Here is a 108,689-nt window from a genome sequence, read left to right as displayed (position 1 = left end):
AAATAACTCTGTAATATATAAGTAATAGAGTTAGTATTTAGAGTCTTGTTGGTAAAGTATTTTCAGTAAATTATACTTAAAAATATATGAATTGAAAAATATCCAAGGTAAATGTTATAATAATTAAGCATATCGTAAAAAATGCTAGATGATAATAACTTTAGGATTTCTGTTTGAAAGGACGCCTCAGAAAGCTTAATCCATTAATACGGCTGTAGTTATATACATTGATACCTAGTTGTTTTCTGTCTACAGCGCACCCAACGACACAAAATAGACCATGAGTGAATGAACTGCCCGGCGTTTATTACTTCCATGTCAGAAGGGAATAGAGGGCGGGGGCTATACAATGATAGATAGACACAATTATGTCAGCTAATCTATCTGGAGGTCGAAATATTTCGTAACGAAGTAACAGTCGCCACGCCAGCTGCGTGCCGGCTGACGTGCTGTAAAGAATATATTTTATATAAATTAATGACAATGCCTTGAGTTATTTCTTAGAAGCGCCAAGGTTGGTAATTCTGGGAAGTGCGGGCGCGCCGAGTTACGTAGAGAGCGAGCGAGCGGCGCGATGTCGCTCCGCGTGCGCCGCTGCCCGCTGCCGTGTGTTTACCTCCGCTTCGTGTGAGCGGCGCGCTACCACCAGTCGACTTTCGTGCACGACAGAGGAACTACGCCGCGACGGCCCGTAACGTCGAACTTTCACCTCCCGTCGCGATATCTGTATCTGTGATAAATACACCGGCATCGAGTGAAATTGAATGTGCACGTTCTTAGAAGAGGTTTCTGCGACGGCACGCGGACGAACGGCCGCCAGCGTCGTCGATTTCTGCAAATTAATTTCTCCAGTGCATTTCGCTTCCACGAAACAGCTTATAAAGAGTTTACCGAGAAGCGAACGGCAATAAAGTGGATTTGAGGAAATATCAGTAATTATAAGTGAACTGTGTGTTTCCGTGTTCTGTTGCTACATAAGACGTTTACATTGGATCCCAATCACCCGATCGCACCTCCAATGGTGGTCAAACTACCAGGTGAGAATAGAATTTATATTATGATTTTACTCGTTATTTATTAAATAAATAATATAGTCTGCATTGTGTCAGATGAAAGTCATCACTGATTTAAATAAGAACACGAATACACTCAACTTGTATGTGGCGCCAAGTGATATCGTAAAGGTCTCCAGGTCATCTACATTACAAACTTTGCTGTCCCGGTTCCACATATTTCTCGTAACAGTGGTCGTATTTTCGATTACTACAGCACCATAATAATTTAACGTTCGCACGAAGTTTCGAAAGTAAATTCACTTCACACATACAAGCCGACTTTCAACAGATTAACACTTGCTCACCTTGACGAGATATTATACTATTCGATGAAAAATCCTGTTCCATGCTAACAAGATTTTTATTTTCATTTGAAGTGTTAATATATTTTTATTTAATAATGTTATTGAATGTTAAAATCTAAATGCAACGTAAAGTTTTAGTTTTGTTTTCAGTTATTAAACTTTATTGGTTATAATAAAGAATATTGTTTAAATAAGTTAAATTTGATACTTGCGATATTATTAGACATTGAGGACACGCTAAGAAATTTGAAAGTTATCATTAAATATCAATTGCATCAAAATACAATATTATATTCGTTCGTATTGTGTAATCAAATATATATAATTCCCATTCATTTTGTTATGTAATATCGTAAAAGTTACTATATTGTTAAAATACCATTCATATATCAAATGCATAAAAATATATTTTACATTAAAACCATAATTTCAATTACCACTAGTAATTTAATGCTTTTGTGCAATTGGCCTTGTTTTCGATAAAAATGATAACTAGGCATTAAATTACTAAAAACTAAATTTTTCTGTCAATTGAGGGTGTAATCTAACTCTGTGTGTAAATAGTCAAAAATATAGAACCTATTTGGTATTTTTCAAAAATTACTTTAATAGCACAATTGAGTAAAAAAAAACTCGAAATAAAGTTTTATACTAATCAAAGGTTTTATATTACTATTGTGCCGTGATAAACTTATAATGACAAAAACAAAAATTGATACAATACCTGGATCCTCGATTTTCGTATTGTCTAACGACAGTTTTAATTTGATATAAAATTCACTTGCGAAATCCTTAGCAACTGTATTATGATGACGTAATTTTATCATGTTTGATCTAAGCGTATTTCCTTTCGTCATAGGTAAACAATATTTCTATTGGACTAACATATGCGTAAATGATAAATCTTAGCATTGCGAAGTCAATAAACAGTTAAGTAGCAAATTTTTACGCAATGTTTCTTTTTTAATCTTGTTAGAGTGACGTAACGATGCACGGTTATGTTGATACGATATCGATATTGTAATCGATATCGTATTCGAGTAGCCAATTTTAAGTTAAATAAAAAATATTGATTGATTATTTCCTTTTCAAACTGCTAACTTAATCAAAAATATTGATAGTAGAATACATGACTTATCTTCTACGATAAAACATAATATTTTATAACACTAATTCTTTCTTCTCTTAGATTGAACAATATGTTTGAAAAAATGTAAAAGAGTAGTTATTAAAACTATTGTTAATTATGAACCTGAAAGTGGTTAATTGCTTAGTTTAATAACTTATTTGCTAATCGTTAGTTTAAATTAAATTGTGTGCATGTGCAATGCGTGAATATTATCTACGTAAATTTATTTACACTTTCATTAAACATTTTAAATATGATTTAATTCTAAATAAAATGTCACACTTTTAAGTAAAGTATATGTAAAGGTGTACATCGATCGACTTATTTTGTTAAAGGGGACCTTAAAATATACATATAATATATACGAACATAATTTAGTCGGGTACCTTTAATATCCAGAAATCACTTTCTCCAACATAAATATCAGGAAACAATTGTTTTTTACTCTACACTGTTTGAGCTTTGTCTTAAAAGTTACCAAATTTTAATATTTGTCTAATTGATATAAATACTGCACAAAACATTTTATAATCAATGAGTCATAGTTAATATTCTTAACATCGATCGAATTCCTAATTAAATCAATGTGACGTTTTCAATTTCTTATACAGACTTTGCAATAGACAAACTTAAACACATTGTGCACCTTTGAATGCCCAACCTTATTTTAATCCAAGAGAATAAATAAACAGACTGTTAAGCTGGGTTCCGACCTGTATGATTTGAACGTAATGTAACATGTAACAATATGATCGTTCGTTTACACAGTACAGCAAGTTGAGTGTCATGCCGCAAGCACCACGTGATTCATTCGGTCGTCGGTAGTTCAACAAATATATTTGAGTGTTTCGTTACAAGTCTGGTCGCGACGTCTATTTTTAACTAATATCGATATTATCGTCTGACATCTTCACTTCTTCTATATTTGGAACAAACAGGTAACGCACATCTTTAGCAGACGACGTAACGTGTCACGCCTGTTACGAATGTTACGTTATAATGATATCTTAGGTATTATCTTAATCTATATACATATGTAATATATTTTTATATACTGCTCATGGATTAATCACTCAATCTCATAAACTATAACATCTACAAACTTAAAATTTGGCAGGTGGGTTCATTATAGGGTGTAGACATCCGCTAAGAACGGATTTTACGAAACTACACCCCTAAGGTGGTTGGAAGTTTGTATTTTATAAAGTTCGCGCGGGTAGAGCCGCAGCTTCAGTTAGTATACCTAATATATTCTAAGAAAGCATTTTTTAAATTAAAATATGATTTAATATCCTTATTATTTTTACTAATTTAATAATATTTTAACTTGTCGTTTTTTATATTGTTAGATATTTTTCTCAAACAGAAATAAATAATTCGACTCTTATTTCTAAGAATAATGCTGTCAAACAATAAAAGTTAAAATGGCGTTTGGCGCCAATAATATTTACTTTAACGTGACAGACCACGTATCCTATATACAATACTTATTAGTAGAGATTTGTAGAAATCCAGGAACCTCGCCAGTATTCTAAGGCTATGCCTATATTGCTGTGCTTAAGTTTCGTTTGAGCAAGCCAATTTATTAAGAGGTACAAGGGACAAAACATCTTAGATCGAACCCAATAACAATATCAATAGTAAAAACTATATAGATAGATATAGTGGCTTCTTTGGTGTAAGCTAAATAAGTTATCACATACTAATTTATATAAATAGTAAACAACTATTTAAGTATAGTAAGTATGTGCACTAGTTAAATGTATAAATTAGTTACGACTTAGCGTTTAATAGAGAAGAACATTCCCAGTTGTTTCCAACGGATACTAAGTAAATATAAAGTTTCCTTTGTTATATCCAAGGTACATACCTTAATAGTTTTATTCCCTGTTTCTAAAACAGAACATTAACTTAATAAATATTGGCATTTGACTATTTTTGTAATGGAATTTCTTCTATATTGAAGGTGAAAAGTGATTGTATTCTATGGAATTACAATTATAATTACAATAGCAATTCATACAATACCGATTTACATACAAACAAAATGTTAAGGCAGTCCTTCATAAACATATTAAACAGTTAACTTTATTGTTTGATTTTCCTTTGTTTAAATACTTAGAAAACAGCATTCCTGTTCATTTTATAGAATACAATAATTCTAAATAACATATAGGTATATGAGGGTAGTACGCACCACATAATATTCATTTATTAGCTGAACGTCAAAAGGACTATTTATAGATCTATTCAGTTACAAAAGCGCGTTTCAATTAATCGATTTATAATAAAATAAATTTATGATATACTAAAACCTTATTGGTATTATTTTTTTAAGGGCGCGCCTTCTTGAATAAAACTATAAGATAGTACGATGATGATCTTGACTGATTTTGGTTAGACGCGCCCATCGCAGACATTAAAGTGAACAAGTGTGTGCGTAAATCAATAAATATATTTTCATTATGTATTCCATCACTCTCATATTCCGATAGCATGGTAATTGAACACAACCAACCAAATAGTTTAAAAATCCAAATAACTTTTGTCATCCGTCCGAAAACAGGGCCACGGGATTTGCAGCCGTATAAAATGTCCAATAGTCTTACGGGGTAGTTATTTGAGATAATAAAAATGTCTAAATAATAATATCGTAAATATATTCAAATCCGGTTATAATTACCGCACCTACACGCTCCGCTACCGCCTCACTGCAGACCGGTTACCGCGAACAATCGCACATTGTTCTTGTTTTACCGGGAACGCAGGTAAAACGAATACGGGGAACCGTGCATTTGTTTCGCCAACAGAGACAATAGAGTTTTTTACCAGCTATTTTTAAGTTTCTAAGAGCACCTCGACTCATTCTATTGTTAAACCTTTATTATAGTATGCCTTGTTATAATTTTAGTTTCTTAGAAGTTAGAGCCTCTGAAGATTTTCTCTTATAATTGTGTCAAGGAAATTATTTCTGTTGAATATACACGTATTTGATAGCACGTTAGTCACCGATATTTTAGTATAAGCTGTATTAGATACAGACGACAGACAGACAGACACGATGCAATACAATTATTATACTATAAGTAGGTAATTTTGTGTAAATGTTACCATTTATGTAAAGATTTTATTTTAAAAATAATAAATAAACAAAGAAGCATGGATTTATATGTAAATAAAACTTACTAAAAGTACACGCAATATTTATATTAATAATGCAAACATCCCAATTAAAATGATTACGTCCGAAGTAATGAGTAACAATGAAATGAATACTGGGTAATTGATCATAAATTTTCACTCAACATTTCATCTTTAGGAATAAAATTAATATTCATATTTTTATTGTCATCGCGTTGGCGGTATATAATTTAGTAGCAAATTATAGAATTATTGCGGCTAAAAATTTGCATTATTCATTGCGATGCGTTTGACATAATATATTAATGCCTGCACTACATTGCATCTAAAAAAGTAACCGGCTCTGAAAAAAATAAAAGTGTAAAGGTGTGACTAACATTTTTAAAATTTTATAATCTATAAATGAAAAATTTAAATGATCACATTGCTAACAATATTGCACAATTCAAATTAATGTTCCAGAGATTTTAAATTTTTCTTCATAATTCATTGCTGGTGAGAAATAAGTAATATATACTTACTTCTTTTTCTACGAATTGACAGGTGACAGAAATAGGTATTATGCTTAATAAAAAGTTTCTTTAAATTTTATCAAATAAAAAACACAAAGCAAATTACTTTACTCGATTAACAACCGACGCTACATTTAATGAGGCTCTTAACATGTAAAAACGTCGGCTTATATCGCAACGATGATTAAAAATATCTTTTTATGCATTGTTATTCAGCATTTATGGGCGTAAATTCTAATAAAGCGTTGTGTATTCGTCATAACTATACACCGCCATGCTTTTATGGTGACCGCACTTGCATAATGTAGGCGGCATAAGTTTCCTCGAAACAGTGTTAACGACATCGGTCGACTATGAGTGCTACTTATCTTGTAAGCCAACTTTAACGAAACGAACATTGTATATTAATTAAAGTTTCTAATACAATGTTTTTGTATTATGCAATAGATAGAATTAAATATTTCAAATTTTATTAAAGCTTCTTGTGCGTGAAATTGGATTCGATTGATTTTTAGCACTTGTAATTGAATTACTAACGAACTGACGTAAAATGACGAAATTAATGACAAAACCGGCTTAAAAATATCACATAGTAAATAAATTGTCAGATAATTGATACATGATTTATTATTTAAAGTTAAATATTGATTTATAATTTATATGACGATACTGTATTAATATTACTAAAAAAACATTTCTAAAACATATAAGCATAATTTAAGGTTTTAAACAAATATTAAGATAACATTGAAAATAAGCGAAATTCAATATTTGTATACATTTTTTATTTTTCTACAAATTCATAGATATTATTATTATAACCCACAGATAATTCCGTTAAAATGCTTCCCTTCTGTTAAACTTCTACGAAATTTTAAATATTTACTAATGGATTTACGTCGAAATATGTGTAAAATCAATAAACAAATCAAATGTCTATTCCTTTAAAGAAAGCTATTATATGTATTTCTTATTATTTGGTCTAGGGTATATATAGTTTATATTTTATTTCATTATTTTTTATCTGTAGTTTGTACCGTGTAAATATTTATCACATTCTTAATTACGCTCGGTAAACATTTTTAACTGCCAACACGTTCGATCATTCATTAAAATACTTCAGTAGTAGAATTAAAAATAAGTTGTTCCATCGCTGTACTTGAAAACTTGCTGTTTCGATAAGAAATACTTGCCTTTATGTTAAAATATGTATCTACCTACGACCTCACGCAACAAATAAACTAAAATTAAAGGCTTAACTTTGTATTTATAGATTTTTTCTTCTCTTGCACTTTTAATTACGGTTTTTATTTTAAATTACATGCTATTTTAGATAATGCTCAAAGTTACTCAGGTAAATAAAGATGTTTAAACGTTTAAGAAAAAATAAAACACATTTTATTTAAATTTATATTTTAAAAATCCTACCACAGATAAAAAAGGATTGTTTTCCTTCCTTTTGGGATTTAAGGTCATGAATTTGTTTGTGCGATGATAATATGTAAGTATTAATAGGATTATCATATTTGCGCTAAAGTTTAAAAATTATTCATTGGTCCATGTGCATGTCCGCTCACTTACTAGGTCAACGAACTATCGTCATTCATGCTACAGATACTCGATGCGTGGGAAAAGTTTATATAAATAAGATAATGATAATCGTTTTTATTATATGTACTTTAGTATCAAAAGTTTTTTTTATGTTCTACTTCGTAGTTCGTTTTTATATACTTTTCGAAAAATTACTTTTAGTAAAAAAAATGTTGTACCAATGACATTGAAACATGTCCACGAATGACCTTAATACCCAATGATATTTATTTATATTTTCTCTCGTGTTTTTTGAAAGTGGATGTTTCTTTTACAGTTTGGAATTTTAAATGAATTAAAGCGAGACAGAGTCTTTAACGAGCGTTTTATCTCTATAATCTATAAATAATATAGAATCTGGAACTCTAATGCATTAAAGTTTACTATATAACTTGTTTGTAGAATACTAGTACATAAGTAGTATGTTTATAATAAAGAAAGGGAATAATTTCGTGGTCAAATGCGTCCAACCCCTTAAATATTTTATCATAATATGTATTAACATATATTTTTTTATATGTTTAATTACTATAAAATCACTGATAAGATTTAAAATACAATGAATTAAAGATTACTATTCATTATTAATAAATGAACATGAAATATTATCATAATAGATTAAGGTAATTCATATATGCAGGAAGTATAATAACCGTTATTTTTTCGCCGTAATCGGGTAAAAAGATTCAAAGTGCGCTACTAGGAAAATGTGCGTCCGATCGAAACGTAGGAACGAGGTGGGATGGGTGCGCGCGCGCAGGTACGCTTGTTCTCAGAACATGAAGTTTTTGCTCCTTTTTCGATTCGAGTTTACCGAGAACCCGGCCCGGTGGCGGGTCTACTCGGAACGCGTAATTAATCCTTAGAAGCCTTCAGAGGGTTGTTACGAGAAATCGTCGTATTTTTTTGTATTTCTCATAGAGAATTGACTTGTTGCCTTTGAACTTCGCATCGATTGTGTGCTTCAAAGATGATTTAATTAAATTTCAAGCATTTATATTGTTTAATAATTGAACGTTTTTGTCCCTTGCATTTTTACTAGTAAATTATTTGTTTTGGTTATTCTTGAACATATATTAATAACATCATTATTATTCGTTCTGTTATATATTTAAAGATACAAAATAGTCTGAGATTTCATAAACGTTAATTTGCATAATTGCTTTAAGTTATATAACGTAACATTTATTGGAATGAAATTGATGAACTTATTCTTAGTCGTTGTTGAAGCCTTCTTAGTGGTAAATACGTATGTATTTAACGTGGGTAAGGTATATAGCTCAGAAATGTGTGCGCAAACACAGGTTCACACATTATATATTCTCTCTCTCTCTCATAATTCGGTAAGAATCCGAAACCGTCGGAAAAAGTTCGAATTCAGGAACAATTGCTGTCAACACTATCAATTTCCAAACTACGAGTTGATTGACTACGCTACTCGATTTAAAACTAAGACATGGGAATCTGCAGGCTTATAAGGTAGACAGCGAAGTTAAATAAATATAATTGTATTGTTTTTAGTGCTTTTAGGACAATAGTCCTATAAGTAATTATGATTCTTAGTCAAAAAGAGCATCTGGTTATTTGTAATATCTAAATTATTCTCGTTTAGTTATCAATCGAGCAATATCGAATTAATTCACTAAGGTCATTTTCCACGGTACGGAACACATACATTATGTAGATATATGTATGACGTCCGTCTCACGGCCCTGATAGAAAATCGTATTAGATATATTCAAATAAAATTATGCAATCAATCAATTTTTTGTTCTTTAAGATTATTTTAAGCGATTCGTAAAGTATTCTAACGAGAAAATTTGGCAGAAAAGTCAGTAGTTACCTACTTTTGGCCACTTGTTAAATTACATTACTAATGTTGATAATATCTTGATCTTTAGACATAAATTATTGATTTTAGTTTTATCTATATCATTACTTGGTCTATCTCTTTATTTGTAACAAGTTTTTTGAAGCATATCTCCTTTGGACGCATTAAGAGTGAAAATCAAAGTTGAATTTGAATAATACCAATCCAGCGCAAAAAGGATGGAGAATGGTTTGAGAGGGAGATAAAAATATCTTGCATTTAGTTCCATTTCTATCACGTGTACCTTACATACAGCATATGCTCGTTTAATGAATAAACAAACGAATAGAAATGAATACAAACGAATTTGAAAAATACCTTACATTAATACTTAGTTATAAAGTACGATTTTTATACAGCATTCTTAAATATACACATTCCAGCTGTTCCCCGACTGCTTCGCTGGTCAAAAAACGGAGGGAAGAATCAACGGAATTCAAAAAGCTACCCTATTAACCATCTACGGACGATTCCAAGTCGATTGGACAGAGTAATACCGATACGTTCATTAGTTTTCACGTGACAGACGCACAAAGAAAAAAAATACATTTATATATATGTAGTTAAATATAAAAATAACGTAAATCTTTTACCTACCGCCTTAGGCTAAGGCCTAAGGCTAATTAGAATAATTAACGATTTCGCATGGCCGATGGTTACCTTTCATATCTTTAGAAACACTCAAGTACGTCGAATCAATTCGTCTCGACTCAAGATGTATACGACCATCGACAAAAGTAAATCTTTTAGAAAGTGGATATTCGTATCGGTTTCTTTTATTGACGCAGCACGAACACTAGAATGAAGAATGGAACTCGATTTGTTTTCGTTCGTCGCTGTCTGTCAATCGATGTTTTTTGTTCATGGAAAAAATACTTGTAGCCCGAATCGCTGATTATCTCCGCGGTTGGACGCAACAAATATCGTTGACCTAGGATGGGGACCGGTGGAAGCATAAAGACGCGCCGATTCCAAGAAACTGGGCTAGTTTAAAATTTCAATGGCCAAGTACTGCGAAGCCGATCGCCATTTTTCCCTGACGTATTGATTGAAACAATGCTTTGATCTCAGATAGTTTGCGAGAGTGATCCGCAAATGAGGGCGATAAGGTCGAGTTTAGAATGCTTAGGAATTTGGGATCGATTTTCCTCTCCAAGTTCTTTCCGTTGGTTTAATATTTAAAAATATACTTCAATTTTTTACATAGAATTATTTACATTTCTACAATATTAACAAAAATCTACTCAAATAGAAAATAGATTTTTGCAAATTTTAAACACACTGGAAATAGATAACTTAATAAAATATCATTGTCAGCTGTTGTAACTTAATACGGTGAAGGTTGAGTATCACCTTACGGTCAGTCAATCTGTCTGCACGTTATGTTCTTGGCGTCATGATATAGAAACTACGTAAACGGTAAATAAAATATTTATTGTTAAACTATGACCCATGTGGGTTGTCGTGATTGTATTGAAAAAAATTACAAATCTCGTTACGGTTGAGAAATTTTAGTACAAGAACTGAAATAAAAACGTGAATGGAGGCAAATTTGTAATCCAATAACCCGTTCAACGAGTTCACAGTAGGAAACCCCTTTCACTCGCAAGCGCGGGCGCGGGATAAAAATAGTCACTCTTATTTACAGATTACAACATCTAATTGACCGGCTATAAATCTGAACCTATGCCGGTAAAATATAACGGAACGCGTTTATTTAAAAATCGAATGGGCCACGGAACGGCTTTCCAAGAAGCGCGGCGCAACGTCGAACGACCAACCGGTCGGCGAAGTTCTCGGAACACGCGAAGGTTGCTCGGCTAAACTCTTACATTGGAGCGGAACGTTCATTGCCGAACTCTTAATGTGCTTTTGACTCCAGCATACATACACTATACTTGACTTTTTATTGCCAGTCTGCCGGCTATCCTCATTGGATTTAGGGCAACGTAACCGCCATTTTGCGTTTAGTTTTGTTACAAGATCCATTCCACGTTCAAATTACTTTCATTTGCTTTTTAATGAATGTATAAAAACGCGATGGAAATAAAAAGGACAATTAAGTCCTTGAGAAATGATGATTAAAAAGTATAAATTGCATATAAACAAAATTACTTTACCGTGTTCTACCTCAATTTTAAAGGATTTTTCTCCGAAAATTACTTAAACGATGTTATTATAATAAGAATTGCTAAAAACTCATTCAGATGCGTCTGAACGTTAATTTCGTGCTCTATTTTAGTTAATTTTAATGCTCATTATGCGTATTGCAGGTATATCAGGAAAGCATTCAAATTTCTGAGTACTTAGCTTTCTATTCGGTAACAAGAATTCCACAGCGTACGTACGTGTGATGAAATTGATTCTCGTTTCGCTGGTTGGTGTCAAAGGCCAGGAAGAAATTGAGGTTATCTCACTTGGCAGTAAATGGGGTTACCAGCAGTATGAGAAATTCAACAAACGGTTTAGAATAAAAACGACTCAAATAAATATGTAAAATGTTTACTTCAGTTTTTTTTATTTTAATTATTGTTAAATGATTCGCAGAAGTAAAAACCAACTCAAAGTCGTTTTCAATGAAAGTCAAACCTATTAAGTTGCTTAATTATATTATCTGCAAGCGAATAAACTCGACTTATGAGTAATTGTGATATTTCTGACCACTACCATCCATCTGGATAAGCCATTTCATTTAATATCAAATGAAATGCCAAGGAAAGTTGTCATAAAAATTGGAACAATACTATATTTACTACATATATAATTTACATATGTCAGAATTAATAACTTACATTAAGGAAGTAAGTAAAAAAATATAATATCAAATTAAAAAAACAAATCTACTATTACTGGTCACGCTGAATATTTGCAAATATGCTAGAAAATAACATTTTCCTCTTGAAGCCCTGAGGTATTAAGACGGAATGTTAAATCATTATGATTTTTTTGCACTATTACCTGCTCCATAGCTAAACGTTTCAACTGAACAAATAATGAAACATATTTAAAACAATTTCATTATTGAATGGATATTAATAATATATATATATTTTATTGTTAAAGAAAATGCTACTTGCTCTTTTAAAATTTACTCCGAAAACACTGTAATGACAATCCAAAGTCAAAACACATACGTAAACATTTTATACCATGACAAATATATTCACATATTTGTTAAGAACAGAAACTATTTCCATAACATTTACGAATAAGTATTCAATAAAGCGTTGCTCCTATATTTAAATTTATTCTAATGATACTCAAATTCTCCTGAAGATATTCTAATATTTTTAAATATTAGTACATACTTTGTAACGAAATACTAGAGTTTTCTGTAGAAGTTTCAACCGGTATAAACACATATACAAGTGCCAGAGTTACGAATTCCAGGAAGCTTACTTCTGCCGGCTATTAATATGCCGGCTATTTTCATTCTAGATATCTTAACGAGTTGCCCCAAAAGTCTGGTGTATGAATTTAAAAAATCCGTATCAGAAGTATGTACCTACGTGTTATATTTTGCACGTGATTTATTGATAAGTGTAATCGATTTTAACGTTTATTGATATATGTTAAAAATTGTCAAACATCAATTCTTGTCAACAATCTGAACCACTTAAAATGCTAATATAGTTTGATAAGGAATTGTTCATTCAAAAAACAGCCGACAATGAGAAGTATGTCATATCTTTTAAATTTATCTTGACCTAACAATTTAAGTTTCAATATTTGTATGATTATATATCAACTTATTTTAATAATTGTCGTACAAACAATATAAATTATGGCTATTCCATCTCTCTCGAAAAGATAAAGTGGATTCTTATAATATCAGCGGAAGGGTAGAATCAGGTCTAAATATATATAATTTTAGCTCCATACTGTTTACTGATAAGTGTTTAAAATATAGACTGCTACAAAACAGTATTGTTACATAAGGATTATTAAAACAATAATGTATTTACATACGTAAATTGAAATAGGTTATCAATAAATTGATATGTACAACTGGTTATTAAACAAAAACCTTCTTGACGCGAATATCAATTATTTATCTGTTCCGAGAAAATTATACGTTCGAAAACAATTTGACGCTCGGAATGTCTGTCCAAAATTACAATACGGCGAAAAATATAAAAGCAAATGAGCGATATTGTAGTATTATTATATTACGAACTTCGTGAAGGCTATTTGAATATATTTTAATGAGAATAGTGTCACTTTATGAATAGGTGTTTTATTTTCAAACTCGTATCGCACGTGAACAAAATTTGTTATACGTGAACATATTTATTTTTTATGGCTAACTACCTATCCATCCCGATTTCACACGGTTAAATTAAGAGTCGAATACAACTTTTAGATTGAAGAAAAAACATAAAAGACACATAAATGTTTGGTCCGGCTAGGAAAGTTGAAATTCTTGGCTATTCTCTACTATATAATGCATTTATTATACATACAAACCTTTCTCTTGAATGAGTCTGTTTATTGATGTAAACCACATTAGAATCCGTTGCGTAGTTTAAAAGATCTAAGCGTACAGACGGCGGAAAGCGACTTTGTTACTACTTATACTATGTTTTTTAGACAAGAAATTATACGAGAAGATTGATTACACGTTGCCACCTTTACTCCAATAAGCAGTACCAACACTTTCTAAAAATATTATTATATGTCTTTATGTATATATTTATTTATATCAATAGGTATTTATAAGTACAATATTCACTTAATTCGATGACAAGAGGAGCCCATAGGTATATGTATATGTATATAGTAGTAATAGAAGTGTGTTCACCCACTAACTACTATTTTTGCGGGCTTTATGTTGTGTAATGCAGAAGCTCGTAACTGTGTTTCAAAGAAACACATCGAACGAAAATATAAAAAGTCTTGCACGATAGTTATACTGTTCAAAAGTTGCTCATACGAAAGAAGGTCTTCGTTCCGTGCCACTGGCAAATACTTTGGACAGTATTAGGTGTTATTATTCAATTCATGTGGTTTTTTTATACATTCTGTTACATGGGCCACCATAAGTAGTCACCATCTCCCATAGACATTGGCGCTCTAAGAAATATTAACCATTACACCACATTACCTAAGCTAAGATAGTATGCCGGTTTGCCTTTAGTGTTCACTCATTCTTCAAAGAGAAATACAGAAATACTAAGTATTGCTGTTTGGCGGGCTAAAGCCCTACTACCAAGTAACGTTACAGTGTTATGACAGACATAATTCGCTAAAACCATTTCCTCCTCGTTTTGGCTTAGCCAGTGTCATGTCATGTACTCGCACAAAGCCCTACAACCGAGTAAGTTAATTCATTGTCCATTGCTACCTTTACTCCTAGCAATATATGTGGTATGTTTTGTTAATGAACAATGAAAATCAAAGTAACTGATACTGTCGCCGACGCTTTGTGTTTGATATTGTGTTACAAAGGATTCTATAATTTACTGTAAATAACAAATAGCTTTGCATGTCGACTTTGCTCTTTGGATTATATTAACTATAAGTGATCGATATCGGAACTAGAACAAAGGAACGATCATTTTCTGTTAGAAATTGCAACTCCATAGGTATATATTAAATTCTCATGAAATAAATATAGTTTCTAAAAGATCTTCGTATCTTAAAGTAAATTGGATCGTCGCGATGGGTATTGCTTCTGAACAATATATGGCACGATTTGTTTGATACTATTTTATAAATAATGCTTTTGAACGAAATTGTTTTCGTGTCGTAATAGGTACAAAATTTTATTTTATATCATTAGACCCAATTGCGATATATATTATTATTATTGATATTGTCTTTTAATATATTATATTATACCGTGATTTACTCCCCCAAATATGTCCCTTAACTTTCGAATATTTAATGAATAAAATCGATTATTGCTCAGACTCATCTGCATGGATTGTTATCAAAGCTAAAACTGTTAATAGATAAACATAAACATAAACATAAGCAGCCCGTAATTGCCCCACTGCTGGGATAAAGGCCTCCTCTCCCTTTGAGGAGAAGGTTTGGAGCATATTCCACCACGCTGCTCCAATGCGGGTTGGCGGAATACACATGTGGCTGAATTTCGTTGAAATTAGACACATGCAGGTTTCCTCACGATGTTTTCCTTCACCGCCGAGCACGAGATGAATTATAAACACAAATTAAGCACATGAAATTTCAGTGGTGCCTGCCTGGGTTTGAACCCGAAATCATCGGTTAAGATGCACGCGTTCTAACCACTGGGCCATCTCGGCTCTTAATCAATAGATAGCTTCTAATTAATTTTTAAAATCCTAAGCTAATTCCTTTTTTGAGTATTTTTATTCAAAAAGATTAATCATAGCTTTGTTTTTTGTTGTTTACTTTCAACCATTTTAAAACTAGAATATTTACTATTCTTAGCGAAATGTTTAAACTCCGTCCATTTCTCTTCTCGTTTCCGACAGCCGTACTCTTTGAACATTGCGGGTGTTCAAGCGAATAATGACTCGTTTTTTTGTTGATCCCTTGCTTTATTCACAACTGTTATGTTTCAGAAGCACAGTTTGAAATAAATAGTGTTTTTTTTTTGTAAATGTTGATTAGCGACGCAGTTAAAAGCCTTATGATCTTCATTTGTTTGATGAAATGGGCGATCTAACTCGAAGAAATTACGATTAATATTGGCGTTTATTTGCCCTATTAATAAATAAGATAAATATAATATAATGCATTCCAGTAGTCATTTATAGGATTCGTATAAATTGCTTTTGATAATAAAAAAAATAAATTAGTTATAAACCTGATACCAATGGTTACTGCTTAATAAACTATTACAAATACTGAAATAGATCTAATCTAAATCATTTAAATCATTTTGAAATAACATTTTCGAATGAAACGTAAACTGGAAAACGTTATTTGCCCCATATTTAACGCTCCCGGAAATTAATTTAAGTTATATCTGTTTTCACACAAAACTGTTTCAAAATTAATCTTGCTTGAAGAATATGTCCGGAATTTGATTGAATAAATAATCAAATGTTCTGAACAGCTAGGACTATCGATAGATTTGTGGTTGTCTGTATGTATGTTTGACGGAAAATATAATATAATTTATTCAAGCTCTTATAAGAGTTTTAGACACGATAATTATCATGTTATTATTCGGTTCGGAACCGAATACCGTATACCGGTTCGGAATGTAGATTTTTTGAGTAGAACTAGTTCAATAATAGTACATATAAAAATTACACAACTTGTCAAATGTTTGATGCTAAAACAATATCTTTCTGAAACTCAAAAATTTGCTTATAATATACAGCTAACACTCCAACGAGAACAAAAGATGAAAGAATTACGAAATTTTCGTACATATATTTTTTGTATACAGTATATTTTGACTTAATTTAACTAATTAAGTCAAAATATACTGTTATAAAGTTTACAATAAGAAACGAACTTATTTTGATTTTAATTGTATATTGAGGTAACTTCGAAAAGGAAAATGACTACCATTGTATAAAAAGTTAAATAATAGTCCCTGAATGTCCGCAAAGCGAAGCAAAGTTCACTCGTTCTGGAACTTATTCCACTGCGCTCTAGTATGGACTTATACACATTTCAAAGAATTTTATACGACATAATGGCGGACTTCCTCGCGATGTTCTCGTATGCTTAATTTGTATTTATATTTCGTCGTGCTTGGCGGGGGTCTTTAGATTTAGCTCAACGTGTTCATTATACTCTCACAACAAAACACAAAATGCCCTTATTTATATGCAAAGCTTTCTTACTCTTAGTTACTTTTTCATATATCATCAACGTCATACCTCCCTGCCCGTTTGTTTTTCTGACATTGTTTTCCTGGGACCATGATGTTATATAAGAACGTTAATACTAATATTAATTGTAAGTAATATTTATCTTCAGATATATTTAAAGAGTTACGTTAATTTAGAAAATATAACCTTTTAATGTTTACTCAATGTTTTGTTTTATTTTTCTATTAAGAGACAATGATTAAAAGAAACGTATACTAAACCAACAATGTTATACTCGATGGGTGTAAATGTTTTCCGACTTAGGTTGTCCATCTTAGAACTCATTTCATTATTGCGTATCTAAACACGTATATCAAATTTCAGTACAATTCGATAGCGGGTATGAGCTAAAATCAATGATACTTGGGTGCGCTAGGCGCAGGTCAAAGGCTTTCCAAGTTATGTAAAAAGTATAACCATGCAAACACAATAGTAATATGTATTTATGAAATAAAGCCCGTATGTACACGATTGCAATATGTACATTATTTTAATACTATTGTTATTTTCTTTCGGTACGATTTCAGCAATTATAGGGGCTTATTTTTAATTGATTTCATTGAATAGGATGTTTCTTGGGGGAACCTCATTAGAAGCTAAATAACAGACTAAAATAAATAATTACACTACTCTTACTCTAATACATCCGACAGGGTTTAATCATCGTCATTTCGCATTGTATTTTTTATTTAGGTAATAAACTTGCGTCAATATACTTTGGGTATCTTATTTTAATTTATAAGCTGTGGTTCAATTCAAATGTTGTAATTTGTGCAATGAATGACACAAAAGATACTGTTTCGCTTATATTAAATACTGAAACCAATTATAAAGCAATCATCATTCGCTTGATGGCCCAGTGGTTGAGAGCCGAGATGGCCCAGTGGTTAGAACGCGTGCATCTTAACCGATGATTTCGGGTTCAAACCCAGGCAGGCACCACTGAAATTTCATGTGCTTAATTTGTGTTTATAATTCATCTCGTGCTCGGCGGTGAAGGAAAACATCGTGAGGAAACCTGCATGTGTCTAATTTCAACGAAATTCAGCCACATGTGTATTCCGCCAACCCGCATTGGAGCAGCGTGGTGGAATATGCTCCAAACCTTCTCCTCAAAGGGAGAGGAGGCCTTTATCCCAGCAGTGGGACAATTACGGGCTGCTTATGTTATGTTATGTTATGTTTTTGTGGAATAGATTGAAATTTGGTTGATTCTAATACATTTTATATAATGGATATGTTGAATCCAGGTCATTTGTGTTATAGAGTAATACACGATTTTTTTCGTGTATTAAATTGAAATATTTAAATTAAATAAATTACATATATGTATATACTATAATAACAGAACAAAAGGTAATAACATAACTTTAATATTTTTATTTTAACTGACCAAAAGTTATAGCATATAATCAAAGAGTTCGATAATGAGATTTTAGAATACTCCTAAATTAACTCCTCATACTCTTGGGACGGACAAGGGAAAGAACCACCGAGCTATATCTTAATTTTGTTTTGTTTGTGTTATTATATTTAACATAAACAAGATAACATATATTTTTGCGTTAAGTCCCGGAGAAGAAGAATTTTTTAAAACTATCTATATTAGTTACTCTTAGACTTGAAAAGACAATAGCCAAATAGTTTACGGTCGTCAAAACGCCAACCATTGCTATGACTCTTTAAAAAAAAACTCAATGTCATAAGACTTATTCTTTTCTTTTAAAATCTTTGTAACATAAAAAAATATAAATAAATGAATTAGACAAAATAAAAGTAACAGTCCATGTCCCATTGCTGGACTTTGTATCCGATTTATGTAAAATGCAATGATTATATTTCTATGAAAAAGATTTTAACTTCATTCCAAATGTAGTCATTCGTAAAAAGAAACGACTTACGGATAGTGCCAATGCATGGTTATTGCTTTTATTCGCTCCAGCGTACTCGTACATAAAAAAATGAAATGATATATTCGGATATTGCTTCTGTGAATGCTCAATTAGTAACTATAATCTCATATTATGAAATATAGTTCCGATGGAGGGGGTTGAACATTTTAGTGAAACAACTAATCGAATGTAAAATCTAAAGCAAATGTCAGTTCCCGGTAGTGCGAAACGACTCGTGTTTTTGAAAGTACGTCAAAAGGGCTCTGATAATTATACTAATTATAATTATGATTATATATTTAAAAATAAAAACTGTTAGATTAACAGACAATAAATAAAAACTATAGTATAATTTTCGATTAAACTTATTGATGAAAACAAGATATCGATAAAAAGGAATCAATTTTTGATAACGGTTAGATTCTCGACTAGACTATGGACTAAATCCCTAAGGTGTTCAGTTGTTATATGGCGCAACCGCGGGAACGCCGGTATATATGATATATCTAAACTAACCCCTTAGATATATAAATAACCACAAACCAATGAAAAACAACACTCACATATTTTTGCAGTCAGTTAGCAAGAATATCGATTAAAATATAAATAGGAAATTAGCTAAATTAAATATAATATCCTGTGATTACATTTTCCTGTAATTATCGATAATTTCGTTAATTATTGCATTTAAAGTAGCAATTAGTAGCAGATTGGCTCGTTTCGTCGGAACTGACTTTTGTTCTTAATTACATCGCTTTAAACACGCTGCCTGGAATTTTGATAGACCGGTATACCGATATGATTGTTAATCATTTACGCTTAATATTAATTGATAAAACCTATAATATCTGGTTTTATTTATATTAAGCACTTTCATTACCGACGTTTTTTATTTTTATAATGTTGGTAAAATGTAGTTTTATCCCAAGAGCCAAAAGTCTTTTTTATTTCTTATATATGTATATGAATATTTCATTAGTACCTACATTCATTTAAAATGTACAAATACTATAATAAATATGTAACATTTGTTATACATATATAGTTATATTGTAAATATGCATATTATTGTATTTTTGTAAAAATTAAAATAACAAAAATCAGACCTTCAAACATTTAGCTAGCTGTATCTAACCTTGTATTAAAAATAAAAAATAATCTCTCTTAAAAATATTTTCATAAATAATTCCAATTAAATCCGAAATTAGAGCGAGATAGCTATAACGAGAACATCGATAAATTCCGATAACTAATTACATTTTTATTGACAGATGATCAAACTTTTATTAGGCGTCCTTCCACGAAATCCTTCCACAGCCGCCGTTAAAAACGTTGATTTTTTATCGCAAACACGAGATTACTTTAATATCGACATGATTATTCGCGGAAGATCTGAATATTCTAAGAACGAAATAATGCTTGATATAACACTTATTTAGTTATGTGCAGAGTTGGAACTAACAGATATTTCATGAATACCTACTATACATATGTTATGATATCGTTAGACATTTGAACACACGTAGAATTAATATTTACTTAAAGAAATTTTAGGAAAAACAGCAATAACTAGCACGTAACAAAAAATATTCTTGTGCCTCAATGTTTTACTCAAATGTTAAATATAGTAACTTTGCATTCGACATTTAAATTTTTCTCGCACTGAAAAAACGCTTCATTAAAAAAATCTAAATATTCTGTATTTAAATTATTTAGACTTCATTTGTTTCTTAGTTAGTGGTATGTTGCTTGGATTTAAAGATGATGTAACTACTATTGACGGGATTATTATACATATGCAAAAGTCATACATGACTATAGATCATAGACTCTGATCTTTTCATATTCACATATAGTAAAAGAATTAACCTTTAAGTGTCTTAATAGGCCGTTCTTACACTTCAATTGTTTCAAGTCAGTTTATTAATATTTTAGCAAGTTGTAACCACGTATTACCATGAGTTCGTTACCAGTTTGGTTTTTAAATTGTATAAAAACATTCTAGAAAATATATTCTACTATATTCTTAAAATTTTGTATAGGTACATATAAATATAGAATCACCGATCGAATTTGAACATTTAACATTTTAATTAGATGGAAGAAAATGATGTTGTTATTGTGTATATATTTTTAATATGACCGTACATATAATTAATAATTACAATGATTATGCAAATCCGTCTAAGAAGTCGATTATATTACTAAGTATTATCGTACCAGTAAAATGGTTTTAATTTTCATTCGACACCCGTAAGTTTTCATACGATGTTTGCCTGCGGCACCGAGCACCAGATGAATTGTAAACAATGCAAATGAAGACTCATTATTCGCTAGTCAGGATTGCATTGTTTTCATATGGTTTATTTTTATAAGTATTTCATATTTTAAATAAATTATTTAACATATTTTGGATTCTACGAAATTTAACACAAACAATTCATGATACAATTGTTTTTATATTTATTACAATATAAAAATATAACTTTTATGTATGTATATTCTAACTGGATATTAAATAGAAGAATCTCTGTTCGTGCTATTTTCATTTGGAATTTTTATATCAGTTGAAAGTATTAGCATTTTGTACTGAACTTCTATGTAATATATTAGAAAAATCCGATAAATGTATCGGACTTTTCGAATGACCGGCCGCACTCTTTAACATAGTTAAAACATAGAAGACAAGCGCGTTCAACTAACAAATACAAACATTTGTTTTCCTTTTTTTAACCGCTATTTGTGAAAAACGTTTTCACTCAAAAGTTATGAATAGTAACGTTGCCCAAAATTGAATGTGACATTCAATTTTAACTATCAACGTCCAAAGAGGTAAAGACGCTACAAACTGTTTACCATAAAGTTCAATCTTTGCTTAATGGTTCTTAAGCAATACATCTGTTAGGCGCAATGAATTATCTATGAAATATCTATTAAAAACTCATTAATCGTTACAAAATATATAGTTATGATGTGATATGTAAATCGTTATCGATAAAAACAACACAGCACTTATAACTACCGAAATGTTTGTTTAATTTTCCTAAAGAAGAAATGATGCAATTATTACAGGTTAATTATTTGTAATCAAATCGATTAATATATAATGTACACATATACAGATAATAATTCATTTATTATCGTTTCTTATTACTATTTAAAGAATTTATTTCAAGCTATTGGTATTTAAAGTTGTTTTAATTAAACATGTGACGACTGTGAGGCTCATATTTAATTATTTTTTTAACCTTTTCATATATATTTTTGCTGCTGTAGATGTTTAGGCATATAAACCTTCCTTAATATTATAATATATATCACAGCCGAAGTAATATATCTTCAGCCTAACACTTACAAACACTCGAGAAATAAAAAATAAACATGACTTATATAAAATAATTAATAATAAAAAAAAAACAATCGAAGTCAATGTATTTATTTATATTATAATAATACTAGTAATTTTTTGTAGTTATGGATAGTAGGTACTTAATTCGCTGATGCAGGCATTTATAATTCTGCATGTCAAAATTAATTCATTGGTATGTTTTATCTCCGAATTCTCATGTATTTTTTTTGTGTTTAAAAACGATGGCGGTACAGAAAATATCCTGAGGACTCCTACATGTGTCGAATATTAGCATCGTAGTGGAGTAAGCTCCAAGTGAGTAAAAGAACATTCAAAAACGAGAGGCCTTACTTAGCTGTGAAACATTTACGGGCTAATAACATAAATTTATTCGAAGCAATGTATGCAGAAAAGCCGTTACATTTTTATGATGACTTTGTACAGTGTATTTATTAAACATTAAATTTTTAACATACCTATTATTATTTTTTAAATTAGTAGGAGTATTTGTCATGAAAAGGGAAGTAAGTGTATAACAGGAAGTCGAAGAAGCGTGTGTTATTTGATTTTACCAATGAGACTTTGAGTTTGTACCAACCTTTATATTACGAAATGTGATGTGTTACTACCAAAGTGAGATATGAAGTTTCCACATCATGTGGGACTACTGTGAGGTTCATATTTAATTATTTTTTTAACCTTTTCATATACCTTCTTGCTGCTGTAGATGTTTAGGCATATAAACCTTCCTTAATATTATAATATATATCACAGCCGAAGTAATATATCTTCAGCCCCTTCGTCGCAGACGTGCTTAACAGTTTTAAAGTACTTTTTAGAGACAAATTTTTAGCTGGCGCCGTCTACGTGCTGTTATCAATATTCACTACGATAATACGATAATAGTGACTCAGTTATTAATCGCCATAATAAGCATGCTGATTAATTCACGTTTCGATAAAAAGAAATGATTCAAAATTTACGAGTCAATATCATAAGTTCAAAGGATGGACAAAATATCCATATTTTAATTAAAACAAGCTCCGTTAGTTACGTAGTAAAAGTGAATGTACGAAACTAAACAGATGAGATCATAAATGTTTTATTTAATTTATAGACAAAAATAAATAAGCAAACGCAACTGAAACTATTTTCAAGAAAGTTTATGTCTGTTTATAGCAAGCTTCTAAAAATAAAACAAAGGCCAACCTTCGCCCTAGGTGAGTCAGATTTAAGTATAAAACGGTAGAGCGGCACTTCAAGAGAAATCGCATACACGCCATGACGCGACCTTTCCAAGTAGTGTATCATTACTCGTTTTTTTATTTGTACATTTAACTACACGTCAGTACAATCTTTGCTGATTATTTTCGACACAGGTTAATTACATTAGGGAAATATTTACTTTATTTGGCAAAAAAAACGAAAGCCTTATAATGGACCTCGATAATAGAAAAGCTAATAATTTAAAATGTCATATGTCTGATAAAAAAAAAAAAATTAAATCCAATAGGCAACGTTTTTCTATACTTAGTCGATATTGCCTTTTTTTTATTACACAGACGAGATCCTCAACGAATTAATTATAATATTACACAGATGAAGTCATGCGATCTCCGAGTCGTGACTCGTGTCTTAACATTTATTTATAATTAGTCTAGAGCGTGTTGCGATAATTTGTTTTGTTGAATGATAAAACATATTGCATTCTATATATAAAGCAACGTTTTCATTAGTAGAATAATTACTTAGTTACTCCTTTACCCACTACACAATAACTTCGAATTAATACCAAAATAATAAAACAAGGTATTGTAGTAGATATAAAAAGAGTGACATCATTCCTCTATTCGAAATTCAAATTTGATATGGTTAAGTTGACTCAAATGTTAAAATTTTAATCAAATATTTAAATTCAACAAAAATGCTGTATATATATATACAAATGTAAGTTTTATATAATTGACTAATTGTAAGTTTTAGATATTCGTATTTAAAGATGTTTACGACTGTTAATAAGCGACTGAATAGTATACGCACTCAATAACGCACGAATATTAATCACAATTAGGCTATTTGTTGCATGTTAATGATCATTGATGAGGTCATAAGATCTCGTGACTCGTGTCGTTGGACCACGCTCACGATTATAATAAGCAAGTTTTATTCATACGTTGTCTTTACGGTTACGTCACGTTATTTACTAATATTATAAGTGCATAAGATTCTTCAGATGTTTATTATTGCGCTATGCTCGAACGGTATTTAATAACATTCTAAATATGAAATCTATTCAACGATAAGTTACTATTAAGAATATTTTATTCAATTTAATGCCTCCGTCAAGTTAGATTATTGCTTTTTTATTCCATTTTAATTAAACACATGGTTTCCAAATTAATTAATTCTTCAAGTTCATATATATAAGCTTAAATGTAATAATGTTATTATGTTTGCAGGTTATTTAATGTTAGATTCGTATCAAAACATATCTTTATAAATGTAGAAAGAAAATTCGATGATGTATAGAAATGACATCATTTTCATTTTGGATTTATAAATTTCTTGTCAATTCATCCAATTATAAAGATTCATTTTATTACGAAGTTCCGTTTAACACTCTAAATTGATGAGATTTTTTAATAAATTAACATATTTATTTAAAACATGACTAGGACTGGTGACTAATATACAATACAGTTATCTGAAAGGACAAAAACTTGAGTGACTCATTATCGATTCCAATATGTAGAATTATTGGTAATGAGATATTACAAAATCATACGTTATCCTATACACCAATAATTATATTATTCCAGTTAGCGCGGACATTTATCTGATAAAGGTAAATTGAGCAGACTTAATTTAACAAATTTGCTATAATAAAAGCTACATTTTTTTACGTATTCCACTTTTGATTCCAATACGTTGACAACGCCTGCTTTATGAACGTGATAACGGAGGATCTGTCAGATCGTCTCTTCTTGTTTTTAATATCACGGATTATATTGTTTATAAAATATGTTTGTATTTTACAAATGTATGTATGTAAAAATACAATAATTACGAAAGCAAATATTTGTAGAAATTCAATACAATTTTGTTTTTTTTTTTATTATTATTTTCTGAACTCTTCATTTCCTAGAAAATTCCTATTGGAGTGATTGCTATGAAATCATACTAATTAATTCGAAGAACGAGTAAATATTCGAATTAGTAACACTCGAATAGTTTTGTTGTCGATTCTCGGGCAGGTTGTCAATACTTAACCGAAGTATTATTAATCATTTTTCCGAGTATTCAAATGCGTGAAATTAACACCTTTAAAATGGCTAAAGTTTTAAGAAACATAATAGTAACAAAAGTTATTCTTAGAAATACGTCGTCATTCCAGGGCGAGTATCGAGAATGATTCTTAGGAACAATGCAAAGTATAGCGTCGCTCAGAGACAATGTAGGCGTAGTATCCTCTTGAATACCTGTGTAAAATACGACTGTGTTTATTTTTTGCTTTAATATTTTTTTCTTTTAAGTGTAAGGTGTAAAATTAAAAAAAAAAATTAAATACAAAAGTAAAAGTAATGATTATATGATAGTTCAATTATTAATTGTTGTAATTTATTCAATATTAAAAAAAAAATAATTACAATTATTTTCGTGATACAAATCAAATTGTTCATAGTATTTTTTGTTATTTATATTATTATATAATAGTATCGCTGCCATCGCTATCCATTAATCCATTTAATCCAAGGCTAAATTTCGACCAAATAGATTATAATATTCACAAATCATTATAGTAATTCAAGCAGTATTGCTAGTGAAATAAATATTAAAAAGTGTTTTCTTTCAATAATGCAATTAATTTTAAATCATTGCTTGTTATATATAAAAAAATACTATGAATAAAATCCTTTTTTTTTTTTGCTTATTCTCAAAAATCTTCATGGTGATATTTATTTTATGTAACTTAAACAAAAGCGACTTTATGTTACTGCAATTACACAATTATTATCAGAAATTCACCATAAAAGGCATATCATGTTTATTTGTATTTTCCAACCGGTTCAAATACCTCGTCTTGTTTACGCCATGAACATGGAGTTCGTAGAAGCACTCATTATGGTACAAAATCATCATGACCACGGACAGCGAAGCATACCTAAGCAATGTTATTGAATCAACAGCTATTGTGTAATGTAGGCTTACAATCATTTTGTTAGTATAATTAAATTAGTCACACATTTCGATGGAAGTTATTTAAATTAGTTTCATAGAATAAAGGGTACGGCCCTTCATAATTTATCGGATTTTTTTAAAGCCTACCCAATAGTCAACTTTACAATGCAAGTCAGGTATAAACGGTAATAAAATTATCGATAACCTCGTAAAACAAAATAAAAATGTGATCGAACCATGGACAATTTTGCAGTAGTATGATTGAATAATAAAAAATACAATGTATTAAAAATTAAGATTTTGCTATTTTAAAACAATTTCAATTTATAAATATAATATTACCTTAAAGTATATTTTCGCAAATGAAAATAATATTTAAGCTAAACTCAATAAATACTCGCATACTAAACATTTTGCTCATTCAACCAATAACTAAGTTAAAAATACGCTACTAGTTCCTCGATACACTAGTTCCGCCTCATGATATACGGAACCATTATCAGAATGAATTCCGAGAATGTGTATACTCATCGTCAGACCCTAAGTTAAAGAGGTACATACCGAGAACAACGGTATGCTCTGAGAAATTGAAATCGGAGTGCGGCGAGTTCTGTGAACCGCGGTGACCTTCTAAATGTGCACTTATGTTTTGCGAACGGAAATTGGCAAAATATTCTTACTGGTATTAAAAAAAAACTAAATAATAAATTTTATATATAAAAAATATATAACATAGGTAACACTTTTTTTCTTACACAGTCAAAATTTTAAATCCCTTACTCATCGGGAAGTTAGTTAAAAATTTCTAACAAATACCACATTCACAGCCACAAATAAACCTAATATTATTTAATCGATAACATCGAAAGGAAATAATGGATCTCGTACTAAAAGTACTATAAATCGTTTATTCATTTTCGCAGAATTCATTATATTTTTATCGTTTTATATTAGAGATTACAGTTCAATGGTTTCTATATTGTGAAGTGATTTCACCGAAGTAATATACAAGGCATTCTAATTATACAGATTTAAAAAAACAATAAATTATGTCGTATTTTTTGTTAAAACAAAACTTTCACTTGACAAAAATAAAATATATATAAGGCGCGTAAAAGACTAATAATTTCTTATTAAAAAAAAGATATGTATATATATGTATATCGGTATCGGCATTGTTATAGTTTTCATTACCTTTATTATTAGTATTGCGCTATAAATCACACGATAACAGAAAATATGCATTGAAAGATATTTTTTGTAATAGGTATGTAGGTATGTGGTTGTTTTCTGACAAGCAGTTCCCATATAATCCAAGATATTAAAATTATCAGCATTAAAGATTTCAAATCGTTAATGACCTCATCAGTTTGCACGGCATTTATAGGTATTTATAGTAGGTGAACAATTTAAGAATAGAACATAAGTTATTATTTATCATCAGCTGCCTCTTACCAAACTTTTGAAAAGTTTCCTTTGTAAGAAAATAATATAATGCTAATTGTATTAAAATGTATGATATAGATATTGAATCAATCTGTATTCTGTATAAAAGATTGAGCAGCTGCGTATCAAATGTGCAACTGCGCAAGCGGCAGATGGCTTATGGCTGTGAAAGCTACTCGCAGGTAGGGGTTTCTGAGAACGCCAAATATAATCGCACTACGGGGAACTCACTCTCTATGGCACGTTCGAATTTCGAATGTGGATTGAACACCTGCGTATTCAATAGCATTCGAAATTCAACAATTTAGTGTATAATGTTATCCTGATTTTATGTAAAAATTTTTAATGCATAATGTCGTGTTTTATTATTAATTTTATTATATCATAGGTGGACTTACAAATGAGTTGGAACTGAGTTGTTATGTCCCTTCTGCCATTTGTTGTACTAGTTCACACATCTTTCCTAGGCGGGCACAATGTCTATATTAAAGTAAATCTATCTTGATAACTATCTACATAGGTATTTAAAAAGAGATTTTTATCTGAACCGCGTAAATGCGTTTTGCCTATTCATTTTAATATCCTTATAATTAACCTAATGTAAACACAGTTTGTTTTTGAAAACTATGATAGATAAACAACTATTTAACATATGGAATTATGTGATTTAGGTAATATTTTTTTTATTTCTATGGATATATAATAGACATAAGATGATTTTGATAGAACTCGTAAAAAGTTATAGCATTTCATGGAAACGTTCGTGACTAGAGCTGCACGCACAGTTACAGTGGAGTGAACCCACTCTTGTAACCAGGTCACGCGTTACTTAACGCATTTCGGTCGAAGCCGCTCTTTTTTGTCGGTCGGTCCTACTGTCACTTTTGGTCATTTTTTCCCCTACGTTAATTCTCAGTTTTCAGTTTCTAGTCACTTAACTTTTACTGTTTATCTGCAATGTTATATATTGTACCTACGTATTAGATTTTGTAATGTTTCATAAGTCAAAATAGCCTTTTTTTTCAAATATAAGTTTATAATTATAATAATTGTCATTATTGATGTCATTGTTTCTATCTTATAATATAATAAATATTTATATTATAATAAATATAATATTAATTATATCTATATTATAATAAATATTAAGTTAGGTTATGTTTAGTTTTGCTTAACAAAAACAAGCATGCTAAATTTTCTTTTTTCCTAAGATTGTTATTATTCATTATTAACTAGAATGAATTGAGTAGAATAGACATGAATGTAAGATTACGCAGAATCGTGCGCTACGTACAAATACAATACAATGAAGATAGCAAGCAAACGACTAGATAACTGGATAATTGTTGTTGGTTAGTGAATGAATTCTCAGAAATAGTGAACGTTCGAGTTTCGTATCACTCGGGTGTCGCGGCCGTTCGGCAGCGTCCTCCGAGCGTACATCCCCACTTCTCGTTCGCAAGTTCGCTCGTCTTCACTCTTCACTCTTCACCAGTCGGCAGTCACATTAAGTCGCGATTCGCGTAGTATTTAAAAGATAGTGGTTGCGTATTCGCGCGTTTACTTCGAGTGAGATGCTGTATTCGTTGCTTAAAAAAGCTTTACAAGTGCTGTCATCGTAATTAATTATTATCTAAAAACATAACTTTTGTCTTTGGTATTCTGCCGGTGTCACAACACTAGTGTCAATTTTAATGAAAATCACGAACTCTGTACAAGTGCTTCTAGTGTTACAAACGGATCTTCTGGACATTTTAATTGTGTTTACTAAATTTGAGAATTTTATAAGTTTAGGAAATACTCAAATAATATATAATATATGTGTTACGAAATTGTATTTGGAATAGTTTCACGTTTAAAGAATTAAATTGTGATTTTGGTAAAGTGATTAAACCGTGGCCTCCGGAGACGAGGCGGGTGGAACACGTAACAGTCCACCGAAAAGTGAAAATCATATGTGCTTAGTTGAAAGACGGGAAACTAAACTGAGTCCTTTAAACATGACAATAGCTACGAGGTTACCGACACAAAGTGAGTTTTACAAGCACAGCGTTATTTCTAACAATGTAGTTGAAATGTAACCTTAAAATTATATTGCAATAGAATATGAAGTCAATGTGAATATTCGTAGAAAGTGTATACACAAATGGTATTTTTGAGGTTAATAATGTCATGTCATGTCAAGTAAACACTTGATATGATGAAACAATATTATTATGCGTGTGCATTGTTTATTCTCACTCTCAACTATTTAATTACTTTTTATAATATATTTACTCGATCCAACTATCATATTTTTTTATAATTCAGTATCAAGTTGTAAAAAAACGATTTATAGGTAATAATAATACCTATCAAAATACATTTTCAATTTTTACTTTTATTTATATTAATAATTATTGTGGTGTAGTCTAGATATATTATTTTATGCATAGTAAACTAATTAATTGACATGATTCAAAATAAGTTTATCACAATAAAGTGTTTTTTATTTTAATATACTAAATTGTAAGTTATTGTTACAGATGCTTGTGTGGAAGTGGGGGTGCCGCTCGACAGCTGGTCAACAGGTGTTGCTTGCTGTCCAAACTGCAGGCATGAGCTCCGGGTCTCTTTGGCCTGTGCTAAGGCCCACACACAAACTTCTGTGATACCAGTCACACCACCCTTCACTCTCCAGCCAACATACTTGCCACAATCTCCTTTATACACAACACCATCATCACCATTAATACCATCCCCATACAATGATGAGTTGAGACGGTTAGCTGATACGCTGAGAGCATTAAGGCTATCCGGGTGGTATTATGGCAATTTAGATTGGCAGGTTTGTACCTTAATGACTTTAAAAAATTAAGAAATAGTTTAGATCAAATAGAAAAGTTATTTGTGATTATCATTCTCTAAATGAATGTAAATGATTATAATATTACAGTGATTCATTCTTTGAGCAGACTTTTATGTCAATTGTGTATTAATAAATTTTCTTTCTATCATTCTAGGGTGCTCGAAATTTACTTAAAGACGCAAGTGTTGGTGCCTTTGTGATAAGAGATTCCGGTGACAGAAATTTCATATTCTCACTGTCTGTACAAACAGAAAGAGGACCAACATCTGTCCGGCTACATTATGAGCAGGGATTCTTTAGGTAAGCGTTCTCTTTTTATCATGACTTTCAATTATAATATCTTAATATTCTTTGCAATGATGTTACTGATAATATTTGTGCTTTAATTATTGAATAAATATCAAGACAAACTTAAAATCAAGAGTGGATAGGCATTTTCTAGACAAAGGTACTCTACCAAGCTGTTTTATAACTTTCTATCACATGTGATAATACACCATGCATAATAATACTATTTCTTTGTCATGTATGTCATTATTATAGTGATACTATTTTTCTTAAGTATGAACAGTAGTAAAATCATCACACAAAAGTAGTTGTGCATAATCAGACAACATTATTCATGTTATCATGACATTATCTAATCTAAATACTGTACAATGAAGCTTAATCTCGGCGCCCGGCAATTGTTTTCGCTACTACAGAATAATTTTGAAATATTTGAGGAAAATGTATGAAAAGAGCTTACATTTATTTTATGTAAAAATTGAACCAATATTCGACAGTATTCAATTTTACGTCCAATTAATAGTTAATAAACATGAAATACAATGGTTCTCATTAAAAATAATTTTAAGATGAAAATTATAAACCTATTTAAACCAATTCCACATAAAGCTTGCACAACAAAGCAGTGAGTCAGTTTTTGTGAAATCCCTTACAAGTAAATTCCATTCAGAGTAATTATTGTTTATGAAACAACTTGGAAGTATTAGATAATAAATTGATTCATTATTAATTTATTTTCTTATATACTCATTGAAAGTGTGTCATTGTTCTTCCGAGTATGGTGATTTTTCTGGGTTAAATAACTTGACCTAATAAAATATGTCATAACATATGCATTGACGTAATTCTGTCAACAAGGGATGCAATACAATTTTAATATTACGAGCTTTTAACTAAATAGTCACATGAACTAAATTTGTTTTTCTTTTTTATAGGTTAGACTGTGACCGGCCACTTGCCAGGTATATGCCCCGGTTTCGTTGCGTCGTGGAACTCGTGCAGCATTACACTCGAGTCGGCGAACGAGGACCAGCGGGCACAGTTTGGGTGGACCGTGAGGGATGCCCACACTCGCCAGTCCTTCTCAAAGTTCCTCTTAAGAAATCACCACCGACTCTACTTCATGCAGCTCGCCTTGCGCTTCACAAGGCCCTAGACTCAAACCCACTCACACCGAAACTTTGGTGTGCCCCCAAGCACAGGCTTTTGCCTCTCCCCTCCACTCTAATAGACTATCTCGGCGAATATCCATACTCAATCTAACGTTTGGATCTGTTCTTTAGTCTTTATGTAGTCCAATCGCGTCATTACGATGCCTAGTGAAGATATTAGGGTATTAGAGCAAATATATAATGGAAATAATATGGACTATACAAATATTAATTGCAATAAACTAAACACTGAGTATAGTCACATAACATTAATTTATGTTAATTGTACAAATGTACATTATTGTTATAAGCTAGTACAGGATGCTAGACATAAAGGGCAGGCTCCTTTATAAAACTGACTAACAATCATTTATTTTCTAATAGTTAAATTGTAACTTCTGTATTATTTATAAGTATTGAATATGGGACTCAACTATGGTATTTAGTGAAATATTTACGCAGATGTTTTTTAAGTGTGTCTACTGTCTAATCTGTATATATAGATGTTTTGAATGTAATGCAAGACTGAATTCTTTGAGCATCTATGAAATCAAGTGTAAATCGCCACATAAAATTCAGTCAGTAGTAATATTATTGAAACAATATGTTTGTTTGATTAAGCAAATATTCATAAATGCCTAATCTTGTCCATTATATTAAGAAATCATCACACTATTTTGTAGAGCTATATTTTATTATTTATTTCTCGACTAAAATAATAGGCTAATTACTGACACTTACACAATATTTTGTTTTGTTCCTATTTAAGATAATCATACTGCAAAGTGAATAAATTATTAAAGTAAATCTTAAAATAGTTTCAGTTTCGAAGTTTTATTTAAAAAATATGTTTAACTAGTTACATAAAATAAAAATTAGAACTAATAAGTTGAGGAAAATTGCTCCTAATAATAATAATCGTCTGAAACACAGTAATATCAATATGTGCCATCAAAACATTTGAATACAAAGTCATGATTACTTATAACAGATATTTTGAGGCTGAATATGTAAATATTAATTGTTTTGTTTTTCCTATTTATTTTTGAATTGTAATTAGTGTAGTAAAATCTTAATAATTCAAAATGTATACCATGTAATGGTTGCTTAGTGTAGTCTAGGGATTTGGCTAGTGATGTTCACTAATCTAGAATAAAACATGTACCTTAAATAATCTCAGATAAATTTTAAGCTTCACAAATATTTTGTTAGCGCAAAATTAATATGTATAATACAGTGTGAAAAGTGATTGGTGTCAGCCTCAAATAACATGCATTTGTTTTATTTTGAGGCAATATGTTAAATTAATATAAAAATTGTTTATCAACATACTTATTTTTATACCATTTCTGTAAGAAATTAAACACCAAGTAATTAAGTGTGACATAATAGAAGGATGTGTTTATTCGTAGATTTATGTATGAAAAGAAATGCAAATAATTTATATACAAAAAATATACATTCGGCCTTTAATTTGTTGTTTTATTCACCCGGAAATGGAGTATACTAAACCGACCCGCTCCGGTTTCGCACGAATAAATTTATATTACATAATTTATACCATATAGCAGACAACCGAGACCTCTACACACAAATAAACAATTTTTACCTTTATAATGTTAGTTGATTACTAATTAGTATTAGTGCAGATATAGAATTTCTACTTTAGAGACCTGAAAGAAAAACTGAAACATCTTCAACATAAAGAGAAAATAGAGAAAGATAAAGATAGCCCTAACCTAATATTCTGAACTGTTATGCGACTTTTTTTGCCACTGCATTCAAAAATTGAACATAATCTTTTAGTGTGCTTCTGTAATTTAAGTTTAGTTTAATCATTACATAGTATAAAACAAAGTCGCTTACCGCTGTCTGTCTGTCTCTGAGTATGCTTAGATTTTTAAAAGACGCAACGGAATTCTATGCGGTTTTTTTTTATTAAATAGAGTGATTCAGATTTAATATGCAGGGACATAGCGGTTTGTATTGTCTAATGACTGAAAAAATGTGAACGTTGTATACAGACATTCTGTAGAATATCTAGTATGAGCATTGCACTCGTGCGAAGCCGGGTTATATTTAAAACAAAGAAATTGCAGTTCCAGTCGCCTGAAATTCATCTTGTTATAAAAATCCTTGTTTAATCATATTATATGACTACGGATTGAAGTTGAATTGTTATATATGCTAAATATTTAAATTATTAAAAATCAGCTATACTCCCGTGTGGATATATATATATGTATGGTCCAGACTACAGTATACAACAGAAGAGCTCGATTCCACAGCACACAACTCAACTTTTCGAAGTTATAAATATGGACAAAATTTACTTTTAATTAAAAAAAATCCTAATTTATCGCTGGCTTTAACGGTAAAGCAAAACGTGAGATAAAAAGTCTGAAGCATGTTGTTCACATCAGCAAACTCCAATCGCCTTTAATCCGCACTGGGCCAGCTGTATAAGCTATGCCCAGTTCGTACAACACTTTCACCCAGAAATGGAGTATACTATCATTAATCAGTGCCGATATTACTAACACTTCAACTGCAAGCCTTCTCCATCAATGGGATGGAGGCCTTAACCCAGCAGTGTAACATTTACAATTTGCTACCGCTTCTAATTTTGTTAGAAAGTCATTTAAAAATACATATTAAATTAAAATACCCAGCCACGCGTTGCTATGGCTATATTATTCGTTAAATTATATTGTTTAATAATATTTACTTAAAAACGCTGAATATGATGTTATACTTTCAAATAAAACAGCGATATTTTTATTGATATAACATAGATAGCAACGATTATTTATCGTATTTGGAGACTTTAGTTATCGTAGAGTATTCTTTATCTATGGATTAGGGTTTATGATCAAAGATTCAAAGACAAAGACCAAAGTCTCCAAATGTCAACCGGCGTGACTTGTTATTGAATATTGATTTTATTTATATCTTAAGTATTTTTGAAACATTTTTCTCAAACTAAGAAATGTAAGGCATTCTTTTTAAACTATTCATTACAAGCCATGTCAGCAAATGGTAATGGCGGTAACTATGCACCTCTCAAGCAATTACTGTCGGATTCAGAATCTGAAGATGATCAGAAGTTAGAAAATGCCGTACGCATCCAGGCTTCGGATAGCTGTAATAATTTGGATTACAATAGTGGATTGCAGTCGTCAAAGAATTACAGTATGAGTGATATGGATGAGTACAATTCAAATGAAAAAACAGTAGAAAGCACTATGGATAATGTAAGCTTCTTACAATCCGATATGTCAAATAAAATGTCTTTTTCACGACGCTGCGCATTTATCGCATCAATATTTGTTTGCGTCTTTACCATAATAATATTTCTTTGGGGTATCCCGTGCTCCGACGTCGGCAGTTGTATTAATAATGAGTGGCAAGATAAAACTACGAGCTGGGAGATTCCCTACGACGAAATAGAGTTGTCCGGAGCGGTTCAGGTCGTAGACGGAGCTATACCTAATACAAAAAATCTTATATTCATATATCGCGGTAATCATATGAAAGAGGAAAAAAACAATAATGACAATGTGAATGGAGTTTTATTGATTGTAGGTAACACTGGTAAAGTCGGCTGGTATACAAGAGAAACTAGAATTCCAACTGAAATAGACTGTCATCTTATTGATGTAAATCGCGATAAGCAGAAAGATTGCATTGTGTCAGGTTCAGAGGGACTGCTTGCTGCTCTCAACCCCTTGTCAGGGACATACTATTGGTATATACTTAAACAAGGTAAAATATTCAGTGATATTGCAGCAATTGATTTTCCAATAGTAATAAAAGATATGGACAAGGATAAGGTCTATGACCTTCTGACTGTCGCCACCATGTATCCCAATGCCAATCATAATTCATTGTTGATAATATCTGGAGCAACAGGTAATATCATCGGCGATCCAATGACCGTTCATGATTGTCTAGTGATCAAACTCTTGACAGAGTCTGATGGTATCACATATCTTTGCAAAAATGGAACATCTGAAGCTGTTCGGCAGATAACATATCCCTGGCTATATAGAAAGCTATTGAAGCTAGATCAGTCAACAAACCATTCAGTTCCCATATCTATGGTTTCAAAGAGGGTAAACATCAGCTTAAAAAAGAGTATGAGCAGCGCAAATAATTGGGAAATATATACAAATGGGCCTGGGAAACTTATTGTTGAAAATTCCGGGGACTGTCCTAACTCATGTAGAGTTAATCTAAAATTATTGCTTGAGAAAAATGGAACAACAAATGTAAGTTGGGAGTATTCTGCAAATCACGTATATGCCATGAAGCCAAGTTCATTTGCCTTTGCAAACTCTATTAGGGGTTTTGTCTTGAAATTATGACAGTGGAACAGTGCACACTTAGCAAAGGGTGCACTTAAAATTGATGAAGTAAGATACAATGTACAAAACCAAAGCCCAAAGAATACATATGATATCTTTTATTACCGACCAACGATAAATGTTGCTTCTATTTCATCTTTTATCAAATATGCAAATTTCACAGCACATGATATTTCGGAGAGGATTGTTTTGGTATCATTTGATAACCTTCAAACATATGTCCATGTAAATGTGAGCCAAACTGATATTGTACAAATTTGTGTTCGTGGTTCTATTGATGCCGGAACACCATTACCAACATGTCAACCTGATTTAGAGTATCAAGAAAAGTCTTTAGTCATTGCAGATCTAGACGGAGATCAGTCTCACGAATTAATATCATACTACAGTACCTTTAATCCTCCAGAGTCATATTCCCCAAAGAAATCTCAAGTATACGACGATTGGCGCTTGACGTCAACTGTGAGAGTTATTAGGCTAGAATCAGAAATACCAAAGTTGTTTGTTACAGATAACTAATATTTAATATTTTGATAATCATTGGCATAAGTGTGCTAGTTTTAAGATATGTTTTTTCCAAAATATTGCTATGCATGCTGTATTTGGCTTGGCAGTGGCTTATATCTAGTCATCAAACAAATTTATATTACAGTAGATACATTGTAAATAATCAATTTTAATCATATAGTTACATAGTTGTTTGTTTATTTCAGACAAATATAAATCAATATTTATAAAATTCTTGGAGATGTTTGTAATGCTCATACTGTTAAACATCTGTGTTCAATGTTGATATCACTATAAAGGAATCATCTTGTTATTAAATAAATCTCAAATCATATATAAATTGTTTATTTAATATTTGTAATAGAATTCTGCTTTATATTGATGTCTTAAATGATAGTTTATTGTATCTTACAGAAGTTATTTATGAATAATTATTGGGATTTTATCGTTTTACAAATATATTTTATTGATATTTTCCTATACTATAATTTAGCGTTCAACTGTGTGGTGATAAACATTTTTTTAATTAAAATAAATAAGTGTCTTAGTTATTATCAATCAGTTTAATGTGCCTTAAGAGAGGCTAAGAGGATTGTTTAATAAAATTTTATTAAGTATTTGTATTCACAAATTGTATTTCTTATTTAAAATAAAAGTATTAAATATAAAATAAAATGTTTATTTATTCAATCAGTATAAACTGTAATGGCCATATTTAAAGGATTATGTGGTGATTATTAATATGGTTAAAACACTTGCCGATATAGCAATAACAAGAGTTACAGTTAGATTATAACTAAGAAAAATACTTGCTTTGAACCATTTATGTGATATTATACATAAAATTTACATTGCTCATAATAATACAATTTTCTAAGATCAAAAACCATTCCAACCTTTATATTTCTGATAAATGATTTAACATGTAAATATGATTGCAGCAAAAATCAAAACCGTCAGGTCGGCGATTTTTTTATGCGTTGTTATATTGATGCTGATTCTTAAGTGTTCTATTCCTAAAAATATTCGAAACGGAAATCTGTGGATACACTTCAGCGACGGACTTATTTATAATCGATTATGTACTTTGAAATTATTTATTCTCCTCTTATCTAAGAGTCACGTACCTACATTTATAAAATCTCGAAACTTTGGTGATTTTAAGAGATTTAAACAATGCCCTTTCCATGACTCATAGTACAAAATAATAAGTTAATTAGTGTAGGTACATAAAGCATGTATAAATTCAAAATTATATCAAGATTTTTAATGCCCACCAAATTGGGTTAGAGATTGAGTATTAAATAAACGGCACCATCTAGCCATTACTCTTTACAACGTAATATAAATTTTTGTAAGTTCTTCGCGTCTTTTCAATAATTAGCATAAGATAATACAGTGCCTATATAAAAGAATACTAAAAAGTTGCTGCCGAAAAAGTGACCTATAGCTGGACAGAAGTCTACTCTCTTCACAAGGAGGTATAGTGTTGGTGGTGAGCCATTTTATAAGGCTGCTCTAATGTATGGTAATGGATACACATATTTCTTCACTAATCAGCTCGTGAGGTTGATTTTGGGCACTTGATTTCCGGTTCAGATTCATTTTACTGTCAATGTTACTTGCTATTTTCAGTTATTACTCGTGCTGATAAAAGTGTACAAATTAAGTACACTTGTAATAAATTCGTATAAATATTAATGGTTTTCCTCGGATACATGTTGAAAAATTTAAAAAAAACTTCATCATATTTATAAATATGTAAGTGTGTTCTCTTTATTATTATATAATTAAACGAATAATTATTATCTATTTTGTTTGTATTTTTTAACAAATCTCTTGCGAATTAAGTTCTTATTACAGAAGACCAAACCCAGTTCATCTAACTGGATCCATCGGCTATTCCTTTGCCTAAATGCAAATAACATATACAAAACAGAGAGCGTATAAAAAAACAACAATGTTTAAAAATATCTTAAAAATAAATGCCTATGCGAGGAACGAGGTAAATATTAAATCTTAAATATTATTAAGAAATACATAATAATATGCTCCATAAGAATGTATATGATTTTAAGACAATGGTATTGATATCAGAGATGGTATAATATATATTTAGGTTCAAGGTTTACAATCAAGCTTTCTAAATAAAATTTTATTATGAAAAACAAAAACAAAGACCGACTAAAACAAATTATAACAGAAAACTTCTTAGACACTATCAGCTTTACCAGCATTATCAGATTTATGTTGGTATCTTCTTTTTTCGAATACCAAATCAATCATGACGGAAAAAGAAAACAATACTACATTTTATATATAATATGAAATATTTCTTAAATGAGATTGAGAGTTAATTAAGATTTTTTTTTATGTACTCAGTACTTTATATTAAAGTATAATAGACAAAATAACACTTACTCATTTATGTTTTAAACTTAATGTAACACTTTGGTTTTTAACAAAATGTGTTAGATGGTTTCGTATTAATGAAGGAGTTTTGGTTGAAACAAAAAAGTGAGATGCAATTTTGCATCTACGATTTCGCCAAAAGTTGCGAGCTGATTCGCTTCGCACATTCCTGCGATGTATTTCAAACGTGTTGACGTCATTTTCTAATAAAAAAATGGACGAACCGAATCTCCTTTGAGGTTTCTATATCTTTGCCTATCTTTTTTAATTTATATCTTTTGTTTTGTATTGTATCGGTATGAGACAATGAGCAATCGTCGCGGAATCTTCGGTAGATATGCTAATACATTTTTGAATTGGGGTAATCCTTCCTCCTTTTTGCCACGCGGCAGGTAAGAGCTACTAGTAATGAATAAAATGGACTTAACTCAGTCTTATAACATGCTTTATCCATGATATTTATAGATATTTTTTACCAAAATCACTTAAACACTCTATCACAGTTAATATCTTATATCGTTAAAAAATATTTTATGTAATACAACCTTATTGGTTACTTTTCTATTACATCCTTTAGGATTCGATTTCGAGTATCAAACCAAGAAGTTAAATACATAACAGAAATGGTTAACAATAACATTTTCAAATCAAACTGTAAACACATTAAATATAAGTTTAATGGAAGGTAACCTTTTTTGTTAACTATAGGAATATTAAGAAAGTATTTATGAAATTAAAAAAAAAATACCAATCGATATAAATCCTGCGTAGAGCATGTACAGATAAAATATAAACAAATATTCATTTCTATTTAAAATAATTCTCTTCGGCTTATTCAACTAAATCACAAGTTTCTTACTGTTTAACAATTGCAAGTTATGGCAACACTAGCTTTTGTTTGACATCCGTGTCGTCCACCACCGAGTATTCCGTCAAGTTCACCAGTTCCCCGGCCGCTAGTTGCTCAGCTATGCTAAAACCGTTCTCGTCGAATAGTTCCACGGTAACCTCATCATAATCTCTCGCCCTGTTAACAAATACATAATATGTAATTTTAAAGTCACTTCTAAAGACACTTTTTTTTAATTTTGTAGCAATTCGAATTTTTTTCTACCTTTTTTTTGAGATACATTTTTTAGTAGAGGAAGAATTGGATTGGAAGGAATGGGTTATGTGTCTATGGGTTTGGTCCGTATGGATAAGAAAAATATATATATATATATATTTAGGCGTCATAAATATGCTATTTACGATGGCAGTTTAAATTATTACAAATAATGACTACTAGTCGTCAATCTCAAACAATCATAAAAGCCTAACTTCTTTGTACGTCTGGTCTCTCCCCGGTGTTATGGAATATAAAAAAAAAATATTAAGGAAAGAAAGAATCCCCCAAATTAGCCTCAGAGTCAGCCATCGTAAATACAAGCGCGCACTCACACGACGTGCGCCTGCAGGCGGCGCTCCTGTATGAGCGCGGAGAGCGCGGCCTTGGCGGCGGCCCAGTGGCGCGAGTTGGCCGTCCGCGCCTCCACGCCGGCGAGCGCGCAGCGGCCGGCCTGCGCCTCCAGCGACCAGAAGCGCGGCTCCAGCTCGCGGATCGCGTCCTCCTTCACCCACACCACGTTGCCGTAGTCTATGTAAATTACCTGGAGGTGTTGAACAGATCGTTTGATACCGGTCATTCCTGTCCATTTGCCATTCCACCACAGCTCTCTTATTGAGCTGTTCCTGCTCTTGGAATCCTTCGTGCAATTAGTCCTGACGATACAAGGACTTGATGGCCTGGCATTGTTTCGTTGAGAACGAGAACGGGCTCTAGTGTCACGCTGTATCCGTTGATAAGCTGGCCCCGTTTCATATCAGGGAAACAGTGTTTGACGCCGGAATTGCCGCGGAAAAAGCTGAAGCGAATATTCGTCTATTATTCCTAATTATGTTCCATTTACAGTTGATACGGTTGGACCAGTGCAAAAATATTAATTAAAGGTCATAAAATATATGTCATGTCATAACATCGCCTCATTGCCTCTACTCGTGACAAGAGTAGGGCTGGTTCATTTTTTAGGATTAGGATCAGAATTGCGATTCAACATAGGAATGCTGCTAGCATTCTTACCACCATTCCACATGGTAGTGATTTGTAAAATAGCTATTTTTATTTTTTATTTAAATATTATTAAAGACTGTACGAAAATAATTCTTATATAAATAATAAAGAAGTATTATTTCATGCAACATTTATGTTTAAGATAAAATTTTAAATATTACTACTCCACAACAAACCGATTTTCCGCTAAGCACATCTATAAGTACCTCAAGCGGACCTCTGGAGAATTAATCCACCTTCAAAGCATTGCCAAGGATGATGCAGTCGTTCAGGCGGCCTTAAAAGTCCCCCAAATAAGTTTTGTGACATTGCGTTCCAAATCAATCGGATAGGAGCAAACATACATTATACGTGTCATAGAACTGAATTAGTCGTACCTCTACGTTCTGGTCGGCGCGAGTGGAGGAGACGACCCTCGCCCGGTACCACTGTTCGTCCAGCGGATACAGCGCCGCCACCAGCTCGCCCGGTGCTGGGATCATCTGGATGGTACCACACTTGTTTTACTCCTCATTCATATATTAATCAAACAATTTTGAATAATACATAGTTCTGTATTTGTATGAATCGTTTTATTATAGATATCAGACATTACATAGGCCTTAAATTTTTTTTTAAATTTTATTTTATATAATATTCGTGCAGTTGGGCCACCTAAGTGTTAAGCAATCACCACCGCCCATAGACATGGCGATGTCAAAATTATTAACCATTACTTACATCAGAAATCGCCACAAACCTTGGGAGCTAAGATGTTATGTTCCTTGTGCTTGTAGTTACGCTACTAACATTACTTGTGTTTATGGGACTATTAAATTTAATTAATTATTTAATTATATATATTAAGTAAGTGAGGTCGTTGAAAGCTATTGGGCACTTTAAATAGAGTCATACTGTATCAGTCATATATATGATTATACTTTGACAGTTAAAATTGAAAATGTACTAAACGACTGCAATGGTAAATGACTATATATATTAAAATCTAAGATAACACGGGTGTGGTACATTTCTTACCTTTAGAGGCTTGTACATCATTCTAGTGGCCGGAGAGTTCATGTCAAGAATTAAAGCTTCCAGGTTAGTTGGCGGGAGGACCACTCCGAAGCTTGGGACTGTTTCATTTCCTACAATAAGTTAATTGATTGACAATTAAAAAATATATTTATTAAAAAATTAAACGTACATATATTCCTTTCTTGTTAAGCTTTGGAGTACAGATTTAGAGTAGGCTAGATACAGCGTGCTCGAAGTTTGGGCTGTGCACAAGCTTGACACGCTACTACTTTCGTTTGTGTTCATGTATTTGTGTCCTTATAAACTGTATAAACTCTTCTGGGTAGTAAATCTAGTCAATGGAGATGTTACCTACCATCGTTAAGTAATTTTGATATTTGACATATTACTTTGGGATAACGCTACTTTTATTTTATTTTACAAAAAAGAGCTGTACAGTCTATTTATAATCTCAGAGCTAAAGATCTCTTTTCGGGATGTTTCTAACAAAGTAAAAATACTCGCAGTTGCGTCATAATATATACGACAATGTTATATAAATTCACAGTATCATTGATAACTTTGATAGAATCAGCAATAATCATTGTATGTTTATTGTACACGAAACGTAAGGATAAGCATATAACGCCAAGTTTCCGACTCCGCAAAGTCAATAAATCCTCCTTGGGACAAGGTATTCATTTCTATAATAAAATTCCACAGATATTTTTAACTTTGCCGATTTATAAATTGAAATAATTTATACAAAAAACATTAATAAATATATAATTCAACGCAAGATTATATAGATGATAAAAAAGCGTGAAGTTAACACTTGTTGACTTTCAGGCATTATATAATACATGCATAGTTGTTTAACTAACTTTTTATTTTAAATGTTGGATAAGAATAATTACTGAGAATCTACATTCCGAACCGGTGTTATTAATATGGTTTCAATAGTATGTAAAAGCCTAAATGCATAGAGTATGTTTAGTTTTGTTTTTTTTTTCTTTGATGCTCAATTAGCTGTAATTAATTTAAAAATCATTTATTGTACTGTTCAAGTATGGCTGGGGTGACGTCACCGTAATTATCTAAAGTACCCGTCACGAGAAGCTATAAATTATGTAAACAAACATCTTTTACTAAGTAAACATTTTATACTGCGAGATAATAATAAATTGACCATATTCAATCGACATGAAATATAGACGGGTTATATGAAAGTAACAACCTATTTAATTTAGTCTGATCATATTTTAACGACGCAAAGCGCTATCGTTTGTGTTTTTTGGTACCGGAACGCGTCCGTCGTAGGGATTGTAAACTATCGGGACGCCATTTTGAAATAAACGCGTCATTCGAGTTTCGAATGCGTACGAGTTTGTTTCATTGCTTTGCATATATCGCGGATCTGGTTGTTATTGTTAATTTTACTTATGAATCTGACGAACAATTATTCTTAAATAATATATGTTAATTAATATTTGTTACTTAATAATTTATTAAATCTTAAACAAATTCATTTGGTTGGTCCAAATGTTGTGAACTCCTGAACACTTGTTTACAAAATTTATAGCTTCTCATGACGGTTACTTTAGCGTATTCTAAATCTGTGGTTTGCAGTTTTTTTCGTCACGCTCTTCACTGCAGAAAAACATTCGACACGTGAAGACAACGACGTCTTAAATCTTCCTTTCAAGGCATACGTTTAGTGAGTTCGGATTTTGGTAACGGCGATGAGCGAGCGAATGAGTCCAACGAACCAGATTTCTTATCCGTCAGGAAGTGCACGTAGAAGCGGTTGAAGTGCGCGACGTGCGTGACGTAGACGCGCAGCCACGTGCCGGGCGCCGGCAGCGGCGGCGGCTCGCACTGCGCCGCCACCGGCACCCGGTCCAACGTCCAGCCCTCTGGACATACAAACAGATCTTCACTGTGGTTATTTATCTTTATTATCACTGAATAGTCATTCCGTCTACAGTCAAAGTATTGCTATGTAAGATGATGTGGGGTATGTTTACATACACATAGCAACGCCGATGTCTATGGACTGGGAGCAGACTTCAGTGGTCGGGAGAACAAACAAAGTGGTCGTTCGTAATTTGTTTTATTAATTTTAGATAAAATTTGATGACGACTATGATGATGAAAGAGGCCAGCCACTGTTGCAAGCAAACTATTAACCAAACGTTAAATTTGAGTATTTTCCAGAAAAGTTAACAATTTAAATAGCAACACTTAAACTTACTTTTATTGATTAAATTTATAATTTATTTAGATTTGATGTTCTGAAATATAAAGTTTTAATTTATTTCAAGTGGGCTCTTTAGTGAGTTCTATAAAAGTAATTTAACCGTGTCTACCTGGATGTTTCAGGACGTGCCTCTTTGTACAGCGCGCTCCTTTAAAACAAGTCTTATCCGGTCCGCCCTTGTAATGTTTGCAGATGTCCATTTCGTCTCGATTGTGGTATCCCTGAAATATTATATTCGAGGTATTTCCAATTTCTCATAAATAAACTCACCGTGACTGTACTGTTGAGTTTACTTTGTTTTAACTATCTATTTATAAGACATATGCACATATCCTCTTGGTAAGTCACTCATCACCACCACATCGCCACCGACCATAATTATTGGCAATGTAATAAATATTAATCGTCCCTCACATCGCCCACGCACCACCAACCTTGGAACCTAAGTTGTTATGCGCACGAGGCTTGTTACACTGGGTCACTGATCCTTCAAACCGGATCACAATAAGACTAAGCACTTTTTGGCAGTACAATATTCGTAGTAAATTCTTACCAATGCCATTGGATAGACAAATAGATCCATAGATATAGATTCAAATGCAGAATTTCATGCGCGTTTTTATTACCATCTATTTTGAACGATTTCATTTGATTTGTTTTAAATACGATTTGACTTAAGTTATATTTAAATATCGATATTGTCATTATGCTTCGAGTATCCTACCGTGACTGCCACCAATGGGTCATCATATTCTGGACACTGCGTGATGTCGAAGTTTTCATCTTGTAATTCTGAGAGACACCTAGCTGCCGCTGAACCCTCGGTTGAGACGTTTGATTTGTCAACTGTAAATAATGGCTTTTATTGAAGTATCTAACATTTCATAACATAAAGGAGCAAAATTGCTTTTGCTAAATTTTTTATCGTTAAGAACTGTGTGACTTGTGAGTGTTTGCACTGCAAACTTACTAATTATTTTAATATATTGACAGAAGAATAATGTTGTTTCGATCGTCCTGAGGTTTGAACAAGTCAAGATCCGATTAGACCAACGACGTAAGCACTAGTATATAAATGCCTAAACTTTAACAATTTACAACAATTTTTTTTTTTTATTTTAATCTTATTAAAAATAGAAATAGCATTTAATGAGGTCGTAATTCTTTTGCATTCCACTGAAAGTTCTTTAAGCAAACGAATTGGGGCTTCTAATCAAGTTATTATTAGTAATAAATCATATTTACTTCTTAACGCCAGTCCTTCTTCCACTAACAAGTCATTGAGCGTCTCGCCCGAAGGAAGGATCACATACACGTCCAGAGATTCCGATGAACTGAAAATAATTATAAGAAAAAAACATCCACTAAACGCGTCGTATTGCTTCTCTCATCTCAAGAATATTTGAAGTTTACTATTCAACGTCAAGACGAAAAATCAAAACGATGATTTTGAGTCAAATCAAACACGGTTGAATCACCACAGAATCATGTTCTCAATTCGTATTTATAATTCATCTCGAGTTCGACGGTGAAGTTAAGAAAGAAAACCGATACTTGGTTTATAAGATTTTGCCACTTGCCACCATATTTTTGAAGGTCAATGTTGTTTACACCTTTAAAGACGTATCACTTTGTATGTTACCCAAGTCAGATATTAATTTTAAGTGCTTAGTGATAAATTGATGGTGTAACTTTTCCAATAAATAAATAAATAAATAAACCTGCATGGGGGCAGGTATTGAGACATTGCATAATTTTTTTTATTCTACATTGTTCCAAGGGGGATTGGTGGATACATAGAAACGTGCAGGTCTCTCACGAAGTTCCCTTTCACTACTCTCTAAGACATGAATTATAAATACATAAAAACTTAGTGGTACTTGGCCGAATTTAAATCATCATCTTGGATTAGGTTGCATGAGTTGTATCCATTGAAACATGTCGGCTCAAAAATAAACGTTTAGTTAGAACTTTAGAAGAGACTACACTGCTTTTTATAATAAAATTTACTACAGTTACATCTAAAAGACCTCCGACGTTCTCAAGTTTAGATGATGTAGTTTTTTTTAATCAACCTGTATAACTTACTTGTCATCTATTTTGATACTGCATGGCTTCCCCATGAAGTCCTTAATGTACATCTCCTGTTTCTCCAACAATTCTTTGCTCCGGTAGCCCAGTAAATCTACCTGTTAACACAATATTAGTGCTGAGTTAGGACAGATAAGTGTTGCCTCGCAGGCAGATCCTGGTCTGCGAACTTGGACCAGACCTATCCCTACGAGTACTCGTGTCAGCGATGCCCCGTAGAGATTCGGAGGGACGTAGTATACCTCCGTGAGACCGTCACGGTCCAGAAGGAGAAAGCTAAGCGGAATTGGGAAATGGCCGATTCTTTAAGACGGTGACGACGATGACGTCATTTCGGCTCCAACAGCCCGGACGCCGGGAGTTAAAAGATAGGGTGTCACCCTGGAGCCGTAGACGCATGAACTGTGAGTCTTGCGTGTCCTTTATCAGACGACAATGAAGAGGACTGCAGACGGGGTGGGCTTTCGCTGTTGTATACAGTACCGAGGAGGGCGAAGGGAAGAAATGACATTCGCTACTTGAAGAGAGCTCATCAACACGATACAACCTCTTCGATATGTGCAGAAGACGGCTATCGCAGTGGTTTTAGTAGGTGAGAATTTCATATACCCCGGTTCGACCCCTAATTTATAAGGTTAAAAGCCCTTAAAACAGAAGATGAATTATTTGGTACGGACATTACTTGGCATGACGTAAATGTTTTAAATGAGTTTTCAGTTAAGTTGTTTGAATAAATAATCTCATGTTGTACCTAAATGCAGCAGGACGAAAATCGGTAAAAGATAGATGGCGTAAAGTAGTACTGGTATTCATCCTGACTACCCGTAGTCAGTCTGGTTACGGGCTGTGAGTCTCATTAGTTTCGGTGTAACTGGCCAGGAAAAAAAACAATATAAAAAAATAACACAAACCCCCGCTAGATGGCAGCACCGCGCGAAGGGTGGCTTCTTGCAGAACCTCGGAGCGAGCGGCTGTATCGTGGTGATGGGGGCGCTTCTTGTCTCCCCCGTGTCCACCAGGAACACCTCCGCGATACTCATATCCTCCTGGGTCCGACATTATTGTTATTTATTGATTTCATTAATTAGCGACATATCATTGAATATGTTTATATTAATTAAAATATGTTATGATTATTTTCAATTAATTTTATTTGTAAAAAAAAAAATATGTGATTTAAAACAAAAAAAAAATGGAAATCAGTGTAAAAGATTACTAATACGATTGATTTTTAAATTAAAGTTTCAGATTTTTTACTTGTGCATACACATTTTATGCCAATAATAAAATAAGTTCAACGTTCGTTACGTTCATCCAGATATGCATTGTTTGTTCAACAATAGTTAGTCGATAGCTATGGACTGCTAGGTCCTCTTTTCCTTTTAGGATTGATTTGGAGTTTATACACGACCGCTCTAATGTGGTTGTTCAACATATTAGTAGGGAAGATGTAGGTTTATTTACGATGCTTTTCTTCACCGACAACGAGATGCATTATAAACGGAAAATTAAGCACTTAAATTAAGTTAAACGTGTTCTAACCGCTGGGCTGTCTCGATCACTAGTGTACATAAATATAACTTACGTCACTGAGTCTTATAAAGAGACCCCGGTAATAGCAGTCACTGTCGTGCGCATAGTACGTGCAGTATGTGAGCGACATCAGCTCGTCTAGGTTCATTTGTATCGTATTCTCCTTGTAATAGCTCGTCATTTGTATCATCAGTCTGTAATAAACAAATATTACTATAGCAAAATATTTACTAACACCATAAGGCTCCAACGCGGAAAATAAACAAATTTATTAATGTTTCTAAAATATGGACGTGTACAAATTTTAAAGGAAAAAAAGTTGGCGCAAGTGGTGACTCCAGGGAATAGCGTAATTATATAAATAATTATAATATAATACATATAATTACGTAATTAATAATAATAAATCGAACGTTTTGTTGTTACATTAGTAACCGTCAATGAAGAGAGACATATAGAGAAAATGGGAGAAAATAAAGTGAGAGGGAGACAGAGATAATGAAAGTAATTAAGAGCTCCTATATGTCATACAAAAAATTTTTAGAATATCTTCCAACTCACACCTAAAACCTAAATACAATATAATTTAGAAGTAGTGACAGAATAAATCTTCAAATTATTGGTTACATCTAATAGTTCTATGATTTGGTTCTATGATGCAACATTGGGGTGCTTGCAGGGGCGTTGCCGGCCTTTGAGAAATATGTCCGAAAACCCACAACCTGTTCATTTATTAAAAGTATCATATATATATTAACAAGTAAATAAGTTAAAGTACCTGCTGTTTACAGCTCAACCTTCAATACCTAGCTAGCATTATTTTTTCATCACTTACTTGCACACATCATCAACATCATCGGCTATAACCCAGAAAGATACACCATCTACATGCATGATTGTTGCCGAATACACATTATCAATTTGGAGTAAGGCCTGTGCTGGCAACTTGCAGTCATCAAAAGCTGGGCCTGAGTCTAAAATGAAAAAAAAAATGACAGAGTTATATAACATATAATTACACTGAATAATAAAAGAACCTAAGGAATCTAAGCTAATATTGTAAATACCAAAGTAGCTCTTTCTTTCACAGCTAAATCAATACCAGTATATGTATCAGTAATTACATAAATATGCATTGGAATCATAAAGTTAGCTAGCTTGGCTTGTGTTCGTATACAAGGGCTATCAATGTTAAATCGGTAAGGAGGATAACATCATAAAAAATAGAAACATCTTACCATCCAAGGTAAGTCTCTTTGTTTCTTCTGTTATTTGACATTGCACTTCCTTCTCACTTCTGGACATTGGAACACTTTCCGATGAACATGACGAACTCGAGAACGCTATCAAAAGCTGATCCTCCTTTGGTATTTTCTTACGATGCGGTTTTTCTGATGGATATTGATTACAACATGACACTGGGTGATCTTTAGACGTTGAAGGTGTTGGTTCACTCAATGCATCTATTAAATTAAATGTTCCGACATGTGGTTGAGGTAATTGAGAAGGGTTTGAGACATCATGCACTGGGGTGTAATTGCTAGTATTTGTTGTATCTGTAATAAAAAATGTTCTGATTAACTTAATTGGTATAAAATACCGTCATTAGATTATAAAAAAAACTGATGGACTCAGTAAACATAACTATATAAGCAAATTAAAGTTTCCAATGGCAAAAAAAAAATCCTTTGGGGACAAGGAATGAAAACTTGTGTACAAACACATAGAAAACTGTGTATATATGTATAATAAATAACACTAATATCTTAAATTGCCTCCACTGGTGAACTCAAACTCAAACTCAAATTCCTTTATTCAATATAGAAGCATTACACTTTCTTATTGATGGTCAAATTAAACACTACTACTGGTTCGGAAAACGGTGACGAGGAGACTGTCAATTCAATGGGGTAAGGTTGCTACATTTCTTGCCACCATTCCATGTTTTGTACAGTAAATATTTTTAGTTTTTATTTCTATATAATTATGGTCATAATGTAAATAATTCTTATTTAGTGATACAAATAGATACATAATTATGCTTATGGACATCAATTAATACTACATATCTGATATCTCACATTCAATAATGTGCCTAATTCAGTGGCGTAGCTATCTTAGGGCCAGGTGGTGCAGTGCACCAGGGCCCCTGAGCTCTGGGGGCCCTTTAACCTAAGCTATGAAAAGAGCTTTGAATAGAGATGAAGTATGGATTTAATTTACTAACAATATGTTCAACTCACTGTATCCTGTATCCTATTCTTTTTACTATCTATAATTTTGAATGCCAATATACGTTAAAGTGGGGGCGACGGCCAAATTCTTTTTCTATGCACCGGGGCCCTAACCCACCTAGCTACGCCACTGGCCTAATTACAATATTATTATTTTTTAATATATGCATTAATTAATTAATGGGTCTACTACTAAATACTAATTAAAAATGTAAAGTTTTTATTAAGAAAAAAAAAATTGTAATATTTTTCTTTATTATGCTAAAATTGTAAATACTTACAAACTGACAAAAAACACCTCTTGAGTTGCTTTTGTCAGTCAAAGCCTGTGTTAATTTTTTATTTGATTTGATATAAGGAATGAATGTTTGTACAGTCAGAATCATTACACTTTGTATATATTAATGAATATTCTCATGTACTCATATTTGATTCGGAAGAGATTAAAATTGAGAAATATGAGAAAACTAATATATTATAAAGATAATAGGTGTAAACAAATAGTTGCGTTTTCTAAATTTCATTTACACTTTAAAAAAAAAAACATAAATAACTTACCAAGTTTACTTATTGCAAGATTAAAGTCTGTTAGGAGATATGTATATTCATCTAACTGTTTCATACAGCTTAAAAACCGATCTTTTAGTTCTGCAGGGTCACAGTTAAGGGTTCCTACAAAACCTTGAGCCTAAAATACAAAATATATACTATTAATTATATCGAATCTCGGTAAATAATTCGTATTTAGTAGTCTTCGCTTATTTACAAGAACATTATTAAGATATGATTAAGTTTTTCAAAATACCTGCATTTTTAGATTTTTTATATTTTGTATCGCATGGTCACATTTATCAACAAAAACATTGATTCTGACTTCCATCTCATGTCGTCGGTGCATTGCCAAAGTCGCAAGGTCTACGAAACTCCTGTAACACACAAGAAATTCAAAGTCAACATATTGGTTATTAAGGATTATTGCTTGTAACATCACGTTATAGCTTTAAAAAAAATACTTATTACATTTTTGCTATTTCGAGATAGGTGTAGTAAAGAATAGGCAAAAATGGTTTAACTAATTAATTGCAACTATGCAAATATACGATTTTTTATTCATAAAGTTATAGATTGCTTGTAAGTACTGAACGTTGAAGGAATCGAAATGTGACTGAAAAGTAAAGTCAAGTCGTAACTATATAAAAATTAAAAACTTGAAAATAAACAAGACTTTGACATTTATAGATGTCATTTTTGTTTCTTTTTTTTAAACAGTGAATTTCTCGTTCATGACAGTGGTGGATAATATGCGTTGTGTTGGTATAAAGCCTTTAAGCAAAGTTTGATTTAAAGTATTGGAAATATTGGGTTTTACATATTGTAATTTTAGTTTGTCAATTCATTGACATATATCACATTATAATTAACCACTGTTTTTTTTTTAAATATTTACTACGCTACATGATTATAATTTCTACCGACTAATAGATGGCGCTTATAGGGTTTTATATTGGATTAAATATATAGTGAGTCTATTGAATGGTAGATGGCAGTATAACCTTTTAAAGGTATAATTTGTTAGATTTTTTTAATACTTGGTTAATAGATTGATGATCTCCATTTACAATAAAATATATGTTAATTATTCTAGCCAGTACATCTAACATTACAATATTTCTTTCGTTTTTTTTATATTATGTATTAAGAAGACAATTTGTGAAGTTTGCTTTTGGAAATATTAAAATTAAATTTTATTGCTAGGTGTTTACTAGGCAATTTCTATAATAACTACCAATCCAGATACAATAAATTAAAATGTTTTAAAGCTAATTATTAGCTGGTCAGACGATTTACGCACTAGGTTTCAATTAAAGTGGCCAGCAAACTAAACAAGAGCTGCATAATAAATTCAGGAAGGCCCGTTTCGCGCCATTCTAATTGGATTCAGAGGCCCGAGTAACCAATTAGTGAGAGAGACGCAGATATGCGTTGGGTGCCGCTACCGACACAGAATTTAAGGGAGTGTAAAATTATTATGTTGACTAGAGAAAAATAAACTTCGTGCTGATTTCTCGACTTAACACGGACCCACTGCACAAAAAAATATACTTTGTCCAAAAAAACCCGTTAATCGAACCATCACAAAGCGTCATAGTCGATTTTAACAAGATCAAGAATAGATCGAATTCGCCGCCCTGGATGGTCGAAATGAGATGGTCTAAAAGGGTGGACCACTTTCTAGAACTTTGATGGCTAAAGCGATAGGTCTTCCAAAATCACCGATAGGTCAACGAGAACCGAAGCCGAGGAATGTTGAGAGAGAAGATAGCTAACAATTAGCAAGTATAATTAATTTTCATGTGTCATGTGTATACGGGAACCAGTGTTAGAGCAGAGTGTTCGATTGGATTGGATTCTTCAAAGAGAAGAAAAGGCCTTAGACCAGCAATCTAACATTTACAGGCTGTTAGTTTACTAATTTTCCCATTTTATGAGCATTTATAATAATATTTATTTATTCTATTAACAAAAAGTCAGTATTAATTTTGTTAGTATGTAATGTCACGCTTTATTGTATTAATCAACTGCTATAACTACAGACGGCCAAAAATGGAGTAACATCATTCTTATTATATCTGCTGTTCATGTTTAAAATAATCTCATATAGAATTATATGACCTATTATGATAATGTGACCTATATATATAGAATATATGTTGATGATATTTATAATAAATCAATTGTATCTATAATTAAAGTTGTACACTGGCTCATTAAATAATTAAACGGCACAAGAATACTGGTAAGTTGCTTGTGTCTAATGAGCTTTGACTCTTTTAACATATTTCATATTGGTATTCATAATATTGCGTTTATCAACAGATAAACAAGCTTTTGATTTACAAAATGTGATTTGCTAATAGCACTGCTATATTATGCACTACGGAGCATTCTTGAATTATATACCTTTAGATATAATAGAACACCATTCCACTAAACTAATTATATCCATTTTTTTTTGCATTAGCAGCCTGTTAATTTTCCCACTGCTGGGCTAAAGGCCTCCTCTCCCTTTGAGGAGAAGGTTTGGAGCATATTCCACCACGCTGCTCGAATGCGGGTTGTCGGAATACACATGTGGCAGAATTTCGTTGAAATTAGACTCATGCAGGTTTCCTCACGATGTTTTCCTTCACCGCCGAGCACGAGATGAATTATAAACACAAATTAAGCACATGAAAAAGCAGTGGTGCCTGCCTGGGTTTGAACTAGAAATCATCGGTTAAGATAAATCATCGGTTAAGATATTACAGTTACATCCACTTTAATTTTACTCCGAACTTCAAAAGCTATTTCGTCAACGTTCAAAACACTATTATTCGCGATTCCATAATGAATATCAGTAATATCACAGAGTAATCAAGATCTCGACCAATGATATCACATCAATTCAATGTTAAAGTTGTTTACTTTGCTTTAATGCTCTGTGATCGTAATAGAGATATACATTACATATTCGTAGTGCTATATCGCCAATCTTCACCTGGAGCTCAGCTAAATCTAGTACGAATATTCTGTTAATCGCACTGCAGATGAACTCGCACTGAATTTGGACGAGTAAAGTCATAACGTTATATTTTAAATTACATTACAGTACAAAGTTTTTCTTTTGCAATGAAACTGGCGTCAAACCACAATAAGTAGGTACCAATGTACTTAGTTTTGTGTGTACGCTACAATTACAGGCATAAGGGACATCATATCTTAGATTCTTTGGTTAGTGGATTATTGACAGTGTATTTTTTAACATGACAAAGTCAATGGGCGGCGGTAATATCGCGTAGTCTATTCGCCAATCTGCCTATCCATTTTAAATGAAAAATAAATATGTACGAGTGTACCAGTTGTTCTAAGTGTGCCAGCAGATATGCTTATTCCATAAATAGCTGACGATTTCAAAACTTTTTAATGCTATACACTAACTAATTAACTTTTCCGTGGATTTGTCTATTTAGTCAATATTATTAGTATTATAGTAAATTATTAGTCCATTAACATAACGTAAAAAAGTAAAAAGTAAGAGCCTATATCTATTCCAGTGCTGGGCTAAGACTTCTTCACGCTATGAGGAAAATGCTTGGAGTTTATCTAATCATAAAATTTACTAATTAAAAATAATTTTTATAGACAGTAATCTAAAATTATTGGAAAGGTTAAATTTATTAATTTATTGGAATGCGTTTTATTAATTCTATGTGTTTCATATGAACATGTATTTTTGTTTATATATCATAAAGTAAATAATAAACTTAATTGCTGTGATTAAAATAGCGTAAGTATTAAAGCTTTTTCGGACTCATAATAACTTGTTTTGATATTTACAATACAATAAGTATTGTAAGTAGGATTGCAAATATCAAAAAGACACACCCGTCATAAGCATAATACACTCCCAACCAAAAAAAAGATTCGATGGTACAATTCTGATGGTTTAGAACTTTACCAACATTGCGCGACGCTTGGGGTTTTGCACATCCTGCTCCCTGGATAAAGACGGTGCTGCTCGTTATAATTATAAAGACCTTCTCATTAATCATCGTCGTATAATATAATTTGGACTATATCGTTACCAATGGCTGTATTAAACGTATGGTTTGCTAATGAATACTATCACCGACTCTTATGATATGAAAATCATTGTTGTTTAATAAAGAAAAGTCTACTAAAAAATCTCCTGACCGTATTTTGGGAATAGTTTTTAGTTTAAAAAAAATATATATATTCTACCGCCAAATAACAGTACTCTGTATTGTTGTGTTCCGGTTGGAAGGGTGAGTGAGCCAGTGTAATCACAGGCACAAGGGACATAACATCTTATTTCCCAAGGTTGGTGGCGCATAGGTGATGTAAGGAATGGTTAATATTTCTTACAGCGCCTTTGTCTATGGGCGGTGGTGACTACTAACCATCAGGTAACCCATATGCTCGCCCGCCAACCAATGCCATAAAACAAAGTATCTCGTTGTAGCTTTAGTTCCAGTTGTAGTCGTACTGATAGTAGTTGCAAATGATCTATCACCTCATAATTTTCTGACAGAAAAACTAAACAATGCTTTCGATTCGATAAAAACTTTAACGAAAAATGTAAGCATCAAACTAATGTTAAAATTGCGAAAGTTTGGATGGAAGAATGTTTCCAACTCAATCACGCTAGAACTCCTGAAAGGATTTTTAATAAAAATTGGCACATAGATAGTGTTAGCGAGTATCCCTAGCCTTAAATACTATGTTACGTCATAGGATGTCATCAATTAATTATATCTCATTATATATAATGATTATAATCGAAACTATTTATTTTACATTATTATGTACATATAAAATTATTGTTTAGTTGTTTTATAGTTGATATTTTTTTATTTGGCATATTATTTAAGACTGGCAACAAATACATATACCTATTTCTTTTAAAAAAGGTTAAGGTTGATCTGTTACGAGATGTTGAAGAATTATTATCAAGAATGAATGAATGAATTTATTTTGTTCTCCTGATCTACTGAAATAGTACGTAAGTTAGTAATAAAAGAGATTTGCCTAACAGTAACAGAGTATAGACATTATAATTACAGTTCGATGAATTTTTAATTAACCTTAGTATGATTATAATTAATTATGCAAATTGGTAATTAATATTTAACCTTTACTACATAAACATTCGTATGGTAACTTATATCATTTAGTTTGACTCATAATTATAAATGTAATTCGTTTTATAAATAGTACTAGTTGTTCTACAAGTTCCTGTCAAACCAGCTGTTTTCTTTTACCAGCTGATCTACAAGAATATGTGAATTATCATTTAAAAAGAAACGATATTAATCATTGTTATTTTTCAATTAATATTATGTAGTAAATAAAATAACCTTATTTAACAGCGATTTTGAAATGAAACTTCTTTAGAATTTGAAACTTTAAAATGCGTAAAAAAGAAAAAAAAACTGAATTTTAACTTGTACCCTGTGTGTGTAAAAATTTTTTATTACTCTTTGTCCAAGTTAAAGACATATACAAAATACCTTAAATTTACTTCAGAGATAATTATAATATAAAAAAAAAAACTTAAAAATAAAATAGGATATAGTTATATTTTAAACAACAAACTATACCTATAGTATCTAGTCGTTCCAGCTGATTTTCTATAATGTAGAGCTAACATGCAAGTCTTCACAACTTTTGTTCAATGTGAAATACTTATAACATTACCTACTAAGAATGCGAATCGGTGATTATTTCTGATAGGCGTTTTGCGACTACTTGCCATTTTTATCATTCCCTAGTCAGGTTCGCGCTTGGGGCGCCCAGAGACTATCATTACCGCACTGCAGGCCGGCGCGTTTAAGTTAATTTGAAGTAATACCCCAGGACAGATACTTACCTTGATCGATGTTAATAGCTTTTATTGATATAGCCTAGATGTTATAGTTTACTGGCGGTTGTTAGGCATCGTAAATTGCGTTAATATCTCCATTTCACGCGCTCGTGAGATCTTCAAATTGCTGGTTGTTATGCCTTTTGAGTTATCTGATAATTCGCGGGCGTTTAACATGTGGATGGATGTCATATGCTGATGTTAATGATATATTTTTGCTTGGAAACGTACCGAGGAGTTGTTATATATTTGTATTTATTACACCTCGATTTAAGTATGCTATTAATTCAAATCTTGTTAAACTACGCTGTGCAGTAGCTACTCGTACATTTATTTTATGTTATACGTTTTTATATTAAAGAAAATAAAATATTTGCGTACACGGTTTACCGAATGTGTTTTTAAATAAAATAGTTAATAAACTCTTTCCAAGATATTAATTCGAGCTATTTGCAGATGAAATATTTGAATAACGAAAAATTTTTCCCTAAAACATTTCTTCAGAACAAATGTCCAGACAGGAGAGCTGGTTCATTTTTCGCCCAGAGAATCGATATTCCTAATACCTATTTTTAATTTTCATTTCGGTCCTTTATTTAAATAAATGTTTAAAACGTATGTTTGTTTCATATTTTTATTTTTATAACATTGTCAAGTAAATCTTATTACTAAGTAAACTGCGAATTATTACGAGAACTTCGAAGCACGTTCAGGGCATCAGAATCAGAAAATTCAAGCGAGAACGCACGATGCGACGCCTTTTACCTTTAAAGTAATACAGACGTTGAAATGCCCTTTTGAAACATTCAACTATTTAAATAAAATAATATTTCTATATAAAAAGATTGATACCAATTGAAAGTATGTACTTATATGTAAATTTATGTGATTTAAAGGCATACGAAGTCTTCCTACGCGATTTTCGGCCGCAGCGAATACTCGAAGACTTGCAATCAGTAGAAATATTGTAGTGCACGTGGCATATTCCAAAGATACGGATTGTTAGGCAAAATGCAGGTGTATTCATATAACATAATTTTATATGATACTTGTAAATAATATCAGCTCATCTTTGGAAATGAGTAATAATAAAGATAGTACATTTAAATTGTAGGTATCTTGTGATATACGCGTGTGCGCGAATAGAAGTTTTATTTTTAATGAGAAAGTTTTATTTATTTCTGATGAGACGGCAAAATCGACACGACCGGAAAAAGTTCAGACGTAGGACCAATTGTACGCGCATTCCAGTGGTTGAATTACTTTTTTAAATATACATAAAATAATAGTCAACTACTTTAGACTAGACCAACTTTGAAGTTTAAGCATATAATTTGATACACACCTATTACGTACATTTTGATTATTGTCAAGTTACGATTTATTCTTACTTTAGCACATTAATTTTATTTTTTATTAAGTGCTTCTCTTATTAAATAGAACATTACTCGAGGGCTAATCCCTTGCCTAATTACGATTACTGCATCTAGGAGTCGTAAGCGTTAGCGACTAGCGAGCGTCAATCAATCGCTGGGGAGCATTTACACGAGCTATTGTACTCGCTTATTACAATAGAACCATTTTTATTTTCGTCAAATATATAAAATGTACTCAGTATGAAGTAATACGTTAATATATCGTGTTTAGTTACAGTGGACTTTGTTACGTTTGTTTAATCTTTGTATGAGACCTATTAAACATCTCAAAGGATAGATACTGTTTAAAGTTTATTTAGACTAACTAAACTATTGTCTCATATGATTTATTAGAATTTACAATAAATATAATAAATAAATATATTTATATTTTAATATAAATTATAAATATGTGCTGTTTGTAAAAATATTAATAAATGTTCATTTGTCGAAAACATGAAATCAATAGATAAGCTATCAAAATAAGATTCACGCTAAATAGATGAAATAATATTTTCTTACTTCGCACAAGTAACTTAACAGCAATAAGTAAGTAACTTCGTTATGAAGTAAACGCAGCACAGTCGGCTCTGAGCCTGTAATTATTATCAGTATCCAGCTGTTTCGCCCGTAGCCCATAATTAAAACATAGTTAGAAGAACGGACGCCTCCAGATTAATGTCTTAATAGAAATGTAACACTTGATTACATTAATAAAGAACAACGCATTATCGCGTTTTTAAAACGCCCCGCTTGATGGATAATACCAATTGTACTTAGGGTTACCAGATTAAATATAATGTGTCGTAATAAAAATATATCAGGATATATATAGATCATATACATACTGTATTTAATAATAGAATAATAAATATGAAATTTCATTTTATTGTATTTATACGAGTAAGTTCTAAAATGTATTATTATTGAAATTGGCAACCCTGTTCGATTTGAATATACGATGATTTATCGAACAACTAAATGAAATGTGTTTTAATTTTGTAATAAATTAAGTATTTTATTAGAAAGTGTATTCCGATATCCTTTAATTATAATAACAAAATAATTAATAAAATTGTTTTTTTAATTGATATAACCCTTTTGATTTGATTTAGTTAAAACGAATAACCCTTGACGCCGTTGTTTATGTATACATTTTTTCTGTTGGGTTCTAACAAACATCGAAAATAAGTATGTATACTATACGGACCGGACTGGTAAAATAATCGTAATATTTTATATCTTACTTATCTAGCCTGAATAAGAAAATCCTAGGATAGTATAAAAACGCTAAAATTACATGCAATTTTGTTAATATTTTGATCCTGAATATCTTACATAAATAATTTTATTTAATTTTATAATATTGTCAGAACTATTTTATTATACATAAGTATAATCATTCTTTATTTGAAGAATATAACTTTTCATAATATCAAGTATATTGTGTTAATTTCTAACGCAAGTAACTTTTTACTTTATTTGATAATCTGGAGTTTTGGACTCTGATCTCATTATATTTAAATAAAATAACATTTTAAAATTCTACTTTAATTTGTTATTTAAAAATAATATTTAATGTTTAATCCGTTGTTATCCTTAGTTTATTTCCCTTCGTAATAAACAAAGCCACTAACCATAGACAACAAGTGTGAAGCGAGAGAACAAAGGAGGCTTTAACGCAGGAGCAGGGAACCGGTCCGTGCAGTGTAACCCGTGTCATGTTTATGCTTGCCAATGACATGTTAATAAACGCTTCGCGCCACGCCCCGTCTGCACTGTGCCTCTTCCTTCGTACCCCACGACATACTGCCACAGATTATAAAAAAATAATTTTGTCTTTGCAAACGTTTTTAAGTACCTTCTGTCCGTCGATAACATAATGAATCTAAAATCTAAATCTTGTAAGTTTTAAACTAATGAATATTATTGTTTTATTTTATTAATACTCATATCTCTTTAAATTTTTCTTAATTATCATGATATGTTAGTAGATGTAAAACGTCTCAATTTCGGCGTCCATTGTAGATGGAACAGTGACAAACAAATTGTCCTCCATTACAAACTGTCAGAGGTGTCAGGAACGCTAAATTAATATGGGAACTCAGGCGATTGACATTCAGAAGAATAAAGTGTAGGGAAACCACGCGATCTTGTCGACATAGTTGTTTTTTTTTTATTTGTCACTTTTCAATCGGAACAACATTTGAATCCTTCTTTAAATGTTTGTTTAATATTTGGATAACTGTAATGAGATACATACAAATTTAATGAAATATCGTAAAAACTAATGAAACAGCTATAAGTAATCTCAGTATAACCTACAATTCAGAAAAGAAGAATTTAAATTTATTTAAGTTATCCACACATCAGAAAATAATAAAATGTATAAATATTACAAAGGTACCCTTTCTAATATTGTACTATACTAATATTTTTCTTAATAAGTTATTTGACGACTCGGAAGAGTCAAGGCGTCCGTGTGTGTTGACTTTGCTTTTGTATTTATACAAGTTTATGAACATTCATATTTTCTAGAATAAAACACACCCTGGTTAATCATCACATTGCTATAGTATATACATAGGGTTCACTATTAAATGGTTTATTTGTAAGAAAAAAAACATTTTTAATACAAAGAAAAGTGATATTATATGTAAATAAAATATCACTATTATTAATGAATAATACAATATGTTTTTTGTTTAGTCGTGTGTAACTGTATAACTGAAGTAAAAGACTCGAAGTAAATAACTTTCCAAACGAATTTAATATATGCTTGGATTCTAATCCTATTCTAGTTGTAAATTAAAGAAATGAACTCCTTATTATCATAATTCATCTAGTTGAACATTTCGTAATAAATAGAATATCTGACGCTGAATATATCAAAGCCTCGTTGACTCACAGTTAAAGAATAGTTTATGGTTGAAGTAATTTATTGTTAAGTTAATTCTAGTCACTTAAAGTTCCTCAATCCTGTACAGAGACAAATTTTTGCATACCCTATTAGCAGATCGTGAGTGACCGAACGAGTGAACGAATGTTCTCACGAACCGCTCACCTTTGATACGACTTTAATGATTCGTTCGCGTGAATGAAATTGATTTGTCGGCTGTTTTATATCAGAGTATAAATGAGTTACTGATGACATCTTATTTGGGAGATTGCTTTCTTAACTGCACTATTAAGCTTTAAATTGTTAATATTTTAATAACAGCGACGTTTTTTTTGCCGGGTATATTATCATCAGTTAGAAGTAGCTTGTTTTATAATGTTGTTGTTACTATGAAGGATGTAGTTTAATAAATAAATTGCATTTAAATATAAAGCATAAGAAACTTGGTTTATTCGCTTGACTGGCTGGAATTTTATTGTATTAGAAAATAAAATAATAGGAATATTATTAAACGTCAATCGTTTACAGGCCGCCTAGTGATGTAAAAATTCGCAGGATCGATTCTTGACTCCTTGGGCTATTCGTCGTGCCCACTCCTAACACTAACCATAAGCTAAGAAGGAGGGAGAAGATAAATAGGAATATTACTAATTACTCAAATAAATTGGCATTGCTAGTTTTCTTTTAATAAAAAAAAAATACATTTAATTTACATCGATAAAAATGGGCGTATAATAGCTAATATGTATAAATTTTGATATAGCACTTTTTTTGTAGTGGTTAATTGGTGGTTTTAAAAGTTATCTATGGTGTCTATCAAACAGTTCAAAATATTTTTAGGCTTTTTCTACAAAACCGATTTGATCAAGTTGGAATGATCTTAATTTTTGTGTGTTATAAATGTTTCTTTTTGTTTTTTAAATATTACAGAGGGTAAAATGTGTTGCCATCGGCTTATGTATCCCTTTATTATATGAGTATGACATTTATGAAAAACAAAACATTTTTTGTCAATAATTCAATATAAATAATAAAGTTTTTGAATAAATGAAATGATCATTTTAATAGCTATTAAGAAAGATCATTAGCGCTCTGGCATTACAGTTTGGTGGGGAAATGGCTCAATCTTCACGCAGGTGAGCGCTGGTATGTAATTACTCTTGGCGTCAAGTGGTTAAAAATACATCAGTAGGGCTGAGCATGTTTTCCTTTGAATTTGTTTTTTTCTTTTTATGCATAAAGATTTGGTCTAATACTCAAATTAGACATACTCAATACGTACACTAACTTTTTTGTATAAGATGTTGATTTCAAAGAACTGTAGTCGACTAGACTATATATTAGAATAAATTAACATTTTCCGTAAGTATCCTAAAATATTTAAACTAAGTATGTTTTAATAATTTATTTTATAACGTAGGAATCATTTAAATTTCAATTTTTAAATAGGTTATGTTCAAAATGTTGGGCGCAATACCTAACAATTCGATAATAAAATTAGAATAAAGCCATTGATTCGAATGCATGCTTTAAATTTTCAAATTTGGAACGGGTGCGGCCATCTTCCAAATTGCCGCCATAAACGCGATAATTGGATAATCTCATTGGCCGGTAGCTAACTGAAACCAATTTTACTATTCGTTTAAAATTGTTTCCTTTTTTAAATAGATTTTATGTAGTTAATAAAAAGTAGATTATAAATCATTTTGTTAATATACTTACAAGCTATTATAGCATAAAGTATTGTCTCTGTAATGTAATGTGTGTTTTAGATTTTAACTTTTATAGCCACTGTATTTTACCTATTTATCTGAACATTTATTAGCTGAATTGTTAATGGTAAAGTTTATTATTCCAGAGTTGCTTATAATAAATTCTGAAAGTGAATTTAAACGTTTTGCTTATTATTTCGGACTTATTTTGATGTTTTTAAAGCGTTGATAGAATTTGAGAGCCTAATAAAAACATAAACAATGGTGTTATTTATTTTTTCTGTAAATGTACGATAAGTAACGATACTAAAGCAAAAATGAATTATATACAATAATATAGCCGACATGCTATAATATTTGATGAATAATGTTTTAATTTAACAACAATATATAAAAACAAAAATATATTGTTCGTAATAAAATCGAATAAAGCCCTAAAAAACCTGAAGTTCCGTATTTATAAACAGCGTCAAACACGCCCTATTCTATTCTACGAGTTAATTGAGCTATATAATTTGACACCTCGCAGCACTGAATAGCCAATTATTAATATGGGCCCTTGATTAATTGTGATATCAGCATTTAATTTTCGTGTTAACACTCGCCGCGACCGCCATTGTCCGCCGCGTGCCTTTGTGTGCCGTGACGTTTCAATTTTGAATAAATTAAATTTCGAACGCTTCATTTTTTCGAACCTTTTCGCTTTATACTGGTTGAAATGAGCTCTGTCGTTGCCAGTGTTATAATTTATTACCGTTGTAACTGAGAATAGATTTTTTATGTGTTGCCTTGAGTTTTTAATATTAGAAAAGCTGTTTTAAAAATAAATATGATTAAATTGCCACATTTATTCGCCATATTTGACTAATTGGTGGATTACATTTTTTCATTTCCGTCAATATGTGTAATTAATTTTTTAATTAATTTCAATAAAAATTCAAGGCTGTCTATTTAGAAGTCAAGTATAAAAACGCATAATATAGTATAATAGAAATATTTTTAAATTATATTGGATAGACTTTATGTAGTAACCATTTTGTAATTTATGCTTTAAAGAAAATGGATAGTATAGAGGTTTATATGAAATTTTGGCTTCAAAGAAGAATCTATAAAAAGTCTAGATCGTTCTATATCATAACTTTATAACCATTGACACTAATAATTTGAGCTATAAATTGTTCTTCATATATTTAGTAATCTAAAATGTCCGATGACGAGGCTTGTATTGAAATTAATTGAAAAGGGCGTGAGGAAAGAATTTAACATTGATAAAGACATAAAACCGTTTAACGCGCGAGAAAGTGTTGGTCTATAAAAAAACGAATATTTAATAACAACTAATACATTATTAAGCATACGTATTTTAATCTACACAAATGTCTTTAATTCAGTCGATGTTCTCGACTCTATTTGTTGTTTAGGGATGTTCATTCATGTATCTATCGATAGTGAGATGTTACCGAATTTATTATTTTGTATAAACTTACTAGATCAATAGCTTATTAAAGCTATTTTTTTTTAGTTTTTATTGTTTAATTGAATAACTTGCTAGAAGTTACTTTTACTTGCTAATAGTTTGAAAGGCTTTGACATTATCAGGCAGACCAATAAACTATTGAAGTTATAAACTAATTATTATTATTTAAAAACATTGATGTATGCAGTTTGTTAAGCGTTTTTTTTTACCTATATTTGATTTTGAAATTAAATTAATAAATTTATGTAATATATTCAATAAAGATAAAAAATTGGATAAAAAATTGTAATATATACTAAATATAGGCAATTTAAAAGGAACTTTTTCGATACTTTTTCAACAAAATCTACTTTTGTAAAAAATATATAGATTAAAAATGAATTTATCGATATTAAGTAAAATTAAGTTACATCACTAAATCAGTCGTTGCGTTTGGACAGTCGGCAATACAAGTGATTATTTATGGGCGATATATTTTTAGGATTAGTGAGAAAATTATTTCACATCGGGAACGCATTAAGGCAAGGTGAGTCTAACTGACAGGATATTAATTTTATTCTTTTAACAATAAAAGCTACTGTTCGCCTTGTTCTGACGTCATGCTTACAAAAAATATAACGTATACTTACCTAAAAAAGGTTATCGTTAATATGACCGAATTTAACCGTTTCGCATCAGAAATGTTACAAACTGCTACTAAGTACTTACTAGCGTTCAAGTTGTTGTTTAAAACAATTTTTAAATAATGTTATTATATTTAAGTGTGATCAAAATTAATGAATTAACAAATTTGTGTCGGTAAATTTGGAGCCAGGTGCTGCTATATCTTTTAAAATTACACAAGTCATGATACTGGACACGTTTTTTGAGGACGAATTTTATTATAAGTACTAATACTTGGTGGTAGGGCTCTTTGTTCGACTGTCAAACAGCGATAATTAGTATTGTTGAATTCCCGTTTGCCGCCCAGTGGTTAGAACGCGTGCATCTTAACCGATGATTTCGGCTTCAAACCCAGGCAAGCACCACTGAATTTTCATGTGCTTAATTTGTTTTTATAATTCATCTCGTGCTCGGCGGGAAACCTGCATGTGTCTAATTTCAACGAAATTCTGCCACATGTGTATTCCACCAACCCGCATTGGAGCAGCGTGGTGGAATATACTCCAAACCTTCTCCTCAAACTGAGAGGAGGCCTTAGCCCAGCCGTGGGAAATTTACAGGATGTTAATGTATATACAAAGGACATATCATCTTAGCTCTCAAGGTTGGGGGCGCATTGGCATGTAAGGAATGGTTAATATTACTTAAAGCGTCAATGTCTGGGCGGTGGTTAACAATCAAGAAGCCCATTAAGCCGCCCGCCTACATATATCAATAAATAATATATCGATTGGAATCACAAAGCAATTCTGGAGAGATTTTATGATAAAACAGTCGGTAGCAGGAAAGTATATATTTGGGTTCATAATGTTAGTTTATTATTAAGTACTAAGATATAGGTAATGTAATTGATTTTATGCAACAATATATTTGTTTATATTTGGAGATATAATGAATGGTTTATATTTCTGATAGCGAGAGTGTCAATGTCGACTGGTGGTCACTTATCGTCAAGTGGACTATTGTCGTAAAGAAATTGCTTTGCTTCACTTAACTTTACAGAAAGTTAGCTTAAATATAGTAATAATTATGATGTCTTCGTGGCCGTTTTAAGCCGCGATGGTCATACTCAGAAGAGACCAGCGAATTGCGCAGGACATTATAGTGCACAAATTTGTGCGTAAACACAGGAGCACTTTTATTCCCTCAATCTCCTTATCCGATCCGTAAATTTGACTTCATCGGAAATAGTTCAGGTAAGAACAAGGGCATGTACACACTTCCAGGCTCCGGGCTTATGCTGAGAGTTTCTTAACAGAAAAACCTAATAACTTTTTTGATATAGATGATTCTTGATTAACTTTATGATTTCAGGGTTTGCGGCCTTCTATGTTAACGACTAGACCAACGACGCAGTTTCTTTTGGTCAACAAAAGATTCTTTAATTACATACTTTATAGTTTAAATAATTTAAAAACAAAATTTACAAGACAGTCATAAAGTAAATCATACAATTTTTAATTTTCAATTTTTTAATGAATATATTTAAATAATAAATAAAAAGTTCTAACATCATTTATGGCACTTTTGCGTGTAAAGATAACGTTTAGATTTGTTTTCATTTTTTTATCTTGTCTATGGAATTAAGTGATGAATGATTAAATTGTTTTTATCTGTATTTTGTGCGTCCCGTACGCAATAGTGTTAAAGAATCAAAAACTATTAAATTGATTTTATGTGTATTAGATGTTTTTATTGCAGCTTAAGGGCATTCGGTATCCAATAAAATATAAAAAAAATAACTATTTAAATATTTATATACATAATCGGAAATATTTGTAAAAAGAAGAATTAATTTTACTTTTAACGTGTAGTAGTAAAATAGTGTTATAGTATTTATTTTGAATCAATATTAGGTACGTAGTCATAAATAATGCCCTTATAAACGCTCTACTCAAATGGGACGCGGCTTAGAGTGACAAAATTATATTTAGTCTAATTTATGTGGGATCAACCTCAAAGTATACCCATAAAAATACTCAGAAAAAACACATTAAAATGTATTTACAATGCTAACATATCCAGTAATATACAGAGAACAAGTGGAAAGTCCACTAGTTGTAAGGGTTGGTTTTTAAAAGTCATAGTTGATATATAACCGAGCCTATTAAAAGAAAACCTGTCAAATTAGTTCACAATCGCTCAAGCAGTATAGGAATATGACCATATAAAATAAACCAAATTGAGGAACTTCTTATTAAGTCGATTAAAAATGCTGTATTTTAACAAATACTTCGATGTATTTTCTTCTGATAATACGAAACATTTGAAATAAATAAACATGAATAACGTAAATATAAGGAACATTTATTCATATAAAATAGTAAAATATTGTTGAAGTTTTAATAAACATGAGATACAAGCCATAAAAAATAATGGATGTTTTGAAATTTATAACATTTCGGTTATTATTTTTGACGCAACAGAGCGTCACCTTAAAAAGGCTATTATATGATATTATTTAAATTTTTCAATTAACTCGTAGAATTTTAATTGATTTGTAGATATAGGTGTGTGAACAGACGGATACTTTACGCGTTTCTAAGATTTATGTTCTTGAAGCGGTGTGATGGTGCATTTTTATCAGTAACTTATAATTATTTTTCTTGATAATAAAAACATCAAGGTGTTGTGTTTTTTTTTTAATATGAAATATCAATTAATAGTTTTATATAAATCAAAATCAATAGATACGTACTTCATACGTGCTGTTGAATCATTTATTAATTTGTGTCGTTAAATGAAATATTATTTTTTAAGAAAATAAACTTATTTCATTTTCGGATAGTGCGTTGATAATTGACTTTTAAGTTGTCTTTATAAGATGAGTGGTACCTAGTCCTAGGGGCGTGCACCAAACCCTACCACCAAGTGACGTTGTCTTAAACTAATCATCTTAATAGATAATACTTAGTGGTAAGTGCTTTTAAGTTTCCCACACGGGGCGAAGTCCTCCAAAGTAAATTATAACAAAGCACGTGAAAATCAGTGGTGGTCGCCGTTCGCTCGTATTGGCCTTCAGATCTTTCAGTGCTAATGTCTATAGGCGGTGGTGACCATTTATCATCAGGTGGGCCATTTGCCAGTCTATCTTTCTATTTTTATTAAAAAAAACGTAAATCTTAATAATTTATTTTCAAGTGACCTCTTAAACAATATCATTGAGTTTTGCAAACATAATATTTATTTTTCATAAAATAGTATAGTATGTTATCTAGTAGATTACATCATTAAAGTTAATATTTCGTGAGACAATAATGTCTTTGTTTAATATAAGCATAATAATAAATATATACCATCAGTATTAATTCTTGAATGCTAATTCCGTATGTGTATATTAAAATACTGCACAGTTTAATAAACTAGTTTTCGCAGACATAGGGAATGACATAGGAAATGGTTAAAATTTCTTACCACGCCTCTGTAAGTGGAGAGTGGTGACCACTAATCATCAAGAGGCTCATTTGCCAGTCTGACAAAAAATATTATAAAAAGAATCTCACTTTCGAATTTAAAATATGTTAGGATTAGGATGTGAAAGTGAGTTTATTTGTCTTTTGCCGCTGAAAAGTACGTAAATTTATATAGTGTTGTCTAAATTTAAACGAAAAACCCATACCTATACTCGTACTAATTGTATCGATACATTCTTACGCCATCGCAACATTTTAAACTGTGTGTTCGTTTCAAAATAGAATGTAATTTACATACGACCGGAAAAATATAACGGGCTGTCGATAAAGTTATTAATTAATCGTTATTATCGATATAATCTCGTTATGAATTTTAACGCGTTCGTTAATGAGATTCAACTTATATCAATATGTCTTCGTTAGCACACGGTCTCGCTTAGAAAAATAAAATATTCGAAAGCTTAATTGTACTTCATCATTATTATAAAAAATATGTCATATGTGACCGTCGTTATGAAATAATTACAAGGGATTAAATATAAACGTTTGACAAGTCGAGAAAATTTGTTCATTTTGTAATATTATTCGTATACAGATGATACGGGGCTGCTCTTACAGACTTTTTTCCGTGAAAAGAATCAAGGGTCATTATGCTATCTCCTGATATTTATGTAAACCATATAAATATTATTTTTGATTTGGTACCAAATCTGATAAAATGTCACTTATAGTATAGTATTTGTCGCCCGCGTCCTTTCTCACGTTTTAGAGGTGGGTCAGGTGTTAGGCCTTAAAAAAGTATAGCCTATGTTCTTTCTTGGAGTCCAAGCTTGCTTTATACTAAATTTCATTAAATTCGGTTCAGTGGTTTGGCTGTGAAATAGTAAAAGACCAACGGACTTTATTATGGCATAAAAACTTGCGGACGAGCATATGGGCCACTTGATGGTAAGTGGTCAACATCGCCCCTAGACAATGGCGCTGTAAGAAATATGAACCATTCCGTACATCGCCAATGCGCCACCAACCTGGAAAACTAAGATGTTATGTCCCTTGTGCCTGTAGTTACACTGGCTCACCCTTCAAACCGGAACACAACAATACTGAGTACTGTTGTTTAACGGCAGAATATCACCGACTTACAGAGTTACTTTCGCATTTATGATATTAGCATAGATAATGATGTCTAAGACTAATTTTAGTCACGTTGTCTATTTTCAACGTAGATTAGTCACGTTAATTGCGCAGGAGATATTGTGTTCGAGTGAGAGTAGAGATTATAAGTGTCAGAATAAATATACCAAATGTACAAATCACTCGGCCAACTAAACATAAAAAATAAATAAATATTATTATAGTTTAACATTTGAGTCCTGAGAGTCTTAATTATCAATAAGATAATTTATTACCATATATGTGATTATATTTTTGAATACTTCTATTTTTAGCGATATTTGACCCATTTACTATATTATTATTGTTATACTAAGCAAGAAGATTTGCCGTCTACACAATATTATGTCTAGTTAATTTAGATAATATTACTTATGTAAGTATAAAAGTTTAATTCGTTTATGTTCGTATTTTTTATTTTCGAATTTCGTTTACCCGATTGAGTTGAAATTTCGTAAGGTAGTTATTACACTTGCATGTTTTCTAACAAATTATGCTCGAAACCAATTGGATGTCAAGAAATCAAAAAGAGTCATCCTGACGCAGCGGATAATAATAAAAAAATAGGTCAACGGTCTGTTGCACTCCTAGGCTTAGACTTCATCCCGTTTTGAGGAGGTTTGTATTTTATACCATCACTCTGTTCCAAAGCAGGTTGATGGATACACACGGCTTTATTTATAATTTGTTTTACAATAAAGACTATTTGTATTGTATTGAGGTAGTTTTTCATTCGACATATATTTCCTTCGCCAGCGAACCGAGATGAAATATACAAAAAAATTAACTACATGAAAAATACCTGGGTATTAACCGGAACCACTGGTTAATATTATTTTATCTAGTTCAGAATAAAAAAGTGTGAAATTAGTGTACGTTGACTTTTAACAAGACATTTAAATTAAGTATAACGGAAGATATTTAGACACATAATGAAATGAGTTTACAATGATTAACTGCCGAGTTTCTTGTCGGATCTTTTCGGTAGAATTCACATTCAGCGCCGACGGTTGGTGCGGCGAAAGGTAACAAAAAATATAGATATAGTGTTTAACAAGTTTCGTAACCTCTATTGTTTGTATCTAACTGTTAAGAAAAAAAAAATACGATTCAATTGTTATAAATTGAATATGTCCCTATTTATGTATAGTTTTGTCTTTCGAAAAAAATGCAACTTGTGAAAAAACGTTTCGAGTTTGCGTTTAACGATTGACAGAGATTGTTTGATTAAATTTTTTTTTGTCACTGTATGACACAAAGAAAGGAGATATTTGCCTGCGCTTCTAGATGCTTATAATATGTATGTTAAAAAATTATAGTTATGACACAATATTATTAAAAAAAATGTTAAATGATTTTGGGTTGTTCCCGTTTTTTAAACTTAATTAAATTAAGCTTGGATCACGTTGGAGAGCGATATATAAAATAACATCTATTTTTTGATAATTAATAGATACTTATAGAATTTTTGTACTCGATGCGATGATAAATACAATAATTTCACGATCTTAGAATGTATAACAAAACTATATTTAAATGCCTTCATTTCCTCGAGAATATCACAGCCCTGGATTTTATGTGATCGATTTTCTTTGTATATAAAACAGAGCAAATGATGTATATATATATATTTTTTTTTAAGTCTTTGTTTATTACACGACATACAATACATGGTAGTATAGGTTCTAGAGCCTCAAAAGTCGGAGTCTTTTTAATTTTACATAGTTTTCAAATGGATTTGAACATTGTCTTAGAGGCAGATATGAGGAAGAATATATTACCTAATCCAAATCTATTCTTTAAAGTTCGTCACAAATGTGTTTAAAGTTAATTAAGGGGCGTTGATTGGCTTTGTAATTTGTCCGCTATTCAAGTTAAGTGCATGTTTATTATATTTGTGTTACTATAATGTTTTATTTGTGTGTTCCTGTGTCCCAGAGGTGACTGTAGGTCTGTAGAGTGTTAAAGATTGCGTTCCTGGAAGCCGCCCGCTTGGCCAATCCTAAGCTTTAATTCTAACGGTCTTTTTTTTTTTTTTTCGCTGGAAAAACGCGTTACGCGTTTCCCCCACGTGGAAGTGGGGGGGTATGTGGGACTCGCCGGTGCCCAAGATGTTAGCGGCACACCGGAATACCCACTAAAAAACCAGCGGTACCCTCTCCGTCTCATCGGTAGGCGCCACGGGATCGCTTTCGCATACTACCGTGACGCCCTGACGGTCAACCCACCTATGCGGGCCTCCAATTCCTAGGGGGGATTCCCGGGGGACTAAGAACCCTCCTAGCCCCTGTGGCGCCTATTGAGGCGGGAGGAGAAGGTGCGCGTAGCGTTGTTTCCTCCTCCCCGGTTTTCTTCGGCTCCTTCTGCGACATAACGGTAATTCTAACGGTCTGTCACAATCATATATAAATTATATTCGATGAATTTCGATGAAATTTGATTATTATTGAAGCCAAAAAGTACAAATTTGAAGTAAAATTAAACCGTAAATTAAAAATGTACCTAAAATAACTAATTATAACTAAATTAGAGTAAAAAAAGCTATTATAACAAAATAAACTGGCAAATTGAACCAATGTGTTCCTACCTAGTATAAAACAAAGTCGCTTTGCCGCCGTCCGTACGCTTAGATCTCTTAAACTACGCAACGCTACAACAAACAGAGCTATTTAAGAGGAAGTTTTGTATGTAGGTATAATACATATAATAGGAGAAAAGCTAGAAATTTCAACTATCCTAGCCGAAAAGAAAAGGAATTTTAATTTTTATGTTTGTTTTTTAATTTAAAATTTGTGATAATTGTCATGAAACATTTTGTTATTGAGTTTTTTTTAAATAATTTGTAAATTTTATTTAATTTTAATGTGGATTTTTGAAATCTTAATTATTATTTTTTCCCTAGTTTTTACTTTTAATGCGAAGGCGACACACAAATGGCATATTCATTAATATGATGTACTCCTCACATCTATATGCCATTGAAGCAGCTAAGATGGTTTGTCCCTTGTGCCTGTAATTCAATAGCTTACTCACCCTTCCAACTGGTAACCAACAGATATCAAACTGTGTATCCCTATTTTTCCTTCCTGAAAGGCAACGCACCTGCAAACCCCCTGGTGTTGCAGATGTCCATGCGCGGTGGTAGTCACTTTCCATCAGGTGAGCCTCCTGCTCGATTGCCACCTCTAACACAAAAAAAAAATATTAAAATCTATGAACACTAACGTGTTACGTTTTACGGTTCGTCTATCACAAAATTTATAAGCTTGTAATTGCTTGAAGCAGATATACTGGTTAAGTTATGATTTATTCCACGATCCTCTATTGCGAGTAAATAATCAACTAAAAATATTTTTAACATCTCAAATTTAGAATATTCTAGAATGAGCCATCATAAATGTTTATTCTCAACAATTCAAACTACCTATAAGCTCTAATCTATTTATTCTGGCTCATTTAATAAATACCATAGAAAAAGATTGCCATTAATAAGATAAACTCAAAATGTCCTAAATAAATATATGTATGCAGATTTTCAATGTGTAACAAACAAAAACGAATAACTCTTTTTTATGCATTTATTATATTCGTTAAGATATAACCAATCAATATCCAAGGTTATAATTTAATGAAACTTCAATCATATTCGGTTTTGACTAAAAGATAAGTCGCCAAATGTGTTTATTGGATTATTTGTATAAGTACGTGATAAATTATAGAGGGCGAATAGATTTGTATAATTATTAATTCGGCGTCTCGGATAGCGCGTCCACTTATAGCCCATAAATCGCTCTTGTTGTCCTCTAAGCTTTAATAATATCTTATTTAAAATTTACATATTTAATACGGTGTTTGCTGTTTGATATATTAATAAAAGAATTAATTAACTTATTAAGATGTTGTTTTTCTTGCGATTTTGATTATCTACGACTTTATTATTTTAAGTTTAAACACAAGTCATTCTCATTTTATAACAACTCAAGTATGCTATTGACATTTGCGTGAATTAAATCGAAAGAGGCGGTGTCTTTGCGGCATGAACCGCGTTATTTACAACCATTTCCACACAAGTCCCATTGCAAAGATTCTTATTTTTCTTTGTTATTTATAAAGCTGTCAATTTCCAAGCCGTTTCGGGTTAAAGTGGAAAGGAGCGCAGATGCGCTTGCGATCATAACTCAGGAAAAAACGTTACCGCGGCGCGAGAGGGTCGAGGCGCATTAAATTATTATGATTTATGTGTTTTAGTGAAGCGGCCGAGTTCACCTCCTTAATTATATATGAGGTTTAACGAACAATGCCTCATGGCTGGTTTGTCTTCGAAGCTCAAACCGATCTCATTCAACTACCGAGACACGAAAATTATTTGTTATCTCGACCGTTTACTTATTATCTTTATTTTAATTTATAATTATTATTTTTGAAGATTTTTTTTTTAAAACAAATAAAAGATTAAAAAACAAATTTGACTAATATTATTATCAAGAATAAATACTTCTAGGATTAAGACACTCGGAATAAGTGTCGAAGTGTACTGTATGTAGTTGTATGTGTATGTTGTATGTAGGACCGTAGGTGTTTTGGTTTATGTGTTCATTTTAAATAAATTTTTACCTCATTAAGGTATTTTTTGTGATCGTTAAAAAGGCGATGAAAGTTGATGCCAATCATTCAGGAAACGTCATCGTAATTGACATTAATGACTTCATCATCATGATACAGATATGGGCAATATTCATTAAAGTTTAATGATGTTAAATAATATTTGTTGATAGCCATATGATGAGGAAATTATAAAATATGAAAGTTATCGTTAATATAGGTAATCATACGAAAGTAATTGGAAAATTAACCTAAGTAAGTAACTAATCCAGTCATTTGAAGCGTTCGCTGTCGTTCGATATATTTTTTTCTATTCAAATACTTGCGTTTCTCTTATTTCTTCAATAATTTCCTCACACAAATTACTCGTTATTTTATGTAAATGCACATACTCTAAGTAAAATGTGATAATAATAACCTTCTTAGCTGTCAATCCGATTCGCCACACCACAATCACGTGGAAATTCTGAATAGACTGTACCTTTTATAAACCTCATAGGATATTTAAAATTAAACTTTAACATAATGAATGTAAGGTTTACTATCCTTTAAACTGACCATAGTTGTTACAATAATATAAATGTATCCTATTGTCATAATTTTAAGGTTGTAAATAGCTTGTGGTGGTTAGAAGTAAACTCCGATAGGAATCTCTCGGAGTGAGCCGGTCACCGCGTGTTATAATGACGATGTCGGCAAAGAAGTCATTATTCATTTTTTTAATACAGTGTTTTGTTGAAACGACATTTTCACTAGCGTAATCACGATTTGTACAGGCAATATATCAAAGTAATAAAAGCCAAGTTATTACGGAGCGGTAACTCGCTGATGATTTTCAATTTGATGTCTTCATCGAGCTGTTTTACTTTACAATCGATTTATTGAAGAAAATTACTTTATATAGGCGACGAGTAATTACGGAAAATGAAAACTTTAACCTTAATTTGACGATTTATAAAGTAAAAGTTATACACGTTTTTATAGTAAGGTAGAAATGCTCCGGGCAAGATGGATACGGTTCGTAAAGTAAAACAAATATATTAAAGGTTATTTACATTCGTACATCAATGCATTGGAGAAAGCTATCATACGACCGAAATGCAGTACTCAATACTTTCCTGAAGTTGATCTTGATGTTACATATAAACAAAGGTACAGTTAATTTTGGCAAACATATTAAGGTAAAAAGAGTCATATATAGGAAAATTTGAGTAAGTAAGCATTAGAAAGGAGTATGTTTGTGCTTAATATAGAGAAAATACTAATAAAAGACAGCTTAAGAGGAGAGAATTAAGTGTAAATGATTTAAATTCATATATATCAAGCCTTCGTACAATGTAGACAGTTTAGTGTGTTACCGATCAGCAAATACTTAGCATCCATGATATGCTCTTCATTTCTGTTTTCTATATCAACATATTTTTATATAGACTTGATTAATATTGTAAATATACTAAATATATTCTTTATGTAAAAGTAATAATATATAATAATAATTATTTATACTCTCATAAGTAGTTTTTAATTATCTTACAAGACGATTTTGCTTAAAAGCGGCTATCAGTTCCTTAAGTAGATTGTTTTAAGAAACATCATCAAGAAACTCGGAAGTTACGGTTCCTTAAAGCTTTTAGTATGAAGTGATTCCAAAATATGTTGTAGTTTCGATTACTTTTACTTTACTATTGTTTAAAATGATATTATTAATTGATAGATGATCAGATTGCGGAAGTATTGTAAACTATTTGTCATCATTTCATATCCTAACTGAACATCTTGTTTTCTCTGAATTATATTGAGTAAGTATGTCATCACTAAATAATACAAACAATACAATTAAAACAACTTTAAATTAATATCATGTATATATACTAAGAGCCGAGATGGCCCAGTGGTTTGAACGCGTGCATCTTAACCGATGATTTCGGGTTCAAACCCAGGCAGGCACCACTGAATTTTCATGTGCTTAATTTGTGTTTATAATTCATCTCGTGCTTGGCGGTGAAGGAAAACATCGTGAGGAAACCTGCATGTGTCTAATTTCAATGAAATTCTGCCACATGTGTATTCCGCCAACCCGCATTGGAGCAGCGTGGTGGAATATGCTCCAAACCTTCTCCTCAGAGGGAGAGGAGGCCTTTATCCCAGCAGTGGGACATTTACGGGCTGCTAATGCTAATGCTAATATATACTAAAAAGAAAAAATGAACTAAAACTGACCCTAGCTGAACACCCATTCTCGTAGAGAGCCGGATAACGTTATTCTATTAATAGAAACTTCTTACGTCATACATTGATTTAAGTATAATACATTGAGATAAAGAGCTTTACCTTGAACACTTTAATGCTTTAGTTTAGATAAAAACATATCGTGTTCTACGCAATCGTAAGCCTAAAATAAATCTAAGAATATGAATAACATTTTTCGATTTATTCTATGCATAGTTTTTACGTTAAGAAGCGCCATTAGCATCAGAATTCGAGCAACTAGTAAAACTGCATCACTGACTATGAAATATAATATTTATATTGAATGTGGATGTCAATTATATTCGATATACACAATAACTGTTACTGTCGGCATACATAAAAGATCACTTTTGGGCCTTTTGCCTAAGATCTGTGGCTTTTAGCTTAATATCTAAAAGTTCCTGCACTATAATCGCTTTTACTGGATTAGTTCTACTCTTCTGACGTGAGCGCCTTAAAATAGTTCGAAGCTCACATTAAATAAAATCAGATATTTAAATTAATATATCAATTTTTATAAACGTTTTACCGCTATGTATATCTAGTAACAATTAGATATACAAACAAATGTTTAATGTAGGTTATAGTATATATTTACATCTTGATTGTTGGCTAAAAGTAATATCCTGTAAATGAGTCACTGCTGGGCTTAGGATCCTCCCCTTTGAGGAGAAGATTTGGAGCTCATCCCACGCTGATCCAGTGCGAGTTGATGGATTCACATGTAACGGAATTTCACTGAAATTAGACACATGCAGGTTTCCTCATGACGTTTTCTTTTACCGCCGAGCATAAGATGAAAAATAAACACAAATTTAGCACGTGTGAATTCTTATTGGTATTGCTTGTCTGAATTGAAGCTGCTGTAATTGGTTACAATGCATGCGTTCAAATCACTGCACCATATCACATTAACACACATTAACAGCCTGTATAAGGTATTTAATAATATCATACGGATTAAAAAAATCGTAATAATTATTATTGACAAATACGACAAACCAATAATACGTGAAAGTTACAAAACTGCAATCACAATAAAACTAATTTCGTTACTCCAATAATTTCCCAACTTGAATTTACATAAAAACTGAAAGCTTTTAACTTACAATACATTGTGTTCGAACCGCAACAAATAATAGTTTCCGACTGTATCTTGAGTTACGACAACATGTTTCAAGAATACAATTTAACGAAATGCAACTTAACAACTTGAAATCAATTTAAAATAAACTTTGTGTGATACGTAATAAGGTCGTTTATATTCTAACAAGGTTTTAAGTGTAGGTTTGTCTTGTGCGTAAAGCAGCAGAAACATCGCGAGTGATGGCTCAATCAATGGGGAGCGTCGATGGTGTTAGACGTGTCGTCGGGAAAACAATTTGCCATACAATGTACGGAACATTCCATTCTCAAGCTATTCTCACTTTATTACTTTAAAGGATAGCAAAAAACCAGTCATAGGTAATAACTTCGAAGTCATAATGGATCCTGACAATGTGAAACATTCAATACTTTTTTTAAATACAACGTCTTGACGTGAGTTTCACGCTTATATATATATATATATATATATATATATATATATATATATATGTATATATATATATATATATGTATATATATATATTTTCATTCAAGTTTGAATACTTTTTACAGATATATATATGAAATTCCTTTAATTTCTCGTCGGTTGAAGTTTTTATTTTCTTAAATATACTTTGTGGTAGGGTTTTATCCAAGTCCGCTAGGGTTGGTTATATATGCCCCTATTCTATATGTATTCTACCATCAAGCAGAAATACTCAGTATTGTTGTGTTCCGGTTTGAAGGGTAAGTGAGCCAGTGCAACTACAGGCACACGGGACATAAGATCTGAGATGCCAAAATTGGTAGCACATTGGTGATGTAAGCAATGGTTAATATCTTTCACAGCGCCAATGTCTATGGGCGGTGGTGGCCACTTTTTTATTTTGTTTTGTATGACTCCACTCTACCTGATGGTAAGTGGAAGTGGAGTCCAAATGCGAAGACGACTAGTACTGTCAGCAAGGATGAGTTGCACTAGTCACTTTCGCCATGCCGGACCGCAAGATGCCTCTTTACGCCTCGTTTGAAGGCACCCAGGTTATAAGAGGAGGGGAACACGTGTGCTGGTAAAGAGTTCCATTTTTTTTTTTGAAGACATTACTGTTTTAAAATGCAGACACGGTTTGTATTGTCTAATGACAAAAAAGCTGTGAACGTTGTAAGATATTCTGTATTATTGGTTTAGTATCAGCGTTGCACCCGTGCGAAGCCGGGGCGTGTGCTATTTAATAAGTTATAGTTCACACTTCCACTGCTTATTTGTATGCAACGATTTAATTTTTTTACGTTTCAAAATTAATAATTACTAATTTATAATATGTAATATCTGTACTAATTTTTGTATATGTAATATCTGACGACCAAGCTTTAAAACGCGTTCGAAGCCGCAGGTGACAACTAGTCAACAAATAAAGAAAGAAAACAAATATATTTGATTACAACCTCTTTTTCCTTTGATCAACCACTACGATAATTTATTAAATGTATGAAAGGAACTATGACGACCTATAATTTTTTTTTGTTGACCAAAGTAAAGTACTATTGGCAAATGTAAGATAGGCTGTCAGTAACTTAACATTAATAATATCCGCTATAAAAATAATAAAAAAATCGTTAAAACACGCCAATATATCCTTTGTGTAAGATATATTTATTTATTGCAATAGTCGTAAAGAACCGAAACAACTTCATATAATTTTTTCACAATCATAATTTCTTTCTCTCCTGATCTTCTCGTGAGCGTATGATTAGACTTAATAGCAACCAACAGTGACGACTTACTCTCCGAATCTCAGTCGGGTAAAGCGGCTTGTTACTTAGGTATTTAGTTTTTTATTTATTAAAATGAGAATCGCTAATAAAAATAACAATAACACGTGTCAATTATAATTCCATATACTTACTTATATACTGATTGCACTTTCAATTATAAGCAATTACGGCTTGCTCTGATAATTGGGTAGGTTACGCAAACATCAAAGACTTTATGAAAAACGTCTGTCATCAATTAGAATAAAAATTATGTAATTACAATTATTCATATTAAAAATTAATAACAAACGCTACAATATTAATACAGTTGAACTTTTCTGGTAATATGTTAATGACATACCATTCGTTCGGCCTAGTAGGAAGCTATAGTTGTTTATCATGAGGTTTGAATCCATGGGTTACGCGTATAAATGAAGTTTGCAAAATTAAATTAAAACTAAGTGAAATTGCTGTCCCACCGGACTATTAGGGTAAGGGAATAAGAAGGCTTCTATGATTGTGCAACATGCCTCCCATATAAGGGCAGTTGGTTGATATCTATTTGTTTATATTTTTCATAATATGTCAATCAGTATTCAGTAAGTTGAAAGGAATTCGTTTTTTATTATCTTAGAAAAAGAAGAGGAGGTTTTGCCCAGCTGTGAGGTATTACTATCCTTAAAGCTTTTCATATGAAAAAGAAACAATTAAGGCATTGATTACATATAAAATAAAAAAAAATTATACGGTCAATAATAATGTCTTTCACCCTGACATTCTTCGCGCAGCGGGATGCGCGCGCGCAGCGGGACGCCTCGTTATTAGCACCTCGCGGTTCAAAGCGCACCGCTTCCCCCCCTTTCCCTCGCCGCGCAATCTGTCAGTCTGTCAGTTCAAATTAGGTAAGTGAAATAATTTTAATTACGATCAAAGATCGCCTTCAACCGCTCTCACGGATTCGAATGAAGACGTTTTAATTCGCCTTGTGATTTGTGCCTTTATTTGGCGTTGGAAATGTTGTAATTGTTAAATTAGGTGGAATTCTTTCTTTGTATTGTGAAATCATATCTTACTGTTAACTTAATGTTTGTTATATTATTATGATTTTTTTATTGCCCGCTTTAAATGTTTTAATTGAATTTATGGTTAAATAATAACCCCGATATTCAGTATATTAGATCAAGATAAGACGCAATAAGTATCTTCACTATTTAGTTATAGAAGTCTTTCATTATTTAAACATGAAAAATACTATTTTTCTCAAGTATATAACCAATTCTAACCTAGATCTTTAGTACCGTAATATCTCTAGCTGTGTTCTGATTGGTTGATAGCCCCCGCCCCTCGTACGGGGCGTGCGTACGCGCATCCAAAACAATGAACAGACAGTTTTCATTGCGTTTGTAATTAAGAATAACTAATGGAAGATTCTTGATAGGATTGAGTAATTGTATCGGTAATAAATTGTCTGATTAACATACTTTGAAAATTATCATCTATTAAGTGTGTACAATGTACATAGGTAGAGTGGATTGGTGAACCGTGAATATTTGAATTTATTTCCCAAATGTGCTTTTTGTAAATATATTTTTCGTTATAATAACAATTCGTAAATGTCCCACTGCTAGCAATAAACACAGTCTGATATTGGTGTTAAACTTTTTCTAACACTAATGAATGTGTTAGAATAAGCTGTAGTTCCTCAGTTTGTGTGTGTTGTGAGTTTATACTTATATGAATGAAATGGATCCAAAATGCTTAGGCATTTTTAACAACCATTCTCTCATACCTACTTTTCTATATATTATAGATTTTCATAAATAAAACGAGAAATTTATGTCTTAGTTTAAAACTCTTAAATACCCTGACGATTTTTGAAAATTTGCCTTTTGAGGAAAACATTATAATTTTAGAGACAATAGTTATGAAAGCAATGTGGTTATGACAAAATACAGTAGAGACCTTTTCAATTACAGGTTTCACAAGAGTCCACTAGAAAATACTTCTCAGTGCGTCCAGCGCAGAAAAGTTTTACTTCAATTATATAAGTCAGTATTCTAGTTTAGAATAGTTTACAACGATTTTATGTCAAAAACATTAAACATTTAACACTTAAATTCTGCATTGAAATATCGTGCCAGTGCCATAAATAAATGGCTTTCGGGCTGTGGTTCGGGGATGAAAATGTAACTCTCAATTTCCGTTTTAACCAAATCACATTTCAAACCATTATTCAGTTACTGTGCGAAAGATGAACCAACCAACAATTCAAAAGAATGTTTCTTTATTTTACCGACCGTTATCAGTAAAATTTTACCAATTGAAATATAAAACTTGTGCTATCCGATAGTATGATAAGAACCCGTTATTATTTAGCCGGCTAATAATGGAGTCATCATTCGTGACAGTTTCACACCTCGAGACGAACGCTTTATAATGCAGTTTGTTTTATTTTCATCTCGGCTTTACGAACCGCCTTTGTCGGTCGCTGGATGCGTAAAGGCACACACTCATCTCATATTAAAATAATGCTTATAAAAGAAATGTTTTTAATATTATTTTTTTTATTTAATATTATTAATTTTAATTACTGTTATGTAAATTTCAAAATAAAATCTTCACTAAGATTTCTTATATTTACATATATATATAAAGAGGTAAACATTTTTTTTTATATTTACACTTGCCATGCAAAGTCTGGTTATTAGGTAAAGTTTATGTTAAAAGAGTTTTTAGTTCCACTCCAAAGTTCAAACGTTCCATAACAAATAGAATTAATATGTTTAAATATTTACTTACAAATGAACAATTAATATATATATTTTATAATTTTAAACGTTACAATTTATGCAAAATAAACCGAATTTTTTTTACCAATAATAAAATAAAACAAAACAGAAAATTAATATAATGTAAAATCATATTCTATTTATAAATAAAATATAAAAACTTTTTTAATATATTTTATTATACGACGTCTGCTTAAAAACATTTTTTTTTATAATTTTGATCACGAGTTTGTTAACACGCAGCCAGGCCGCCTGCCGAGGCTGAACATCGTGAAGTGTTAAGCAGACGTGTAGCCAGATAACGTAAACTCGCGTTTAATAAATTGAACGGGAATGTAATTAAGATATTATCGGCTTTGTATAAATCCTTTCCGAACCATTCGATATTGTACCTCGGTGTACTCCTTTATAAATAATTTAATTATATTTTCTAAATACTTAACAAATTATATATTAATATTCAAAATTTACGTAAGAATTACAGTCATTTTTTGTATGGGAGTTTTTTTATTTTATTTTGTTCTGGATATAATGAATTGGTTACCAAAACATTATTTAGTAATGATAAATATTGCTTAAATATAAATATCTAAAATTACAAGAACGTATTAATACTTATTTATGCAGTTACATTTATATTAAATTCAACATAAAATTAACAGTCTATAAATTTCTTACTGCTGGGCTAAGGCATCCTGTCCCTTTGAGGAGAAGATTTGGAGCATATTATACCACGCTGCTCCAATGCGGGTAGATGGATACACATGTGACAGAATTTCGTTGAAATTAGGCAGGTTTCTTCACGATGTTTCCCTTCACCGCCGAGCACGATATGAATTATAAACACAATTTTTTAATATTGAATTCAAATTTTGTTATTGTATTCGAATTTACAAAAGTTTAATGGATTTTAGAACGTCATTCTTATATCTTTAAAAATTAATACAAGATGTTTTTCCGCGTAAAATTTGAAATAAAAATGACGGTCACCGATTTAATGTAAATAGGAACTTTTTATCAATTTTGATTATATTTAAATTTTAGGGTTGAAAAATTAAACAAAAATTAATAAAAAAACTGATAAAATATATACGAACAAGCTAATTATCAGATACCATTATAAAGCCTTTATAACTAAGTATTATTATTGTCTTCTTCTTCAAACAATAAAAAAATATAATTGATTTAAGTTCTGTTATTTGTTAAATGACTTTACGTATTTTTATTACTAAGAATATCTTGCAAGCTAACACAAAAACATGTTTAAGTATACAGAAATCTTAGATTAATTTAAAATCGATAGTTTGCAATAAATATTATAAACAGTTAAACATGTAGTATTTTAAGGAGCGACCATAACTATCTTCATGTAAACATTTTTTTACAATATTATCAAAATACTTATAAGATTATCCGAATCAAAAGTTCAATGTAATTTAAAATAATTTTCTAGATTATTTACTATATCTCTCACGAACTTTTAATAATTATTACAATTTAACCTTTAATTACAAAGTCGATTAACTTACAACAAATGTTACAAATGTCTTGCAACAATGTAAAGACACGCGTTGAACTCTTTCATATACAAACGCACACTTGTATATATTTGTATGATTTAAGAATAAATTTCCTATAGTAATTTTATTAATATTAAAATTAATAATCTGAATTAAATGTACTTAAATTATAAAACTAAGAAAACATTAAAAAAAGTTCGTATTGAATCTATCCAAATCATTTAACCTTCATTGGTTGCGAGAAACTGGTTGGAGATTTAATTTCAATATTTGATCCATATTCTAACAAATTTAAATCTCATACAAAGCTAAAAAATATTTTCGTCTACAATTAATTAATATCGTTAGTTCCGTCCAGGAAGATGTATCCATTTTTAAAGACTGAAACTCGCCAATTGTTTGTATAACTTCACTTCTGACTCTTTAAATCACCGTCCCATCTATATTATCTAACAAAGCTAAAAGCTTTTGCCGTGATTATTTCTAACCATTATTTAGTAACACCCATTAAGCGAGTGTTTACTAAAACAATACTTTCTCACTCATCATAATCGATCTGCCAGACGAAAGAAAGATACAGCATTATTTTAATTACTTCCTAAAACATGTTAAACACATTTGTAAAAATGATTAGGGTTAAAGTTAATTGACGTCTCTGAATACAGCATATAGGCGTAAAATCTTTATTGCTTAAAATTATATTCTGTCATTGCCTTAATCCTGTATTATCTATTCTAATTCTCCTCTTATTGATCAAGATTCAAATAATAACGGAATATATGTTTAATAAAGATTATGTATGAAGTTAAAGAGTAAGACGTAAACTGTTAGTTGTTTTATAAACAAGTTCTGTAAGTCGACTGAGTCGTAATATAATTTCATTAATGTTACAAATCCTTTAATATCTGATATTACAATCCGACTGTTCATTACATTACCCACGCTTATAATCCGTATAAAGTTTAGCAACGTACAGTCGTATGCAAAATATTAAAATTATATTATTATTTTCAATTTACAATAGTAAAAAGTAATCAGTTCAAAAGGTAAATATCATTCTGACCTTGAAAATAACTGGCTAGTTAAATTCAGTGTTTTTTTTTTAACTTTATATATAACATTTTGGATGTTTATGATTGTTTTAATTCAACCACTATACATTTAGTGAAAAGTAAAGTATTAAGCCTTCGATGTCAGATGTGTAAAAAAATTCTTCCGTCTTAAGATCTTGAGTTAATTTCACGGCGTTGCTGTTGTGTGAAGTTTACAATTTATAATGTATAATTGTATACACATGTTGGGATTAATTGGATTTAGAATTCATATTATTAAGACATTGTAATATGAAGGCCCTAATTATTCCTTATGTTATACCCAGTCCGACGTTTCATGGAAAAAAATCTAGGCAAGCGATCTATCCGCCTGTACCAAGGATACACTATACATCATACACAAATGTATAAATGTGTGTACTGTATTACATCATACATTTATGCACGCCTCACGTCTTTTTATCCGTTTATTTGAATATCCTGTAATATATCTAAAACTACTAATCGAAATTGCAAAGTAAAATGTATGTTTTTAACAACAGAAAACGCTTAATAATATTATATTACGAGTACTACTTATTGGTTTAATAAGGACAAGGCTTGTTATATATAAATTGAATTAAAATTACCAGAGAGATTTACAAAGATTTTATAAATCTGTTAAAGTTTACACTTTTCTCATAAAAAGTTTACATAAAAAGCTATATCAAAAAAGTATAACATCTAAACATATATCTACAATGCGTCACCGACCTTTGGAACTGAGATGCCTGTAGTTTTATCATATGTCCACCTAGAAACTATAAATATTGTTATGTGAAAGTTGTAAAGTAATCAAATCAGTAGTTTTAAGTAGGAAAAACGAAGAAATATAAACGCCATTTTATTAATAATATATAATAAGAGAATTTAATTTTAATTATTAACTTTAATTTAACAAATGCTTGATAATTTGTCCTAAAATGTTTTATAAGATTAAAAATTATTGTTAAAATATTTTATTACACATATTCGCACGGCAGTGTATCAGATGTCGAAAAGTCAAGTAATTAACAATAAATAAAAGATTCAATTACTAGTTAATGTTAATTAAGTCGTCGGCTCGGCAAAGGCTAATTTAATTATAATATCTGTCAGTCGGCCTCGCTCGATATGCGTGCGCGAGCGCATATGCTAAAGCGTTAAACGTATAAGCAGATGGAATTAACATCACAAATTATATATAGCGAAAAGCATATTTGTGATTATATTATAGTATGAATAATCATAAATAATATATTAGCATTGATTTTTTTACATATAATGTCGCGTAAAAGCATCCGTGGTGTTTTGGTGAAAAATGTTATTTAAGTTGGTGAAAAATTTAGAGCTCTACGCAGGAACACGCTAGGCTTTATCATGATATTTTTCATTACCGCTAAGGACGAGATAACCTCCCTATAGATGAATAGTCTTCGACTGCGGCTTCGTTCGCGTTTTAGGGATTAGTCGTCAGGTAAGCTTAAAACATAGCTTCCTTAGAGATCAAGCTTGCAATGTATCAAATTTCATCAAATTCAATTTAGTCGTTTGGCCGTGAAAAAGCAACAAACATACAGACAGAATTATTATACTATTAATATAGATTAATTAACAATGAATTAAAAACACGTAACTATGTATTTAGACACATCTTATCCGGATGTTCACCAACCAACCATTTCACTAAGAATTTATATAAAAAAAGTGATTAAACAACAACAATTTTAAACTTTTAAGCTTACAAATGCATCTGCTACACGAGTGGTGTGACTGTACACACAGAATTAAAAGTTGGCATAAAAGACGCTGTAGAAAGTTGACACATTAAAGAGTTAATCGTAAAGTATTTTCGCACAAAGCGACGCCGAATGCTAATTATCGTCAATATCTGGCGTCCAAACATGCGAATTGAGAAATATTTCACGTTAAATGATTTAACAATTACATTGCAATTGCGATACACAATTCTCGTGACCGACGCAACGCAATGAGGCGAGATTATATCGGTGACCACGCCTCGATTGATTACGTGTCGCTCTATATATGGAGAAGATTTTATTTACACCACTTATGTTTAATTGTCGTTTTAAGTTACTTTTCGAATTGTTTTATTTTTTTTGAGTTCGGTGAGAATCAAATCTCAAAATTTAGTGGCTTCGGTCCCTTTGGTTATTGTCTTAATTGGTGAAACAGGATTATTATTAATTCAATAAAAAATACACTACTAAATTTAAATAAAATAATTTGACACCTTTAATTAAAAAAAACTCATGCCATGGATAATGATTTGCAGGCTCTTACATTTAATTATTTAATAAAATATTTCTAATATCATCCACTTCATTATAATAAAAGTGAATATCATATCAACAAGAAATAAACAAATGTACTTAAAGACGTAACTCAACAACTTATAAGAACTAAACTACCATATAATTTAACTATTAAGTATCTAAATATAATGGTTTTTATAAAAAAAAAACATACTGTATAATATTTTATAATACCAAACAAATATCCTTTAAAGTATTATTAAATACAATCACTCTAACACGATATAACAAAGTCGTCTTAACTTAATTGTGCGTAAGAGTTGTCTAGTCATTGATCGGTATCACCATTTAAACTTCGTGTTTTTATGAAGAACGTTTATACAATATCTTTGTTACAACGGTACTTCCTATCTTGAAAAAGCGTATAAACAGTTTTCGAACAATTGGATGGTTTATCAAAATAATAAGGCGTTAAGATGGGACCTTTAATAGTTTGTTAAGCGCCGTAACGTCGGGATAATAAGCGCTGCGCGTAATAACAATAACATGAAAAATAATAACCGGGCCGCGTGCGATACGGTCGCGAGGACCGCTCTCAATGGTTTTCTTGTAATTGTATTATAATAACCAAAAGCAATATGTTTGTTGAGTTCATTTATTTCAGACTTTTCTTTTTTTTTTTTAAATTGACACGATTGAGATATACTAAGTAAAATTTTTTTTTTTTTTTTTTCGTTTCTGTGTCAATTTGTAACATTTTAGCTGAGTAATTTCCATGATAATATAATAGTAACTCATAATTTAAAAAAAAAAGTGCATATAACATATAATATTTCAAGAATTAATATATTATACACTATCTTATTTATTTTAAAACAACTTAAATTTATAACCATTCCAATTTTCCATCGACCACTACTTAAGATGGTAATTTGATTATTAAAATAAAGCAAGAAACAAAATCATTTAAGCGCAAGGATCGGTATAGCACACAAAGCGTAATATAAATGGCGGGGCGTTGCGCATGCGCGGCGTGCGAGCGATGCCCGATAGCAGGCGAGACCGACGCGGCGCGGGAGTGTTAACCGAGACTTAAATGTATTACAGACTATTCATAATGTGATTAATAATTTCGTAGATACCTTATTGGAAGTTACCGTTAATATTTAACGATATCGTGGTATTTTCAAATTCATTTTAGAACTTTGTTTTGAACCTTGAAGTTAGTATTCGTTAGACTCGTATCAAAGTACTTTCATAGTGTCTGTACATTTATTTAAGTAATAATTTTTTTTTTTATGAAATTCCTGCAGACTATTTCTGTGGATTGATTGAATTAGTAATAAATGTCTGGAACGAGGCTTGGAATTAATCGATTAATATGATATATTTTTTTAAAAGATTCCTCGCAATGCCCCAAATTAATTAAGGAATTACTAATATTTATATTTATCCCTGCCTTACAGCTTATCACTTGTGTTAGAAGTGAGAACGACAATAGCCCAATGGGTCAGGATCGATCCGGCGACTATTTACATCGCTAGGAGGCCCGTAAACCATTGCGCTATTGAAGCTTATTTTTATTATAAATTTAATATAGATTCGTGATGTTGCAGATTTTATTTAAAAATCTGTAAATATGATTAATTTGTTTAGTTTCAGTTTATCATTCCAACATCTTGAAACAATAAATTTTCTAAATTTGATGTTCACTATAGGTATTTGGATCAAATTAGAAAACTTTGTGTGAGTCTTAAAAACGAATTAATATCTTACATATTATATGGACAGCAATAATCTCACAAACCTGTATCTGCTTATATAAAACAATACTCTGAAAAGTAGTAATGTGGGTTGGCCTTTATTTTATATAATTTTGTTTATAATTTATGAGACGTATATTAAGTATTAAGTAATTATTGTCACCCACGCGTTTTCTAATATGTAAGCACCCTTGAACATGATTGCTTATTTAATGCAAATTGTCAGAAATTCACGTGGTTTAACCTCGTTCTTAATTGGTAGAAAGAAAAAAATGTTGACAATATTTTATAATCTTTAATTTGTTTCAGTCTTTGATTTTCGTTGCGTGATATTTATAGTGTTTACAAGCCTGGCCCACCAAACAATGATTTGTAGATAAATAACGATAACAATAATCATTGTTGTTAGTAAGAATATGAATAACTTTTAAACAGATAAAAATTTTAGTTATTATTTTCATCATTGCTATTTAAATATTTAAAAAAAAGAACAATAAAAAGAACATTTCAATTATTTTTAAAAACATTTGTAATTTTATTTGCTTTTATGTAATATTTAGATTTTAAGTAGTATTTAATTAAACTCAGAATAAGGCGTTATCGTTTCTAATTTAATAGTTAAAAAATAGGCCCATAAACGACAGCTGATATAATAGGCGATATTTCTTGACAAATGTGCCTTAATATGAATATAAATAACGGCATAACCATCCCGAATGATGCTAATAAATCCAATAAGACCTGAGGGTATTTATACGGAACACTTGCGTAATTTATAACAAGCCGTAACAATGTGAATCTGAGATATAATTTCTCAAATGTACACCTCTGTATGTAGTCTATAATAGTTAGACACTTGACTACGTAACAATTGCAAATACCCAGATTTTTTTATAGTGTAGGTAGACGGACGGGCAAATGGGCCGCTTAATGGTAAGTGGTAGTTACCACGTCTTACCACTAAAAGTTATGGACTTTTATTGTTTTGGGAATGATTGAATAATATTCCCGATTAAATAAGAGTCCCGATTCCTTAGAAGTGAAATAAGAAATTTATTATATTATACAATCTGATAGCAGCTCATGTTCAATCTAAAGTAACTAAAGCACTTTAAAATTTTTATCAAAATCTAAAGATGAGCAATTTTCTGTAGTGTATATACATTAATTAGTAGATATATTTTTTTTAAATTTAGTAAGTATTTAGCCGACGCTTAAAAACAATACAAACTCTAATGTACTACTCGTACATGATGTACTTTCTAAATATCGCACGTGCATTTCGGAATATTAATTTTGCTTTCAAAAAAACAACTTGTTTTTTATAATCATATTTTTATTTAAATATGTTCATTCCAATAAATCAACGCTCATTATACGCCTTAAAATAACATTATAATAATTGGTTAAGTAAATATTAAACATGTACCTATAACACAAGTTATATAATTGTTTAGAGTGATTTTTATATAATGTTTAAAAATGTATTTACTTTATGTCTTGGTAAACAAGGAATTTCGATTTCATAAATATCAAATATAATTAAAATACAATACAAAATAATATCATAAAAAAACAACATTGTATTCTCCACGCAGATCTCAAAGTAGCAACTAGCAGTTTTTTTAAAGCAATGCACAAATGTTTCGCTGCTACTAAAGCCCTCTACTACTTTTAGGTTATGTCACTTACTCTATCAGGACGGTCCGCTTTATAAACGATAAACAAACCCATTATTTGAAACATTTCTTTCGACACGTGTCGATTGTTATATTATATGATTCCCTTAAAGAAATGTTCAAATCGTTTTATTGTAATTATTATTATTCGTACCATTTAATGATATAAATTAGTGCTTATATGATATTGTACATATTTAAAGGTTGTTTTTATTTAAAATCATTTGATCTCTTAACTGTGAGTTACATTACTCTATATTTGATTATTCTTCTTTTGCTACTCTTAAGTTTGTGGCATGGAATTTGGAAAAGATCGCTGGAAGCGTTAAGGCAGTCCTTTCATACTTAATATGTAATTTATTCTATATCTTTAGCATAAGTTAGCATTTTGTGTGAAAAACAATCATTATATTATAAAATTACGTGTATATATATTATAAATAAATACTCCCTTGGTGATACGGCTTTGTGCAAGCCTATCTGGGTAGATACGACCCACTCATCATATATTCTACTGCAAAACAGCATTACTCAGTAGCAGTACTGTAGTATTCCGTTTTGAAGGGAGAGTGAACCAGTATAACTACAGGCACAAGTGACATAACATCTTAGTTCCCAAGGTTGAAGGCGCATTGGCGAAGTAATGGATGGATTAATATTTCTAAAAGTGTCGATGTCTATGGGCGGTGGTGACCACTAAATATCAGGTGGCCCATTTGCTCGTCCGCCTACCTATGTCATAATATCATGTTTTCATTTAGCAGTGAATTTCTAGAGAAAATAAATTTAACTCACGAAAATTCGATCGTGTTTGCTCGAATCGAACCCATAGCTTTGGATAAGGTATAATCCACAACGGAATAACGCACAGATTTTAATTTTTCGAACTAAGTTAATATATAAAGTGCATTATCATCGTTTTTTGTAAACAAACCTTAATTAAAATGTAATTTCAAGTCAATGTGATATAAACGAATTGTCTAATTTAAGCTGACGCCTTAACGATTATTGTCTAATTTCAAGCTTTCCGCTCTAACAGATGGTAAATTAAAGGATATTTTTATGGATTTAATGTGATGGCTGAATATTTATAGATAATAAAATTAGTATCTGTGACTAAGGTTTAATGTAATATTCGAAATTGTATTTTTTTATTACATGTCTTTTATTAAAACTTATTTATATTGCATTTTTAAACAAATGTCACTAAGTATACAGCCATGTCAAACACAGGTTACATCAAAATATAAAAACTATATGCTTAAATTCTCATCAACGTGAATTTTTGGTGAAGATTATTTCAGAAGCTCATAATAAAAAAAGTAAAATAATACGAATCAATTTGCGGCGTCTGGGAACTAAACAGGATTTAATTAACAGAACAGAAAACAAATGTCAAAAAGATGCTAAAGAAAAAAATAAACAAGAATCCTCCTATACCTGGCAGGCTAAACTCCCCGCACCTTGTGGCAAATTGAAAAGGACGCGCTTGCTCTCCGAGCTAATAATAAATTCTCAAATAATAATAATTCATAAATAATAATCGTGGAGGAACCAAAATAAAAATATTATACACGTCGAAATAATAAAGGATTCCTTCGAAATGCGTTTCACATGAGGCGTTTTTTTATTGAATACTTACTGATTAAGACATTAACGTTCACATAAAGTTTAGGTAGGTAAAGTAATATAAGTAATATTATTTATTTTATAGAATAGCATTTAATTCTTAGCATTCTTACCTCTATACCAAGTGTCCATGTTTCGTCATTATAAGTTAACTTTTGAAATTTTGTTCTGTATTTATTTAGTTATAAGTCTTTCGACTTTTACAAATATATAAACTTAGATAAAGCAGTTCCTGTCCCGGACAACGCTATCTTTTGTTTGTAATTAAGTCAACTTTTGCGTTATTCTTTCTGGTATTATATTACAATGATTGTTTTTCACGTGTGCACGAAAACTTACTAACAAAAATATGAACTAAAAATGTTTGGGTTAGCAGATGAACTATATTCTTAAGGTTTCTATACTTATCATTGTATTTAAATTTGTAGTGATCGTAAAGTTGTATAGTTACCTTTTCGCTAAACTGCGATATGAAAGGCCCCGTGTGGTTCGCGCCGACCACAAAAATTGTTTTTTCGAACAACAGCTATAATTAGGCGATACGTTACGTTTTTGTTTGGCCCACATTTCCCGATCCTCTAATTTTTCTGTTTTTTGCCGCTCCTTTTGTAGTCGTTAATATGATTACACCGTTGGGATGATGGCTTCATACGTGTTTTAGGTTATAACTTAATTTGCTCGGGTTACTTATTTGTTTTTTATTGTTGTCCGACTTCCTGAGAGCGTCTGTCGAGCGTGTTCCAGTTTTTTGCCGTCGGTCGTTAGGTGGAGATGATTGAATGTGATGGTGGGCAAATTGTCGGGTCGTGGCGTCGTGTACGCGCGATTCAATAACGTCACGTATCGACGTTGATTCCGAGTGTTGACTCAGTGCTCGGCGTCGTAAATTGGATAGTAATCGGCCGTTTTTGTGGTCATCCGAGTTCGGTCGCGGGGTAATGACGTTTGCGTGTCCTCACGTCTCACAGAGCGATATGCGCTCGAGTTTATAATGTGTAAATTAATTTCTATCGGCGAGGGCGGTAAGGCGGCGTCTGGCGCGTTAGGGCCGAGGTAAGTCTTAATAACGCTCGCGAGCGGGCTGGCGTGACGAGCAAATTGTACGAGCGGGCGAGGTGCGACGTGCAAATTGCCCCGGCACAGTCGACGCGGCTGACACCCGCCTGAGTGTCGCTGCCTGCAGATATTATATCGAGAACATTAACGGCTTTATTTCTCAGTTCTATTAGTAAAACACTTAGCTACTAAGTTTTTTGAAATATTATTTGAATTATCCTTAATACAAATAAATACCGCTTTCTAATTTAATGTCCACCATGAAATACTTTTTTAAATACTGTCATTGAAGTAAATAACTATTAAAAGGCATTTACAATTGTCATTTTTTATTATTGAATTTTCTTGGTGGTAGGGCTTTATGCAAGCCCGTCTGGGTAGGTACCACCCACTTATCAAATTTTCTACCGCCAAGCAGCAGTACTCAGTATTGTTGTGTTCCGGTTTGAAGGGTGAGTGAGCCAGTGTAACTACATGCATAAGGGACATAAAATTTTAGTTCCCAAGGTTGGTGGCGCATTGGTGATGTAAGGAGTGGTTAATATTTCTTACAGCGCCATTGTCTATGAGTGGTTGTGACCACTCACTATCAGGTGGCCCATTTGCTCGTCCGCCCACCGATATCATAATATATATATCAGAAATGGGTGTAAACAATCTTTTGCTCGCTTGCTTGGGATACAATCAAAACCTACAATGTGATTGATATAAAACGAACACATAATGATAGTTTGAAGTAATCTGAAACATTTTATAATAGTGATTTGACCGATAATTTCGATGATATTAAAATATATTTGGAAAGCATGAAAAAGATAAGGGGCGTGCTGTAATATCTATTAGGACTAGGTAGACTCGCTGAGAACGGTGAGATGTGGGAAGGCAGGAATCTTTTTATTACTAAACTAATTAAATAATTTATTTTTTTCCTATATATAGACTATTCTTACTAATATTATAAAGGCGAAAAGTTTGTATATAAGGATTGATATTTACTCTTTAACGCAAAAACAACAATCGATTTTAATGAAACTTTACAAAAATATAGCTTATACAACAAAACAACACATCGGTTATAACCTGTAAGACATTGTGTGAATATTACCTGACAACTAAACCCTAAAACGCAGGCAATCGATATTAAGCAAAATACCATATTTAAAATAAATTTATCTTTAAGTGTCTTATTCCATAAGCCATTTCTTTATGAGAGATTACACTTGATCATATACTGGTGCTTTCATAATATTTCTCTATACCCCTATATTTAAAAAAAATGTATCTTAACCCCACCGTACAGCTAGTATTAATCACTTTGCTTCGTACTATATAGTTAGGTAATTATAAAAATAATTGAATAAAAATGATAATGAGTGAGCTAATCCGAATGATATTTGTATGAAAATAATTACACATTGAAGCGGTAAACGTCTCAACTGTAATGAATAACCTTGTATGTATTTAATGGCTAAATTAGTATTATTGAAATTTTCATTAATAAATATCATAAACATACGTACGATAAAGGTCTTACTGCACACTGACATACACATGATTACTTTTAATTATAGTTATTACTCGAAATACGAAGTAAAAAATATTCGTATGTAATAACTCTATATCAGGGGTCGTTAAATTTTTTACGTAAGGGTAAAAGATATTTCTTCAATTATCCATTATACATATATAGTATAGTTTAGAATATGCGTATTTTTTATGTCTATACTAAGCAGCTACAGTAGTCTGATCGGTAGAAGGCTTGCGGGCCGCTGCTGGCCGTATTTTGAAGACCCCTGTTCTAGAGCATATTAAAGTTCTTAATTAGAAACGGTACTTGATAAAATAATTAACATTTTTATTTTGACTATTCAATGTAACTGTATTTTTTTTTGGTTACACAAGTATTACATTAATTTGTCTCTTCGTCTGTTCGGGATATCATTGTTTTTTTTTTATTGTGAATTGGTTTAATCAGGATATTTTATATCTATATTCGTTTAAAGTCTCGCAGTCGCAAGACGAGAGATGAAGCTCGTACACATACGATAATTTGAATTCTTCGTTCGAATGTCTAATTACTAATGACATAAGCTTTTCACCAATTATTCTCCTTACTAATTATTCTACTTAAGGTAACTATAATTGGTTAAAGTATCTCGTGGATGGTTCTTTTTTTTTCTTATCTATTTATTTTATGTCAATAATAGATTGGCAATTGTTTTGTTAAATAATGATAAGCAATGTTAAAAATTACTATGTACACTTATTTACACAAGATCGAATAGTATATTCTTAGACTGAATACATATCTTGATAAAGTCGCACTACAAAAGAACTAAAAAGAACAGGCCAACTTTATTATCTTGGTGTGCGTCACGCTTGATACTCGTCATACTACTTTAACAGTGTGCGTGTACTCAGTGGCCAAACATTGGCCACTACTTACTACGACGATTTATCCATTTGACAGTCTAAATTTCAAAACGATTAAAAATACGAAACAAATTTTACAGATAATAATATACACTAGGGATTTGCTACTAGGTGGAACGAATTAATTCATAGTAATAGCAACGTTATTTATTGCTCCTTGGTTTTACTAGGAATGCGTAATATACCGGTTTAAATTGATATCAATGTTAAGGAATTTCGCAAGGTTACAAACAATATTAGACATGTTTTGAGACAAATGATACGAATCTAAATTAATTAATTTTAAATGTCATAATAGCGAATACTCTTCTTCCTGACCACGATAACGGCGACGGAAGAGAAAGAGCATTATCTACGAGGCTTACCAAGTGCGCAAAAATAGGTGCACTCTGCATTCCCTCACTCTGATAATCTGCTGGAATGGCAATCCGACTCGGCATGAAAATCTTCAGGCACAGAATCAACATTTTTACGTGATTTTTTAAGGAAAACAGATACATAGATACATTAATCTTCGAGTTTTCACTCAAAATCCAAAAAATACTGTGATTTTGCAAAAGATAATACAGTTAAATTTACAGATTAAAATAGCACTTGGGAAAATAATAACATACAAAATATACAGTACGATCTTGCATTTGAGTTTTCAGTTAGTTAACGCCACGGGCCGACACTATATAGAGTGCTTATTTGATTTTTTTACAGCAAAGCTAATAAATGTTAATTGATTTAGTAGCAAATTATATATCTTTTTAAAGAATAAAATGCTTAAGAATGTATGATAGATCATTTTATACTGCTCCGTTTAAGTACATAGATAGACCTTTGTATGTTAATTTTCAAATCGTCCGACGAGAAATTGATTTCGACTGATACGCTTTTGATTATAGGCTGGTAATACAATTACGGGTTACAGTGGATTAGATTGTCCAGCCTTATTATGGTTATAAGGTTCATTTGTAATGTACTTTATAGCAGATTGATTTATAAGACGTACTCGCTATAATTGAATGATCAATTTTTTTATGCTGTTTATTTTATTAATTTTTTTTTGCTCAGTGTTTATTAATTATAAAACCAGGTGAAGTTTTTTAACGCTAATACCTTATTGTGGTCTAAAATACGAAATCAACTAGGTTGGAACTGTGACGAAATTATAGTTAAGTATATAAAAATTCAATTTTTTGCCTATTTTATGTAAAAGCATTTAGACAAAATTGTTAAAAAAGTATTCAAAATGTTGTTTCTTAAACTATTTTTAGTGGGTTTTTGGCCGCTTCAATTAGTTATATTCCTTGTATTACTAAATAAAAATATATAATGTAATTCCTGAAATGATTTTCGGTCATATCTATTGGAAGAAAAACAAATCTATTAAACGTATTCAACGATTATAAGAATGGAAGACCAGAATAAACGTTTAAATTACGGTAACGAAAAAAAAAATCAATTATTTCGATCATTTTTTTTTTAAGCCTAACATAATAAAAAGAAGAATCATCTTAGTATAGTATAATTAGAAAGGATGAGAACATGAATATAGCAAATTCCTGTATCGAGTTTACTAGACTATGTATATTATGCAAATCTTAAATTAATTACTTTTTGCAAACTAATTGTAGGCGACCTTTACTCATAAATCTTGGGATTCAGAACAATAATGCAATCTACCTGACTTAGTAACTTTTTTATATAACTGACTCACTAAGCCGTAACATGCAAATCTAAACTATATCGCGTTACTAATAAAAAAATTGAATTTCTTTGAATTTGTAACATTTAATTACTAATTAGTATAAAGATCGAGTTTCATTCGGACATAGTTGAGATAATTTATGTAAAAATGACTAGAAAATAGTTAGGAAAGGAGAAACTTTTGCAATCAACAATGACTGATAAATCATTTTTACAACAGATAATTGATATAATAAACAAGCTGATTCCCGGCAAAACTGCGATTGTTTTTGTTTCAACGACACGACTCCCGCGCCACCTATTGTACTTTGATATTATAACTGAAACCTCCGTAAAAAGTTTCAATTCAATTAGATGAACTATATTTCGTATTGAATACGAACAAACACAAGTTTTAATTTTAATAAATAAAATCCATGTAAATACTATTATGTGGAATATTTTTTGTTCATTTGTTAACTGAAGCAATGTAATAACTTATCGTATTTAGTGTCAAGATACATCTAGGGAGATGAGAATAGGTTCATACAGCTAAAACGCCTTGAAAGCAATCCAACTTATATACATTTCGGTATATACCAACGATATTATATATCATATGCTCTCGTGTATACACCAGGCTATGTATACTAATTGTAAATAATTCCTCCTCAATAGGTACATACAATAAGAAAATTTAGAGATAGAAAGATGTAGGAAAAAATAACCTTACGTCTTCACTCACAACAGAAGTATCCAATAGGCACGTAAAATATAATATAACAATTTACGTTAACGGACTTACCATTATCTTGAACTAAAAAACTGAACATTGCAAAGTGCGGAATACTTTAATGTATTTAATAAAAACGTTTTTTAAAACTGAAAACAATTGATCGTGTCGTAAAACCTTGATTCTAATCGCGTTAAATTGCTTTATTATATTCGTTGCTAACTTCTATTATCAAAATATACATCGTACCAAGTATTATTTCGACTGATGTGACCATCGGAACTGACTTTTACTTAAATACAAATATTGAGAGTAATATTTGTATTTAAAATAATATAATAACTATGTATATAAAACTATACATAGTTATTACTAATATAATAATCAAGTTCTAATACCACGCTTATCGTGATCTGTATAACTTCTTATCGAAAGAGGTTGCATGCATAATAATAAGTGTTTCTCAAAGTATCCATTTGTATTTATTTATATGTGACTATGTATAGAGTAATCCAGTTTCAATATATATTTTTTTAATTGGATTATATAGAATAACCGGCTATTGTAAAAAATACACCGGTCACTAGTAGTGTATAATCTGAAATTAGTGTTTTTCAACTTAAATTTTATAAATAGGAAGCAATTTGTATGAATTTTTATTCATAATTTAACTTGTAGATATAAAGTGCTGTGTAATTTTAAATATAATTAAAAACGTTGAGATGGTCATTGCCTAGACTCTAGGCCCTAGAGTGTCATCATTAAACAAGAACCAAAATGAACAATAACACATAGATATCTAACCAAAGAAAGCTGGTTCAAATATAAGCAAATTTACTAAGATTTCATGTGCTTGGTGTGAAAAGTAATCATTGTGGTGTTACCTGCATGTGTCTAATAAAATTAAAAACATCAAATGTATTTCCAACACTGAGCTCTGGAGCAGCGTCTAATGAGTTCAAAAGCTTTCTCTTTAAATGGACAGGCCTTGACCCAATAAGTTTGCGGGTATTATTTACTATTTTTTAAATGATTTAACAATATAGTCTATAAAGAAATAAAAATAATGATTACCTGTTAATAAGCTATATTGTGAATCCGTAGACAACCACAATGTCATATTTGATTTGATATGATTACAGTACAGTACAATACAATAGTACACACGATGCGACATTTCGAGTCAATATATTCCACTAAGAGTCTATTTAAAACTTACTATATAGTTGTCAATAATATTTAAAATTAAAATTTTGATTGCGATTGCTGTCTGGTAATACAAGCATGCAGGCATATAATAATAACGCAAATCCCAACAATAGATTCGTTACACCAAAGGCACGGACGACGCGTTTCAGGAGATACGATTATTGACGACTCAAAATACAAAATAGATCGAGTGGTTCAAATCTGTTAACCTTCACTGAGTTTTCAAGTGCCAAATTAGGTCTTTTATAATTCAATTTCATAACGAGGTTGTATATAATTATATGCAACCATAGCTTAGTGAACCATTGTTACCTTAGTGTTAAAGAAAACTTAAAATTATGAAAAACTTCCTCGTTACATAACACGAAGTGTCGTGACACTTATTTCACTGAGCAATAACTTAGAAGGTCTTACTTACTAACCGCTTACATTTTTTTATAATAAAATCGTGCCCATAATAGGAAAGTTAATTATTTAATTCAACTTCTCTACTTTTTAATTTCCTGTAAAAGTCTTAATGAAGTGAGTTACGGCATTCTTACACGAACATGTCGTTGTGTGTCGCAATTTTTAGGATCACGTAAAAAAATTATAAAATGATTATTTTTCCATACTTTTACGACACGAGAGTGATCTCTTAACAAAAGAAAAAATAAGAAGAATCACGCACAAAGCTTATAGCGCTTTCCGATCACGGGAATGTTACACTGCCTTCACCCTAACTAACTCCTAGGTGCTAATTTATTAACCGAAAATTGTATAAGTCGAAGACGTATAAAAATATACAATTTTAATTTTATTTTTTAATTAATTCGAAGCAAGCGAAGTGCGACGTGTAATCACAACTGAAAAAAACTAATATTAAAATAATTAATAATATACGTAATTGTAGACGTAATTATAAAAAAAAGTACTAAGAAATACATGGTTCCAGTGATATACATCATACATATAGTTATAACTCCAATTTGTGTAATGCTTAACATATCAAGATCTGATATGAAGCTCATATTCATATGACGTAGTTCCAAATGTCCCGATCCCGTAATTATAAATGAATTAGGCCAAAAACTCTGCGTCCAATGGCCACAAATTGATATAATAAAATGTGGTAGGCGTAGAAATACAATGGGGTTGTGTTCTTGAATTTATTTAGGGCTTTGAAATCTTAGATAAAATAATTGTTTATTAAAAGTTAAAATTGATAATAAATATATATTAATAAAATTAACAGTATCGTTATTTATAATTCACTCAACTTTATAATACAATATGAAAACTGAATTCTTAAAAGAATAATAAATATAAACATGTCTTAATATCTTAAATCTAAATACCTTTTGCTTCTCAATAATATGAAAATTGTACGCCTCAACCGATCTTCGCGATGACGTTAAACCCACGGAAGTTCAAATAAGTCCAATTGAAATTTTCAATTAGACTTATTTGCAAGCTTAAACATATACGTGACATTTTAATTAATCCCTTTGAAACGAGCAGTTATACACTAGTGTTAAGTAACTGAAATATTTCAGATGGCATTGCTAGAATACATTAACTCTTTATCGAAGATTGTATCGGCTAGCAATGAGGTTTCATGTACTTAATTTGTGTTTTTAATTTATCTCGAAATCTACATGTGTGTGATATTCTACCACAAGTATAACCACCAACAACAATTCAACCAACACCTCAAGTGAGGAGGCCTTTACCAAACTGTGAAAAGTGTACAGACAGTTACTTTATTCTTTTGTTAATATTGTCATATTTATTTAATAATCCATTTAATTGTAGTATGTAGTACATATACAGGTGATTTAATGTGAAAACTTATTATTTTTATGAAAAGATCGTCAGCCCTGAGGTGGGTTGAGGTGTCGCCCAATAATTAAGTGATTACGTTAGGCCGCGTGTTGGTGCGATTTATATCATTGTTCGGTCACTCAGGCAATCATTATCCTATTGTGGAATTGTTCTACGATTATACGACTTATTAAAAAATACATCCATGTCCCACAGGACTACAATTATTATTACGTTGTATTTTTTTAGACGGATTTTAAATTGATTTGTATATTTTGCTATTACTTTTAGAGTTAACCCTATAATTAGAATGTATGCCTTAACTCAACTTTGACTAAAAATATTAAGGACATATATTGAATTAATTTAAATACGTATAATTTAGTTTACCTGACATCCTAGATGACTTCATGTATGCTTACGACCTGTACTCCTTAAGCTATAGATATTCATAAAAATCAAAGCGGATTGATTGCATAACGAAGCAGCCGAGACGGGATTTAAAAACAATATCTGCAAACCCAAGATATGCGATCCGGAATGCAGAATTACACATCACTGTTCTTCGAAATATAGTATTCAAATTAACTGACTTCGCAAGAAGAGGAATTGTAGTGTTAGAGACTGAGGAAACAGATGACGGCGCATGAAGAATATTTATAAAATCGCGCAATTAAGACCTGGTAGTCACGAAAACTAACACGTAGATCTAAACTGAAAATATTCAAGTATAACGTGAACATTTTGCTTCTGTTTGTGTGGAAAAGGTGAAATGTTACCAAATTTAACGAGCCTCCGTCGCATTCTTGGTATATTCTAACAAGATAACTATCGTACAGCTGTTAGAACGTAATGAAATCTATCAACCAATCATGTTGCTGTGGAAGCGAAACCATGTCTTATCTATTCTGTACCATTGCAGTTGAAGTCAAAAGATTTAAAAAAATTAAGTGTAGCGTGAAACTAAATATCGAGGGAATGAAGTAGACTTTTGCCACAGAGAGGAGAGACCCTAAAACATTTGTTCTTAACTCAGTATAATCATTTATCCGTCGGCAGTCTAATTAAAACATAATCTGAGTAATTAGATTTAAAAAAGCTTAACTTGATAAACAATAAAAGATCCTGAATACAATACGAAATGGATATTTATTTATTTCACTCCGGGTTGGTAAAAAGATTAATGTAGAGCGATAACCTAACTAAATGAAAAAGTCAGCCGCACTGAATTGAATCATTTGGAAATGAATGTTTTCATTTGCATAAACTATAATTAGGTTAAAAGGGCTTTCACAACCGCGGGCGCGAGATTATTTTGAGCTGGAAATAATTGCAATAAGTAGATGATTTAAAAATTGTTGTTTATTAAAAGTAATCATAACGAAATATGGAGTAAAATAAATAAAAACTAGAATTTCAACTAAATAATGAATATATTTATCTTATTATTATAATCCAATATAGCAACGAAGTATATATAATATATGTGTCACATATACACAAGCGAGCAAAAGCTGAGGCGGAGAGTCGTCATAACAGATTGTCATGCCCTTTGTCATCTCGTATACGAGTCAGTTTAAATACTTATTTATTTATTATATATATTTATATTATTTGATATTTTTGAAAGAAACAGTGTTTATCATTGTGTTGTGTTAATCATAGACACGAGGAGGAAAGGTAAACTAATAACACCTATTATTTACACATATTTATTTATTGATTTCTAGGCAGTTCTAGGGAGTTCTTCTCAGTAGAGTCTACTTTTCGGTGATCATGAGTCTATTTGAATAAATAATATTTCGATTTTGATATAGAGGTATATTATAAATTGTTAAGCCAATATTCCAAACTATTGAATATATCTTATTATAGGTATTTCTTTTAGCATTAGCATTAGCAGCCTGTAAATTCTCCCACTGCTGGGCTAAAGGCCTCCTCTCCCTTTGAGGAGAAGGTTTGGAGCATATTCCACCACCCTGCTCCAATGCGGGTTGGCGGAATACACATGTGGCAGAATTTCGTTGAAATTAGACACATGCAGGTTTCCTCACGATGTTTTCCTTCACCGCCGAGCACGAGATAATTATAAAGACAAATTAAGCACATGAAAATTCAGTGGTGCCTGCCTGGGTTTGAACCCGAAATCATCGGTTAAGATGCACGCTTTCTAACCACTGGGCCATCTAGGCTCTAGGTATTTCTTTGTTTGGAGTAAATTAAAAAATAACGACCGGTTTCATTATAGAAGACTATGAAAATAAATCATTGGTTTATTAAACGACATAATTTACTTCTATGCCCAATTTTATTACAATCTATTTATTCGTCTCAGCGATATTGGCGAAACCGTTCATAATATAATAAGACAGAAGATTTATACGATTATTGCTTCATATTCGTCCAAGAGTCGCAAGCCAAGTCAAAGTAATTACTCATTAATTATTTATTGTAAATAACTTGCCATCTAAATTACGCTTATCGAAAATCAAAAGTAGTTTTACTTTTGATTGAATTTTTCGATTGGATTGGAGACTAAATATACCTGATAATTTCCTTTGACATACTTCTCATATGTTTAGTCTTTTAATTCATATAATTTATCAGTATTACGTTACTTACAATTTGTTTTAATCAAACATAAAGGCGGATACATATTTTAAATACATGTTTACCTAATGTCGAGATTTATAACAATATGAGGTTTGTTAGTTAAGTACGTGAACCAGAACAACAGAGTCGTACGTCATCTTTCTGTGTACCAACATATGACCACCACTCACATAGCCACAATAGCAAGTACATTCAGAATTTTATTTTCTACTGACCGTACAATGGTTAGCGTATTTATATATTTACTAAGAACGATATAACAATATGTATTTTAATTTCAAATAAAATCAAATGTATTGTAATCAAGTAAACTTCACAATGAAGCATTTTTGAATCGTCAATATTTAAATGCTACCACCGTTTCGGTAAGTAGCCTCCTGCGAGAAGAAACGGCAAGAACTCGCATAGTTGCTCTTTTTAACAATGCTGTTTTTCAAAATTACCCAACCCGAGCCTAAGTCCAGGCGTTAAATTTTTCTAAAAAGAATTTTAATGAATAATAAGAATTATTTTTTAGTTTAGTCGTAATAACTTTTTATTTTTTTTAAATGCTGTCTTATCATATATGCGTATACCATTGCACAAAAACGTTCTCTGTACCGTTTGCAAACGGAAAGTAGGGGTTACAAGTTTATTCTTATTTCTTGTATTAATTGTATGTTGTTCTTGTATGAATAATATATTTTTGTTATGAGGAGTGAGTAATTCATTGTAATTACATATGAATTTAATATATCATATATTGTGAGCTTTTTGTAAGACCGTCTGGGTAGATACTACTAAGTTATCACATATATATTTATACCATCAAGCAGCAATACCGTGTTGTGTTCCGGTCTGAAGGGTGAACGAACCAGTCACTGGCACAAAGGCCATAATATCTTAGTTCCCAAGTTTGGTGGCAGATTGACGATGTAAGGTTAATATAGTGGGTAGCCCGCGAAACTTCGCGTTTATTTAACAGATTTTTAGGAATTTAGAAACCTATGACAGGTTTTGTTATGATTTAATTTAATTGTAAACTGACGACTTCTGTTGGCACATTTTAAATTTGTTTTTTTTTTTTTTTGTATACAGCCATAGCGCCGCTTTCTACCCGGCCAGTATTTTTTTTATTTTCTCTCTAAAATTAATTATTTCTTAAATCGTAACAATTTAATAATTTGCAATAAAGAATCCTCTTTAATTTTCTGAACATCAACGGCTCAAAATAAGACCATAACCGATTTCTTATGTGCAGAAAAATTGGCTTATGCTATTAATATAAAGGCTACTATCAATATAATATGATATAATATGATAACCTATAATACATAATATAAAGATAACATTTTATAAAGAAAATTAAATTACTCTAAGAATTTAAAAATATTTAAAAATAAAATTTAAAAATATTAAAAAAAGGAGTAGGTTTTTAAAAAAAAAAGATCTGCTAAATGTTGAAATCGAATGTTAATAAAATATGTACTGAATTATAAATTTTCTTTTAAAAAAAAAATAATAACTTACATTATTTTCAAACAATACCAAAACAATAAAACTCTATTTAAAGAGGCGTCACACAACAATCAAAGAATGTAACTTTTTTTAAATTGCAATTGTATTAAAAAATAAATAACTCTGTATTTTCTAAATTCAAATGTTTGAATAAAATAAAGTTAAAGTAATAAAACTGTTTTAAATTAAAATCTATCGCGTCCTAAGCGGTGTTATGGCCTGAATCTATTGATTATTACAAATCGGTACACCACGCCCATCGCTATAGAGAAACTACGTTATAAATCTAAGTCACTAATAATTTGCCAACGTTCTGAATATTAAGGTAGAGTCAAAATGATTACGAAATTATATAGGTCTATTTTTAACTTTGGAATAAAAAAACTCTATTGATTTTTCAAACGTAATTGACATCATTAAAGGAACGGGAACTACGTACTGGCCATTTATATCAGTTTGTGTAATTTGAATAAAGAAAAGAAGGATTTTAATTTTAGATTTTCAGTTGTTTTTTTACGTATACCGTATAATATAATCAAATTATTAATTTGTATAGTAAGAAAGTTTGTTTAATTAGGGTTTTTTATAATTTTAGTCTACGGCACGATAAGTAACGAACATTTACACACATCGGAGATAATTTTCTTTCAAAACTATTTAACTCTCCCCTACGTGGTAGCGTCAAATTCCAAATACCTAAGACCTAAATCCAAGTCGAGGTTTTAGAGTGACTAGCACTCTCACCAAGCTTCAACCCATTAGTATGTTCGGAATAATATCAAACGAAAACTTAAACTATAAAATCCAGTACCCACGAGCATAAATCTCAAAATTGTATGGACTAAGGGAATGAAATCGAAGTATGAAGTCCGCCTGTAAGTATTATTGATGACTTAATAAAAATGTGCACAGGCGCATGCCCGACGTTTTGACATCAAGAGCATAACGATTTACGATTTACAATTTTCTCTATAAAAGAATATCATACGTTAATTTCCACGCGAAATAGGTAATAATTCAATTTGTTGTATTTAACAATAGTTGTAACTGATTATCGGAAAGTAGTCACTACTGATTTTCTTGTCAGTTGGTCACGGTAGAATCTACATTCGGAACCCGCGGTAGCTTTAAATTTAATTGCATCCTCTAAAATTTCGATTTGAAATTGCTACTTACTTACTTAGCCTGAGAGCCGAGATGACCCAGTGGTTAGAACGCGTGCATCTTACCACTGAATTTTTATGTGCTTAATTTGTGTTTATAATTCATTTCGTGCTCGGCGGTGAAGGAAAACATCGTGAGGAAACCTGCATGTGTCTAATTTCAACGAAATTCTGCCACATGTGTATTCCACCAACCCGCATTGGAGCAGCGTGGTGGAATATGCCCCATACCTTCTCCTCAAAGGGAGAGGAGGCCTTAGCCCAGCAGTGGGAAATCTATGTATGTATATGTATGTCTACTTAGCCTACTTTCATTAAATACCAAATTAACCAACATATACTCGTATGTTGATTTAATTGATCTTCATGACTGACTGACATACAACGCCCAACTTAAAACAGGTTAAACGGAATTCCTTATAAAACGTATGTAAGGAACGAATGATTTTTCTAAATTCATCACTTAAGAAGTAAAATTGGGGATGCAAACAGAAATACCAACTTTAAAGTGTTTTCCAATGGAATATTCCATCGGGTATACGGCTAATTGCAATAAAAAACCCATCACCAGAACGTTTTGATACTTGTGAAATGTATTTGTGAAAAAAAAATTATTATCAAACATTTACACACTATGAGATACGAAAAACTAATTGTTTTATTTTGTGTAGAAATTATTTAATATTACGATATTAAATTAGTTTAATAATTTATACTATATCTATAAAATACCCAGTTCTAACAGCGAGAAAGTACAAGCTGTCAAAATGTTGCAATTTCTTCTTGTGATTATGAGTCGTTCTTTATATATTTTCGAAGTTCCACTAACCATCGAGCATTGAAATAACAAATGGCATACATTAGAGAAAATCGCTAACTATCATCTCGTGCGTCGAATATTACGATGTCATATTATTCATTTTAGTTGTTTTGTGAAAGTTGAAATATGCTATAACATATTTTAAACCAAAGTAATAATAATACACGTTCGAATTATGAAATCTGAGTGTGAGTGACTGTTTGTTTACCTTTGATAATCTATTAATGTTAATTATTTATGTTAAATAAAATAAAAGGCAAACAATGAACATTGATCTTAAAAGGCTTTAAAATATCCTCAGTAAAGATATCCATCTACGAATGATCTTGGTAGTGCCCTACCTAGTAATATAGTTAGAATAAGCGGCAATACTTACTGCTGTGTTCCGATTTGTTAGTGAGCCAGTATAACTACAGGGACAAGGGACATAACATCTCAGTTCTTAAGGTTAGGAAAGTAGGGTTAAACTTTCATCGATTTTTAGCACTTTTTATACGAAATGTCTACAGTAATCTAACGAAAAAGGTTGTATCATATACAAACTTTTAAATATATTAAAAATACTTAATAAGGTCATAAAAAAATTAAACGTAATCCTGTTGAAAAATCATGTTAACATAACTGTTTTCGTAAGTATTATTAATCACGAAATTAGTCACCAAGTCAATTTATTGCGATAAGAAGCTAAAGCTTACATCACACAGACGATCAATACTGATCCTAAGTAACATCACTTACAAGTATTGCGTAGTTCGTATGAAATATTAACATTTTCACTAATAGAATGTATTTTTGTCACCCGTTGTCTTATCACCTTGGACTAATAAGCCGATTTAACTAATGAAGCGTGATAGATGTTTTTACATAAGGATAATTTCTCAACGACGACATTCATATACAAAAGCAGTTAATTTCGATGTATGGCTATATGAAGATATTATCATATAAGTCCCGCCTCGAGGATCCATTATTAATTATGCAAATTATATTATGAATAATGTATCACGTGTT

The 108,689-nt window shown here is 31.3% G+C and overlaps 3 protein-coding genes across 5 annotated transcripts; 2 read left to right on the top strand and 1 right to left on the bottom strand.

The window, feature by feature from the left end:
• The first annotated feature begins 444 nt into the window (after positions 1–444).
• Positions 445–34,045, top strand: LOC125066047 (suppressor of cytokine signaling 2-like). 2 transcript variants are annotated; one of them, XM_047673942.1, is made up of 4 exons: positions 445–1,037; positions 30,811–31,112; positions 31,288–31,433; positions 32,357–34,045. In XM_047673942.1, exons 1-4 carry the CDS (start codon positions 1,019–1,021, stop codon positions 32,682–32,684), a joined length of 795 nt encoding a protein of 264 aa, XP_047529898.1. In that variant the 5' UTR covers positions 445–1,018; the 3' UTR covers positions 32,685–34,045. The 2 variants fall into 2 exon arrangements, with proteins under 2 accessions (XP_047529898.1, XP_047529896.1); XM_047673940.1 differs by lacking the exon at positions 445–1,037 and adding an exon at positions 29,708–30,316.
• A 1,436-nt stretch (positions 34,046–35,481) lies between these two features.
• On the top strand, positions 35,482–37,081 carry LOC125066046 (protein FAM234A). Its single transcript, XM_047673939.1, has one exon. It carries the CDS (start codon positions 35,599–35,601, stop codon positions 36,937–36,939), a length of 1,341 nt encoding a protein of 446 aa, XP_047529895.1. The 5' UTR covers positions 35,482–35,598; the 3' UTR covers positions 36,940–37,081.
• A 1,028-nt stretch (positions 37,082–38,109) lies between these two features.
• LOC125066045 lies at positions 38,110–52,261 on the bottom strand. 2 transcript variants are annotated; one of them, XM_047673937.1, is made up of 16 exons: positions 52,103–52,261; positions 51,888–52,008; positions 51,641–51,770; positions 50,087–50,404; positions 49,684–49,822; positions 48,901–49,042; positions 48,227–48,361; positions 47,313–47,413; positions 46,470–46,558; positions 45,949–46,070; positions 45,334–45,445; positions 44,734–44,898; positions 42,986–43,095; positions 42,346–42,450; positions 41,299–41,507; positions 38,110–40,885 (listed from the first exon to the last, which is right to left on the bottom strand). In XM_047673937.1, coding segments are annotated over exons 1-16 (2,151 nt in total). In that variant the 5' UTR covers positions 52,105–52,261; the 3' UTR covers positions 38,110–40,734. The 2 variants fall into 2 exon arrangements, with proteins under 2 accessions (XP_047529893.1, XP_047529894.1); XM_047673938.1 differs by having other exon boundaries at positions 44,734–44,880.
• Positions 52,262–108,689: the final 56,428 nt, after the last annotated feature.

Source organism: Vanessa atalanta, chromosome 8 (genome assembly GCF_905147765.1).
Source record: "Vanessa atalanta chromosome 8, ilVanAtal1.2, whole genome shotgun sequence".
NCBI lineage: Eukaryota > Metazoa > Arthropoda > Insecta > Lepidoptera > Nymphalidae > Vanessa > Vanessa atalanta.
This window is presented reverse-complemented; position numbering and strand designations above follow the sequence as displayed.

What these genes read in the sequence shown, in the direction of transcription:
- LOC125066047 (XM_047673940.1), top strand. Translation starts at nt 30,241, where the DNA reads ATGTGCTTAGTTGAAAGACGGGAAACTAAACTGAGTCCTTTAAACATG. An exon ending in TACGAGGTTACCGACACAAA is followed by an intron (nt 30,317 to 30,810) that starts GTGAGTTTTACA and finishes TTATTGTTACAG; the next exon opens with ATGCTTGTGTGGAAGTGGGG. An exon ending in TATGAGCAGGGATTCTTTAG is followed by an intron (nt 31,434 to 32,356) that starts GTAAGCGTTCTC and finishes TCTTTTTTATAG; the next exon opens with GTTAGACTGTGACCGGCCAC.
- LOC125066045 (XM_047673937.1), bottom strand. An exon ending in AGTATCAAAATAGATGACAA is followed by an intron (nt 46,559 to 47,312) that starts GTAAGTTATACA and finishes AATTATTTTCAG; the next exon opens with TTCATCGGAATCTCTGGACG. An exon ending in TGATGTACAAGCCTCTAAAG is followed by an intron (nt 42,451 to 42,985) that starts GTAAGAAATGTA and finishes GGTACCATCCAG; the next exon opens with ATGATCCCAGCACCGGGCGA.
- LOC125066046 (XM_047673939.1), top strand. Translation starts at nt 35,599, where the DNA reads ATGTCAGCAAATGGTAATGGCGGTAACTATGCACCTCTCAAGCAATTA.